Raw genomic sequence first — 132646 nt, 5'->3', positions numbered from 1 at the left:
TGAAGAAGTATCAACGGTAAGTTTGTGGTTCATCTAAAACTCAGATTGTGATCTCTGTTCATCTCGGTTTTATATCATAAATGGTTTTTAAGTTTTAACGTACATTGTCTCCTTCATCAGATATGAGAAGAGGCACTCCAATATCCCAGCTCATGTCTCACCGTGCTTCCGTGTCAAGGAAGGTGATCATGTCATCATTGGCCAATGCAGGTATATGAATATTGGGTTTCTCTTTTATGCTTTTCAAAGATATAGGCCAATGCTGGGGAAACTATATTTGATTCTTTGGGATTTATTTGCAGGCCGTTGTCCAAGACTGTCAGGTTCAATGTGCTGAAGGTGATCCCTGCTGGTGCATCCGCCTTTGGAAAGAAGGCATTCACTGGAGTCTAGGAGATTTGAAAGTCTGGAGATTTTGGTTTGACTTTGATTTTGAAATGTTTTAATGTTTTGTTTGATGATCACCTTTTTGTTGGAGACTTTGATTATCACAGACGAGAATACAAGTCTACGCACTTTCATCCAACTAAATCTTCTACGTTCAACTCGTAAAACTTGTTAACCCTCCAAATCTACTTAATTGTTTTAACTATCTTGGATGAGAGAGTAAAGATAATTCATATTAACAGTAGTTTCATGATAAAGGTAAAAAAGATGTGAACTTCTTCACTTCTGTATATATAACAAGAATACAAGTTAGTTATTCATACTACAAAATAGTTTCTGGAGTCATTATTCTCGTTGGAAAACTATTTCACCATAAGAATACAATGCATTCAATCCTCCATGTCTAGGCTGACAAGGCAAGCGCTAGACAGAACAAAGTTTACTTCAATTCCGCAAGAACATAGAATGACAACAAAATGGTGTTATTTGAAACAATTAGTTGGACTCTCCATTGCATAATCAATCCTCTAATGTCAAGCAGATAAGCACCACCAACTTTTAGGATACCGAGAAAAAATTCAGGGGAAGACGAAGAAAGACTACTCCGAGATCGTTGATTTCTGAAAGAGTGATTTTGACCAGTCTTTATTTTATTTTTTTGAATGTAAGTTAATTTTATTTTTAAATTTATAGGAACCTAACGAGAAAGGATGAAGATAACAAGAACATTCTTATGGGTGTTCTTCAAGTACATACTAGCCCATCAAATCCATAGTGGTTATAATTGTATGAGTTTGGACATGAAAAAATGTAAGATGAATTTGAAGTCGTGAAGTTAACGCAAAATACGGTAATAGACACAATGTCTCCGTTATATGTATAATCAGAATTTGTTCTTGATACGATAGTTTTGTATACAAGCTTACAAAGTAATAATTTGATATAGGTCGCTACGGATTCTTTCCTACTGTTAGAAAGAAAGAAAGCACCATAAAGGTTAGAAATTAGAAAAAATAGATATTGTGGTCTAGTTCTAGTACGTCTCTATCCGGAAGTTGCTTTGTTGTATTTGTTATGTTCTGTCTATTTTTTTACAAAACATATTTGTTTGTTTGTCTGTCTAGAATTCCTCTCACCGCCAATTTTGTGTTGTTTGTTCCGTTGTCACAATCGAAATCTATATTGTGTATATTATTTCGACAGTCTATATTATTCATAATACGATTATACGAAGTTAGGCGTTACACGTCTGCATACCATTAGCAAGTAGGTTTGTGTTGGTGTTGTGTTCATAGATATTTTAGTTGATGGTGATATATAGCAAGTGTAATTAGCATATAGTGGTTCTTTGTTTTTTTTTTTTGTCATCTGATGTTATTGATACTTCTTGAAAGTTTACATTGAGAAATACATAAGTTGGCGGAAAATAGAGATATACCCGAGTCTAAAGCCTAAAAGAGAAAATCTAAGCCGGTAGACAAAGGATAAATCCCCGGAAACAACTAACAACTAGAAGGAAAGTAACAAACCAAAATCGAAAGAGAACGAATCCAACAACGAAGAACAGAGGCATACTAACAATAATAGCTAAAGAAAATGCTATGTCTAAACCACCAAATCAACCTTATCTTCCGAAGTTTATGAGAATGAGCTGTATCAATGCTGCCCCCGGCCAAAACATCAATCAACAACTGCCTCGTCCTATCACAATGAGAAATGATCTCTCCAACCCAGACTTCATAACCTGACAAGTAAATCTCAATTCAGAACCTCAATACACTTCCAAATGCAGCGAGACTACTGATGCGTTAAGATCGCCTAGATAGAAGCCATAAACAAGCAATCCAACATCCTCCAGATTCGGAAACGCTTAAGACAAGGAGCGAAACACAACCAATTTGATGAGCTTCAAATTCCAGAATCGACACTCATCTACAAAGGTTACCATCACCAACAACTTCCACCTAAGACTAGAAGGATCTGAAGCCTAGAGCCAAGCAAAAACTTCACACAAAAAACCTCTTCATAGAAAGGAAACGAACTAAATGGGAAACTAATAGGTAGAACCAGGTTAAAGGTGATCGGGAAAAACAAGCCAGTGAAGTCTTCCTACATAACACACACAAGCCAACCCAAAAGCACAATCTGATTGAACTAAAAAGAAAACCCCAATCCAAGGCCAAGAACTTTCCATAAACTAAACAGAAACTAAAGCAAAGGACTAAAGGAAGAAAGAAAAACAGGGAGACCAGAACCGGTGCTAGAGAAACCACTGCACTCTGGTCTCAGATCTGAGAAAAACTTTGAGCGACGGCTGGTTTTTAGGTTAAGACGACGGCCGTTTGTATATGCATATAATACTTAAGCGTGGATTATATATATTCATCCGTGCGCTCAATTATGTTTGGAATCATTGATTCCGAATCAACAAATGCATGAATTATGCATTTAGTTGCACATCAAAAAATTCCACTGCCTAATGGATTTAAGTCTTTTATATTTAACAAGGTTATCAATGGAGATAAAACCATCATTTTGGCAAGATGTGAAGCGCCCATAAAAATACGATTATTAAAGAAATGTAGTGCACATTTTGTGTCGATATAAACATGTAATTAGAGGGTTTGAAAACGATTCATCAATCATAATGTCTGTTTTTTTTTTCTTTTGTGAAGCTCCCAAAGAAGCAAAAAAAAAAACTAATCTCGTGATATGCACACTAGATAAGGTAGAGGAAGGCAATATAAATTTATGATATTGATATACCTAATACCTGCCAACATAGCTAGATTTGTAATCATAATCTAACTTAAAGAACATTATGAGAAAATAGGGAATGATAATTTATGGATTACAAATCCAAAATTTCTGCTAACAATAAAAAAACCAATGAACAAGTAAAAAAAAAAATTCCTTTATAAGAAAAACACAACAACAAAAAAAACATCAAATTCTCTCACAACTGAATAAAAAATCAACCTCAAGTAGTAAATTAAATTTGGAAAAAAAAAACATGAAAAAGAAACTAAGAAGCATCATCATCATTATCATCATCATCATAATAATTCATATCATCATCATTCTCCTTAATTGATAAAAAATTAAGGAGAATAGTATTATGGCTTTCTTTTGCCCACGTAAACCTGTAATACTCCATCAGATCCCCCAGCCACTAGCGTGCACTGGTCCACACCTGATTGCCTCCAGCAGACGCTACTCACGAACCGCTTATCCGAACCAGAATTCATACCAACCGGTTCGAACCCGTCTACCCATACCGGCTTTCCCCACCTCTTATCATACACGAACACCTTGTTGTTCTCCGATCCACAACCAAACAGCGCGCCGTTTCTCCACACTGATAACCCCACGAAGTTTCTACCGTTCACGTGCCCTTCGTACGTCCGAATCACGCTCCCGTCCTCCACGCTCCACAGCTTCAGACATCCGTCCGTGCCTGCCGTCACCACCGTACCACCGTCGAGGAACCTCACATACGACACCGTTTTGTTATGTCCTTGCAGAGTCAACGCCGGGTCAACGAGTTTTCTCATATCGTAAATGTACCCTTTCCGATCAGCGCATCCGACAGCCACAGCTGGTCCGCCGGAAGGATCGAACTCGACGCAACAAACGGCGCTCCGGCATATCCCCGCCGGCCGTACGAGGCCTAAAGATTCCTCCGGTGGACACCTCGGATCCCACACTTGCATGGTCCCGTCGTCCGATCCAGACGCGCCTATGGCGGACGAGTCGCCGTGACGCGTGTAATCAACGCTCCACACGCGTCGGCCACCGTGCTCGTCCCTTTCGAACACGGGCGTTCTCTTCTCGAGATCGTACTCGGTCACTACACCGTCGTAATCTCCCGACCCGATGACCCGACCACCCGACCCGGGTCTCCACCGTAGACTACTGAGCTTCGCCGGCGTACAGATGTAATACTCGCAGGCGGTGGCTTGATCGACGAAAGAAACTCCTCCTGAGACGGCGGCGCTGGTACGTAAGAGGGAAGGGAGGCCGTAAAAACGAATCTTTCTAGAAATCCCGGCTGTAGCGACGATGTTATCAGTGGGATCGAACTCAATAGCACCGATAACGTCGGAGGCGGAGGAGGAGGAGGAAGAAACGACGGTGGAGAGAGAAAGATCCCATTCGTGTCTAGCTTCTTGTTCTTGTTCTTGTTCTTGTTCTTGTCGTTGCTGCTTGTAAGGATGAAGAGTGTTCATATGAAAACAGAGTTAAAGACTGTGTTGTTGTAAGCTTCTTCTGGGGATTCGGACCAATCAAAGAACCAATCCCATTCAAAAGCAAATTTTTTTTAATTAATATAAAAATATTCATTTCTTCTCCCTCAGTAAAAATAATTGGCCTTCTTTATTTACCAATCCACGTATGATTCTGATTTTATCCATTTGTATACTATTGCTACTAGGACAGGGGCAGGTCCCATTTAATCCTATTTCAGGTAAGAAAATGTGCAAGTTTGTTGTCGTGGCTACTTATATAGCCAAACATGGAAACTAGTATTTAATTCATGCGTTCGTAGTCGGCGAAAGGACGATGATTAAATTGTTCACATTTCGAGTTTTTCAAACTGATCATATAGTGGACCTAATTTAACATTTAAACTATGAGTGATATATGTAGTATTAAAGAGATTCTTACTGGCAGGTTGGTTTTACAATCGTTTGTAAATATATGGTTGATGTAAATTTGGTTGTTGTTTGAAAATATACAACTTTAGACGATGTGATTGAAAAAGACGGAGCAATCTTTTTTCCCCCTTAAGCATTAATGCATTTATACAATCTTCTATTTTAATTTACAGCATTGAATACAATTTTGTTTTTGTCAAATCAAGTTTTAAAGCTAGAAGTAGACACATATTCCGTTAAAACTGAGTGACACATAACATATACACGACTCGCATAGCAAATATTGTTTAGATCCGACTCTACAAAATCCGAACAACTCGATGAATAAGATAATAAACATTTGGTAGTGTGTGTGTGTGACCATTATCCAATCCAACGTAAGGAACATTCACATATATCATTTGGTAGTGTGACCATTATACTCATATGAGTGGTAAGAATGTTTTAAAAGTTTCAGTTTCAATTGTGAGGGATTGTGAGAAAATTCGGTGGTAGGTTTTAAAATTTTTTATGGCAAAGAGAAAATTAAAATCGAGAATTTTGTGGACAGCAAAGTGAGGACGAGTCATACGTGTGTTATGTTACCACCTTTGGTCATTGTCCTCTTTTCTATGTCTCTTCGTTACTTCTCAGCCTCACGTCTTTAAAAGAACACATGAGCTGCAACTGCAATTTTGGACCCACTCTGCTTCAAGGAATGGATTCGATCTCTATTTGATCCCCATTTATTAATATTTCTCCAAAACTAAATAGCTACCTAAAATATAAATTTCACCAACTAAAGAGGAAACACTTTCTTTTGATGATTTAGAATAAAATCTAGTGGATTATAGAATTACCTAGAAAAAATATATTTGTTACTTTTATATTCTCTAATTTGATTTTCATAACATTTTAGTGCTTTTAACTTAAAAGTATTTTCCTTGAATTATCATTTTTTTTTTGTTGGCATCATCACCAAACATATATATTCTAGATACCCATCTTAATTCTATACACACACACACATACACACACACACACAATAACTGTAATTCATCAGGTTTGTCAACCAAAAACACATACACTAAATTTTTTTTATAGAGTACACTTCAAAGATGAAGAGAGCTTACTTCGTCAGTTTTCCATAGCCCTTCCTCGTACCTATTCCACCTCACGCGTCCTCCATCTTTCTCCGTCCTCTTGCACATCACACACGTCATGTACTCCATACAAGTCACAAACCTCTTCAGCTTCGAGGCCTTCTCCATTATCGTCTGGTCAAGCTCCCTCACGATGAGCTTCTTCTTCTCAGGATGCTCCTGCTTCACCACTAGGTAAGAATGAGAGATGTTGAGAACCTCAAGGCTCTCTAGTCCATCCAAGATTATCAAAAGGGCGTCTCGGTATATGGCATTGCATCTGAGGCTGAGGACTTTGAGATTTGGGAGATGCTCAACGAGTTTTTCGGCGAATGCAGCATGGATGTGACCCATTACCTTGAGCTCTCTGAATGTCAGTTTCTTGACAATCGATGAAAAGAGAAATTGCGAGTCATGGAGGCTTGGTATTGTTAGTGATTCTAGATTTTCACAGAAGCCCAAGGCATTTTGCATACCCGTTTTCGATATTCTAGTCATAGCTGGTAGCACTAAGCGTCTCAAGTTTGGACACCTACAACAAATTGAGCCAAAGTAAGTATTTGAAGAGAAGGAAATAATACTAATTAAAAAGTGGATATATATACCTTTCTGCGGTGTAAGTAAGCATATCACAAGTGAGAAACAAGTTGTAATTAACAATCAAGGTCCTTGTGTTTCCTTTGCTAAGGCTCATGAAGAGTTTCAAGATCCGAGTCACATTCTCATCACATCGGCGCGGCACATACAAATATGGGCTCTTTACGGCTTTGATGTAAATAGAGTTCAGGTGCGATAGGTCGAGCGTATCCCACAAAAGGGGATCACAACAAACCGCACGCCACCCTCTACAGACATGAGCTAGCTCTAATCCAGATGTCAACTCATTGATGCTAAAATGTTCCTCAAGTATCCGCATCAAGATGTCGGTGTTCAGATTTTCCCATCCCTTGACTACATTTTCTGTTCTTGGTTCCTTGATATCGGATGTCTCGATAACATTTACGCTGGAGGCTTCTTGATCCATTGATGAAGACACTTTCAAGAGAAAGATACACTTGTTTGGATTTGTTATGGCATTTCAGAACCCCTAAACAAGCTGAAGAAAGTTAAACGAGTAAGAAAGGCATCTTTACAGCCATCAAAAAAAAAAAAAATAGATAAAATTAAATATGATCAGAATAAAATTACTACATAAAACTGCTAAAACTAAACTAAATATAACTGAATATAATAAATAAAATAAAACAAAATCATTTGAATATAATAAAATATAATTCTAAACAAATAAATTATAATTAAATTAAATTTAATAAATTTAAAGTGAATAAACTTAAAATAAAATTAATTATTTGAAAGTATGTTTTTAATTTATGAAATGTAATTTATCAAAAAGTAATTTTTATTAATTTTTAAAAATATATGTAGCAATTGGCAAACAAACAACGCAACGACAGTTTCCAGCGATAGTAGCAACAGGCAAAAGAACAGCATATGTTGTCGTTGGTCGCTGGATCGAAATGGTCGATCTAGCGAGAGGCAAAGGAACATGGCGAACATCAATATAATAATGAATCTTCATATAATCTTTATTGTTGTTGATTTGAATGACACATAAAAGGGTCCATACAGTTAAACAAATCACAATCTTAAACTGTTTATAACACAGAAAATCCATAAATGGTGACGAACCTACCGTTTCTGACACAAAAAATATTAAAATAGTGACGAATCTAATCCGACTAGATTAGATTCAATGGGAAACAAAGGTTACTAAATAACCCTCAAGATTGTCGGGAAAGATTTCTTGTCATTTCCCACACTATTGCAAACATAAACCTTAAAAGATCCACACATTGATATTAAAATCGTGTAGCTAAAACTTGCAATCCACAAGTAAGGATTAGAGTAAAACCATACCTTGAAAGAAGAGGAGTGGTGAAGGAGTGAATAAAGTGCTGGCGACTCTTGGGGTGCCTCTTGACTCTTGTTAATTGTCAGCCTGCGGCATTTAGGGCGAACACCATTTGTGGATTGAACTACGTTTAAATACCATTCATAACTTATAATCTGTAGTGGTATGACAAATAATAAGTGGATTGGGCCAGCTACATACCACTTTTAATAGAATGACAGATTGTTTTCGGGCCTAAAAGTAAAGTGGACTAAACCACTAATGGACTAGTCCACTTTACCCGCATCATTCATTCAAAGCCTTAATATTATATAGACAACATTAAGGGGCACATTTGTCAGATTTTATACCTCTTTTGTTTGATTATGCTACCAATTTTGGACAAGCTAATTTATGTAGCACTCTATCTGTTTTACATAGGGTGTTATTTTGACATAATGCATACAAATTAAGAAAATGATATAAATTTTTATTTACTTTTTATAAATTTACTAAAATATTTATATTTCAAATTAGTGAGCTCAAATACTCTCTCTGTTTTGTGTGTCATTTTAGAGTTTTATTTTTGTTTTATAAAAAATGTCATTTTACATTTCTAATGCCTTATTTTTATATTTTCAATGTATCTTTTATATTAGATTTCCTAATTTTACTCTTAATCTATAATCTATGACTAAGTTAATCTATTAAACACAACATATATGTATATTTTAATCTTTTTTTTAATTTGTGTGAAATGTGTCAAAGTGACACTGTTTGTAAAACAGATGAAGTAATAATGAAAAAAAATTTAATTTTAAAATATGCATTGAAAACATAAAGTGAAGATCCTTTTTTGTAACAATAAAAAAGTGCTAAAATGACAATCTTCTTAAAACTGATGGAGGGTAATGAAATCCATTATTGATTCGTCGTTGAAACTCTTAAGCATTGCATCGTCGCGATCATGCATGGACATAAGTCTACCTTTGAGGTAAAGTTAGAACTTTTTATTTAGTTGTTTACCAAATACAAAGATCCGTTTCAGAAAGAAACAAAACAGATCAGTTTTTGTTTTTCTCATCAGAGAGTAAAAGTAAAAGATGTTCGATTAGAGACTTTGACCAGAACAAACCACTGACACAACTAAACCGGACTCTCTAACCAGAATGAGACTGAAAAGAATTGGGGCTAGCACTTGAGCCACGGCCAGTGCTAAGTTGAAGAGCCTCCAAAGCCTTTTGAATCTCCATATTCATTGCACTGTCAACACTTCCCGAAGACAGTTTCTTGTGAGATTTCTGGAGATGAAGCTTTAGAGAACTGCTGCTTAGACCTGCGTTCTTACCACAAACCGGACACACTTTCATTGTCGGTTTCCTCTGTCTCCACTCCATTGACACTTTTCCGTGACATTTCTTGTCGAGGTTAACTAACATTCGAGCAAACCCGTCGTTCGGTTGAGCTCGTCTATGTACTTTTCTCAGTTTGCTCCAGGCTTCTAAAAGTGTGAGGTTCCTGTTTATTAACCCCACCAGCAAACAAATGAGTTGACGAATTGGACAATTTTTTGTTGATCTTCCTTACTTTAACCAATGTTTTCAACAAATTCTAATTGTCCCCAAAAACTTACTTCCGGAGCATTAGGTAAGCTAGCACTACAGTTGCGCTTCTACTCCGACCTTCGAAGCAATGAACCAAAATCTTGCCACCTGTTTCCTCGCCATGGTTGATGAAATCGAGAGCTTCTTGAAAGATGCTCTCGATATTTGAGTCTTCATCGTCGGTTATCTGGTCAAAGGGAAGACACAAGAAGAGAACCCTCATCTTTATAGATGCATTTTTTTACCAATTCCTTTAAAAAATGCATTGGTAACGTCTAATATAATCAAGAAACAGAGAAGAAAGGTTCACTTACTGAGAAATTTTTGTACTTGAACAGATCAGGGTACTGAGTATCCGATTGCCCGATTTCATTTGCGCACAAACATAGAATATGAGTTATACCTACATGTTGAAGAGTGTAAACTGACCTAGCAGCCAGTCCTCCACCGATAAAAAGATTATCTTGTATCATTGATGGTTTCTCTGTATTAGCCGCTTTGCAAATCAATGATATCCTCTCAAGAATATGCTCAAGTCTTACCTGTTATGAATGAGAATGCAAACAAGAGAGACAATGTTTGAGTTCCGTTGCCAAATAAACATATTATGAAATGAAGATCACGTTCAGGATAAAAGGAAATAACAAAAACTCATAATAATACCTTTAGCTCGTAAGCATCAGTGCAACTGTTATTATCACTGCCCTCAAAAAACCCAGTGTTGAAACCGTTCTCTTGGCAGAGTTTCATAACTTCGTTCCGCAGTGTTTCATTCCACTGGTCTAGTTCTTTATTTGACTCCGCATCAATCTAGACCCACCATGAAAAGTATCATCAGATTGAAGGACGAGAAAATGGCTGACAATTTCCATCCAAGAAGACTGAACTTAATCTACTGATTCAAACATAGTAATCAAGAAAGCGACAAACCTTAGCAAATTTATGAAAGTCTCGAAGCTTTGCTGCCAAACGCTGACTGCTAAGAGATTCTCCCCCTCTACAGGATCTTCCATGCCAACTTTCTCGTGACTTAGGCGAACAAGCATCTTCTTTGTTTTCTGAATTTGGTGTCCTAGGAACTGATTTTTGCATATCCGCCTCACTGTGATCACTATCACTAGCCACCCGATCTTTCGAGGGAGATGGATAATGAGTCACTTCATGCCCATGAATATGTGAAGGCGATTCAGGAATAGCAAAATCTTCTCTATCAAAATCTGCATACATTGTTTTGTCCATCATACTAAAGAATGCGCGAAGCAACACATCTAGTTTCTGATGAAGGGTAACAAGGAAGATATGAAACTCTTGCAAATCCCTGAGACCAGCACGAAAACCATTTCGGAACTCACGTACAACTGGTGTTACTACAGATCGAACTTTAGATGTTTTTTCACCATTTTCTGTCAGTGGATTTCCTAAGTTTCCTTCTGTTATTTCATGTAACAAATTTGAAGAATATTGGCTACTATTGAGGAGTAGCTCAACTAATCTTGGATAAATCTCTTGGTCGCTTGTCCGTTTTCCAGCAGGAGGCCGCCGTGGAACACCCGAGTCTATGGCAACGAGGTGAAAATCGGCAGCTACTGATCTATCAGACATTGGACTCATTAAACCAGTGTCATATGATTTAGGTGATTCCGTTATATCAGAAAAATCAGACGACTGTGAGACCAACATTTGATCACTGATACTCAACCTGGATCTGCTATCTACGGAAGAAGCTCTTCTTTCCCTTTGAATGGATCTGTAGTCCTTTGGATGGTACCGTTTGATGGCGGAATCAAAAGCTTCTTCAAATGAGCGTTCAAGATTTTTTGTTGAAGACACAGTTCTATCTGTTAATAACAGATTTGCCGGGTTGCCACGCCATCTCAGCTGACGACAAGGTAACCTGTCTTCGTTCCTAATTACTAGATCTAGCACCAAGATTCTCCCTAGCGCTGCAGCAGCTCTCTCTGCTTTTTCTTCAGTTTCAAAACTACTCATGCTCTCTAGCATTGGACATCCATGAACATAACTGCCATCAGAAATTGAGAATCCAGTGTTTAGAAGAGAGATTATATACAAACATCACATATTAACATTGTAAATTTGAAAGTGTGGAATAAGGTCAATGCCTAAATTATCCTATTAGGTAGGACTAGATTTCACATTATCCTATTAGGTAAGACTAGATTTTTGTTCAACTATTTCTGTCATCTTTATTATCAATTAAGGCAAAACTACATTTCTGTTAAACTATTGTTATCAACTTATAGCCAATTAAATGATTGCACCTCATATTTTTATTTTAGATGTTTTTAATTTATAATACAACCCACATTTCTATCTAATAAACATAACACAGCCTTAATTTTTCTGAAAAGTATAATATTAAATGTTATATTCAAGCTTTCCAATTTCTTAATTTTAAGATCACCTTACATGGTCGGGTAACTATCTCGTTAAACACTAAAGCAAAAGAACAAAAAAACTGTAAATATTATGTTGATGGTCAAAATCTAAAATGGAGACAGAAAAGTAAAAAAGAATAAAGATGAATCCTGTGCTTTTACCTCATTAAGAGAAGACAACGGCTGAGCTCAAGGGCTTCCAGAAGTTCCGAACATGTCATTTCACCAACTTCATCTCCCTCCGAAGTTGCTTTAGCTTGTGCCTTTTCAGTTGCTTCTCTGATTAGTGTCCACTCAGGATTACAGCTATGAATTACTCTAGCCTGTCTCATGATGATAAATCCTCATTAAAAGAAAACGACAAGAAGGGAACCAATACAACAAGTTTTGAAGTACAGCAAAGAAAAGAAGCACCTGCGGAATCTGCACTCCTAGCCACTTGGAAAACTCATAACCAAGACGTTCTGATTGCGTAGCCATCCTTGATGATGCAAATTTTATAACGGCTGCTTCTTCCTTTCGAGAAGCATCTTCACCGCTGGAACTATTGAACAGGGCAAAGAAAACAACTCCCCCAGAATTCACCGTAACCTGTATAACGTCAAAAGATCCTCCTATGATCTGGTTGATGGAAGATTGTTTTCAATCCAAGATAATAAGGATAATTATATATATACCTCAAGAGGTTTACTCTGGTCCTCTTCAGAATGATCGGTACTACTACTATGTTCAGTATGGTGAAGAGAAGACAACATGTTCCATGAAAAACAACTCGATTCGATATCCACAATAGAAGCTTTACCAAGCCTTTCCCACAAACTAATTTCTGAACTCTGCTTACTTGGTGGACTCTTCGGATCAGCATTCCTCTCACCTGCACTGCATAATTCTTCTATCAACAACTGTCATTTCCAAATTGAAAAAACCAAACTAATGTCCTAATATAGAAACATTGGTTCTGATACTCAAAACATTCAAAAAAAAAAACATAGCAGAAAATGAGATAAAAGGTGTAAAACCTAGTGATCAAATCATCGAAGCGGTGAAGGCGGTGAGGGAAGCCAGAGGAACCGTAAGTAGCACTTCGTTTACGAACCAAATCCAACCATTGAGTAAAACGATAAGCTGGACCAGATGCTATATCTCCTAACATGTACAAAACCTGCAACAAGAAATTATAAATCAAATGAAGAAGCTTTCAATAAAAACGAATCAACCAAGGATCGAAAGCAAATTTTACACGAGAAGTGACGGTGAGAGGAAGAGGAGACTCGTGCTCGTCGTGACCAAGGTAGATATCTTTCTCTTCGTCTTTCTCCTGCGATATCACCATAATTATCAGATCTCTCCCAAATCAGAGAAACAAAAAAAATTCAAAATCTGGCTCTACGAAAAAGAGAGAGAGAGAGAGAGAGAGGTGATGATAAAAATGTGGGGAGGTAAATGATGAACGCAAATAGTGTGGGGTGAATAAATGATAGATTATTAAATTTACGGGGTAGCAAAATTAAAAGGATTACTTGAGAAAATAACGTATGATCTCGCTTCTTCTCAGCTTCTTCCGCCATTGGAAAAAAAAAAGAAAAGAAAAGCTTCGTCTCACAGAGTTTGATTTTAATTTTAGAAAATGTCAGCTTTTGTATCTGCGAAGATCAAGTCGCAAGATATCTTAAATTTGCCGACAAAAAAAAAAAAAAAAAAAAAAGAATAATGATTTATAAAGAAAGACCCCTTTTATTTCTTTAATTATTCTTTAAACTCCTCATTCTTTTATATTTGCATAATTAGTAACTTCACGGCCCCATAACTGTGTTGAAAATAAAAATAGTTAGTGCTAATATTGAATTGAGAAAATGGAAATTTAATATTTTGTCAACTTATTTCCGAAATTATAAATATTAACAAAATAAAAATAAACAGAGCTAGGGTTTACATCTGTTCTCTAGTCACCGAGTCTCTCTTCCTTATACCTCTGAATTCGCCGGATACTTCATCCTCCAAGAATCTGTCATCTCCATAGAGGTAAAATTGAATCTGATCTTCACCAAATCCTTTATCACCTTTTCGTCTTCTTCTTCTTCTTGTAAATCAAATCAATCAATCCTATTTTCGCAAAATCAAGTTTTGTTTGATTGTTTTTTTTTTTAGGGGGAGCAATGAGTAAACGAAGACGCCCAGAGCCGAAATTAACGGGACGTGATCCGAACGAAGCACACGAGAAGAAGCTTCTCGATTTTATTAGAAGCAAGCAAGGAACAGGAGCAACTATGTACGAGATTAAAGCCGATAAAACCATCCCACCGACTCTGTTTACTCGACTGGTCAATTCTCTCAAGAAGAAGAGTCTCATCAAAGACGTACCAACCATTAACAACAGAGGTCATAAACATTTTCTAGCTGTTGAGTTTGAGCCTGATAAAGAACTCACTGGTGGGGAATGGTACACTGATGGTACCCTTGACGTGTCCAAGATCGAAGATTTGAAAGCCAAGTGTGTTGATTTTGGAGAGGCATAGGCATAGGGTTGTTACTTTGGATGTTATGTGTGCTTATTTTGTTAAAGAGGAGAAGTTGAGTGAGGAGCAGACTAAGGAGATACTCAAGAATTTGGTTTTGGATAATCTGATCATTGAGGTGAAGAGCACTGGATTGAACGAGTTTGCTTCTACCAGGATTGGAGAAGTTTGCTACAGGTTGACTGGGAAAAAATCTGGTAATGGTGAGGCTAGAGCTGGAGCTTTTGCTTCGATTCCTTGTGGTGCTTGTCCTCATATTGGGCTTTGTTCACCTGGTGGTGCTATCTCCCCTACTACATGTGTTTATTTTCAGAAATGGCTAGACTTTTAGCTCTCTCTCTTTTTTCTTGGGGATTAATAATACTTAATAAAGATGTTACAATTGATGATGTTTTGTTTTTACATAATGGAATGCAATTTGATATATCTCTATAAATTTTAAGAGTTAGAGGTTGTGATTTGAGAGAGTAGAGGTAGGAGATGAAGATGGAAGAAGCTGATCGGTTTCTTTGCGACAAGCTTCCCATAATTGTTGCTCTACTCCTAGTTTCCTTAGCTCTAACAAACCTCGTTCCACTGGAAAAAGAGAACCAAGTTCTTAGTGTTATGTTAGTTAGAATCACAAGTAGGATAAAGGAAACTTTCAATTGGATAAGTTTATTACCGTCGACGACATCCTGAGAAGATGGAAATTTTCCTTCACTACGGCTGATCCAAAACTGCAGGCGTTCATCAGCAATGTCTTCTTCTACACCGTGCAGTTTGGCTCTACCCCAGAAGTACATCAGCCACGCCTGCATATATATAACCAAACCACATTGGTATAAGTTTACTTACCAACCATAATATACCAAAAATTACCATCTCTAGTAACTAAATGTGACAGTATAAACAAACTTACCTGCTTAAAGGCAACATCTTCTTGTTCCGCTTCTTTTATCTCTGCATTTGAGAAATATGTGATAGCATAGTAAGACTTTCATCAAGTTTAATATGTGAATGTACATGGAGACTCTTCTCTTACCGTATGTCTCCACAAATCTGAGTTCTCCATGCCCTTTGGAATCTGTAAGATGGGAGAAAACAGACCTAAAATCTCTCTGACTAGTAATAACAATTGTCATTGTGTACAAATTGATGATATATAGCATACATACCTTGACGAACCAAACTCGGTGTTCTCTTCTGTGCGAATGCAAGCATAACGGCATCCTCAACCTAAATTTAAAAATGCACTTGTAGAAGATCTCAAGGGGAACCTCATCATTGTAAATAAAGTAAGGTGGATGACATCAGTTAATGGTACCTTTAAGGACGCTAGCTCTCTCAAACCCATCTCAACTGAAAGCATGCTTTCGATATTTCCTTCACCAGTTATATCCTTTGAAAATCTAGCAGTTTTGCTGTGATCACTCCCACCTGATCAATTCCAAAAGGGTGGTGGTAAATAAAGATGATGCAGAGAAAAATATCAGGGCAACCTTGTCCATTTTATAAATATAGCAAGTATTTTAGACTAGCCTTCATCCTGAGATAACTCCTTGGCCTTTTGTGCTGCAGATATGACCAGCTCAAGTGGAAGAGGGGCCAAAGCAGACCACTTTTCATGCCTCGATGATGCTATGTCCGAACAAATGCCTATATACGGAAGCCACAGGAAAAGCAAATATAAGCCTTTGGCCCATATTAGAGAATACTGAGAATGTGTATCATGAGAAAACATTCTAAAGTTCAGAAACTTAACACCGATTCGAGAAGCAAAATTTATGGTGGTACAAAATGGATGCATCACTTACCATTCTGCACTGCCAAACCCCAATACCGGGCAAGCCAGCATCTCTTCAAGGCTACTTCCTCCTAGATGATCATTTTTTTCCATACAATCAGAAATCTTTAAACATGAGGGTTAACGAGACTGGGGACTTCTCAACATACCATTTCGTCCTGTGTTAAAATCATCCTTTGAGTCATCGTACGAACAGCCTTTGCTTCTGACTCTGCTTCTTGAAGCCGTTCTGCTGCTGTTGCGGCCTCATCCTTCAGACTCTGAACATAGAGACATGATTTCATCATGCTTATTAGAATATAACACATATTATGAAACCAATGCAAACAGTATAACTTACCTGAAGTTCTGAGCGTAGGGAAACAACTTTATCCTGTTTCCCATCTTTTTTCTCGTTAGCAGCCTTAAGAGCAACCTGTTAACAGGTACCATTATGCCAGCAAATCAGTCTAAATATCCATAAATTATTCTTTGAGCAAAAGTTAGAGATCGACCAAAGAAACGATAAAAGATATTTTATTCCTCTACACACTAACCTCTCGTTGGCGCAATGCCGCTTCCTTCCTGAAGGAAATCACAATTCATCATGAGCTGTATAACTACTGCCATTATGACAGTGCCATATATCCTAAATAAAAGAAAGAAAAAGAGGTCACAGGATCTCACCTACTTAACAATTTGGCCTCCAGAGACACTCCTTCTCCAAGAGAAGCAACCTTTTAGGACAAGGAAAAAAAACAAATGAATCTGTCACTAGTTGCCAGTATCAACATGTCATTCCAAGTTATATGTATGCAAATTCAATTGGATCTACTTTTCCTAGACATAAGAGTATTTGTTCCATCGCATTTGCGTGTATGTATGGCCTCAAAGCTGTCTGCATCTTCACTTGATTTGTCCCTATTATGATACTGATATCATAGTATAACTTCATCGGATTTGCATTTATGCTTCGTCAATCAAACACCCTAAATATTTCCTCCGGGTTACAGTTGCATAATGGTATGTAACTAAATTCTGTCTTTCACTAGACATACCTTTTTTTTTTTTTTTTTGGCAACCTCACTAGACATACCTTAAGATGCACAATATAGATACAAGACAAGAGGCTTTTTTCAACAAGATAATGAAAGATACACTACTATTGTCAATAAAGAGACCATAGTTCTATCCCAAAAACCGAAAGTACAAATTCAGTGAAGATGCACTAGTAATGAAAAGTGGATCGAAACCTGTTTCTCAAGCTCCCGAGCCCTTGCTTCTGCTGCCTCGCGTTTTTCTTCTGCATGGTAAAGCTGTAATCCAGAACAACTGTTATGAAAAAACAGAGGAGGACAGATTATATATGTAAAAAAAAAATTTAGTGACAAGACAAGACGTTGAACCTTCTCCAATACAATCTCATTCTCCTCTTGTAGCAGATCCACCTGAAAAATTAACATAAAGTCAACCTCTCAACTCAAAATCTTCTTTAAAATATAACATTAATCTGCAAAATCCACAAGGTTTAAAAAATAAATGTCCACAATACTTCATCTCGAAGAGCTGAAGCTTCTCGCTGATACCCCTTATCTCTCGAGTTTACCAAGCGTGGTACATCACTAAAGTATCTGAAAACATCAAATATGTGTAAGTAAGAGTAATCACTCAGACAAAACCAAAACTCAAGCAAGGAAGCAACATGTTCCCTAGACAAACAATAAGAAGGAATATGTTTTTTTTTTATTCACCTTTGATCTCTACCCTTAAATGAATGATCAATTGGAGGAATAATCACCGGAGGTTTCAAAGACGCCTTATTCGGCATCCAAACCGGAGACGCGTTCGGAGGTAACGATCTACCAAACGTTGATGGCCTTCCAGTAGATGAAGAACGCACTGAAGTCACTTGCTCTGTAATGATGTTTCTACCTATCTAATCAAATCATAATACCAAACAAAAATTACCAATAAGCACCAAAACTAACTCATCTCAATCAATCCGAATCTGTTTCTTAGAATCTTAATTATACCGCAGGTGACTGAGATCGATTACGTCGAGCGAAGGAACCGTTGATAGCTCCTCCAGAAGAAGGTTGTGCGAATTTGAAATCATGATCGTCGTCGTCATCATCATCATCATCATCGTCATCATCTTCCTCGTTGTCCTTGTTATGTAAGGCCATAACCTTTGCTAACTGTTGAGCAGCGGCCTTAGTAGCTACGTTCTGAGTCCGTTTGACGGTAGATAAGCCACCGAGCTGATTTCGATGAGCGGGAGACATCGATGACGATCTCGATTCCGTAACGTTAGATGATCTGGTCCATTGATGACGAGCGTACACTGGACTCCTCGCCCTCGTCGTGAGATCCATCTCTCAGCTCTCTCTCTCTCTCTCTGAAAAAAAATGTGGGAGGGATTTTGGTAAGCAGTTTAAACAAATAAAAATGGGAAAATGGGAAAGAGTAAAGAAACGACGCCGTTTACTGCGGAGAAGAACACATGCCTTTAAGATTAGATTTGCCGGAGGAAAATATGGAACCTTCTTTAATTATTTTTTAGTCAACTACAGATTTGATTTTAATTATTTTATTGATACTTACATATATGACTTATGAAGTGCTTTACTGGTACTAGATTATGATTCAAAGGCAAGTCAAATAAGCAATCGTTGACAAATAAAAGGACTCAAAGCTTTACCTCAAAAGATGAAGTTGTTTTTTTTTTGTTTACAATTCTTGAGATGGAATTAAAGGGAAAACAGTATCGAACACTACCCTAGCAAAGACATGTCTAATTTCAGGAAAATCCCCTGAGAGTAACGAACCATACTCGATCTTGCTTCCTTGTTTCGCCTCAAATCCCATTTGTTGTCTCTCTTCTTTTCTCACACACTCGAAGATTCTGCCTGCTCTCAGGTACAATTGCAACGGTATAAACACCTACCAACAAGTAACCAAAACATATTAGGACATCGGTTTCACACTTTGTATTGTAAACATTTGTTGAAGAGATTTTTATTACCATATCTGAATACGGTGCTTGAGGGTAAGCTGCCATAGCTTTCGATATAAAATATCCATCAGTCATCTGGTTTAAGGCATCTCTGATAAATGCATCAAGATCCATGACTTCGTCCAACATGGCTTCGAAGTTAAGATTCTCCTCGCGCTCTACTAGCTCGATGAAGCTTTTATCGTGTGGCCTAGTGATCTTCTTTGTGATTTCCACTGCTTCTAGAATATCTCTACAGTTGTTAACAGCAAGGCTAAACGCAGCTACAACTAAAGGACTTCGAGGTTGATCTGCTAGTGCTTTATGAAACGCCAATATTGCTATCCTATAAAATTTTCTAGATATGATATCATACCACACTAAGAAGGAGGAGAAATGCGCAACTCCATAAGATAAGACATGAATTCAGATGAGGATCTTTCTTACCATAAGCTGCTGTGACAAGGTCTATCAGGCGCTAACAGTTTATCCAAATTAGCAAAGAGAGACTGCATCAAAGAATTCAGTTTCAGTTTCTTGACTCGATTTTGTAAACGACAATCACATCTAGAACTATATAAGAGACGCCTTCTTTCTGACCAGAAGCATGTTAGTCCTTTTGTCACGTCTCCTGAAACCACTACGTACAAGATACGCTGCCTGTGAAATCAAAGGTAATAGACGAACATTAGTAATTAAGGCAAAACAAAGAGACAGAAACAAACCATGCTTCCATTTACCTGAATTGGTAGAAGAATCTCTAGGATCCCAAATTTCCACAACAATCTTAAAGAAGCTTCTGCTGATCCATAAGCTAACATGTAATTCATTTCCATCAAGATCCTTCCCTGACAGAATCATCCATGAACACGATATAGGCTAGCACAATATGCAAAGATTGTATATTTCTAATTTAGAAGATAGATGGTGTAGTGTGAGCCTACCTTGTCAAGTCTTTGTACTAGCAACGAAAGGTTCTTAATATAATGAGATGTTTCCTTGGACATTCTGAAACCTAAACGTGCAGCAATTCTAATGGCACGAAGAATCCGAGCTGGAAATGTCATAAATGATGAGCTTAATAAGTTTTCACTCTATAGAGACTAAATAAATAGGTTACAGGGAAAATTATATCTTCTTTTGACAAACTTACCACAGTCCTGTTGAAACGATGTGCCAGCGTGAATCACTGTTCGAACCTGTGATTGGAGAACCACACTGAGAATAAATGTAAAATCACCAAAAATGGTCTGAAATTGTTATCTGAAAGCAAATTAAAGTAGAATACATTCACAAACTTTAGCTTTTTTAATATCTTCTATTCCTCCAAGATAGTCATATACCACTTTGGCATATGGATCAAACATCAACCTGAGGTAGGAAAAACAATGTAAACACACAAAGATACATGAGGAAGGAGAATCTTGAAAATACTAATGAAACAACAAAACCAGTGAAGTATTAACAGTGATTACCCATTAATTGTGAAATCACGTTGCAAACAGTTATTCAAACGGATACAGTCCTCGTCACCATCTGAGCCACTCGATTCTTTGAGTTCTGTTCTCATGTTTCCCCGGGAATTCTGTGCAGAGGTACTAAAACTCGAAACCTACTTACATAAAAAGAAAGTCTAATGAAAAAATAACAAAAGCAATGTGAATTCAAACACAAAAGCTTGTTCCAACGTGTGTTTGAAAGAAATAAATAGACTAGTCTAAAAACAAACCTCTACTAAATCATCTCCAACGTGTACATGACATATAGGAAACCTTCTTCCAACAATTTCACATCTTGGGAAAGTCCGAACAACCTAAGCATCATCGAAGCCCAAAAAAAAACTCAAAATCAGATTGGGATAATGTAAACTGTGATAAAAAAAAAAAAAAAAAACAGGACCAACCTCTTTAAGTTCTGCAGAGGTGAGTATATCAAAGTCTTTCGGTGTCCTCTTTAGAATAAGATCCCGTACACAGCCTCCCACAAGGTAAACATCATGTCCTAGAGATTACATAAGCAATAATATGAGACATAGTTGAATAAAGTTTTGAATACTTAGGAGAAATCTAAGGGACTTTAAAACTATCAATCATCAACCTTTGCTCTTAAGGCCATTAAGCACTTTTCTAGTGGGTATTGCAATCATTGAACTGCTTATCCCAAGGTCTTTTGAATTCAGTTGCTTCCACTCACAACCCCCTTTCATTTGCCAAATCAATCAAATCAAACAAAAATATAAGAACTAATTAGTATCTACCCAAAAATGTTTGACATATCAACAAGATTGTAGAATACATTATGACTAACAACAATGAATTCATGACTAAATCATAAACTTAAGCTTACTTGTTCGATCAGCAGCCTTGTCTTGACGATCACCGTTGTCTTTGATGAAACCATCTGAGTCATCAATTGTCTCAATTGCAGCAGCAACAGTGTTGAACCGAATCTAAAAACCGAAACAGCCGAAATAAGATTAAAACATGTAAGCAGAATTATAAGTGTGTTAATGGTTCAAATAAAATTGGAAAAAGAGTTCACACCTTCCATAACCGGTGGTGGTACTGAAGAGTACGAACATGAAAATATGATCTGCAAGTGAAACCCACACTGGAAATCACCATGGGAATTGACAAAGAGTCAACATTTCATTGTTATGGACTTATGGGTTTTCAAGTAAGTTACCACAAAGGAGAAGATAGAGATAGAGAGAGAGACTTATAAAGTGTTCTTCTACTTACTGAGGTTGAAGCCGGTCCGGGAAGGAAAAGGTTTTTTGGCCGATACAACCCGTCACGCGCCGTTCTATTTGAAACTTTTGTCGTTTTAATGTTGCCTCATCGAACATCTTGCCGTTCTATCAAATACAATATTATAAATTATTCGAGTTGTGTATTTATTTGTATATTTAAATAAAATATCTTATTATATAAAATATGGTTTCAAAAGTTACTTACTCACTAGATCGTGACATATGTCAATTTCAAAAATTATTAACTCATCATATCGTGACAAATGTCAATTTTACACAAATTTATTATTTTAAAAGAAAAAAATTTTACTAACTCACCAGATCGTGACATGTGTCAATTTCAAAAATTACTAACTCACCAGATCGTGACAAGTGTCAATTTTACATAAATTTCTAATTGGAAAAGAATAAATCTTTTTTAAAAATCAAGAAATAAAAAAGTTACTAATCATAAAATCTTATTATAAAAAGATCATGACATGTGTCAAGTATACTAATGAGATGTTGACATGTGTCAAAAATTATTATTTTTTCAAAACAGCTAATTAAAATAATAGCATTAAATCTACATAAAATTTATATGTTTATATCTAAAAAAAAATTTGTAAGTAATAAGAATCCAGGTATATAGAGAAATATATGAGAACTTTTGATTGGTAGAAATAAGTTGAGAACTTACGATTCGAGAATATTTGAGACGAGGTCATAGTTCTAAGTAATTTTGGTACAATGCGATACTTCTGAGGAGTAAACAGGTCATCGATCCTTTAACGTGATTATGACATATATCATATTTTTGATTGTTTAGAAAGTTTATATTTTGAATTCTTTAGAATTTTCAAATTTTTAATTTTATTATGTTATATTAACTTTCTTTCAATTTCTCAATAAAAAACTATTATTGGATTGGTCATAAAATCATTGTACTCGAGTAGATAATTTTCACCAGTTGTTCATCCAAAATATCTTTAGAGTAAAAAAATTTATGGTTAAAAAAATTATGTCACAAATTTTTTTTAGTAATTATAAGAACTATAATTATGCCAAAATGAAAGTAAAGCAACATAAAATTTGTTTAATTCGTTTAAAAAACATTTTAGGTGGTGATAAAGAGCATACTTTAACAATAAAATAATTTTGGGTGTAAGAGAATATTTTTAATGGTAAAACATACAGTAAAATTGTACATGGTTATTAATTATATGTTGTTTTGATGAATTTTTTGCATGTAAAATATTTTGTAATAAGTTGTGAAATGTTCTTGAAATTTGACAATAATAATATTTGTAATGATAAGTAAAGTTTTGGTGGGGTATAAATTAGCTTTAGATTATTGTAATAATTGTTATAATATATTTAAAATATAAAAATATAAATAAGTATATGAAGGTAAATACAAATATGATTTTTTTTCTCCAACTAAAATTATTAAAATATTTACTTCAAGAAATATTTTTTGTTTCTATTTTAAAAAAGTTGGTTAGGGTTTAGGATTTATTTTCTTCAATATCTTTTGTTTCTATTTTTTAAAAATTGGTTAGGATTGAAAATTTATTTTCTTCAACAATTTTAAAACCCGCACATCGTGCGGGCCCTTATCTAGTATAATATAAAAACATCTTTTCAAAATTTCTAAATTAGTCTACCATAAAATTATTTGATTTTAAGATTTACTTTTACTTTTAAAAATGAAAATACTTTTTATATCGTTAAGTTGTCTTGATATTAAGTTACTTAAAATGATGATAGAATCAAAGGAAAAATAAATACAACTTATCATTATTGTTGAATATTATGTATGTTTTTCATATATTAGAACATATTGGATTTTTTAAAATTACTCTATCATAAAATAAATTTATTTTAATTTTTACTTTACAAAGTATGAAAATATTTAATATCTGAATATAATATCTTATCCGAACTCACTCGGACAATAGCCAATTTGTTTTACAAATATAGTAAATTCTTTATTTAATGCAGATTTGAGGATTTTGTTTTCTAACAATTGGAAAATTGTCAACCAATCCCTTCTCATTTGTCAAATCCAGACTTTGAGAGTTCTGACTATGATAACCACATTTTACAATGAAAAATGGTTACAAAAATTTTAAATATATATAAATAGAAGAATGCAAATTAGGACTAAAACTGGTGACATATGATTTAAAATTTTAGAAATCCCATTGTACCCTCCATTTTGAAATATTTTCTCAAATTTAAATAGATTTAAGGATTTTTATAATTAATATTTTTCTTTATAGAAAAAAATAATATATAATCAGAGAACAAACTATATAACGAATGAGATATTTTATATTATCCAATCTAATTATTGTATATTTAACTATCAATATTTCTTCTCAGTATACATATTATATGATTATTCTTTAGGATACAACTTTTGTACAATTAGAAAATAGATGATTGTCAATGCGACATATGTATTGTGTATTTATTTTTGTGTATTAATATCAAAAGGCTAATTTATGACTATTTTTTGTATGATTTATAATTTATAAGAAAGAATGTCACTTAGCTAAAGACATCAATTTTCTTTTGAAAAAAGTCAACAATGAAGTTCTTAAGTTTAAAATGAAATAAAATAGGTCTAATAAGAATTTAGATAGTCTTGTCATGTTACATTTTTAATTTGTGAATAATACAGTGAAATGTGGACTTTTAATCCTAAAGTTAGTTTATATCTTCATATTCAAATTTGTTTAACTTACAATATGATTGTCATAAAACATGTTATATAATTGAGACTCCATAAAATCAATATATTCACTTATTTCGCATAGTTGACCGTTGTAATAAGATATTCAAATAACACTCATAAATAAATAAATATATATATATATATATATATATCCAAAATAAGGTACCACTGAAAGTTATAGAAAAAAAAAGTAAGAATTGTATTTTTAGAAAAATAACTCATTTGTAGTCATATTTATGTGAATTTTCCAACATCAGTCATGTTAACCAATTTTTATATATAGAGAAAATCAATGAAAATTATGTGTTTGTGCTTGAGTTTAGCATTTGCAGTTTGCAAAATTAAATTATGGGTCATATATGGTGTTAAATTCTTAAAAAATACTTCCAAATATTTACATTTTCTAAATATCCGTTTATTATTAATTCAGACGTACATTTTGTCAAAGTAACCTTTTTGTAAAATTTATTTACAGAAAGGTTACTTTGACAAAATGTACGTCTGAATTAATAATAAACGGATATTTAGATATCAAAACTCAAGTTAATATTTGTAATATAATCATATTTTAAACTAGTACCAAAAACACACTTTAAATAATTCTAAGAGAAATTAATATATATATATTTTAAATATTTTAGATATTTTTAACTTGTTGAAAAAACTTAAATTCTTGCTGATCATTATATGGAGCGGGTAAGACTTTACACATATATGATTATATAGTTTTTTACGGGTTGGTCTACTAATATAGACAAAATATTTTTGTTTGATATCAAACAAGTTAGCGAGAAGTGTTACACCAATCCTAACTGATACCAAACATACACAAAAAGAAAAATCCATCAAAATTACAAAATCTAAATATTAATCAAAACATAATAAAACAAAAAAATATAACATACATTTTTTCTTAATAAAAAAAATTATCCCACGGAATACCGCAGGTTAAAACATAGTCAAATACATTAAGGGGAGTGTATTCAACTTGACATTTTAAGTGATTTGTGTAAAATTTACAAATTATATGTTATTCAATCATGGATTTTAAAAAGTCTATTAAAATCCACTGTTATTGAACTGATGATTTAAAATCTACTTTAAAATCCATTAAAATCTCTTGTTATTGAACTGGTGATTTAAAAATCTACTTTTCTTTAAAATCTACTATTATTCAAAACAGCTTTGTGGATTAGGATTTTAATAATTTTTAGGATTCTGGAGGATTTGTTTAGTTAAAAATACAGAAACCCAAATCTCATGGTTTTAGGTGGGATTTGAAATTTTTTTACAGAAAATCATGTGAACTTCCCTAAAATCTATCAAAATTCTAAATTTCCTAAATCCCATCAAATTCTCCAAAATCATGGTTTGAATACACCCTCCTTAATCATATGCATGGAGAATTAGTCGACTTTGCATTTTTTTTTCTCCTGTAATTCGATTTAGAGCTTTGTTAGATAGTTTACTGACTTATTGTGATTCAATTAAAATTTTGTAGAGGATAAAATTTTTGGTAAAGAAGTATGTAAAATTTATTAAACTGAGCTGATAGGAAAATACTTTTTAAATTAGGGAAAGTTTTTTTTAACAACATTACCTAATTTATAAGAAAAATGAAATCTGTATAGAAAGTTGGAAACAAATGTATAAAAATGGATAATTATATAAAAAATGAAATCTATACTAATAAAAGTAGGAGCTATAAGCTCCTAAGGCCGTCCACATAGGATTTTAAACAACCAATAGAAATTTGACATATCACTTATTAACATTTTATACAATTTCCAGAATTTTCTATATTAAAAATTATTTTAAACAACCTATCATGATTTGACATGTCATTCATTAACATTTTTTAAATTTACATAATTTTTTAGAAAAAAGGAAAATTTTAAATTTATGGAAATCAAAGAACTAAACACAATATCCCACATCAGCTAGAAATTTTTTAGACAATGGTTCAGAACCAGTATAAATAAGATTAATATGCTTCCAACAACGAATGTGCAGGAAAGCTTGATTTATCAGGCGTCCAAGTTTAAAAGTTTTATTTGGTTTGATCTGGTTTTTTATTTGATCAAATTAAAACTTTAAACAGTTTCAAAAAAATATTATAATATTTAAAAAATTTAAAAGTTTAAATATTAAAAATATTGAAACTTTTAAAAGTTCTTAGCTTTTAAAAAGTTTTTAAATATTATAAGTTTTAAATTTTAAAAGTTTAAAATATTATAAATATTGAAAATTTTTAAAAGGTTCAAATTTTATATTTCGAAACTTTTTAAAAGTTTAAAATATTATAAATATTGATGCAAAACATAAATTATCTTATTTATCTACATTTGTGCTTTTTATTTCTTATGATTTTTAAAATATTGATGTAAAACATATTTTTGTGTATGATTTTATAGATGAGTTGATATTCTTTCATTAATTTTTTATTTTTGGGTCTAAGGAAGAAGGATTGACATCGCAAGACCTTAATTTGATGTTTGAGTCAAATTTTGAGATTTAAAGAAGAAAGATGGACGACAAACACACATGTTTTATTAGCTATACATAGGCATGACTAGGGTTTCGGTTGTGACAGTTAAGGTTTATTAACCATAGGTTATGGTTAGAAATTTTTGTAACCTTAACCAGAACCGTTTAACAAACGGTTAAACGGTTACGTTTAAATATGGTTACGGTTCAAGCGGTTACTGTTATATACGGTTACGGTTATTTGATAATATGATAAAATCAACTTATTTCTACCTTCTTCGTTGATATTATTTGATGATATAATATAATTGATATTATTTATTTATAATTAATATGTTTTTATAGTGTACTCATATTTCTATATATCATATGATTCATATTAAATAAATAATTATTAGTATATTTTATTATATTTTTAAAATATTATAAACCAAGTAAGGATTTTGGTTTGAGAAGTTTCTAAACGCGTGGATCTAAAACCAAATAAGTATATGGATAAAATTGTCAATAATTGGGTGCATGTGTTGACTATACTGGTAATCATGAATTTCACAAATTTTATGAGAAAAGAAATGATTTTGTTCTTGGAGTTTGATGGGTTAACTTGTGTGGTAGTCTAAAAAAGGTTTTTCAGTGGAAGAATATGAAGAAGTTGACGAGGAAGAAGAAGAAAAAAAGTATAACGAAGAACCAAACGGTAAAAGTTACGATAACAATTAACACAAAATTTGACAATGAAAATGACAAGAAAGAATATGAAAAATAAGAAAACATTGAATAAAAAACACGAAAACATAGGTGGTAGCGATCAATTAAATATAAAAACGAGTTAAATTCATGATTATAAAATTGTTTCATTTTTCTGGTGGTCAAAGAAAATGGTTTAGGATATGTGAGGTCATCAGTTTGATTTGTCTCGCCTGAACGTCAAGTTAAATTTATGATTTTTTTTATCGGATTTGATTTTATAACACAACTGATTATTATATTTTTAAAAATTGTGTATCTGAATTTTTTTTTCCTTAGTACTAATTTTAATTTTTTTTATGAGATAATATTTTATTACCGTAATCAATCATATATAATTTTTATCAAAATATATCAAATAAACCCACGCGTAGCGTGGGTTCAAAACCTAGTATGTATAGAAAGTTGGAAACAAATGTAAAAAAAGGATAATTAATAACCCAAACAAACAAGGAAATCTTTTATTACTCCGAAATTTCTTTTGAAGATATTCTATCAACAGTGTTAATTTCGATTATTAATCTAATAAGAAATTAGATTCCCATTTTTTAATTAACTTTGTGCTAAAACACGTGTTAAATCCTTATTTTATTATTTGTCAATAGTACTAATATTAAAATATTTAACATATCAAATTAAGTAGATTTAACTAAAATTAGGAAAAATGTGACTTAATCACATCTTATAAATTATTTTTCATGTATTTAGATCCCTTTATTTTGTTCTAATAATTAAGAATTCAAATAGAATCTCAAAGACTAAACAAAACAAAATACATATAACAAACAAATGGTCTGTGTCACAGTTTAAAAAATTAATATAAACATTTAGCAACACAAGTGGCATGATAATTTAGTTATTCTTTTGTGGCATGATAATTTAGTTATTCTTTTGTTTACAAAACATCCAATATTTAACAAATAAATATAAAATAAATTATAAATATAATAAAATTTATATGACCGTGATGTAATGCTTACCCAAATCCCATAATACTAAACTTATACATATGACAAATGAAATAAAACAAATTTGAAAATTAAAAATAACAATTTTTTCCCCCGCGGGTTAAAATGTTAGTTATTAGGTTATAGAAGGGTTGAAAATATGTTTATGACAAAAGAGTAAAAAACAGAAATTACAAAGAACCCAACAAACACGTGTCCACTATTTGAACGCCACTCTCTCTCTTTTGCTTTCTCCTTCTGATGACAATCCTCTCTCTCTCGAATCCAATTTCTCCAGATAAAAAACCTAAATACCGTACTGCGCATTTTAGCAAGATATGGTTCTTCTAGAGTGAAGAAGAAGAAGAAGAAGAAACTGAGTAAGACGTACAAAACTCTTAACTCTCTCTCTCTCCTTCGATTCCTCTCCGTTTCTCACTGACCATGGCCGAGCTACAGTCAGTAGAAGGTCACCAGATTAACGGCGGATTTATCTCGCCGGCGATAATAACATCCGCCGAAGCACCGGAAACATCCGCCGCCGCCACAGTTTCAGTCGGATCGAAACGATTGAGAAGACCTAGCGTTAGGTTAGGAGACATCGGCGGCGACCAGTACCACCACCAACACGTTGTCGCGGCTTACGATTCGCCGCACGTGCGTCGGCCGAAATGGAGGCCGAGTAGTGGTGGTGGTGGTGGGAACAGGAAGGAGCCGAGTAATCAGAGTGGGAGGACGACGTCTTCGTCTAGGACGAGAGCTATGACGAATTTGAGCTCCGGTTACGAGAACGCCGGAACCCTAGATGAAGATCCGATTGCGATTGGGAGTTGGCGGGTTAAGAAATGGGTCAAATCATCCGGTGGTGGAGAGACCGCGACCATGACGACGACGACGACGAATACCACAGCTTCAGCGAAGCGAGTTCGGTCTAATTGGGCGGGGAGAAACGATGGCGTAGAGCAAGGTGATGAGAAACTGAGTGGAGAAGAAGAGGAAGATGATGAAGAAGAAGAAGAAGAAGAAGAAGAGGAAGATGAATTGGGAGAAGAAGGGTTTAGGGATTTTAGCAGAGAAGATTCGGAGAGTCCGATGAAAGAACGAACGCAGGAGAATAGGAGAAGGTACGATGTTGAGTTGTCAGGAGATTGGCAAAGCGGTGGGAGAGGAAGAGAAGGTGTTAAGATATGGTTACAAGAGTTAGGGTTAGGGAGGTATTGGCCTATGTTTGAGATGCATGAAGTTGATGAACAAGTCTTACCGTTGTTGACTTTGGAGGATCTTAAAGATATGGGGATCAATGCTGTTGGGTCGAGGAGGAAGATGTATTGTGCTATTCAGAAGCTTGGGAGAGAGTTCTCGTGAACTGAAGAAGAGATAAGCCAAGAGTTTTGGGGGGGGTTTTTTTTTTTTGTGTGTGACAGCCATTGGCAATGTAAGCTGCAATGTCTGAAGCTCTTTTCTTCTTTTTCTTTTTTTTTTGTTGATCTTTTGATGTTTTTGTTTGAATGTAACAATTAGAGTTAGTTGTTGTAATAGTAGAGGAAGATGATGATGATGAAGAAGAAGGATGATTAACTCGATTGTGATTGTACCTTCTGGTTTTTATGGTTGGGAACTTATTTGACATAAGAGGATGCAGCAGTTGTTCCGAGTAATAAAAGAACTCTGACATCATTCAACAAGATTACTACTATACAATTAAACTCCCCGTAGAAAAAAAAACATGAAGAAGAATCACATAAATGCAGAGTAGCATCATAGTAGTAAGTCAAGACTTGAGGAAAGGTGGACTGACTCTGGGTTGGGTTTTTGATACGAGAGGAAATGGCTTGAGCCCTGAGATATCAGATAATGTGTGTTAAAGCCGAAGTTAAACTCTTAACACTGCATCTGCTTGCGTCGTCCTGGATGCATCTCTTATTTCGTTGCTTTATTCTTCAATCCAGCTTGATGTCATTTTTAGTCTGTTCTATCTTCTTTGGCTCTGCTGGAAAATATTTAATACCACTTAGGTCCCCTACTTTGCTTATTACCTGTATCCAACACAAATACACACATTAATTCAAACTTTGACTAGCATTGAAACCGAGATTCTAGCAAAACATATAGGCCCTTTCAAAGCTGTTTTGTGCTATGGGACTTGTGTGGAAGAGGGTTAACGCCTAAACTTGGTATGGCTTTTCACTGGAGTTGACAAGTAAAATAAGGCAAGTGAGTAGAATGCAAGATTTTACCTTGAGGGCTCTAATAAGATCTTCTCTTGAATGAGATGCGGATATGCAAATACGTGCCCTAGCCAGCAGTAAAGGTGTAGCTGGGAAACCCACGACGACCACTGCCACCTGTTCAAAGTTTCAAGGTTACATTGCACCCACAAATTGATCATTTACTTTTTGTTGTCGACTTTGCAGTAGTCCACTTCTCATATAATACTTTTAGATTTGATAAATAGAACTTACTTTTTGTCGCAGACATTCTCTTGAGAAAGCTGGAATTTTCGCTGGGTTGTAAAGCATTATTGGCATGACTGGGGAGTCATTGTCTCCAAGTACCTCAAATCCCATCTTCTGTAGTTCAGCCCGGAAAAAGTTGCTGTTCTCACGTATTCTTGCTAGCTTTTGGGCCCCTGTTCAGTATTTGATAAGTATGTTAGTTTTAAGGTTATAAATATCATGGCCTGACTAGATTAGATTGTACTCAGTCACCAAACGAAGAGCAATTAATGACACGATGAGGAATAAAATAGAGTACCTCGGTTTGAACCATCCTCTCCCAAAATAACTTTAATAGCAGATATGATTTGTTGTGCGGAAGGAGTTGGGATTGATGTTGCGTAAAGGTGAGCTGGACATTGATGCTTTAAATATTGGACGAGCTCCTATAGAAGTTGAACATAAAATAATCATAAATTGATTAGCCTTTTGTTGAATTTGAGAAGTGTACAACTTACTTAAGCATCACATGGTATATATCTGGCCGTAGTGTGTCAGCTATATACTTATCTTTGTCATTTCGAAAGGTTTAAAGAAGGTTTTGACATCTGAGTTGAGTGAAAGTTACGGCTATCTAATTTTTTTTTGAGCTTAACTAAAATGTCAGAATTATAATTCACCAAACAAGGTTAGACCTTCGAAATTTGCAAATAGAAGATCAGTAGATGAAAACAAATGTAAGCAGTTGCTAACCTTTGATCCAGCAATATAGCCACCACAAGACCCAAAAGATTTCGTGAAGGTTCCCATCATTACGTCCACATCAGCTGTGTCAACTCCCAGGAGTTCACAAATACCCTTTCCTGTTTTACCAATTGCCCCAATGCTGTGAGCTTCATCCAAGTAAACATACGCCTGAAACGAGGATAGAAGATAAGTCACGAGTATCACAACAGAAATTCCCAAATGATTTAGAAAGTATGGCGTTGCAAAGTGTAATTTAGTCAACAGAGTTCTATAATCTCTCGCCAGTGTTGCATAGTGAACCAAGTCACTTTTTCAGCGGGGTTTGCACACACAAAATGGTTTCAGTAGTCAACGGATTCTCACAATCAGAAATTCAGGAATATTGCCTCACCTTATACTTCTTGCATATGGCAACAACTTCGGGCAGATGACAAATCTCCCCTTCCATGCTGTAAATGCCTTCAACAACAACAATAATTTTCTTCCATGGTCGATGTGTCCTAGGTTGACCCTCTGCAATTTGTTCTCTCAAAACTCGTTCCAAATGGGAAGGCGCTAAGAAACAAACCCAAAAGAAAAAACATGTAAGCCATCCTTAATATGGAAAGAACATCTGGAGCTGAAACACCAGAAATGCTTACTGTTATGCTGGAAAACGCGGATAGTGGCTCCTGAACCTCGAGCACCATTGACAATCGAACTATGGTTCAAAGAATCACTTATTATCAACCCTCCCTGTGTATATAAGGCGGCACAAGAAACATATATTTAAAATGGGTCTCAGAAAACAGATAAACATAGGCTTCCATAATAAAAAGGAAAGCCCTTGCATACCTTTCCAATCAAGACTGGAATGATAGCAGAGTTTGTTGCATAACCCATGCCAAAAACAACAGCAGCAGGCTTTCCAACAAATCTAGTAACACATTCCTCAAGTTCTGCATGCACAGATGTAGTTCCTGATGGCAGAAAACAAGTTTTTCAGGAAGCAGAACCAAAAAAAAAAAAAAAATGCTTCTAGACTCTCTAAAGTCAAAAACACTGTACCTGCATCAACACGAGAGCTACATGTACTTGCTGAAAATTTCTTCAAAGACTCAATAACACGAGGCGTGCAATATTCATCAAAAGAACCAAACCCAAGATAATTGTAGGATCCCAAATTGAGACACCTGCTAGTCTTTGTTGTTCGCCTGCACACCAAAAAGGTTTACTAAGCAAATCTCTCTTTCACAAAATTAATGCTGAATTCAAAGCTTCCCCCGAATTAAATAACAAAAGGGAAAATATGCAAAGAAGCTACAAGAGCTGTTAGGAAAAACTCACTTGAAAGTCTTGTTGTTGTCGTTAGAGTAACGCTCGACAACATCAAACCAAGCATCAGGTGCACTTGATATAGGTCGTTCAAAACAATCCTTGAAGCAGATAGAGATTAACATTAGACATCATCTAAGAACTATCATAATTGCAATGCCAATAATCAAATCAAATTATAAACCAGAATACACTAAACCGAAATGGATTTGATGATGAAATTACCTGAATCCGATGATACAGTCGCCTAATATAAAAGTCCTCATGTCCCAAACAGATCGGCGCGTATCCCTGTAAGACATTAAATAGAGTTGAAACAATCTTGTACATTTGATCCAAAACTAATCTAGTAACATTGTGTATATGAAATGGAGAAAAAGAGAGAGAGACATGGAGATTGGTGGTGAGCCACCAATCAATGAAGCGGCGGAAGAAATCACGGAGCTGGCCAAAAGCAAAGAGCAATCCGTAGCTGAAGTAGGTTGATACAGCGGTTAGATAAGGGATCGTAATCATCGTCGTCGTCTTCTTCTTTCTTCTTCTTCTCCGGTCAAATCAATCAACTTACCTCTCTCGTCTCGTCTCTCTGTCTATGGTAACGAGGAGATCTGGAGATTTTTCCGACTCTTTTGGATTTGAAAAGTTGAGAGAAAGAGACAGACAGAGAGAGAGAGAGATTTGAAATGGAATCTTTTTCCCCTCCGTCAGATAGAGAAACTGAGAAAGGGATCGGATCATTTAAAACCATTTCTTCTTTTTTTTTTTTTTTTTTTTTTTTAACGTAGGACTTAATATTTAAATTATTAATACAGATAATTCATGAATATACTTTCTTTATTTTTTTATTTTTTTAAAAAACCTTAAAGCAAAATACTGAAATAGAAACTATCTGTCTCTATAGAGCTTTCATCAAATATTCATGTGCAATATATTGCACAAGAAGGGGGTGATAACATCTTAAATATTAGAAGGCAGAGATCTGTGTCTCGCAAATATTAGGATTAAATCTTTATTTTTTATTTTTTATATTATTAAATAAATAAAAGACATCCCAGGAAGTTGTGGGATGGGAATGCTCTTAGGGTCTAAATTATAGTTGCTACAGTTTCGAACAATATGAGTGTTTCTTTGACATAAAATCAGAAGATGTTTCAGAAAACCTAATAAAATTTTAGCAACGAAAAACTAAAATTTCAGAAAACTAAATAGAATCCGAAGATGTTTTGTCTCGTTAAGACAAGACAAGATGAACAACCAAGCACGTAAAAAGTTAAGAGATTTTGCGTACCTTGGGCCTCTTTAGAGTCCACTAATTTACATATTGTTGGACCAGAAATAATAAAACCAAGGCCTTTTTATGTAATAGCTATTGCTAGTAAAAATAGTCAAAATGAAAAGGAAAAAAGAAAAAGAGAGGTCCTACCGGGAGTCGAACCCAGGTCGCTTGATTCAAAGTCCAGAGTGCTAACCACTACACCATAGAACCAGATGCTTCATTTGACAAAAGAATCATATCTATTGGCTGTTAATCTGTTATGGTATTTTATTGAGTTTTCTTTTAGAATAAAACTACTATTTTCTTGAGACTTTGATTTTTATGCATCAAGTTTTAGAAATTCTTCTTTACATCCCTTTTACTAACTGTTTTTCCATGTGATTATTGCATCAAGGAGTAGATGAGAAAATGACTGTTGAAGAAAGAAACATATAAATTTCCTTATAGAAACCAAATAAGGATTTCTAAGAATTAGGATATGTCATTGTTGACACCTAAAGAGTCTTCTTTATCAAAAGATGGGTTACATATAACTTATGTTACATCACTCCGATAACATACAATGTCAAGTTCGTTTTTGGTAACCAAAAATGTTTTTCTGATGCATGAACCAACTAAGAGAACACAAAAGAAAAATCATCAATACTTCCTTCTCAAATTTCGATTTTGTTACAATATATGACTTTTAGTTTTGATATTTCATATAACCAATTTGTATATTAATTCGATTTGTATTTTTCATCTTTGCATGAACCAATCAAATTTGCAAACCTGCAAGAGACTAAAGCAAGTAGAAAAAAAATGGTTTGATTTTCAGTTTTGATCCGGTTTAGAAAAGTATTGATTCGAATCGAATACAGTTAACTAATTAATTAATTTTCATAATACAATAAAATTAAGTCATAGATAAACCTTCTTTAAAATACGTCCATATACCTCGAAAGGCATAAATCTTAAAAAATGCTTTTCGTGAAAAAGATTAGATCTTTAATGAATTTATTAAAATGTTTTAATATATACATGCCATATCACATAATTTCATTATCATATAGTTATGTGAGTATAGATATCTAATAATATAGTGTGAGCAGATGAACATTATTAATTAGCAACATAATAATATAACTTTTTGTAAAGAAGAGGGGATGCCGGCCAACTCTATACTAAAATCCAAAGGATGGAACCATGCTCAAACATTTTGCCTTATCATGGATGAAGATATCTTCATACTTAATTCATATATATTTTCAAATTCAGTCGGATTTGTACAAGGCACGATGATAATGGAGAGTTCAATATATATATATATTTATATCATATATGATATATGTGTGTCTATACACACAAACCAATCACATATTCTTTGGTTTAATTAACCGAGTACGCCAGTACGGCTTCTTATTTAATAAATCATTACACGATCATACCCAAAAAAAAAAAGATGAAGAGGAAATAACACAAGAAGCCGAATCGAAGCGAACTATGATCCAGTCAACTGCAAGAGGATATGGTATAATGAGAATATGTAAATAATAGCCTGCTAATAGTAAAGGATAGTGCCTCATAACGAACATACATATAAGTTAATCAAGTTACTAATGATAAAAGTAAAAAATTAATTTCCTTACATATCGTGTGTATATACAATATATTTCATGTATCTATTCATATATTCGTATTTTGCTGGAAAATATATTTTCATAATTATGTTATTAAATACTTTTCTAATTACAGAAATAATGAGAATATTATTATTTTTACATAATAGAAACTAGTGTTAATCTGTCAAAAGAATAAACAAACATTGCCTACCAAAAAAAAAAGAATAAACAAACATTTAATTATTAAAGCCTTAAAGAGTAGAAAGCAAATATATATATATATATATATAAGATATACACTTTTAAAAACAATTAGCTAGGATAATATAGTTGAGAGTGTATTGGCATTATTGCACAATTTGAAATTTGAAAATTCCTAAATATAAGAAAAAGAAAAAAAAATGCAAGTATACAACTACACAAGTTGCCAAGTGTTCTATCAGATTCTGGGGAAGACCAGCATCATTGTTCATAGTGTTAGAAGAAAAAAAAAGAGAAGCAACTTAATTATAGAATAAAGAAAAGTGAAAAGAGAAAGAGAAAACAAAAACAAAATATTGATATTATCTCGTTCTCCTTTACATGGGAGTGGAATCATCACTCACATATTGTCCAATAAAGCCTTCAATAATTAGAGATATATCACTCCACATATAATTTTTTTTTTTTAAATGAAAAATTCGCCACGTTACATGTGTATCACTTAATCTTATCTCCTGATTTTCTTAAAATATTTTTGATTATCAACAAAAAAAATAAGGGTACAGAATCGAAAATAGTTTGATTTGAAACCATTTTTTTTGGCTAAATTTCTCTTTTGGCCGGGAAACTTAACGCATACAAACACAATCCAAAGGTGTGCACGAAGTTGGCGAATTTTAGATTGGGAGGCAATTCTGTTTAATGCAACTAATATACTAACAACGTTGGAGCTGAAAATTACTAACAAGTGTATTATGTATACTGTATATGTTATTAAGGATCACTGTCTAAACAGATCAATTAATTAATCGCTACTGAACTGATTATATTCATGTATTTTACATATTATTTTAACTTAAAAAAAAAATTTAATATGAGATTTTGAATAAAGTTTTTCGAAATAATGGTTATAGTTTATTTCAAACCAAATTCCGCTAGGACGGACAACAAATTTTATTCGAGCAATATTACTACTTAAAATCAGAAATTTAGATATAAGTTTCATAAATTTTTAATTCAAATCAATTGATAAATGAACACGTAATTCTTATGTGTTACCCTAAATTCTTTGTAGTGTGATACTCTGATAGACGTCATAATTGGTTTAGGGTTTAGCCAAAAAAATGGTTAAGTTTCTTTGCATAATCGATTGTGGGAAAAAGTTTCTCGTCAAGTTTCCAACGATATATGCAATATGTGCCAACAAGGCAACAATAGATGGTTTTTTTTACAACATTAAAAATTAACGTTATAGCTGGGTAGAAAAAGGTACAAACCAATTTTGGGTCTATTTTCTATCAGATAAACTTACTAAAATTAATTACAATAGTATGGTTATAGAAAACTCCTGCATGGCTTGAATTACAGTAGCATAAAGAGATTATTTATGTATACTGACGATGAATGATTCGACGTGATCAGTTAGCTTTTAAAATGTCTTTGTTTTTATTTCTGGTGCATGCAGCAACATGATGTGTATTAAAACCTTTTTATCTGTCCCCCAATAGTTTGGCTACGTACATATATTAACTGACGTAAATGTTAGTTAGGTTCGGTTGCATATTCGTATTATTTAGTTGCTTACTTATATAATCTAGTGGACAACTAATTAAGCAACACAAATTCAATCTTTACTATATATCAAAGCGATAACAATTACTTTTTTTTGTGGCTATATAGATCAGATCAATTCACTTGAACTGGCGATTTTACTTATGATTTCAAATAACTGCATCGATAAAAAACGTACGAAACAAATTATGTAGGTTTTGTTGACGTTACTTATTGATCCCGAGATGTGTATCTTTATTAGAGACTTAGAGTCACATACTCACATAAATCGTTGTATCCATGACACCCCCCTCCTTGCTTCACAAATATTCTTGTCACACTTCTTGATTGGTGATTAATGCAATATTAGCCCTAGCAAGTCATGATCCTAATTAAATTCTGTCAATGCCATTTTTAAAAAGAAAATAAATAGGACCATTTATCCTTAGCTACGTCGAACTATATATAATTTACAATCATACATTCGTTCCTATTTTGTAGTCACATTCAAATTCATAAATTAAAAGAAGAAACATGAACTTTTTAATCATCCAAAACTTTTTCATAGACTAGAAATTTTTAAAGATTATTTCAAAAAAAAAAAAAAAATCTTGATATTTATCTAGTGGAAATAATAAATTCGACCTATCATCTCCTATCCTCGTCAATCTATCTTTTACATCTTTCTCTTTTTATATAGCCATATAGGGCCTCTTGATAAAGCCGACGTACTCGTTATCTTCATGCATGTTTTTTTTTAAAGAAAAGAAAATATATATTATCTTATAAATATATGATATTTGCATGGAACATAATCCCACGTCACGATTCACGATGGACATGGTTAGCCATGATTTGCCAAAAAGTTTGGAATATAAAGCATGCAATTACCCTATTTCGTCATCATATCACTCGATATAGATGGAGATTTCTCCTACACACCACCTTTCTCTTTTTGAATCATTGGTCTGATAAAAAATATACTATTTAAAGATGAAAAATATATATGGTTATAATAATAAAAATCTGTTGTCGATGTGAATGTAAATAACTGTTATATGAAAAACTGAAAATAATGTTTAAAGGTGTTGGACTCTGTGAAATAAAATGAATCTTTCTTTCCCCTTGGCCAATGAGTTTTAAGGTTCTTCCTTTGGCTGATTCTTCACGTCAAAAAGCAGATTAGAGGAACGCGGGATGCACACTGTCTTATTTAGATGTATTTAAATTTTGATGACAAACAAAAGTCGTAGTGAAGATGAGAGGTACAAAGTTACAACTTACAAACACATGTGTATAAGAAAATATATATATTTGGCGATTAAACACATTTAGGCGCGGCTACACTGACAAAGACATGCACATTGTTTAAAACCAAAGACACGTTGTAGCATAGCTTATGAATAGTTTATAATATTGACATTATATAATACTATAGAAGACAGTTGACATTAACTAGAACTGTAAAATCTGGACACAATAGATTAATAATCATACTGAAAATTGTTTTCGTTATGGCATTGTATTAAATTTAGTACAAATTATTTATTTGGTTCTAAAGATATATATATATATATATATATATATATATATATATAAAATCACCATCATAACAATAACAGAACGTATACATGATAACGTACGTTTTTATACATGTATTAGTTTTTAATTTTTTTATCACTCGAGACTCGACAATGATACAAATGAAAATTTTCTCTTTTAACCTGCCTTCTGAATAGAAGTTATAGTATAATATCAACATTTATAGATATAGATATTTTAAAGATTTGGAAATAGATATTTGCATTATGCATACCTAGCTAGGTCCACCATAGCACAGAATGGTGATCAGCATGTTATGTAAAAATTGGCAAATGTAGAAAAAAAAAAAACGTCAATGACTTTGTTTTTGTCTTTGCATAAATATATATGTTTATTTTGATGAACAATGCATTTATACACATGTTTCAATTAAAATAGTATTAAGTTAATTTAAATTTTTCAAAAAATATATCAAACAGAACATTTAAGTTATATATATGCATTTTATGTTTACAGTTTATAAATATAAACATAATATATTAGTATATGAAATACAAATGAACGCAAATGCAATATATGTATTTACGTTCCAAACAATTAACTAATCTTAATATTGGTTATGTATATCAATCTTCCAGAACGCAAGTTGATGTATATAATGTAATGTTTATATCATTTATATATAATAGGGAAAATGAAAAGATAAACGAAGAAAAATAGAGAAGAAGATGATAGGATATATTAAAAAGAGTGAGAGCAACTTGGTATATTAGAAGAACCACATTTCAGTTCCCCTTTCTGCTTTGTTTTGTTGTTTGCTCACCTCTTATTTAGTTTTTCTTTTTCTTTCATCTCTTTCTCAAATTTTCGTCTACCATTCGAATTCTACAGGCTACAGCCTTACGTAGCAAGTTGAATACACCACGTGTATATATAATTAATCATATCATTTTCTCTAGTTGATGTGATATATATATTTGTAACGTATCTTTCGTTTTCGTTTGGGTGTATCCAAATATTACATATTTCGGCGTCTTTTCTATAACCAGTGATAAATGGAATCGGAATGATTCATTGAGTCATACTTTTTTTATATAAAATGTTTTTACTACATAAAATTTGTTTGTTAACTTGTAATATCTTTTTTTTTATTATTAAGAACAGGACCGAAGCTAGAGACCAGCCTTTGATCATCCATCGATCTCAAGGGGGAGTTTGAACTAATTTAGGGAAACAAGGCTCAGCTAGCTAGCTAGCTTCCTTTACAAAAATATATATAACAGTACTAAAACCCATGGTGTTTTGTGGTGAACCAGTCAATCAAATAACTCAAGCTTTGGTGGTGATTATCTTTACTTCCATGGAGCCAGTAATGCATAGGCTCCACTTGTAAATGAGATAGAGCATAGAGAAATAAGATTTTTTTTTTTAATTTTGTCGTAAAGAGAAATAAGATTTTTTTTACATACTAACTTTATATGCTATGGACTATGGAGACGCCGAAAAAACAAATGATTTATATGTTAATGATATCGAACAAAATTTGACTCTTTGAATCAGGTGATGAGTCATTCATAAAAGATTAAAGACGAATTATTTAGGTCCCTTTTTTTGCTTTGTTTTCTTGATGCACTAAACGGAAACATTACTTAGGCGCATTTATGAGAAATTATTGTCAATTACTGTTAGGAAAAGCTTGTAGTGGCCAGGAAAATTATACAGTATAATCAATTTATTAACTATAAATTCTAATTAATTAGTGAAAATAATTGTTTTCTGTCGCCACGACAATAGTTTATAATCATACATTTGATATTTGTGTACAGTGAGTGTTTAAGGAAGTGGAGTTTAACTATATATTGAATAGAAATACAATTCTGAAGCTTACTAATAATACAACGTAATTAACTTTTGATTATTTAATGAGTTTTTTTTATTATTGTTTTTTTTTGGTAGATATTTGTATGGTCAAAAGTTATTTCCATTATTATTAATTTGTGTTTTCCATTAATATGAATTAGATAGATTTATAATGGGAGATTCCTCCTAATTAAAGAGTGGAGAGAACAATACTGTCTGATTCAGATACTTGTAGATATTGATTTAGGCACAATATGGTGATTAATAGCAAAAAAAAAATGAAGAATACGAACGAGTGGTCGTGACAAAAAACCATTATGTAAACGTTTTCAACGACAACAATTATATACGTAAACAAAATCTCAGAATCAAACTAACAAAAAAGGCCATAAATATAGTATCAAACTATCTACATATTCACAAATTTAACCAGACTATATCTAAGATTTAAAATCGAATTTAGCATTTATAACTGAATAACTGATCAATGCATGTTATGTTAGTTTTTTTCATCCCGTCATTAGTATCAACTCCTGATTCTAACAAGAGTGATTTTATATATAGTTACAATGTTAATTAGATTATAGAAAAGAAAAACAAAAATATATTTTTCATTTAGATATTTATTGGTGGTATACCATATAGTCCCACCGACCACTTTATTTAAATCTTTTTTACCTTAAAGCAAAGACCACAACAAAATTCTAATTATTTTGAACTTTTCTGAGGTATATAAAGTTATCAAAGATCTGCGATACACACGTAACTAGGACAAGCAGAGCATAAACAGAAAAACAAAACACTATACTTAATATGGTTGTTCTTATTTATAGCTGAAACTTGAAACAATAAATTGAGGTCTTTCGAAGTACGTACAATACGTGAGTGTACGTACCGTTTACCGTTTACTGTTTGGATCTATACTGGTCTATGATAACGATACCATAATATTCATGGTTTTTCTACTAAGAACCTATTTATAGATGTAATGTAACCCCCAAAAAAAAAACTTTCTATATGTAATATATATGTGCTAACTGCTAAGCTTTTCTTTTTCTTTTTAAAGCTTTTTTTCTTGTTCTCTCTCGTTGGCGTCTTCTTGGCTATCTTTTTCTTGCAGTTACTTGTCCACGGCTCTGGCCGCTAATCACAAGCTCTCTGAGATTTAGACTTACAAAGTTTGGTCTCTTCTCTCCTTTTTTAAAAAAATCAGCTCTAGCTCCCAAACCATCGTTGCATAAGAAAAGAAAAACTCTAATTAACAACAACAAGATCCAATTAAAGCCACAATTCAGCATGTTAAGATAGATATAAATAGAGGATAAAGACATATAACGCTTAATTTCGAAACAAGATCAAATGAAGCTTACTTTGTTTCAGAGACTATTGGTGATTTCAGTTCTACGTGTTCGTGACGACATGTTTGCGAGTGCAACCTAGTTTAATCCGAATTCCATGAATTTAATTCTAGCTTTTTGGAGCAGCAAAACATATATACAGTTCCGAGTTTGAGTTTCCATTGCTCACATCCTTTATATAGCAACATGCTAACGATAAATTTAACACAAAGGATCATAGCTAGTCTAACAAAACATATAAGGAATTATATCATTAATATTTTTAACCACATATTAAAATAAGTTAGTTAATTATTTTAGACATAATCATCCGTCTGAGTATCAAAAAACAAAACAAAAAAGTTAGTCCATTGTTCAAACAAATATGGAGTTTTCTAGACGATGAACAATATTCTCGTTATTATGTACTTGAAATTATATATTTGAATCGATCGATGTCCTTTTCATTTATAACTTTTACTATAAAAAAGAAATCACCCAAAAGAATGAACTCTTTGAAAAATGAAAACCATGTGAAACAGCGTTATAAAGTTACTAATTAACCTAAATGGGTACGTTCAATAACCATAAAAGGTCCAAGATAGACTAAAGTTTTGCAAATGCAGTTCATGCTATTGTTATTTTGTCCTATTAGTTATGAATTATTGGAGTTTGGTTATCCCCAAATCAATCCACCAATATTTTTGTTTAAACAAAATGAAGCTCTTTATTTATTTACACCTACTACATTATTATGTATATTATACATAAAAAATGATCTACTCTTGACAACTGAGTAATTTTTACTACTTTTGTTTAATACGTAACGCTTGAAACTACGAAAGACGGTTCAACCTACTATCAAAATCTCGTCCTTGAAAGTGTAATAGCCCCAAATACAATACATTTACCCATTGATAGTAGTAAATTTTCAGGGAGTACAAAATAATGGAAGAGTTTGAAAACCACTGATCTACTTCAATTTTATAGCACGCTTGTCAACTGAACATAAATAGATATTTGTGTCCCCTAATCACAACAACCATATTTGAGGTCCTAACCTTCACTTACTATAGTTACTAGTGTGCACGACCAATTTTTGTCTATTTCATTTTGGAGCCTATATTAAAAAAAACTTGCATTTACAATCTAGCCAAAATAATATAACTTCATTTCGATATACAAGAATGATTTAGTTTCTTGATTTAAGTATAACTGTGGTTTAGTTTCTTTTGATAGTTCTTAAGAACTGAAATTTGTACTATATATCAATCTTATCCGAGTCTTAAGAAGAAAACAGAAAAAGAAACTAAAGATCTTATCCAAGTTTCAAATTTTGGTTAAGCTGTCTATTTCTCATTTGCTCGGTTTATTTTCCTCTTTAAAATGTAAGACAAAACGTGAATATTTTTAGTTATCTAATTTTGTTTGATATATGATATAAATGTGAACTCAAGTAAACTTGAAGCAGAAACTCTTTAAGTTATTAAACTTGGGGGTATAGACAAATGTTAATGATTAAGAAACGGCAAATATAAAGTAAGAAAAAAAATATTTTCTTAAAATTGAGAAACGTAAATTAGGATGAAAAGTGGCAAAAAGTGAAAACGGCAATTTATATTTACGCACAATGTCACGTGAAGTAATTGTCTAAATTTCTTGGAAACGTAATTTACGCAAGGACTTCATCATTTAATCCAATTTTTATGATAAATGAGGATATAAAATGTAAACCATAGAAATTAATAAATGATAAATGTACTCACGTCAATAGGTATATGTGAAATAGGTAGAATCTAGACATAGAGCCCTTAAAGAAAGAGTTGGCCTAAATCGAAATCGACATGCATTATTTATGAAAAAGTTATTTTGGTGTTGGATTGGTTCTGTGCATACTTTTCTAATTGCATTTTATTTTTATAGTACACCAACAAAGACAATAATACTTTTACAAATTGTATTGTCACTTTTTTAAAAAAAAATATTGAAAATAATTATGACTCACGCAAAACATGTATCTTTATTTTCTTTCCCACACACATCCCTATCTTTCTTAAGACCTCTCCCACTCTATATATACTTGAAGTCCTCAGAATGCTAAGGTCGTGCCATTAGCTTTTGATTTAAGAGAAACACTTACAAATACCTAAGATATCTTTCTTATTTCGAAGTAACTTTCTTCTCCCTTTCAAAGATCTTAGCTACATTCATGGCTCTCTTCGACACTCATAACACATGGGCCTTTGTTTTCGGCTTGCTCGGTACGAGTTCTCATCAAGTTCATCTCTCTCTAAAGTTATACTCAAATTTGATATAGTATTATATATATCACCATAACTTATATCAAGATTCTGATATCAAAACCGGTATATACATATCTATTAACACTATCTTCATTTTTTTAATTGTGTAATTTTCAGGAAACGTCATTTCCTTTGCTGTTTTCCTCTCTCCCGTGTAAGTATTTTTACATCGTTAATTACCTCACCTCTGTTTTCTTCATAAATATGTCCAACGCATATGTTTATGTTACCATATCTAACTCGCTAGTACTAAAATGAACATATGATACAAACCTATTGCGAAATTTTAATATAACTAAGAGTTAGATATTGATTCGGTTATGGATGCAGGCCAACGTTCTACAGGATTTGTAAGAAGAAAACCACAGAAGGATTTCAATCTCTTCCTTACGTGGTGGCGCTCTTCAGCGCAACGCTTTGGCTCTACTATGCTACTCAGAAGAAAGATGTCTTCCTTCTCGTCACCATCAACTGTTTTGGTTGCTTCATCGAAACCATCTACATCTCCATCTTCGTTGCCTTCGCAACCAAAAAAGCCCGAGTATTTGTTCATTAACAATATATATGATGAATATTATATTGTATAATTTAATTATGATATACGTGTTCCGATATCTAATGATTATTTTTGGTGCAGATGCTCACAGTGAAGCTTCTGTTGCTAATGAACGTTGGAGGATTCTGTGCGATTCTTCTTCTCTGCCAATTCTTGACTAAAGGAGCCACACGTGCGAAGATCATTGGAGGAATCTGTGTCGGATTCTCTGTATGCGTTTTCGCTGCGCCGCTTAGCATTATCGTAAGTAGTAGTAGTCTCTAGCTAGCTATTGTTACATATAATTAACTAAACATGGAAAATATGATTTTGACTAATTAAAATTTATATGAAATAACAGAGAACGGTGATAAAGACGAAAAGTGTGGAGTACATGCCGTTTAGCTTATCCTTGACTCTTACCATCAGTGCGGTCATATGGCTCCTTTATGGTCTTGCTCTTAAAGATATCTACGTTGCGGTAAGACATAATAATCATTATGATCACGATCATCATTATTTGCATGAAGTGGATTGCTTTTGTTTCTATCTACCTGAGCTTGTGAAGCTAATCATAAAATAAAGATGGGATATGGTTTCACAAAAAGCAAAACCCTTTTGTTTGGTATTATTGTCGTTTTACATTTAATAATCCCACTAAACACTAAAGATACTCCCTTCTTTTATATTTTTAAAAAGACAAAACCTTAAAAAGATTACATCTTTTACAAAAGACTTCTATCTACATCTATATATCACATAAACTTCTATATAACACGTAATAATTTTTTTTATATTGTTTCTAACAATAATTAATTAGGAAAAAACTTTAGTTTAAAACGATTTTTAATCGGGATGATGGTTCAATAGAAGTAAAAAACCTCAAAATTCAAATATAAATTAATAATAAAAATATATATAAAGTGTAAAGTTCATATAAAAAAAAAAGTAGGTATATTGCTTTGAGCACTGATAAATTTTATCTTTAATTTTCCCCTTTATATAATTTTTTTCTGTCAACTTCGCAGTTCCCTAACGTGATTGGGTTTGTGCTCGGTGCACTACAAATGATACTTTACGTGGTTTACAAATACTGCAAAACGCCGTCGGAATTGGTTGAGAAAGAACTCGAAACCGCGAAGTTGCCTGATGAAGTGAGCATCGATATGCTGAAGCTAGGCACACTAATTGCTTCACCTGAACCAGCGGCAATCACAGTTGTCCGACCGGTAAACATGTGTAACTGTAACGATCGAAAGGCTGACATTGAAAATGGTCAGGGGCTAGTTAGAAACACTGCAGCAGCAGCTACATGAAGTGAAGTTACAATATTTTAAGAAACCTATTTGTTGACTATTTGACTTTGTACCCTTCTTGATATACCCACCAGTCACCGTCGTTCACGTGTACTTGTTTCAGCTGTCGTAGTTTTCTGAGTTTATCAAAAAAAAAGTGTGCGAAGTTGAGGATTAAATTACTTGGGAATTAACATTTTTCCTGAGTTAATTTTTCTCTTCTTCTTTTAATTATGGGATAATGTAATTATATTATCTGTTCGATATAAATATTTCTTATTTTCCAAGTTGAAAATATTTATGAGTTTTTAAAAATAAAATAATTTATGTTTAAATGGAGTAGAAATAGATTATATATATATATATATATATATATTACATATTCCTAATAATAATATGATCCAAGAAATAACATCAGATAATACATACCAAACAACAAGATGGATGGGGAAAGAAAGAAAAACAAACTAGATGGATTAAGTAACCCTCAGCTCTTACATATATCTTAATAAAAATAACAAGCATAAATCAGGGAAGGTTAAATAAAAACCTATCTTTGGGATTTAGTTGCATAAGTCATGTCACCATATGGGATTGATGAACCCATGTTGATCGGTGCACTAGGACCCGGATAGGAAGGTAGAGGATAATGCTGAACACCAGGAGTCATGTGAGGTTGAGCGAAATGGTTCATGTTTGTTCCAAAATGTGAGGGCATTGGTCCAACCATTGGTTGGTTCATGGTGGACAACGTCGTTCCATACACAGGAATACTGGCTGGTGGTGGTGGCAAAGCCGCTTGTGCGTTCCATATGGTGCACGGTGGTGGTGGTCGTGGTGGCAAAGCCGCTTGTGCGTTCCATATGGTGGGTGCACCATATGTTGGAAGGTTTAGCGATGGCTGTGAGATGGCTTGAGTATTCCATATGTGGGGTCTTCCATGCATCGGAAGGTCTAGTGATGGTTGAGAAGTGGTTTGAATGGCTTGGTTGTTGGAGGTAGAAGCAAGATTGACGTTTCCGTTTTGCCATGTGCGGATTGCTTCTTGTTTTGGTGAGATGTTTCTGTTTTCTTCATCAACGGTTATGTCATGAATGCTTGCCCTGTTTCTGTGTTTGTTCTTTGAGTTCAGACGTTGAAAGTATTTTTGAGCATGACTTGCAACCTGAGTTGGTGTTCTTGTCCTCACAGAGTTACGAGAAATGCTAAGCCAATCACCTTTCCCATACTTATCCAAACCAATAAGAAATTGTCTATTTCCATTATTTGAAAAAAAAAAAAAAAAGTGTGAGAATCAACGTCAAAATTCAACAATTTTGGTTCATATCAAACTTAAAAGGTACAAATCAAAGACAATGGAATGATAATACATATTAAATAAAGTGAAATCTTATGTTAGCGAAAAGAGAAAAAATCAAAGCATTTTGAGTTTTATATTCAGTTACCTAATTACTGGCCAAACAAAAAAATGATTATGCCATAATATTGCAATCAGAACAAAATAAACACACAATCTATATACAAAGTTACATTAAAAAAACAAGTGAAGAGAAGGAACCTGTGTTCATTTGATGTCCAAGAAACTCCCTTTCGTCGTTTGTGCGTGAGTTTTTCTTTGCCTTTACCTCTAGCATTGGGATTTGGTTCTTCTGGAACACCATAATCTGGAAGAGGTACACGTCCAGATTCAATATCCATAACATCACGAACTAAAATATTGTAACGCTCAATAATTTGTTCAGTAGTTTTCCCAGGAACAACTGCAGCAATGTTTTCCCAACAAATCTGTGTTTCATCGTCATAAATTGCAAGGGCTCTCTCCAAAGCAATATCATCATCCCTGCTCCAAGATGAACCAACACTAGTGTTCCATCCCAAATTCATTTTCCATGAAAAAACTCAAATATTTTAGACCAAATACTCTCCGGCTAAAGAAAAAAAAAAAAAAATGCTCTAGAACGATATGATGACTTCAAATTGTAAAGCTTGGTTTTATAAGCCCACAAACTAGCTTTGAAAGACTTGTAAAGACTATAAACTATAAAACCACAGATGGAAAGATATCAAAATTACACATGTTCTATATATACTATTTATAGTCTAAAAACATTATTATATTCATAAAATAAATTAAAACACATTATTGTTATTATTTTTCTTTCCTTTTTTCCCTTATTTTATTTTCCCCTAACCATATATGGTGCTTATAATAAATTATATCATATGACAGATGGCAAACAATATCAATTGCTACTTAATATTTGCAAAATAATATATAATGATATAAATATTATTTTTTGGGCAGCATATAGAAATAAATCTTTATTTCTACATTTCCATTTTTATAGTATTAAATAAAATTGTGCTTAGACCTTGCCAGGTTCATTTGAGGTGTCAACTGTCAAGCAACAATTATTCAAGTCTAAAAAAATTTAAGTCATTATGGGGAAACTTAAAATTTATTATATACAATTTACTTTTTTCTCTCAAAACTTTTACTATAAACATTACACTAGAATTTGTACATGCGTACACGTGAGATTTTAATTTAAAATATTTTCTATAAATAAAAATACTTGAACTCAAATATAATCATTCAAGTTATTTGAGTATTAATATATATACATTACACTTACTTTACTAAGTGATATATAACATATATATTGTTGATGTTGATGATAATGTTTTTTTGACAAATAAATAATTTGATATATATTACGTGGTAAAATGAAAATTAAATGCAAACACAAGTTGTGTTTTTTGCAATCATCTATTGGAGACACGTGAGCACTTGTTCTTTTCTGTCGTTTCTCACAGCAGGTCTGAGAGTTGCTGGTAAAAGGGCTTTTTACGGACAAGTATACAAAAGACTAGAAGCAAATGATGGTTTTGTTATTTGGAAAAGATTTGGATAAGATACAAAAATTTCTATTAGGTTACACTTTTCAGAACAATATCATATCGTTATAACATTTTTACCAAGCTTGCTTTACCCATTTAAGCAAATGTAGTGTACCATAAAAGATTTCTTGACTAATTCATGAATGTTTCTATCTTATCTCACTTTACATGACTACATGACTAAATGGTGTAGCCCGACTTGGAATCTAAAAATCTATTTAATAATGTATGTCATTTATATTTTTCTACAAACTCATTCGTTTTCACACAATGAATGAGATGTCAAAGACTTTAATTTAGTCATATGCATTATTATCTTTTCACGTTTTAGTAATTTATTTTCAAACATTTTTAACTACAATTGTTTCATTATTATCTACCATGCACTCGTTGTCTTTTCACATCTACGTTCTTTTCATCTTCTATTGACTCACATATAACACATATTAGACTTTAAATTGATTTAAAAAAATTATAAATATTTTCTGTTTAATTAATATTTAATACTCAAATGTGGATTAAAAAAATTTGTTTCAATTTATGAAATATCAATTTTTTCCTTTTTGATAATCTTATAAACTAATATTTACCTTTCAATTTTATTTTTCCTTTTTAAAATTTTAGATATACAATTACATAAATTTTGTTTTATTCTACCATGAATTTAAAATTTAATTTTGTTCTAAAACTCACTAACATATTTAAAATTTTAAATTATGATCAATTTAAAAGAAAAGTTTAATTATATTATTACCACTGAGAAAAAATTTCTATATTATTTTTCTTATTTTTAACAATTCAACTATTTTACATAATTAATTTCTAATTTATTTAAACTTTCTATTAATCATAAATCATAAGTAACATAAATATGCACTAAATAAATATTTTAAGTTTATTTTAAAGTAGAAAAATAATGTTGTTTAGGTGGATGTTTAGGTGGCAGAATGAGAAGATAGAAAAAACTAACTTTATAGATATAGATTGTACACACATTATTCAGTACAAAATTATTTAGTAGAATTTTATTTTTGCCTCAAACATTTACTTAAATGTGTCAGACTTAGCTTTTACAATCGTGTATATGGTAGATCATTTTTTCTTCTGATCATTTAAATATGTCATGTCTAGTACTTATTGGTTTTTTTTTTCAGTTTATTAAAGGGGATCAATAGTTTAAATTGTTTAATAGTACAAATTGTTTAAGAGTGTCTTCAGTAGAGTCTTAAATGTCTTCCTAAAGATAATTTTATTTCTCTCTCTTAATGAATATCTTTAATCTAATATTAAAAAATTAGGGAGGACACCCCATTTATAACCAATGGAGATTCCATGATGATCTTTATATCATCAATACAATAAAAACATAATGCCTTTCTTTCCATTGTTGACACCTCAACATTTTGGAGAATCCTAGAGCTGACACTTCAGTCAAAACAGGTAGCTAATCAAATTATAAGAATTAATACAGCTCAATTTTGATATCCAATAATATTCATCTCTCCTTCCATGTCATTTTTTTTAATTCATTTGCTACATTAAAAATAAGTAGCCCAAGCCTAATAGCAAAATCCCATTATATATGAATCTAATTGTACTCATAATTAAAAGCCCAGTAAATAGCTCAAATCGTAGAAAGCTAAATCATAAATAGGTGAAAAAATGGTTGTCTCAACAAACCCGGAATCTAAGATCGAAAAGCATAGATCCTATTTTTTTATTGTTGACCTGATGATTATGGAGATTGAATCTGAAAGTTTGTGAGAATTACGGTGAAGTTTGTTGTTCCTTTCCCTCCACATCACTTTCCATTTTCTATTCCAAAATACTTTACCTTAACGGAGACAATAAGAAAGATTGGAATATTAGATGTTCATTGGAGATAAGAAAAATATCAGCCAAAGCGATGATGTTGCTTTGTATTTCTTCGTAGACAAACTTTGAATCCGGTAAGAGATACTGTAAAGCACACGGCTTCACAGATAAAAATTATCTCTGGAAATAGAAAGATAATGAGAAGTAAGAGTATGAACGCCGTTGGAAAGCTACAACGAGGAGATATAGTTAAAAGTATGTGGTGAGAGTCAATACATGTTTTGGTGTGAGGTAGTTGAAGAGAGACGAAGAGGATGAAATTATGTCTCTGCTTCAGGCCTGAGTGCCTGACACATGTGTGAGTTGTTACTTCGTGTTTTGGAGACTCTCCATGTTTTTTATTGGGCCTTTAAGTTTGGCTTTCACTTGTTGTTTAGATTATGATAACATTTAGTGGATAATACAATAACACTAAATTATGTATACAAAACAATAATTATACAACTTATATACAATAACTATGTCATCTAATTGATAAAAATAATTTTAGAAAATGAAACTCTATGCTAAATATTTCCAGTACAATTCAAACTATAGTTGTGCATCATAAATATCTTGAACGGAAGATGTTTTATTAAGTGTGATAGTGGATGAAAATATACACATATATTACAATATAAAGACAAATTAATTATTTGTACAAAGTTATACACATACACTAAAAACATAAGAAAAAAAATATAATGATTCACTGTACAAGACATTTATTTTATAAAATAATATATATATATACTTTACATCATAACATATTATACGTACGTCTTTGAGAGAGAATTAGTTTGAACCCGGATTTGGTGAAAAGGTAATAGAGGTGAGTACCATTGGCCCCCTTGCTTCTTATATATATCTTGTTTCAAAATTTTCATGAAATATTCATAATTTTTTACTCATAACAGTTTTGTATGAACTCTCTAAGAGAGCTACTAATCCTCTTGCTTCTCTCAAAAGAAGAGTATGTAATGGACCATGATTCTAGACTAAATAACATTAGTTTGTTAAGTGTTAGAGATTGAAAGACCAATATTGTTTACTTGATTAGTTTTAAACACATCCTACAAAAAAATACTGCACATATCCTAGCTATTTACTAAATAACATTAGTCTGTATGTTTGTTTTTGTTGCATTTTCTGATTTGCATATAGGGTATATTCCAAGTATGGTTACTTTTAACATTGATTTGTACTCATTACCTATATAAGGAGAGGCTGTTAAAATTTCTGCCTGTACATGTTTCTATATTTGGAAATTTAGGATTGATAAAGTTCATAGGTTTTATAAGCGACTAAGCTAAACAATAATAATGGTGCTCTAATGCATCATAATACAAGAAAAAACAAATTTGATTTTAGTCTATAATTTCATTACAATAATAAAATAAAAAATAACCAAAAACAAATAATAAAAAAACCTAAAAACAAATTATTACCAAGAAAAATTGTCAATAATAATAATGATTTTTAATTACAAACACCATAAAAAAAATATCCTTAATATTATTAAAATAAAACAATACAAAAAACAATCCTGCAGCGTAGAACGGACACTATCCTAGTGTATTTTGAAAACTCGGTAACAGCAGCCATCGTAAAAAGTATAAACAAAGCCAATTGATTTACTCTCTCATTTTTAACTTGGCAATATTCAATATTTTGGTAAAAAATTTAGTGATTAGCAATTGAAGATCACTCCACTATGTTATCATTAGCATTAAATAGAATTTAAAATGTAGCAATACAAATTAGTTTAGTTGGCAGAAAACAAGAATGTAAATAACCTTTTTAACTAAAAATATCATCTATGTATTTTCCAAAAAAAAATAATTAATAAAATTTAACTAAATTTCCTATAAATTAATTGAGAAGCATTCTCAAAAGCCAATGTTGACGTGTAGTGCTCACTGTAGCCCATTATATATTTGGCTTATCTTACATTAATATTTATCCTAATTTTACATTGATATAGTCAAAAGGAATTTTCAGAAGAATACAATTAATATCTAATCTTCGACCTAATCTAGGACTAGGTTTTCACCGAAGGGATTTGATAGTTAACGGTTGGTTTTTATTTTAGAGTTTCGTCTTTGAGACTGTTCTTTTACGAAATTACAATGCTTATGTCCAGTTTGCTTCAAGGTTGTGTGGCTTGTGGTATGGCCAGTGGCGGACCCAAGAAATAAATTTAGGGAGGTCAATTACAAAACAAAAAAAATATTTGTGTCATATTCCTTTTAAGAGTGGCAATGGTGAAGCCAATCCAAGTTCTATCCAAAGAGAGTGGCAACGGCTTACTTACTGCATGATGGGGATTGCGTTTGACTGTTATTGATACTTCTATATCCCCTGATCAACGAAATGTGATTTTATCTGGAAGCGATGATAATCTCTGCAAGGTGATTGTTTTTGTTGATGCGTTGATTTATTGGGAGAGATAAGCTCTGGTTTATTGCTGGTGGCTAACTGTTTTGTCTCTGCAGAATCAAGAAGAAAAAGCCGGTGGCAATTGCTCTGCTTACTCTCTCTGCAAAAACGTTCACAGCAAGCGAAATAGTGAAAGCTGCTAATAACTTTCGATGATGGAACTAATGTAGCAGTTAAAGTATTGAAGATAGATGACCATCAAGGTAGCCAAGAGTTCTTGGCTGAAGTTGAAATGCTTAGCCGTCTTCATCACATAAATGCTCTCTCTTACGCACTTTGAGCCTAGTTGATCTTTATCTATCCTCATCTTCTTAGCTTGTTGTTTAATACTTTTACAATATTGGTTGTCTTTCTTTTTCAGTAATCAGCTTCCTGCTAGTTCCAATTCTGACATGACTAGTGATCATGGTGTTGCGAGGAACTATTGAAGTCTACTGGTAGAGAGAAGTAGCTCAATCGTCGACGCCAAGCCTCCATTGATGTTTCGAAAAAGGCAGGCAAGTCAGACCACACCAACCCAACATCTCAGGCAAGTCAGACCACATCGAACAAGTCAACACCTTCTTTCTCGTTCATTCTCAATCCTATTTTCATGCATCTCTTGCTTTCTCAATGTATGGTCTATATATGTGTTTTGCTTGTTTTTGATTCAGATTCTGCCAAAAAAAATAGCTTCTTTCATCATTATAAAACATTTAACATTTTTCTTCTTCTTTATTTCTTTCTTTTGATTTTTTAGTTTAAGAAACATTGATAGGGTTCTCTAGTGGAAGATTGTTTTGTTTAAAATTCTTAGTGTGTTGTTTTGTTTAGTTTAATATTAATTATATTATTATTTTAATTATGAGTAACTTATATGAATTGCTCTGGTGGAGATGGTCTAATTGATAAAGGTGGAGATGGTCTAATTGATAAATTTAAGTACTAATAATCAATTTTCTAGAAAAGAAGTAGAAATAAATAGATAAATAAATAAAATTTATGATTATACAGTAACAAAGGGAAGTCTACGAACGCAAATCGAAGCGGCTAGTAAATAAGCCCGATTCATCATCAATCGTGATTCGTGGTTCAATCTAACGGAGTGCGATTCCTTTTTTGTGGGTTTCGCCGTGATTCGATCTTATCATCTCTGAGCATGTGAGATTGGAAAACCCTAGTTTACATCTCTCTCATTTCAAGGCTATTATTCCAATTTCAAGGTTCGTCTCTCTCCCTCTCCCACTTAGTAGATCTGCTTCACAATCGATTCTTCTCTCATTAGGGTTGTGAGATTTTTCTATGCAATTTTATCTTCTTTTGCGCGATTTTGTGTGGTTTCGATTTGTTATTGTGGGATGCGATTAGTGTAACGTTGTGCAGGTCAATCGAACTTCAGGTTTTTGGTTTTTTTTGAGATGTCGACCTTTCGCGTGGGAGGGAAGGTAGTGGAGAAGGTTGATTTGTGTAGGAAGAAACACTGGGTGTGGCGTTTGGACGTTTGGCCTTTTGCGATTCTCTATTCACTATGGTTGACTACGATCGTGCCCAGCATAGACTTCACTGATGCTTTCATTGCGTTTGGTGCTCTTGCTGCTACTCACATCTTAGTCTTGCTTTTCACTGCCTGGTCTGTCGATTTCAAGTGTTTTGTCCACTTTAGTAAGGTAAAAAACCCTGCAGTACTCTTAGCGTTGCTTTCTTTAACGGATGAATCCTGAGTTACAGGTATTGATTGGCCCTGTGTCTCTGTATTGAATCAACAGGTTAACAGTATCGACCAGGCTGATGCATGTAAAGTTACCCCAGCCAAATTTTCTGGCTCTAAAGAAGTTGTGCCTCTTCATTTTCGTAGCCAAGTAAGTTCATTCTATGTTTTATGTGTAATAGTTAAGTTGTCACCAAAGTAGTCTCCATGAATGGTTTGGCTTTTTATAGTGATAGCTAGCCTTATGTTTTCTGTGTTTCTCGTTGGTTCTCATGATGTATGCAAGTTGAGTGTTCTTCCTCCCTTAACAACGAATACTATGTCATGGTAGTGGTAGCCTTTTTTTGTAGTGGTAGCCATAGTACAGAAAAATTTAATGAATTAAAGCCCTATACTATTTGAATTCTCTATGGCCTAGAAATGCTTGATTTTATCAGTACTCCTCATGTTTTTAACAGTTTTAAGTCTTTTGCTGTTTGCAGATGACAGGTTCGGCATCCTCGGGAGACCTGGAAGAAATTTTCTTTGACTTCCGGAAGCAGCGTTTTATTTACTCAAGAGAGCTAGGAGCCTTTTCCAAGCTTCCTTACCCCACAAAGGAAACATTTGGTCATTATTTGAAATGTACTGGTCATGGTACTGAAGCTAAAGTTGCCGCTGCCACTGAGAAGTGGGGAAGGAACGTGTAAGTTGCCTTGTAATTTTTCCTTTACATTTATCTATCACTTGTTCGCTGTAACGTAGATTATTGAGGTTTATATTCTATTGGCAATTTTTCCGATCGTCTCTTAATTTGTGCATTCTGTTTTTCTTTTATTGTGTTTAACTTACCTCTATTAAAACATTTCTCAATGTAAATATTCAAAGTTTGTTGTTCTTTTATCTTGCTTGATACTATATATTTGTGTCTTGCAGATTTGATTATCCGCAACCTACATTCCAGAAGCTAATGAAAGAAAACTGCATGGAACCATTTTTTGTATTTCAGGTGTTGTTTACTTGACAATGCACGTATCTTAAAGCTCTTTTTTTTGTATTTATTGTGGCTTTACGCATTGTGCTTCTTCCTCATTTTGCAGGTTTTCTGTGTGGGTCTTTGGTGCTTGGATGAATTTTGGTACTACAGTGTGTTCACACTATTCATGCTTTTCATGTTCGAGTCAACAATGGCCAAAAGCCGCTTGAAGACATTAACCGACCTAAGACGTGTTAGGGTGGACAGTCAGACCGTGATGGTGTATCGATGCGGGAAGTATGTAACTGAATAACACCATTGTACACCATAAATGGTCGTTTTTGTATTACTGATGTGTCTAAATAAGTCAAATTTTAGGTGGGTGAAGCTCTTAGGTACAGATCTGCTTCCAGGAGATGTTGTGTCCATTGGGCGACCTTCAACTCATACTGGAGGAGAGGATAAGACAGTACCAGCAGACATGCTTTTACTGGTAGGAAGTGCTATTGTAAATGAAGCCATTTTGACAGGCGAGTCAACTCCCCAATGGAAGGTACTTTTTCCTTAAAATACTCTTTGCTTGTTATATGGCTTCTCTTGAAATTCTGCTCTCTGGACTTTGAGATTTTAGTAGTTCTGAATTATAACATTGCATATACAGTAATTTGGTTTTTGTCATCTTACTTGCCATTCTTATTATCGCATCAGCAGTTTCTCTCACGATGTGTAATAGGTTCCAGTATATTTCTTTTTAACTCTGAATTATCATTATTAACTAGTGAACAATACTTAGTCCATGATAGTGATATTGCTTAACCCGTACATTAGAATGTCCATATGTGTTGTGACCTGACTTCTGTAGGTTAGTGACCTATGTTTCACTGATTATATGATGGCTATTATAGGTTCCAACTGTTGGCGTAGGATCTGATGAAAAATTATCGATCAAAAGGGATAAGAATCATGTTTTATTTGGCGGTACTAAAATCTTGCAACATTCACCTGACAAGGTATTCCATCTCAGCAATATCAACCGTTTCTTCTTTCGTGCTTTCTCCAAATTCTGTTTTATACTGATTAATGTTTTTGGTCAGTCCTTCTCTCTGAAAACCCCTGATGGTGGTTGTCTAGCTGTTGTTCTCCGAACTGGATTTGAGACGAGCCAAGGAAAACTAATGAGGACAATTTTGTTTTCTACAGAAAGGGTTAGAGATCTTTCCTTTATTGTTGTTTCATTTCAGCATGCTTGAGAATCTTGATTGTTCTGATCTGTGGTAAAAAAATTAGGTGACTGCAAACAGCTGGGAGAGTGGTCTGTTCATATTATTTCTAGTGGTATTTGCCGTGATAGCTGCGGGTTATGTTCTTGTAAAGGTATGGTAATATTTTTTTGTGGTTCTTATCAAATAAATATGTCTCTATACTAGTGCTGAGGAAACTTCTGTGCAGGGTCTCGAGGATCCTACAAGGAGCAAATATAAGCTTTTGCTAGGCTGTTCACTCATCATCACCTCAGTGATCCCACCGGAATTGCCTATGGAGTTATCCATTGCTGTTAATACATCATTAATTGCTCTTGCACGACGTGGAATATTTTGCACAGAGCCTTTTAGGATCCCTTTTGCTGGGAAGGTATTATCTATTGTGCCTCATTTGGCTATTTGCTGGTCTTAAGTACTCTAGATGTTAAGCACTCTTTTAAGGAATGAGTATTTGTTCCTGATTGTACTTTTGTCTTACTAGTGTCACACTTTCCTTTTTTTGCTGACAGGTTGATCTGTGTTGTTTCGATAAGACTGGTACACTCACGTCAGATGACATGGTAAGGTCAAGTGAAAGGTTCTGCATATATGCCTGCTTGATTTTGCTTATGATCAATTCATTATTGTTGCCTCTACATAGGAGTTCCGAGGAGTTGGGGGATTGTCTAATTGTGAAGAAGCAGAGACTGATATGAGCAAGGTTCCTGTACGCACATTGGAGATTTTGGCTTCTTGTCATGCCTTGGTCTTTGTAGACAACAAGCTGGTATGAGAAATACAATTTCTTTTCCTTTTTGATGTCGAAAAACTCAATTTCCTGGTATCGATTTTGCTGCTTTCCCTGTTTTTTTGGCTGTGAGAAACTTCATTATTGTGACCATTTTGATCTTTGCACACATGTTTGGTTATATTTCTGATATCCGATTTTTATGTAGTTTACTTATTTCTTCAGAAAGTTTGAAATGAATCTTAATGTACGAGTCCGCATGTGATAATGATACATTTACTAATAGACATCTTTCTGAAACTGCTTGTAATTTGCTTTTGCATTACGAATATCATTTAAAAATCTGCATGTCTTACTCTGTTTTCCAATACTCACAGGTTGGTGATCCACTTGAGAAGGCTGCACTTAAAGGAATTGACTGGAGTTACAAAGCTGATGAAAAGGCCTTGCCTAGAAGGTGATTATTGATCTCTTATACTATTGTTCTGATTTTTTTTGTCTATTGGGGCTATGTAGCCTTGGGAATACAATCCATATTGCTTTTTAAAACAAGAACTAATAAAAAGATGCTTACTGCATTTTAAAATATTACTTTCCACATAAATGTTGATGTTGCGAGGTTCACTTAATGGTTTTCTCTTCCTAGAAAGGCATATTCTGGCGTTTAGATTGGACAGTGTATATGAAAAGATTATGCCTAATTGTGGATTGTGGATTATGGGAAGTAAAGTTTAAAAATGATAGCTTATAGTATTTGCATCACGTGGGGGATGACACTTTAGTCTCTGCTTTAATTTTATTTGACTCCTCATTCTGTGGGCATATTGCGTATCTATCACTTTCTTTGAAGCTGATATGATATATGCCTTAATGGTCATTCTCTAAATAGCTTACAATTTTATTTCTATTTAACCTCGAAAATTTTGCTTGCATAAGCCAGAAAGTTGGTAATTTTTTTTGTTATTGTTTGAAGAGCGTTCTCCGCACATATTAAGAAGCTTTTTCTTATTGTTATCTGTTAATCCTCTGCAGAGGAAACGGCAACTCAGTGCAGATTATGCAGAGATACCATTTTGCTTCACATCTGAAGAGAATGTCAGTTATCGTTCGTATTCAGGAGGAGTATTTGGTGTTTGTGAAGGTCTGCTTAATATATCATTCTTGTAGACCAAATTTTTTATCCGTATATCCAAATGTTGGATGCTTATATATAACTTATTTTTCAGGGTGCGCCAGAGACCATCCAAGATAGGCTTGTGGATGTGCCAGCACAATATATCGAAACATATAAGAGATACACACGCCAAGGATCTCGGGTTCTAGCCCTTGCATATAAACGACTTCCTGATATGATGGTAATTACCCATGCTCTCATCATCTCATGAAAGTGAAAAAATTTGATGAATATCATTTTACCTAGAAACCTTTCAGTAATATACCTTACAGAATTTCACTGCTCATCTGTTGAGGTCTGTGTGTGAATCTTTATCGTACAACCTAAATTTATGTTAGAAGTTAGGGTTTCTTAAGTCTGCTATCTGCTTTTGCACTTGTCATGTCTCTTGATTTGTTCTGTTTGTAGTTAACAATATAAATAGCCAGCATCGTGTTGTTCTGGATTATGCAAGCTGCTGCCCACATGCTTTTAAGTTGTACTTTACACGTATCTTATATGATGATAACCAGGTCAGTGAAGCTAGGGACATGGAAAGAGATGTTGTTGAGAGTGACCTTACTTTTGCTGGGTTTGCGGTAATGGCATGAATGCTTTATGCTCTTATATAGATTTGTACTGTAATCGATGTCTGGTATCAACATTGGTTCATAATGGCTTTAACCAATGCATCATAGGTCTTCAACTGCCCCATTAGAGCAGATTCAGCCACCGTTCTCTTGGAGTTGAAAAATTCATCCCATGATTTGGTAAGTCATGCTGTCTATCCTATAATGCACAAACACATAGATAAGTGGACCTTCTATCACTACCAGTAATTAATTCAGTTCCTTTTCTACTCGGTGTTCCTTTTCTATTTGGTACAAATTACCCGTAAAGCAGCTATCTCATTATTCCATCAAAAAAATATAATAGTATAGATTATAGATTTTGGTTCTTTGATTTCCGTTTTCTGTCTTTATGTCTTAGTTTTTTGCAGTATGCTCATATAATCTTATTAATTAAATATATTGGATGTCTTAACCTTCTTTCATGATTCCAGGTGATGATAACAGGTGATCAAGCTTTGACAGCTTGTCATGTTGCAGGCCAGGTGCATATTGTATCAAACCCAGTTTTAATTCTTGGTCGGTCAGGGACTGGTGACAAATACAACTGGGTGTCACCTGATGAGAAGGAGATCATACCCTATAGGTGCAGTCATATTTTAACACAATTACTGTTGAATTAAAACTAATTTGTGTTCTCTTGTTGTACAATCTTAGGTAGTCACATGATACCCTATAGGTGCAGTCATATTTTTAATAATCTATCTGCCATTGAAGTGTGTGTCCCTCTTGGTGTGGTGTTTTGCCTTTGACGTGCAATATTTGCTCTGCTGTAATGATTGCTCTAGTAGAAAAGATCTGACACCTAGATGGTTTCTTTAATTTTCCTGCTTCTAACTGGATGATCTTTTTTTTTTTTTTTTTCCTTTTTCAGTGAAAAAGATATCGAAACCCTTGCAGAGACCCATGATTTATGTATTGGAGGTGACAGCATTGAAATGCTACAGGCTACGTCTGCTGTTTTGCAAGTCATTCCATTTGTTAAGGTAGTATACACCTTGTAATCTCTATCAAGTGGTTTAGTGTTTCTTAGTATCTATAAATAATAGAGTTTGAAGCTTTAATAATTTTTTCTTTTCAGGTTTTTGCAAGAGTTGCTCCACAGCAGAAGGAGCTGATCTTAACCACCTTCAAGGCGGTAGGCAGAGGAACTCTGATGTGTGGGGATGGGACAAATGATGTCGGAGCATTGAAGCAGGTTGGGGTTATAAGACTTTCATTGGGCAGATGCCTTGTTAATGGTGCCTTTGCTTTATTTTATTTCTTTTGATTCAATGACTTTTCACTTTTGAAGGCCCATGTTGGAGTTGCTTTACTGAATACTATACCTCCCTCGTCTCCATCGGAATCTAAAGATGACAAGTCAAAGTCAAAAAAGTCCAAAACGCTACTAGAACCAGCAAGCAAAACCACAATTCAGAATGGGGAAGGATCATCAAAAGGAAAGATCCCTCCCCAAAACCGCCACTTAACTGCTGCGGAGTTGCAAAGAAAAAAGCTGAAGAAGATGATGGATGAACTAAACAGTGAGGATGGTGATGGGCGGTCAGCTCCCTTGGTCAAACTTGGGGATGCATCAATGGCGTCTCCCTTCACAGCTAAACATGCGTCGGTTGCCCCAGTGACAGACATAATCCGACAGGGTCGTAGTACACTTGTGACGACTCTTCAGATGTTCAAAATTCTCGGTTTGAACTGTCTTGCCACAGCTTATGTGCTAAGTGTCATGTACTTAGACGGTGTAAAGCTCGGTGATGTCCAGGCTACAATCAGCGGAGTATTAACAGCTGCGTTTTTCCTCTTCATATCTCATGCCCGACCGCTTCAAACCCTCTCTGCAGAACGACCCCACCCGAGTGTCTTCTCCTTGTACCTCTTCCTCTCTCTGTTAGGACAGTTTGCTGTTCACTTGACGTTCTTGATCTACTCTGTGAAGGAAGCTGAGAAGCACATGCCCGAGGAATGCATAGAACCAGATGCAAGTTTCCACCCTAATCTGGTGAACACAGTGTCGTACATGGTGAGCATGATGCTTCAGGTTGCAACATTTGCTGTGAACTACATGGGTCATCCCTTTAACCAGAGTATCAGGGAAAACAAGCCATTCTTCTACGCACTCGTTGCTGGAGCAGGGTTCTTTACCGTCATCGCGTCTGATCTGTTTAGGGATCTGAACGATTCGCTGAAGCTGGTTCCATTACCTCAAGGTCTGAGGGATAAGCTTCTCCTCTGGGCTTCACTAATGTTCGTCATCTGCTACTCATGGGAGCGTTTGCTCAGGTGGGCTTTCCCTGGTAAGATATCTTCTTGGAAACACAAGCAAAGAGCTGTCACTGCAAATCTGGAGAAGAAGAAGAAAGTTTGAAGAGAACGAAAACAGGTTAGGTGCAGGTATCAATGTCCACACATTTTTTTAACTCAGAGAAAGAATGTTCGTTTTTGGGATCCTGTTTTCGCAGAAAGCTTCGACAAAACATGAGCATTTTTCCCATAGGTGTCTCTGATTTAGACATTTTGTTTTACTTAAAATGTTCTCTTCTTCCCTCATTATGTTAGTAGTCTTTAAGGAACCACACATTCTCATATCCTTCAACTATAATAAAACTAAGGATTTACATTACTCTTTTTTTTTTTTTTTTTTTTTTTTTTGTTCTTTACTTGTTTTCATTTTCCATATTATCGCGGATAAGCAAAAAGCAGAAGACGACAAACAAAATAAATTCCGTATATATGGTAAATAAAAGTACACGGTAGATTATAAAATAAAAGACCACGCGTCAGTAAAACATTGGTTATTACACTATTTATTCCCATGGAGAGATAAAAAAAGACAGAGCTAAAAAAAAATTTACCAATAACGGCAAAATTGAAAAGGGGGAAGAAGAGAAAGTTTCTAGGGATTTTTTTGGCGGTTTTAGGGCTCTCTCTCACTCTCTCTACTTGCGCTGCTCTTCTTTTTTTTTTTTTTTTTTATTATTCATTTTTTGCATATCGGCTCTGCTCATCATCTCTTGTCTTGTCTTCTTCCTCTTCCTCTTCCTCTTCTTCTACGGTGACGCTCTGATCCCTAAATTTCTAGGTTTTACCATTTACTGTTTCCAATTTCAATCGCGATCCGCGTTTTGTTTCCCCCATGGCGTCGATTTCAATGCTGTGAGAAGAATTGCGCCGCCTCAGTGTTGAAAAAAATGTCGCCTCCTCTCCGTGAAAAAACCCTAGCCGCGATCTACAACATGTTGGGTCCTCTTATCTTCTTCCTGATTTCTTCAATCATTTCTCTTATCTTCTCGTTGATTTTTTTTTTTTTTTTTGTTTCGAGCTTGACATATGACTCTCTCTCTTTGTTTGTCGCATGAAATCTTAACAGACATCGCCAGAAACGTTCGGGCAAGAAGATTTGTCGGAAGCAGCTGAATGATTCCGCTATGGCTGGTTTGGCGATGGTTACCAAGCGCGAGCCCGGAGAGACTCAGGTTAAAAAGGAAAAAGAAGAAGAAGAAGAAGGAGGTACCGCATCTGAAAACAACGCCCTTGCTCTTGTTGAGGTCAAGTTAGAGAAGGAAGAAGAAGCTGGGCTTCTCGTTACCTGTGGGATCCTGAAACGGAAACGACTCTCTCGTGGTGGAAGATCTACAAGGTATTCAGAAAGCTTCGAAGAGGATAATAAGCAGCTTATCATCCCTCCGAGACGCAAGCAGTTGACCACTCGATGGAACAGTGATAGGTTTGTCAAAATGACCCTAAGCCCTTTTACTTTCATCATTGCTTTACCCTTTTTATATGAAGAAAGCATTGTTTTTTTTTTTTTATGATGCAGGATTAAGTTTGCGGAGCAAACATTAGCGGATGTACTGAAGGAGGAAGGTGCTACTTTTGAAACACCTGTATCACGAAATTTTTTAAGAGTTACTGCACGAAGTAATATAGGTGATACTGGGCTCTTGGACCATTGCTTGAAGCATATGGATGGCAAAGTAACACCAGGTGGTACTGATCGCTTTAGGAGGTGTTACAATACTGATGGAACCATGCAGTATTGGCTTGAGAGTGCTGACCTTATCAAAATCAAACTTGAATCCGGTATTCCTGATCCTACTTGGGTTCCCCCATCTTGGTGGAAGGCTCAGACTGTATCACATGATGCATCTGCTGTTTCGTCTAAGCTTCTTATGGGAGAGATTGAGCAAATGAAGAGGTAATATGCCTTGCAATACTCTTTGAGGTTCGATATTTGCTCTCCTTGAAAGTTCTGAATGTGCTTTGAATCTCATATTTTTTTATGGTAAGCAGTGAAATCAAAGAACTTGCGGCAAAGCAAAAGTTACCAGATCATGCTGAGGAAACTGAGGTGACTTTTAGATCATTTTTCTTTTTCTGTTAGAGGAGTGAATGTATTAAGTCAAGCATATTAGATATTCAAAAGAATTTCGTTTGCATTTCTCCCCAGAAACTGTGCAAGGATCTTATGAGTTGGAGGGAAAAGGCTGATAAGCAAATGCTGGAGATCTCTAATTCGTTGACTTCAACTCAGGTCGAGACTATAAACTAAGTAGAAAGTATTTGTCAAAAGCTTCTTAACTATGGTGTCATGAATTTAACCTATAAAGCTTTTGTCTACCATATCTCACTTTTTCACAGGGCATGTTCAAGGAATTGGTTTCGTGGAAAGATAAAGTAGAACAGAAGTTGGTTGGAATTTCAAACACTCTGAGCAATCTGCAGCCTAATGGGAGCACATCATTCAGTCCAGGTCCCGAAAATTGGGAACATATATTGAAGAATGCCAACTTGGAGGATTTTACAGGGAATGATTTTGAGCCATGGGATGACCTTATTGATGGTTTACCAGAAGCTGTCAGGCCGGATACCTACGCCCTTCTACCAAATCCTTGCAAAAGCTCTCTCCAAGACCATACCTTGTTTGAGGAACAGTCATTGGTCAACATCGATATGCAAAGGACAGAGAGGTTAGGGCAGTTGTTTGTTTGCTTAGGTCCAAGGGTAGGGTTAATGGTTTATTATTGTCTAATATTTTGTTTCTGTCTTTAGCTGCATGACTAGAGGTGAATCCAGAAGCTCCAGTCAGGACAAAGCTGAATTGACTCCGGGTTCTTCGATAACCGCAGGTCCAAAATCAGACATTGATGACCCAACTATCCATAATCAGGTGAGTTAGTCAAACATATTAGAAGCATTGGTCTGGTATTTCAGTTAAACTAGATGATCAATTTTGGAAAACCCTCTAGACTTTTGCTGTTTCTGAGTAGATGTCATTTTAACGCTGCCTTTGCTTCATTCACTACCACATTGCATCTTCTGATTTGCATGAGGTTTATTAGGGCCTTTGCTTCATTCACTACCACACATTGCATCTTCTGATTTGCATGAGGTTAATTAGGCAATTTTTCCAAAGCTTCGCATTACCTGTACTTGATTTTAAGGAATCAATATTTGAGAATGATCGTTGTACAGGAAATCTTGAAGGAGTTGGTGACTTGGAAAGTGAAAGCAGAGCAGCAGCTTACAGATTTATCAAACGCTGTCCTTGCTCTCAAGGGACAGAATCAACCAAACTGGCGTTACCCATGAAGACTAGGCACAGATTGATCAGTGATTCCGCTCTAACTAGTCGAGTCCACCTGCATAGAATCCCTTAGAGAACATGTACAGGGTTTCTGATAAAACTAAACACCAAAAAAAAAAAAAAAAACAAAGAGAGACTAGAGACCAGTAGCATCTGAGAAGCTTAGGAACAGGTAGGACTTTAAGTAAGTCATATAGAAGAAGGTTTAAGTGAGATTGAAGGTAGAGATGCATGAATGGTAATTGTTTTGGCTGTATATTCTCTCTCTTATTCAACTATGAAGCTTTTGAGTAATTCTCCTTGTTTTGACATCTTATCATCTTGCTATGTGATAAATAAGTTTGGATTATGATTGGGGATGATATATCAAATAGTAAATATCAAATGTGATGTTTTGAGATATGTAGGTTTTGCATCAATATACAGGTTTGAATTATCATCTTGCATCAATAGACGGTAGATAAGAATTGAGTGTGAAAGAGACTGAGTGAGGTAAATCCAGAAGCTCCAATCAGGCCATAGCTGGCATGACTTCAGGTTCTTCAAGATGAGATATTGACGGCCCAATTATTCTCTATCAGGTGAAGTAGTCCCAACATATTGATGATATCCATTGGACCATTGGTTTGGTGTTTTACACTTATATATTGGATGTCATTTCACCACCTCCCTCCTTCGATCTCACAGTCTTTGCGTCATTAAATTAACTACCACAGTCCCCACACATTGCATCTTCTTGAAGGAGTGGATGACTTACAGAAAGCCAAAGCGGCACAGAAAGCGAACAGAAATATCAAACACTGTCAATGCAAATCCACAACCACCGACTTTATAAACCTCGATCTCAAACCATTTGAGGTTTTAATTGTTGTGTGGCGGTTTAATAATAAGATAAAAATCACACTAAACCGACTCGTAACCGAAACCCGATTTAATTTAGCCTTACCCAAAAAATGGAAAACCCATTAATCAAAGCAGAAGAACACACCGCAAGAGGAAATCAAAGCTGGATACCGGTTCGGCGCGGTTTATTAGTTACAAAAATTACCCAAAACCAATGGTACAATCAGGCTTTAATACAAAACCGGCCGGTTCGTGGTTTTAATTCTCTATTACAAATTTAGAAAATTGAGATTTTGGCCGAATCCCCTAAACGAAATCGAAACTTGTTCTTCATCCTCTTTGATACCAATTCCAATTCCCTCGCAGTCGCAGGTGGGTAGCTCGATTCCTCAACCGCTACTCTCTCCCTCCGATTGTTCTTCCTCGTTTAATTTCGAAGAGAAGGAAACGCCCAGGTTTTAAAGGTTTCGCTTTGGTTCGTAAGGGTGTTTCACTACAATTGTCTCATCGGAGATTTCGTGTTGTTTTTGAGTGTCTTCCCCGAGAATAGGAATTTGGAAAGGTACGTTCATTCCATATATTAAAATTTTGATTTTTGATCTTTGTGATTGCTGTTAATTACGCAAGTATCGATCGAGGTTTTAGGTTAAATTTCCGATTTCAAAGCCTTTTTCATAACTTGAACTTGTTGTTATCTATGATGCTTTGATGAGTTTTAACTCGTTCGAGCTAATTTGCTCTGAAAATTGAATTAGCTCCACTAAATATCGAAGTGTCTTTAAAATATAACCTAGGGTTTATGTTAACTATGTCTAAAGTTTTTCACTTTGTGAAAAGAGATCATTGCAAGAAGATGCATATATCATCATCTGCTTTTTCCTCCGTTCATTTGGCTTCTTGTTAGATTGTTTCAAGCTTCTAAGTTTGTGATATATGAATATGTTAATCTCTTAATCTGTTATTGTGATTTTTGTATTTGTAAAGTTTCTTAGATTACTAACTTCTTTTGTGGTTCTCTGCAGTTGGGTGGTGCGGCTTAAAAGAAGAAAGCAATGGAGGGTTTTGTTGATCACTATTTAGTTCTAGGCTTACCTTCTGGAGAGGAAGCTCTCAAGCTTACCGAGAAGGAGATTGGAAAAGCGTACAAGTTGAAAGCTTTGGACTTGCATCCTGATAAACGTCCAGATGATCCCGATGCTCATGAGAAATTTCAGAGGCTCAAGACATCTTATGAGGTTCTCAAAGACGAGAAAGCCCGGAAGCTGTTTGATGATCTTCTTAGGATCCAGCGTGAGAAACAGCAGAAGAAATCACAAGTAGATTACAAGAGGCGTAAGCTGATGTCAGATCTGGAGGGAAGGGAACGTTCTGCTTTTTCTCCTGAGTCTGCTGCTAGACCTTATGATGAAGAAGAGAGGATCGCTAGGAAGCTGAAGGAAGAGATAGAGAGGATACGTGCTAGACATGCAAAGAAGAAAAGTGGGTTTGAAACCCCAGAGAGTGGTGTGGATGAAAAGAAAAAAGAAGAAAGAAGCAGTGCTGGAGCTAGTAGTGTTCAACTCGATAAAGAGAGAACGTTGAAGGTTTCATGGGAAGCAAGTGGTCAAGGGTATACAGCGGGAAGGCTTACAGAAGTGTTTTCGGAGTTTGGTAAGGTTGAAGATGTTGTGATTAGGAGTACCAAGAAGAAATGTTCTGCTCTTATTGTAATGGCTACAAAAGATGGAGCTGTGAGTATTATTAATCTATTTACTAACTTCGTTTCTCTCTTTATTCTTTAGGATCTAATCATGGATTGCTTCAATTTGTGTTTTTTTCCCCTTACAGGTTGCAGCGACGAGAACATTGTGTGGCGATCTCTCTAATCCATTGCTAGTTGTAACTCTTCAGAAAGCAGCCCAATCAGATTTTCTGACCGCCAAGAAATCTGCAGAAGCAGAACCGCAAAGCAACATAGTAGGTGCTGGTTATCAAGCTTATGAAGACGCCGTCATGCAAAGACTGCGAAAGGTGTGTTTCTATCTCTGCATAGTCCTGTTGATTCGTAGAAAACTTTCATTTTTTTGGTTCTCAAGAACTCTCTTATCTTACTCTTTTTTCATCTTTTGAACAGGCGGCTATGAACCAGAAATCATGAGGGGTTAAGCTACATGATCAAGAGTGAAGCTGCTTGAAGACTAAATTGGTCGTCCTTATACTATATTATTGTGTACATTCAGTTTCATATCAATTAATTCTACAAACTCTACCCTGAGAAAAAGCTCTATAAATGCGTCGTATCATCTTCTTGAGAGCTGCAATTTGTAACGAAAGTCGTTTTCAAATTTAGAAAATTTTGGATATGTATAATATTCTTCATTTATTTGGAATTTTATGTTGTATTCTCTGATGTTATATGAAGAAGATAGACATCAATAGTAAGCTGAATTCTGAATATAAAAATGAAACGTTTTGGGGCGATATATTGAGATATATGAATTTTTAAATGCGTATACAAAAAGTGGACACATTGACAGAAACCACAAAGAGAGGCAAAAGAACACAAACAAGAATATGTGTATGAAAGAGAATTATATTTGTCCTTTTTGTATTTACTTTTCAAAATGATTGAAAATCTTGATTTTTTTGCAGAAAAATACATTTGATGAAAATATATTGCGTAGAAAGAAATAATTTAGGTTAACGAGCTAATCTAGTTTGTCTTTTTTTTGGATTAAATTTATAAAGTGTTGTAAATTTAAAGAAAATTCGAACCACGTTTTCTCTTTTTCTTGTTATTGAATTAATCGAATAGAAGTTACATATATATAGTAAAAACAAAGCTTTAGTACAAAACCGACTAGGAATAGGAAATAGGTAATGAGCCTTCGACCATGGGCCGTACACACCAAGACATGTAATGGACTGGTTATGGAAGTTCACTCCAAATGTTTTACAACACTCCCTCTTAGATGATATAACCGTGCCGATGATTAAAGATCAACGCAATACGGTTGGGGGTGCTGCCTCATAATCTATTCCTGGTCTTTGAGAGAATCCTTGTGGTACAAGTTGTGCCTTATATCTCACGATTTCATTATTCTCATTTCTCTTTCTTACAAAGACCCACTTATGTCCAACTGGCTTTATATCGAATGGTGTCTTTAAGATCGGACCAAACACATTCCTCTTTTTTAAAGAGTTCAACTCCACGTCAATGGCTTCTTTCCATTTTAACCAATCTTTACTTTGAGTGCACTCTAATATAGATGTGGGTTCATGATCCTCATTAATTTCAAATGCTATCGTATACGCAAATACTTCATCAATGTCGACATCTTTATGGTTCCATTTTATTCCAGACATGATATAATTGATTGAGATCTCATTATTATCAATACCTTCTGGACCTTGAGGTTCAGCGTCCCAAACCTCATTTGGTGCCTTAGGATTTGCCGCGGCCATGTCTATCATTTCTTTAACCTCGGTTTGATTTGCACATTTCTTAGATTTCCGAGGGTTCTTATCTTTGGAACCTAATGGTCTACCTCGTTTCAAACGGGTCTTAGACTCTATAGAAACTTGATTATTGTGTTCCTTCTGAACATCAATACGTACTGGTGCATTACAAGCTCGTATGTACAATTTAGTTACTCTCTTTGGGTCAGCAAAGGAATCTGGCAATTGTATAGCTAGCTTTTGCAAATGTATAATTTTCTGGACCTCTGCATCACATGCTAGAGTCCGAGGATCTTGCCAATTCAAGGATGTTAGATTCCATGTTATTTCTTTGACCAACTTGTTATTCTCTCCACCCAATATAGGAAATTCGGATTCAGCAAACTGACAGCCTTAAATAAATCACCCGTAGTTGGCTCAAGATACTTAATAATGGTGGGAGAATCATATCCAACATATATTCCCATCCTCCTTTGAAGTCTCATCTTAGTTCTCTGTGGTGGAGCAATCGGTACATAAACGGCACACCCAAATGTTTTGAGATGGGATATGTCTAGCTCATGACCCGTTAATAACTGGGATGGTGAATACTTATGTTCACTAGATGGCCTGATGCATATTAATTCAGCTGCATGTAATACCGCGTGTCCCCAAGCCGACACAGGAAGCTGCGACCTCATAAGCAATGGCCGAGCAATCAATTGAATACGTTTAATGAAGGATTCAACTAATCCGTTTTGTGTATGGACATGTGCCACAGGATGTTCCACACTCACCCCCATGGACATACAATAATCATTAAACCCTTGGGATGTAAATTCACAAGCATTATCTAGACGTATAGTCTTAAGTGGAAAATCTGGAAAGTGGGTTGTCAGACGTATAGTCTGGGCCAGCAATCTAGCAAACGCAAGGTTTCTAGTTGACAATAAGCAAACATGCGACCATCTGGTCGATACATCTATCATGACCATAAAATATCTAAACGTCCCACAAGGTGGGTATATTGGTCCACATATATCTCCTTGGATCCTTTCCAGAAAGTTTAAAGTTTCTTTATTTACTTTGGCTGGTGATGGCCTTATACAGTAAAACCTCTATAAATTAATAATGTTGGGACTATGACATTTTATTAATTTATAGTGATATTAATTTATCTATAAATTAATAATTATTAATTTTTAGATATATTTTTAATTGTTTATTTTTAAAAAAATTATGAATTAGAACAACTATAGCAAAATAAGATTAAACTTTCAGATGTTATAAATTTTATGATTTAGGGAATTGAACTTGTAATATTTAGAAAGCACTATTTACAATAAATTACAAATATTATAGACAAATTGACTTATACACATGAGACACATAAATTCAAATCTATGAATAATAATATCAATTCTCCTATTTTAATAATCTGTCAAATTATCAAATTGTAAATGATGCATATCTAAAAATTAAAACTTTAAATTTAATTATTTGTATGACATGTTATAAAATATTTTAGAGATATCATTATAGGTTGAAAATACAACATTACAATTGTTCTATAGAATTGAGCTTTAGGAGAAACATACACTATTATATCAGTATATATATATATAAATTTACATAATTATTAATTTATGATATTATTGGGACCATATTTTATAAGGAGATTTCGAAAAAATTATTATCTTATTATCTTATCGAATAGTGTTAATTTTTACACTGGCCCGACTTGGGACCAGCAAAATTTATTAATTTATAGTGTTTATTAATTTATAGAGTATTAATTTATAGAGGTTTTACTGTAATAAGTTTCCCTTGTGCACATGCTACACACGTGAGATGTTTAGGGATAACTTTCCTCTCTTTAAGAGTGTACCCATTAGAATTCTTTATAAGCTTACGCATCATGTTAGAACCCGGATGGCCAAGCCGGTCATGCCATAAAGTGAATTGTTCATTGAACATTTTATTCATTGCCAAGTTAGCCTTTATCATATCAATCTTAGCATGATATAAACCAGTGGCTAGTGCAGGTATAGCCTCTAGGACTTTCTTATGTCCTTGGGTGATTTCTGTAATATATAGAAACTCTTTGTTTACTTCACCCTTTGTCTCAACATGGAAACCATTCAAACGAATGTTCTTAAAGCTCAATAAGCTTCTCTTAGAGCTGGGTGAATACAAGGCATCACTTATTTCAAGATGTGTGCCATTAGGTAGCAAAATATTAGCCTGGCCGTAGCCTTCAATTAGGCTTGCTATACCCGCAATTGTACTAACATTGGCACTTTTCATAATGAGATTAATAAAATATCTCTTGTCTTTCAAAATTGTGTGGCTGGATCCACTATCCACCACAAGTATGTTCTTGTCCTCATCCATTTCTAATATAAACAAGAATTTATGTTTTAAATTTTAAAGTAATAAAACAACCAATTTATATTGAAGGAAATAAATAATTTAAATTTAAACCAAAATAATTATCCAAATAATAATCCAATCAAATGCAAAACATAAACCACAAAATTAAATCAAAACAACATTTGAGTTTAATTATCCTCTCCTAAACAATCGGAGGTTTCATAATCCAATAGGTCATCCTTCTCATGGTCGAAATCACCTTCACCATCGAGATGAACCAAATTAGCTTATGGATTTTTCTTTAGACTCTCTTGATAGAGATCAACAAGATGCTTAGGAGTTCTGCAAGTTTTAATCCAATGGTTCTTCATACCACATCTATGGTAAGTGGACTTGGTCTTATGTTGCGGTTTAAATTGCCCGCAGCCTCTACCTCGACCACGGCCGAAGCCGAATCGGTTTCCACAGCCTTGACCACCAAAATTGCGTCCTTGATAGGTCCCACGACCAGGACCACCACGTCCACCCCATCCACGGCCACGGCCATACTTGTCCCTATGGACATAGTTAGACTCCTTAGTCTCCTTTGGCTCTTTAGGCTCTTGAGGGTTTTTCGATGCCATGTCCACCTTGTGAGCTTCTGGCAATGGAGTTGTACCAGGAGGTCTCAATGCACTATTCATCATTAATAGCTCATTGTTCTGCTCAACAAGTAGCAAACAAGAGATAAGGTCCGCATAAGTCTTAAACCCCTTTTCACAATATTGTTGTTGAAGCAGTATGTTATTAGAGTGAAAGGTAGAGAATGCCTTCTCTAGCAGATCCTTCTCAGTAACCTCAGTACCACATAACCTCAAAATCGACACTATCTTAAATAGTGTTGAATTATAATCATCCACGGATTTAAAATCCTGAATCCTTAGGTTTTCCAATCGAATTGAGCCTTTGGTAGGAGCACCGTCTTTTGGTGTCCATATCTGCTTTTCAGCTCTGTCCAAAGGTCAAGAGGATCTTCAATGGTGAGGTACTGGTCCTTGAGACTCTCAGCAAGGTGGTGGCGTATATGCCTAACCGCGCTATACTTGTCCTTTTCAGAACAGTCAGAATCTTCCTCAATGCACTCGCATAAATCCTTTGATTTCAGATGGATCTTAGTGTCCAAAGCCCATCGCAAGTAGTTGTCTCTAGAAACATTAAGGGCAGCATAGGAGAGGTTGTTGAGCTTTGCCATCTCCATAATACAGAACAAAACATTCGTTTAGCATGCGGTATTTAAGACCGAACCATGCAACAATTTAGGACATGCAGTATTTGAGACTGAACCATGCCAATCACTTAGGGCCATGCGGTATTTGAGACCAATCCATGCCTTAATTTTACACTCAAATTTTGTGGCTTATGTATGCATGCAAAGACAACAATCCTAGATAGATACTAGCATGCAAAGATTTCCTTTTTCTTAAATAATTTTGAGTTTTAGTAATTTTCCTTTTACTAGATTGGATTTCCTTTTTCTTAACATTGGATAACAACAAAGTTTTAGGAAATATTTCTTAAACCTTTAAGATAATGATTATAATTGATTTAGAAGTTATCCAGATTTATTTTCATGCAAACACATAATAATTTCCGATTTTAAATTCTTAGTTTTAGGGTTTGATTAAACAAACAATCTTAATCGGTTTTAATCCTTAGAACAATTAATTTAAATTTCTTCTATGAATTTCGAATTTAATAGTTTAGTTCTAGGGTTCTTATGCAACAAACAGTTAATCGAACAATCCTAAACTTTTAATCTTAAGCAATTCGGATTTTAGGGTTTAGTTCTAAGGTTCTTATGCATCAAGCAAACAATCAACACAATCGGATTTTAATTATATCATAAACAGTTTAATTGCAACCAATCTAAACAACTTATAACAACCGATTTTTTAAAAGTTTTAAAGTTATAGGGTTTAGGATTTCAAAGCATAAAAACTTGTTTGTTGATTGTTTACTTGTAGTTTTAGGGTTCCAATAAATTAAGAGATCAAGTTCGATTTATGGGTTCTAAGAAAGTTTGATCTTATTTACCTTCCACCGATTTGGGGTTGAACGGAATTGAACTGGGTGCTAAAGACCTCGGTTGTACCTTAAGCTGATCCACGAACCACGAACCTTGAACAAGTTATGAATGAAAGCTTGATCACGAACAGAAACCGGACCACGAACTAGGATTGATCACGAACTGGTCACGAACAGGAACCGATCACCGAGAGTTTTAGACTATCGCCGGGTTTGGACGAACAAGAGGTGAAAGCGGTGGCGGTTTAGGGTTTTAGGGTTTTCCCAGCTGGTGTTAGAGCTTCGTGTTGATAACGTGTTGTAAACTTAGAGAAAACTCGAAAGAAGTTTTCTCTTCTTCTTATTATTCAATCAATCAAATAGAGGTTACATATATATAATAAAAACAAAGCCTTAGTACAAAACCGACTAGGAATAGGAAATAGGTAATGGGCATTCGCCCATGTGTCGTACACACCAAAACATGTAATTGGCCGGTTATGGAAGTGCACTCCAAGTGTTTTACAACATAAACAGCTATAGTTCCTTCCTATTGAAGAGAAGAAGACACTTTTGCCTTTATTTAGTGCTGCCCTAAGTTCGTAGTACATACATATCAACACACACACTAATAATTAAACATTAAAAAAATTATGAACTTTAAAATTTCCTTTTCTTTTTTTTTTACAATTTATTCAATTACTTTTTCATTATTAAGTACTAAATTCATATAAAACAATATATAGATTTTTCTTTTGAAACAATTATATTTACTTGACTTGATAAAAAAACTTGCAGTGATATAGTAATATTTATCATTTATCTTTCAGTATAACATAATCAATATGTTTGACTAAAATTATACTTTTATAATATAATATTAATTACTAATTAATACTACAATTTAGCTATTCACTAAAGAAGTTTTTATTCAAAGCATTCATTGAATTTGTTTTCTTTCCCATTTTTTCAATCTATGTGGAAAACAATCTTAAATGGAAAACAATCTTAAATGGGGGAAAAATCTAATATTAGCTAATCAATCATTCTCTCCTAACTCTTGACTTCCCTCTCTCTCTTCAATGCCTTCAAGTCAGTTTCTTTACTCATTCAACAGTTTCTCTTCTTATTCTTCTTCCTCTGCTTAGACCAAACCCTCAAGAAATAATAAAAAAAAACTCTCTCAAGAATGGCAAACAAAGCAAGAACAAGATGGGTTCTTCCTTACAAGTCCAAAAACGTCGAAGACAGTTACTCTCTTGGTCAAGTCCTCGGACAAGGCCAATTCGGAACCACTTTCCTCTGTACCCATAAACAGACAGGTCAAAAGCTCGCCTGCAAAACCATACCCAAAAGGAAGCTCCTTTGCCAAGATGATTACGACGACGTTTTGAGGGAGATCCAGATAATGCATCACCTGTCTGAATACCCAAACGTTGTCCGTATAGAAAGTGCTTACGAGGACTCCAAAAGCGTTCACCTTGTGATGGAGCTCTGTGAAGGTGGTGAGTTGTTTGATAGAATCGTCAAGAGAGGTCATTACAGTGAGAGAGAAGCTGCTAAGCTTATCAAGACTATTGTTGGGGTTGTTGAGGCTTGTCACTCTCTTGGGGTTGTACATAGAGATCTTAAGCCTGAGAATTTCTTGTTCACTTCTTCTGATGAAGATGCTTCTCTTAAATCTACCGACTTTGGCCTCTCTGTTTTCTGCAAACCAGGTTTCCAATTTGTTCTTATTCTTTCTCTAATTTTGTTCCATGATTGTGTTGGTGATGTTTATGACTTATGAGTTACTTGATGATGTTTAACATTTGATTACTGCATTAGTTAGGTGAATCACTCTCTACTGTTTTGATTTATGGATGAAGCATCAGAACTTGATGTTTTAGTGATAGAACGCAATGAACCGTTGCTTAAGATCCCATCTTTTTAGTGCTGTGACTGTGAGTTTGTGTGTTTTGTGCTTTCAGTTGAGTTAGTTTGATATGGAGCTTTAATTTTGGGGACACAAATGTTTGTTTTTTAGGGGAAACGTTTTCGGAACTAGTTGGTAGCGCTTACTATGTGGCACCTGAAGTTTTACATAAGCATTACGGTCCTGAATGTGATGTATGGAGCGCTGGAGTTATCCTCTACATTCTCTTATGTGGTTTTCCTCCTTTTTGGGCTGGTAGATTTCTAATGCCTTCTTCTTTCTTTATAAATGCAACGTTCCTATCATGTGCTTGCTTGCTACTGCTGTCTCATGTGTCTTTACTTTTGTATCCAGAAAGTGAAATAGGGATCTTCAGAAAGATTTTACAAGGAAAGCTTGACTTTGAGACCAATCCTTGGCCTAGTATTTCAGAGAGTGCCAAAGATCTTATCAAGAAAATGCTCGAGAGCAATCCAAAAAAGAGGCTAACTGCTCATCAAGTGTTGTGTAAGTTGTCATGCCTGCAAAAGTAAATGATGTTTTTTTCTTTTTTCTTGCAAGCTGATTCAAACGATCTTTTCTTCAGGTCACCCTTGGATTGTGGATGATAAGGTTGCTCCAGATAAACCTTTGGACTGCGCAGTAGTGACCCGCCTGAAAAAGTTCTCTGCAATGAACAAACTTAAGAAGATGGCTTTACGAGTCATTGCAGAGAGACTATCTGAGGAAGAAATCAGTGGACTTAAAGAGCTGTTCAAGATGATAGACACAGATAAAAGCGGGACTATCACATTTGAAGAGTTAAAAGACAGTATGAGACGTGTTGGATCAGAGCTTATGGAATCTGAGATCCAGGAACTCTTGCGTGCAGTAAACTCTCACAACTCCTTTCTTATTAACTTTCACGTTTTGCATCTTTGTTTTTGCTGAATCTAATATCCAATATCGTCTTATTTGTGTGTGTGTCTGTGTTAGGCTGATGTTGATGAAAGTGGAACAATCGACTATGGAGAGTTCTTAGCTGCAACAATCCACTTGAACAAGCTGGAGAGAGAGGAGAATCTAGTGGCTGCATTCTCTTTCTTTGACAAAGATGCAAGTGGGTACATTACAATCGACGAGCTTCAACAGGCGTGGAAGGAGTTTGGTATAAAGGATTCAAATCTTAATGAAATGATCAAAGACATTGATCAAGACAATGTGAGTAGTACACAAAAGATCTTCACTGTTTCTTTGATGAAGGAGCTATGGAACAAATGTTTATGGTAGCTAGTTGCTATTGTTGATTTTGTAGGATGGACAAATAGACTATGGGGAGTTTGTGGCAATGATGAGGAAAGGGAATGGCAATGTAGGTGGGATTGGTCGGAGAACTATGAGGAACAGTCTCAACTTTGGAACTGCTCTTCCTCCGGAGTCAAAGAATGTCTAAATTTTTCATTTTAGTGAAGTATTATTCTAGAGACTTCTGTAGCAAAACATTTGATGTGATAGAACTTGCTGTTTCTGCTTTCATCTAATTCTGCTTTTAACAAGTCTTTTGTGGCGAGTAAGTATTTGGAATAATGAATCCTCTTAACAGTTTGAAGCTAGTTCTCTCGTGAAAATGTTTGTTTCTTTATGGCAATACAAAAGGGGTTGTTTTATAATGTGTCTTAAAACTTGACAGTAAAATTCAACAAAACTTCCAAAAGTGAAAAAAAACAGAGAAATTAAGAAACTATAACTTGACACTGTTATAATAAAAATTGGTCTAGAAAGTGTAACCAGAAGATATTAGTTTGTTTTCTTGTCTTCTTCTTCTTTCTCTGTGATCAACTTCTTCTCTGCTGTTTCATCCTCACCTCCAAAACCGAACTCGTTAACACGTGTCTTGTCCACAGGGTAAACCCACCTTTGGTATAAGTATATCAAGAATATCACATCTGAAAAACACACATTATACATCCATAAGAAAGGCCTGTTTCTTAAATCTGAATCCAATTAGAGAGGAATTTGATGGATATAACTCACCATCACGGAATACAGAGAGTCGATGTAGGATCGGCATTTTGATGACAAAGGCAAAGAGATCGTCAATAATGGTGTTGAGGAACTTGTAAGTCATCTGTCTCCATGGTAAATGTGCCACTGATTTTAGCTTATAGTTGATGAATAGCTGAGGACACATCATGATGAATCCTGCAAAACACACAACCCCAAAGTCAAAACAATTTTACAATGAGTGGTTATCAACAGATTTTTTTGAGAATGGTCAAGGCTATTTACCGAACATGTAGACACAGCTTGTTAGTGAAGACAGGATCCAAGAATACCAGCTCTTGTGGCGTTCATAAGCGAGAGAATATATGGATAAGCCAATGACAAGGAGGAGGAGCACATAGGATAAGAATTTGATGGCAATGTCATCATACTCCTTGGTTTTATTGCTTGAATAGGATTCACGATCGTGGAACCTCAACCTTGGAATCATTCCACTACGATCAACCTGTTAAGTTTAAATGTTAGACAAGGTTTCTATGTAAAGCAACGACATCAGAAAATGAATACTACACATTGCAAGTACCTCTATGCGCATGGCTTTCCCTATTTTCCAGAATTCAATGCAGACACCAACTCCAGAACTAGCCAGTATCATCCATGAGGTGTCGTTGTCAAGCAGGTAGAGGAAGATGACAAACTGACAGATAAAGTTCAGTACAACAGACTTTGCAGACAATCCTTCCATCGATTTGTTTTTATTCCAAAATTGGATATCTGAACGGTAGCAGCAAAAGATAAGTAAAATTCAACAATATTTCCTACAATCTCAAGGAAAGATTTGGGTCTTACTAACCATTTTTGAATGCCAGGAAGTCGAACACTGAATGAAGCATCGAAACAAACATCGTGATACCCAAAAGATAGGGGTTTCCTTCCAAAAACACCCTCTGTAATAAATAAATGATACAACAAAAGAACATATACAATCAGCTCCAAGGAGAAACCAACCACCTACAATGAAGTGGATAGAAGATGCTGATTGACTATAAAAAGCCATATTTACCTTTAGTTCGTCAGATTCACCGTCAAGCATGCTTCCATAGCTACGCTGCATCTGGAAAGACTGATCAACTTGCTGAAACAGTTGCCACTTCATCATGCTTATGGGGCTTATTTCCAGATTAAGTGGTAGTTCTGAGACTGTTGCATTGACTGGAATGAACTTGTCCCTTAGCAGCCAAAACTCATTGAAGTAAACTGTAGGATAGTAATTTCCTGTAGTAGGTTCTACCAGTAGGTCTGCAAATCTAAAGTTAAGTACAGCATATAACAAATTGGGCAAGTAGACAATCACAATGCCAAAATGAAAACCCTCTTATGAATTCCTATTCCACCTACCAAAAGAAAATCAAATAATGGAAAACAAGATTCTATTGTGCACCTTATACACATAAACAAAGTAAGAGACATGACACTACTTCTGACCATTTAAGGACCCAAGAACTTATCAACCTTTTTTAAAAAAGAAGTTTGATCCATCTTATGCCAAAAAGCTATGCAGCATTCACATGGATAGTGCCATCAAATGTTATAGAAAACATACGGAGAGAGAAAGAGTTGTGAAAAAATCCAAATAATTAATAAGCAGGTCACTCTTTTGTCAAAAGAAATTGAAGGATACGAGGAGCAATGTTTGGTGGTACACCATTCTGTGAATAGCTGTCATGAAAGTGAAAGCAGATATTAGTCTACCAGTATGGAGTCATATTAAATTCAATACTGACAGACAGTCAAAGAGAAAAGAGGCATACCATGCCATCATTTAGTTTCACGTACTACAGCTACTACTTATTTATGTTAATTATAATTTTCGTGAAGTAAGTCAAAATGTCTCCCCTGCCATTGCTTAAGGTTATACCCATATTTGATAAGTGTGAATAAGTGCCTATACTTTTCATTCTTCAAGACTGCTATTTATTTTCGACAAGCAGTAGAAAATCATATATACATCAACATAGAAAGTGAATCAACAATGATTATATCTCTGTTTCTAGAATTTCTATTTTTTTTTTATACTACACAAAATAACAAAACCAACTTACCGAGTAAAATCATCGACCAGGTTAATTGTGACATTCGGTTTCCAGAGGGAAACCCATTCCACAGGGACCTCTACCTTGAGATCCGATTTCTTATCACCAACATTCTGTGAAGTACGGCTGGCGTTAGTTCATTACACATCTATTGAACTCATTAACGTTCAAGAAAATACATAACTATATGTAAAGTTTCCTCAAAATAAAACTTTTACAGAGCCATACCTCAACTTCTGGTTCGGATTCATCATCGTCTTTGGGACTGCCCAAGAGACTCTTCTTCTTATTTTTCTTTTGCTTTGGAAAGTAAGTCGCCACAGCTGAAATAGTGAAAAGACAAGTCCAATTCAGCTATCACAGAAACCTAATCATCAAATCCTTGTCCAAAAAATATAGCTTTTAGATTAAAAAAAAAAAGGAAGTCTTACCATGAGTCCTGTTAAAACTATTAAGTGGTTGGTACTCAGGATCAGTGGGGTCAATGGGAAATCCAGATCGAGCAAAGAAGACATGAGCATACAGACTTCCATTATTCTGTAGCGTCTGCGAACAAAACAAAAATTGTAATTCAATTTAGCTTAGTAAGAGTAAGAGATACAAAAAGAAACCTAAACAGGGCAAGCAAGTGACTGAAACCTCAGATGGAGAATACGTCAGTGACTTGGTCCTAATACTCTCTGGTGTCCATACAGCATAAGGTATATTCGTCTCATGCCAATACAGAGCTTTATCATTGCCAAAGTCATTGAACTTCTCATGCTCTGACATATAAAACCACATATCCTGCATAAAGAAAAAAAACATTGCTTCCATTTAGACTCAAAGCTAAATTCATAAACAAAAAAATCAAATCTTTAAACCCTAATCCTCTAATCAAACAATGGGTTGTACGTATACACAACTAAAGCACACAGTAGAAAGATGTTCACAGAACAAACACTGCGTGTTACATACGATTTTGAAACAGAGCATATGAACTAGTCGTATGAAAATGAATCGAAGTCGTTCATTTAGAAAAGACAAAAAATTTACCAATGATTCGCCTTTGTGGAAGAGATTGGTCATGAGCTGAGATGGAGCAGAAGGATCAACAGGTTTCTGTTTAGGTGAAAAGAACTTGGAAGCAAAATACCAGAAGACGGCGATTCTAACGATTCCGGAAATCGTGGAACCAAATCCACGCTGCTGCTGTTGAGGCTGAGGACCGTCGGCGCCAGCCACTTCAGCCACCGCCGCCGTTTGTCCTGCCGGCGGGGCCATGTTTCACGATTTGGAGAAGAAGGATTTGGTTTGTTTTTTAGTTACGGCGGATCCAAAGCAGAGCTTGAGATGTGAATTCGCCTAAAGAAGATTTGTGTAAAGCAGAGATATTTATGGGATTCCCTTATTTAATTTTTGTATATAAAAAAATCTGAGAAAGAGATAGAAGAAAGATTAAACAAATACTGGTATGGTGGATGGAGTCGTGACGATGCTCTTCCAATACGATGCAAGTTAGAAGTGTTTTATGACACCACCACGTCTCTTTAGACCAAAACTATAATTGCATCTAAAGATCTCTGTCTTTTAGATACTTACTATTATTCCCCAAACTCTACGAAAATATTAATTTGTACCCTGTAACTCCGAATTAGGCTAAACGTGTGGTTCGGTTCGGCTGAATTTAGTTTTGTTTTATGTCTAAACGTTCATACTAAGGAGGAGACTTGGTTTTGTTACCAAAAACTTAATGGTTCCTTAAGATCCGTCTGGTAAAAATTGGAGAATAATAATAACAGTCTAGTATCTCCTTAAACTTTTAGTCCTATTAAGATGGAGTCTCTCTCAAATCTCCTATTTTCCGACATACGAAAAAACAAAGCAAGAAACTTAAGTCTTGTCTTTGTTTGTAGAGACCTGGTCTCAGTCATCTGCATTGTGAAGGCCATGCTTTTCCATGAGCTGTTCCAATGCTTCATCAAACTCTTTCTCCAGGTCAAGCATCTCCTCGTACTGCCTTTTCTTCATCTCTGCCATCTTCTTCTCTTGCTCTTTGATCAGCATCTCCCTCTCCTCCACAAACTCCTCCATCTCTTTCTCTTGAAACTCGATGAAGCTAGACACCTCCTCAGCTCTGCACAAATTATCCAAAAAACCAGAAGAATTTCAGTTACTCCTCCTGTACTTGGGAAACAAAAACGAAAGAGGGGTTATGTAATGTAAGCACGTATACCTCTTTCGGCAATCAGCGTTGCTAGAGGGATTCATATTCCTCTCCTGCTGGTCAACAACCTTAGCACGTTCCTGCTGCTGCAACATCTCGAAATTCTCCTCCTTTGCGTCTCTTTTCTCATGTATCTGTTTGATTGAATCTTGGAAGAACCGGTCTTGTGCATCCATCTTCAAACCACCACCGTTTTTTTAAGACAAAATCAATCAAAAAGGTGTATCAGTAGGTAATTTAAAAAAAATGTCAAGTTTGTAATTTCCAAGTAAAAAAATTTTAAAAAAACATACCTCTTCTCTGTTTTGTTCATGCTGCATCTTTGTTCTCTGTCTCACGATACGATTATCCTCTGCAGTTTTACGCAGCTTCTCGCTCATAATTTCCAGAGATTCCTCAAGCACCTTGGCGTGCCTGTTCTGTTTTGAAAGCTTGTTCTTAAAATAGTTCAGCTGCTGATTGTCCTCAGCAATCTGCCTCAGGTCCTTTACAACCATCTCTTGGTAAGATCTCATCTCGAATTTCAGCCTCGTTTTGCCTAATGAATTAACGAAATTACATAACAGATACATTTACAAGGACCAACAAAAAAACTCTAATAAATCCCAATGACAAAACTTAAAAGCAAGCATAAATCAAATTTTCTGAGGGAAGAGAACCATGAGAGTGTTGATTGAATATCTCCAGATCTTGCTTGGTTGCAAGGAAGCCATACAGTTGGCGAACACCTCCAGAAAACAGACCTCGCCGACGGCCCCAGGCGTTTCTATCTAACCCTCGCTCAGCCAACTCCCTGTGAAGGCGTTCGGCCTCCACATAGCCAGTGGCACTGCTCTCAAACATCAGAACACTCATCCCACGATGGCCCTGTGGACCATAGGAATGGCGTGCTCTAATAGCGTCATACTGTTCGAAGTATTCCAGCAGCTCTTGGTTGCCCATCCCGAGCCACTGAAAAATATAACATTCTAATATCAGCAGAACGCAAAAAAAAAAAAGATTAAAGAAGAAAAAGATAGAAGGAAGTTCACCTTATCATCATCGTCCTTGTCCAGTCTAGTATTCATGATGATGACCATTGGAGGCCAGACAATTTCATGATCCTTTTCCTCCTGACCCAAACCCTTCCACTGCCCATAAATCTCACCAGAGGGGATGACAGATGCTCCTCTCATCTGTAGATCCATGTCCAGAACTTTAGCAAATTCTCTATGGAGCTTAACTCGCCTAGCTCCCTTAGTCCTCGCATGAGCTACTAGTGGCTGTAGGTTATACCAGTCGATGGCGCCAGGTCCACCCTGACAAGCTGGGCAATGCCACTGCCTCTGTGGTTCATTAATCTGCTCGACGGACAAGCTATCCAAGCTATCAAAGAACTTTTTGAACCACTTATTCTGCTTCCGTGATCCATGGCTCTTTTGACTGACATCAGAGTCATAGTCATCACTCACAAGGTCATCATCAGATTCATCCAAAGCATCAGAATCATTCTCTTCCTCAGAAGCATTATCCAGATCATCCTCCATGTTTGGAACCTCCTCCACAACAGTGTGCTGAGCAGAACCTCCTCTTGCCTGCCAATTCCAACCTCCTTTCAAAGGAGGGCGAGTAACAGGTGGTGCAGGAGCCACATAGTTATCATACTTTTTGTTCAAAGCTCGTCCCCGACCAGAGACCCTGTGATCAGTAGCTTGAGTTCCCCGACCATTGCCATTACCTCTCCCAGACACGTTATTACCTCTACCTTGTTGCTGACCACCCCAAGCTCTAGGAGGGTTCGAATTCTGAGGAACCCAAGCTTTTCCAGAAGTGTTACCAGGTTTGTTCTTGTTCTTCTTGGAAATGACCTCCCATTCTCCTCCATCATCTTGTGAAGGAGCCAGTTTCGTCGCTGCCAAACCTTGAGCCAACCGTTCAACCTCAGGCTTAGAACCACCGTGAGAAACGTTCTTCCCCTTAGACATTGGACCAGCCCTAGAACTCATTCTGAACCTAGAGCCATCAAAAAGAAACCCACAGTCACCACCAACATCTCAAACACAACAATCCAACAACGCATAATACGCTAAACAAACAAACATCAAAGCAAAAAAAAAACGGTAGATCAATCGGATGATATGACACGAAAACCAAAAAAAAAAAAAACTAAGGACTTTTCACTGTCAAAGTCTCCGATCAGTGACTAAAACGGTGAAAACACAACACAATGAACACAAACAGTATGACGCAGAACCTCGTTACACGAAACTATGAAAAAAAATAAGTAACCCCCATAGCACAAAAAAAAAAAAAAAACTTGGAAATCGAGAACATTAGGGCAATTTTCCGACGAAGAAAGACGAAATCGAGCACAAGGAGTCTATAATATATAGAGGCGATCGAAGCCTCTAAGGAAGAATACTTACAGAGTAAACGACGGAGAATGCAAGATTTTAAGCGCCGGAGACTGAGAGAGGTACTGAGGAGAGTGAAAAAGAAGGTGAAGAAAGAAGAAGAGCAAATGAGAATGAGAATGGCCTTAATAAGCTCTAAAAACGGCCTCTTTTTTTTTTTTTTTTAAGTTCTTTTTCTTTTTTATTTCCCAGTCTGAAAGGCAATCCAATTAATTTTGCCCATTTTTAACTTTATTGTGTGCAAACCTACTGCAAACTACGGAAATATGGACTCAACATCTTAAATCATTACTAGACAAATAACATAAAATTTGCTTTAAGTTATAATATAATTCATTTGATAGAATATTAGAATGTCAAAAAATGAAAAACAATTCTAGAGAAATTTGTGAGTATGTGATTGATTTGTTTCTAATTATATTTGGTTCAAAAAAAAAAAATGATATGTAACATATTATTTCAAATATATAAAATTTAGAAAATAAATTTTGTGTAAACAGCTGTTACGTTTTACGTTTATGGCTAAAAACCTATTTTAGAAACAAATCACGAGGCTACTTACCTAAAAACATCATAACGAATGACCAAACTCGCTAGACGACGGAGAAAAAACGGCTAAAATATATTCAAACTATTTACAGAATACGTTTTCCTACCTAACTGATGATACCATGCAACATTTTACAACCAAAAACAATTAAAACTTAAAATATAAATCCTGAACCATATGAAATTTAGGTGATTTTAACATCTAGTTAAACGATATAACTTAACCGTTTAACGGTGCTGAGTCAGACTGGCAAATATCAATCTACTAAATGCCACGTCGTTTTGATTAAAACCAGGAGTTGGTAGATTGTGTCTTCTAAGACTAATAGACCACTACTTGGGCCAAGTTTATTTTGACGTGAAAGAAGCCCAATACTAAAAGCCTTTCTAAAACGAAACCACTACTGAGAAAAGCGTCTCTTTCATTTTCTTTTCACTCTCCGATACATGAGAATGGTGGCGTAATTGTGCAGAGAAGATCCCACCATACTTCAGTTCTGCTGTCACGATTCTTCAGTGAGATCTGAGAACTAAATTTCGGAAACAAATAGCTTAGAGTAGTAGACACAGATAGGACTTAGAGCAGAGAGATGGATAAGATGAATCAGGCATTTGAGAAGATGAAGATGATGGTAGGTATGGAGGTTGAAGACGAGGAACGAGCTGCCGAGGAAGAAAGCTCTCTATCTTTCATGGAAGATCTTAATCGAAATTGCGCTTTGACTACCAAACAGGTTCTTATTTATTTACTCCCGAGATGTTTAATCTCTTCGATCAAGTCCTCTGCATTTCGCTGTTTCTTTTGATTCTTGGTTTTATTGCTACGATTGGTTTCAAATGCGTACTGTGTAGTATTCCAATTAGAGAAGTTAGCCTCGTAAGCTCACTGATGTAGAAAAACAAAATGAGTTTTTATTGGATGTAGATCAAGTGATCAATAACGTTTAGCAGTGTTAAAACTCAGATTCATGCACAGAAAAAAAAAAAAAAAATTGATTTAATGGAGGAGAAGGATGATAGAATTGCATGGGATATGATAACACTATAACAGTTTGATCCATATGGCTAGGTTTGCTTTGACATGTATGCTGAGGTTTATTTACTGTGTATCTCTATGAAGTTGTAGTGTTGTCTCGTTTAGAGGAATTTGTTGAGTATCTTGAATTTGGGTTTATCTTCTGCTAATGTGTTGTTTTTTCTTCATAAAAACAGAGATTCTATGGGTTTGCAATTTGTTTGTCAGCAGGGTTGACCTGTACACTTTTGGTAAGTTCAACTCTTATCCATGTTAGAATTCATTATCCTGAATCGTTTTACCTTTAAACTTGCTTTAGCTCTATAGCTATGGGAAGTTAAGCCCTTTGGATATACCTCTTCTTTATCTTTTTACCTGTTTGACATTGCAGTCGATGCTTGTTTTCTTCAATCCGGTCAAGTTTGGAATCACATTTACTCTCGGAAATTTGATGGCACTTGGGAGGTCCGTATTTTGATTTTTAGTTTCGGATGTTATATCACATTAGGTTTACGCGGTTCTGTCTGTACTAGTATTTCTCTGTTATTGGATTTTAGGTTTCATGTCATATTTTGTATGGCAGCACAGCATTCCTTATAGGCCCACAACGGCAGGTGACTATGATGCTTGACCCTGCCCGTATCTACGCTACTGCTTTGTATCTAGCAAGCATTATCATTGCCTTATTTTGTGCTCTTTATGTAAGTGGGTTTCTCAACTCCATTTAATTCAATTTACTGTACCACTATATAGTGACCATTGTTAAAGTTTGATTAAAACTAGCTAGTGAAAAGGCCTTGTTGTACTAAATATAATCTGTCTTTTTCTTTTTGTGTAGGTTCGTAACAAGCTTCTGACACTGCTGGCCATCATTCTTGAGTTCTCTGGTCTAATTTGGTATGCTGAAGTTTTGGTTCTCTTGCATTTATCTTGAACTTTCTCGTTATTTATGGATGGTCTCTGCATACAGTTACATGATTGATGATTCGCTCATCGAACCATTTTATTAGCCTGAACTAGTACTGAGTTGGTGTACCTAATGCTACTTAGATGGTTTCTGAGTTCATTCACAAAAGTTGTCGAGATTCATCTTTCTGTTCTTTAACACTGCAGGTATAGCTTGAGCTACATCCCTTTTGCAAGGACCATGGTCTCCAAGGTCTTCTACACTTGTTTCGACACCGAGTTTTAAGCAACATTACACACATCGTCCCAAAACCATTGTGCTTTGTTTGAACTATTGGTCAATCTCCCAAATGTGTTCAAAGCTGGACTTGTTTGATGCACAAAAAAACGTTAAAGAACCTTCATAGTCCATGGTTTGGCTTATCTTCGGTACTCGTTTCACACACATTTTGTATATTTTACTGTGGAATTTAACGTAGATTTGGTCCTCTTTTTCTTCCCTACTTGTTTGAGTTCTTCTGTAAGAAAGTATGTTAACCAGCTAGACACCGTATTTTGAATATTCTGCAGTCATTTAGAATAGTTTCGTATTTGTTACAAAATTCTGATACTCTTAACATCACAATGCATTCTCATGGTTCTACTTCAATTAAGTGCATAGTGTTTGGAAATACTGCCTGTTACTGGCCAAAGCACTTTAGCATAATTTCTGAAAGTTCGGAGAACAAAAATCTGAAAATAAATTGCAAGAAATAGAAATCAATCCCTGGCCTTAACGAAAAGAACGAAATCACATAGTACAATACAACCTCGTAAATGCTAGGAGATAAGATATAAAACGAAAACATTCAGCAGAAACCAAAGAGATGTCTTAGGAACAAAGGTCAACTCTGGCCAAATGGTTGTGAAGTGGTTGGAGAAGTGAGAAACTCTCTAGAAGACAACAGTGTCGAGCATAGTACCTAGTGTCTGAACAATGTTAGATGACATCAGGTTGGAGACATGTTCTTCCAGATGCTTCTTTGCGTCTTGTCTTCCCACATTCACGATCGCAAGCTTCTCTGGTGACAACTCATCCTCCTCTTGAACGGCCTTGTTATACTTAGCAGCCAAGCTCAACATCTCCTGTTAAACACCAAATAGAGACAATGTCAATGAACATGAGTGTGCAATATGCTTTAACAACTATAAAAAGATTGCAAAATAATCCTTCTTTCTTACCTGGACAGTCTGTTCATTTGTCTTGGAGTGGGTGTCAAAGCGTCTTAGCGTCAGACCATCTGTCCATTTCTTCTTGTGGAGGTTTAGTAGCATCTTCTCTTCGAGCTCGTTTTTCCTGTAGTTGATGGCTATTGAATAATAGTGTCTGTTCAATCCATGGATCAAGGCCTGCATAGTAGTATCCAAAATTCAGTATTAGAGTAATCTTTACATTTCGTTCCAACTTAGAAACAAACGAGACACGTTTCACTAAGTGATCATCACCTGGATCGATGGTTTGTTAAGATGTCCAAGGTTCGATGTGGTTTGACGGGGTTCTTGCCCAAGCATAATAGTCTGTGGATTTATCGAGCGGAACGCATCAATCACAACCTTTCCCTTCACACTTTGAATTGGATCTACCACAACTGCCACAGCTCGCTGGTTCAAAGCTTCAAAACTCTACAAAAAAAAAAAGCACACAGATGTTCACAATGAGCATATATAGTCCAATCCAAAGTTCTAAACTATATATTAGATCTACAATGCAAAGTGGATAACAACAGATTAACATTTATAATAGTGTCCAAGTCAATTATTACAGTATGGACGATAAAGAAAACAACACATTATTGAGTTCATTCAGATGAATAGACAAATACACAAACTGAAGAAACACAACGCACCTGTTGAGTATTAATGTCAACACCAGAAAGCCAGCACCCAAATCCAGGATGGGAATGATACCAACCAACAACCATCTCAGGTCTGAAAATTACGATACAAGAAGAATCAATATACCAAAATCAGATTCTGAATAAGAGAGCTCTCACTAAAGTGTAGATGGGATTAAAGAAGTTACCTTCCAGTCTGTTTAAGCATGTCAAGCATATTAGTCTGGAAAACATGATCAACAGCTTCAACACTAACACCAGTACCACTCTGAGGCATAGCGAAAACATCAACAACCCTAACAGTGTACTCATCCACGAACTCTCCAAGCATCAATCCCATGACTTCCATAGGAACACCAGCTCTTCCTGCGAATTTCCAATTACTTTCATCAAATCTCTATTATACAAACATATCGAACAATAATATTCGAAACCCTAAAGCTCCATACCAAAAGGGGGGCGCCGCAAAAGGAAAATCTAAGAGAGCGGAAGCAAAATTAATATAACCTAATCAGGAGGGCAACGTAATTAGAGTTAGGGATTTGGGTAATTTTACCGTGCTTAAGCATCTTGAGGAGGGCGAGAGAAGAGATGTAAACCTGCTCCGATGTATCGAGAGTCGGAGAATCAGGCGATGCGTGACCCAAACCGCCACCAGCTCCGAAGATTCGCTGTAATCTCTCCATATTCAGATGAATCAATCAGTTCGTCTTCTCTTCTTCGAGAGAGTGGCTTCTTCTTCTTCTGGGTTCGCTACAACAATGGGATCTTCTTATTAAAAACCTCTTGAGAGTTTTCATTATTAACAAGACAAGACCAAGATGGATCTTAATCGTTCGATTAGGCGAAACTATATTATTTACATATTAGTCCTCTAATATTTCCTTTTTGTTTATTGCAGACCACTAGTTCTAGAAAACATCCCCAATGAAAGTTAAAAATAAATTTGAAATTCCTTATTTGTCACAAACTATACGAGAGCTTCATGATTGGTTAATGTTATTTACGTAGAGTTATAACTTTTGTTTTATGGTTAGGAGCTGTTATCTGAGAGATGATTTCTAAATCCATATGGAATTGTAAATTCTAGAAATCAAAACACATGGATTTTGAAATAACATGTTTTATCCTTGAATTTGAACTTTTCTATTTTACGCATTCAAATCCATTCAAATCCATTTAAAACATATTGTTGATTTTAAAATCCAAAAACAAATCATTTAATGAATAACATGGGATTTTAACAAGTATTTGTAATCAAAACACACGGATTTTGAAATAACATGTTTTATCCTTGGATTTGAACATTTCTATTTTACACTTTCAAATCCGTTCAAATCCATTTAAAACATACTGTGGATTTTGAAATCCAAAAACAAATCATTAAATGAATAACATGAGATTTTAACAAGTATTTGTAAATCATAAAACTAATAACACCTAATTTTGATAAGTATTTTAAAATCAAAGATTGAATAACACATGATTTTTGTTTGGATTTCCAAATCCATTAAAATCATAGAACCAATAACCCTTCTTAGAGTTTATGTTATTTGTGTAGTTTTGTAGATACAAGAATAAAAAAATGTATGTAGTTTTGTCAATCTGTGAAGAGTAGACAACTTGAAAAATTTTCCCAATGGTTTTTATTTGACACCTTGAAAAGTTCACAAGATCAATGAAAATAACGAAAACAATTCTGTTTCATTCAGGATCAAAGGTTATTCAACAAAACCTCGCTTCATAGCTCTTGACAATCAAATAATGGATGGGGAAAAGAAGAATCTTTTGGGGAGCAGCAACATTTTTGGAATGAAACTGTAAAGAGGTCTACTTAAAGATCAGGCATGCCCTTTCCTGTTTTGGCATCATATGTCTGCTCCCATACATACTCCATTGGAGTGTCCTTAGGGCCAGCTGCAAAAAAAGTATTAATCCCTCTGTAAGAAAACCACTACTACCAAGGCCAAACTATATTTTATAGAGATATATTTTGCGAATTGAGCTGTTTCAATTATATAGTCATAACAATAACGGCAAAGCTAAAAATGCATTTTCTTCTTTGATCTCAGAAGGGAATCAATTCATCTATTCCTTTTTCTCAGACTTAGAACATGTAACGCATGTTACAAATGCATAGCAAGCAGATTATGTTGATTCAATCTTTAATCTTACAGTCTATTTTATGGTTATGTTTGTTCCCAAGTAGCTACGATATACACACTTCCAACATTCTATGCGCAAATCGTATTTTTAAAGAGATGTTGAAGAGTTGCTACGTACCGGTAGTGGGTCTTGGTGTAGCCCTTATCTTAAGGATCTCTGGTCGAGGAATTATCGAACCAGATGTGCCTGTACCTCTAGCTACTCTTACTTTTGTTCCATCTTCTAGGTATTTTACACCAACCTTACAAGGCCTCCTGTGGTAGAAAGATATTAGAAACATAGGAAACTTCTTGCTTGAGCAAAAAGAGCAAATTGGTGGTGACAGTAGTGCAAAATGAGATTATACCCAGTGACTGGATCAACAACTTGGACATTTGAGGCATGAAGAGGAGCCTCTACCGTGAAAATTCCACCTTCGTGATCAGGGCCTCCCTTTATATGCTTCTTGATCTGCAGATACAGAAGAAAACAGTGTCTCAGCGAGTAGCCAAAAGACTATCCCAGCAGCAAGTTAAATCATCCAAAACGAAAAGAGTTCAAGTTGAACAATTCAAAACATTATGTAAAGAAAGCGATGGAAATAGACCCGCTTTGTGATTAAGTAACCAACTAATAGAAGATGTTTAAATCTGTCGAGAAGAACCAACTGAAGATTGATAACTCCATAATTGGTGTTAAGTAAATGATATATGATGCTGATTCATTCTCTACATGTGTAAGACCGAGCAAAAAGATATACAGAACAAAGATGATTCAAGACAAACTCACCAGATTCTTGCCTTCAACAATAACACGATTTTGAGATCGGATGACACGTTTGATGGTTCCAGTCTCACCCTTATCTTTCCCACGAATTATCATCACCTGCATATAAAAATCAAACCCCAGAAGAAACACCACATCATTCATAAGAAAATGAAACCAAACTAAAACAAACCACCAGAAGAACAAAAGTGTGTGAGTGGTGAAAAGAGTGTCCTCACATTATCCCCTCGGAGTATCTTCCAGTGTCTGATAAGTTTCTCAGCAGCTTTCCAACCCATTTTGCTCCTACTCTCTTAGACAAGAATCCTAAAATTTACATCACAAAAAGAAAAAGAAAAAAAAAACACACACACAGTCTTTGTTTCAGATTCATCAACGAGGAATGGAAGCATGAAGAACCCAAATTAAAAAATTATGAAATTGGCTGGGTAAATTGAAAAATGAAGAAGCCAAAATCAACGAAAATGCCGAATAATCTAAGTAAAAGCAGTGCATCACGTAGAACTAAAAGGTTTATCAATCTCTATACCTAATTCCGATTACTAAGAGATTGACAATAACCTTCAAATAATTGAAGATTATAAATGAAATCGACAAGTTTGGCATAAAGGACAAGAAGCAAACCTGGAATTAGGCGAGGTTGAAGCTTCGGGTTTATGCCAGGCGGCGTTAAGTAACGACGGTGGTGAAGAAATCGGGGAGTACTTTGATTGTGTGTGAAAAAATGATAAACCCTTAAACCACGAAACATTGAAACGACAACGCATTGATTGATGAACTTTTTTGTTTTAACAGCAATTGATGAACATTTAAAAATATATATATACAAAGTATATATTAGTATCTTCATATAACTCCAAAACGAATTTAAAATATTATTTATTAGGTAAATGATTTTAATTTATTTTTTTATCAAAAATTAATTTTTCGGTAAGACAAGACTACTACTACAACCCACATGCACTTTATTTGTTACAGAATTTGCGCAGTTTCAAACATAACTGTTTTAAAACCAAGTTTTTGTTTTGACAACCTATCTCCCTTTCATCACGCAATGCATTAGTTCCTTATTTGAATGTTGATGCATCATAACACTATATGGCTATATGTTACTAGTAACGTAGTCGTGATATGTTAAGTGAAAATCATCCTTAACAACGTATAATAAGCATGAAGAACCCAAATAAAAGATTATGAAATTGGCTTGGTAAATTGAAAATGAAGAACCCTAAATCAACGGAAATGTGTTATAATCTAAGTACAAGTTGTGCATAACAGTATAAGTAAAAGTAAATAGTCTTATCAATCTTTATACCTAATTCCGGTTACTATGACACTGACAATAGGGTTCGGATAAATTGACGATTACAAATAAATCGACAGGGGATGCAAAAACAAGGCTTGTATGTTTACTAGTAACGTAGTCATGATATTTTAAGTGAAAATCATCCTTGAAAACGTATAAGCTTATAGCAAAATCAGATTCCTTATAAAACAAACGCATATACGTTCTTGAATCTTGATCCACCGACAAGTTACTAATCAATACACATATGATATTTCCCTACCTTGGCCTTTGTCTGAGAGAGAGCCCCGAGTTTTTACCAAACTATCATCACTTTACAAATTTACCCATGTGATGTCCAGTGCTGAATTTAACAGAGAATTGAATGAGATTGAAAATCAGTTGATGATGCAAGTGTCTGACATTTAGGAATTACTTTGTCACCCTCTTCAACATGTACATTGATTAGGTCTACTGTTCTTATGAATTACTCTATCGCTGTTGCCCATGTGAAAAATGACTTCATCAACACTATAGCAGAAGAAAATATTTGATATTTATTTCACCTTACGTCTACATACTACGTGTTTCCTTAAATAAAAACATAAAATAAAAACATAAAATTTTACAGGTTCTAATCAAGAATCAAACTAAAGAGACTGCCGCATATCAATGTAGCCGAGCCAAGTATTTCTTCGAAATAAGCTGCTGCATACGAATCGTATGATACGATTTGACCTCAGGACTCATTTGAGATTCTCCTACCCTTCTGAGTTCTGAACTTCTGATCTTGCAAGAAAGTGGATATGCCATTTGAGTATTTTTGACCACTCAGACGAATCTATAATTGATTAATTGCCATTACTCGTTTATTCTAACCATAAATGTCACCAAAAAAACAAACAAAAAAATTACCGCTGGCAAAAATAATCTTAAAGCATATATATACATAATACCATGTACCAGCTTATTCACTCTGCTCTCTCCAAATCCATCCGTTAATTAATATCTTCACGGAGAAGAAAAAAAAAACAAAAAAAATGGCGACAGAATCGTCACAACCAAACCAGAAACTAACGATTCCGTTAAAAACAAGAATCGCTCTCACCGTCATCTCAACCTTCACCGATAACGCTCAACGTCCCGACGGAACTATCAACCGCCGTTTCCTCCGCCTCTTCGATTTCCGTGCTCCTCCCAATCCCAAACCCATCAACTCCGTCTCCACCTCCGATTTCGTCGTTGATCCCTCCCGCGATCTCTGGTTCCGATTGTTCACACCGCACGTCTCCGGCGACAAAATCCCAGTCGTTGTTTTTTTCCACGGCGGCGGTTTCGCTTTCCTCAGCCCTAACGCTTACCCTTACGATAATGTCTGCCGGAGATTCGCTAGAAAACTGCCTGCTTACGTCGTCTCCGTCAACTACCGCCTCGCTCCGGAGCATCGTTATCCTGCTCAGTACGACGACGGATTCGACGTTCTCAAATACATCGATGAGAATCACGGCAACATCCTCCCGGCGAACGCTGATCTGTCTAGATGCTTCTTCGCCGGAGACAGTGCTGGCGGAAACATCGCGCACAACGTCGCCGTCCGAGTTTGCAGGGGGAATTTCACCGCCGTGAAACTAATCGGACTGATCTCGATCCAACCGTTCTTCGGCGGAGAAAAGAGGACCGAAGCGGAGAAACAACTAGCCGGAGCTCCTTTGGTATCGCCGAGTCGAGCAGATTGGTGCTGGAAAGCGATGTTACCGGAAGGAGTAAACCGGGATCACGAAGCGGTTAACGTAGGAGGACCAAACGCAGTGGATATAACGGATCTGGAGTACCCGGAGACGATGGTGGTTGTGGCTGGGTTTGATCCGTTAAAGGATTGGCAGAGAAGCTACTATGAGTGGTTAAAGTTATCCGGGAAAAGAGCAACGTTAATCGAGTATCCAAACATGTTCCACGCGTTTTATATCTTTCCCGAGTTACCGGAGTCCGGTCAGTTAATTATGCGGATTAAGGATTTTATCGCGGAGCGCGTCGCTTCACTATAAAGCTGCTTAATCACACCCTAGTAGCTCAATAAATAAAATAAATGCATTAAGCTATGCTAAATGATTATGTTCTATTTAGTCTGTTTACATTATTAAGTGGATGTTATTGTCTAGTTCTGTGAACTTGTTCTACGTGCGGGTTTTGTATTTGTAGTACACAACGTTTCAAGGAAAAGAAAAATCATTATGTGACCAAATCTTTTAAATTGTAAACTCAATGAAAGATTGAAAGGTTTCTTTCGTTCTAGCCATGGTTGTACTTAATATACGAGTTAGAATAGAAACAACGTAATTGATTGTTTTGTACGGTGATGAGATTTCGAGAACACCGGTAGGTGAGTCCATACCTCACTTACGGAAAAGATAAGTTGTTGAGGTTAGTTTGGTGAAGAGTGCCACAATTTAATGCATTTTTCTAGCAGAGAAGTTAACTCCCAGTACGGCTCTTCCTTAATGTCGATGTTATGTGTATTGGAAAAGACTCTTGTTGAGTTTTGTAATCAAAGTAGTAAATTGTTTCGATCCGTTGAACTATTTAGAGTGTTGAGTATATTACATTGACATGGAGACATATCCCATTTTGTAAAATGTATATATTCATCACCGTTCTCGTTTGCTTGAGTTTGTGTATTTCCGTTTATATTTATTGTGTGCTTAGCTTGTTAAAAATAGTAACTCACAAATTTAAACATTTTAAAACAAGATTTCTTTTGTAATGTAGACAACACTAAACCGAAACGGAAGGAAACCCTTTTTTCTTTGCGTTTGACGTGTATGTTTCTTTTAAAATGAAACCTTTAATTAGTATTACATCAATGATCAAACTGGTGGGCGTTCGGTTTTTCGGTTTGGTTTCGGTTTACGGTTTTTTTGTTTTATAAAAATGGAACCATAAAAAAACCATATGTAATTCGGTTTGGTTACAGTTCGTTTTTTTGGTTTATGGTTTTTTCGGTTTCATCAGAAATGAAACCATACAAAAACCATATGTATCACAGTTTGATTCGGTTTCGGTTTGGTTCCGGTTTTTAACGGTTATTTCATGATTTAAAAAAATAAATAGTTGATACATAACTAAAAATAAGCATAAAAGTAATTATGAATATATATAGGTTAGGGAATAGAGACTTAGGTCAAAGTTTTATAATTCGATAGATTAATAGGAGATCAATAATTAAAGCCCAATAAAGAAAAAATTATTGATATTGTTATACAATATAAATTTATAAGTTTGAGAAACTAATTAGTAATTATATCTAATTATCCTAAATTTTTATAAAAAACCAAAAAAACCATTCGTTTTTACAGTTTTTAATCATACCAAACCTAAACCAAATGGTTAATTAAAATAAAAACCAAACGGCTTTTTAGATTTAACCATAACCAAACCAAACTATTTATTTCGGTTTGGTTCGGTTCGGTTTTTTGGATTTCGGTTTTTTTGCCCACCCCTAAATTCAAACATTACATTTCTCAACCAATTTAAACAATTAGGTTTGAAATCGATATTATTGAAAGTTGAAAACCTAGCTCGTGTTTTTTCACACCTTCTTTGTTTAAGTACTAAGAGCGTTATGCGAGGACATTAAATGATTTGTTTAAGTGAAACTGTAATGGCTTTAACTGACTCATTGGATTTGGATCGTCCGTCTCTTGTCGACAAGATGATATCATAATTATCCGTGTGTGTTTTAGTAGTGGTGTGAGCGCAGACTTATGTTTTGAAGCCATACCTTATCACTTAGTAATTGTCAGTATCTTCAAGAGAGGAGCAGTTCACCTAATTTCTAAATTTAAAAGTCGGCCTGACCGTATACGGATAAAAATGCTATTATACTCACGTACGTCTCCAATATGACAAAAATATTATGGTGGTATTCTCTAATATCATTATGATAATTCCACGTTTGTGAGTTAATCATTTTTTTCTGTTTGTTCAAGATTCTATTTTCAGTTGTTTTTTTTTTTTTGTTCTCTCTCTTAACTTTGACTTGTCCCTTTTTTTTATTTTCTTCTAATACAAACAGATTATGCATAAATATTTTCGTTTGATATAAATTTACATCACTACTATAAATTATTCTTGTTGAATGGTAAAAATAATTTGTATACAAGAGCGTCCGTAAGAACATGGAAGGACAATTTTGGACAGTGCACAGAATTTTTAGGTCGGGTTTTAATCGTTACAAATTGTATTACAATACAATTTGATAGTGTAATACAATTTGACAGTCCGAACGGGTTTTAATCGTTACAGTTCGGACTGATATGGGCCGTAAAGGCCCACTAGGGCTAATTTTAACAATGGGTGAACAAAGTGAAGCTAATATAGATCGTTGACGACGACGACGAGTCAGACAATAAAGAGGAGAGGTCAAAAATTTCAAAAAAAAAAAAACTCGAGAAAGGTCAAATTTCGCAATTAAATGCAAATCTGCAGCGTCGTCTCTCTCTCTCTCTCCTCTATCCGCCGGCCAAATTTTTTCGCTTTCCTTCTCCGTCAATCTTTATCACCGGCCCGTCTAATACCCTCCGACCATATTCAAACCGCAACTGCTCCAATCATTGGCCTTAGGTTAGGTTAGTCCACCCTCTTCCGCCGCTTTAGCTTCTAAAAAGTCATGTCCTTTTCCAAATTTTGGGGGATTTGAATTTTTTTTTTCTTTTCTTTTCCGGACAGTGCTTTTGTCTTCTGTTGAATTACAGAACTTGATGGGGTTTGTCTTGTTGTAATTCGAACTCCATTGAAACTGGTTGTTAAATTTTGTTCGTTGAGAAATTGTTTTGGTTTGTTTCTGCAGTTCCTGAGTTACCCTTATGTACCTCAAAAGGCTGAAACTTTGAAGTATAATATTGTTACTGTGATGGGAATTGAGATTTGATCAAACGCTGAGAGCTAGTTTGATTTAAAGATGTCATGGATGAAAAGTAAATCATCTGGTTGGACTGCGTTTGATCTCAAGCAGAGACAGAATCAAGGTTTAGAAATCGAGGTAGAGGATGATCCATTCCCGCCTGTTTCAACTAGTGTTAATGCATCTCTTGTAGATGTTAGAGGAAAGCTGAGAAGAAATCATGAACCTTCTGAGAAGTCTTTTTCCTCTGTGCTCTTACCTCCTTCGAGATTTCCGGCACTGACAGAGAATAAGGATTGCGGAAACCAAGAAAGCAGCGGAGATTTTAGAAGCAAACCTGGCAGTTTGATTCTCCCGGTAAACAGTCATGATTCAGCCTTCATGAAGTTGAAGGAAATGAATAGCTGGGCAGATGAGAGCTTGATAAGGGATGTATTGTTATCCACTGAAGATAATTTTGAGATGGCTTTAGAGTTTTTGGAAGGGATGGTTCCTGCTGGTAACAATAAGGAAGCTGAGGTGCCAACTTCAAAGATTGAGGGTTATTCATCCGATAACAGAAGTTCCGGATATAGAACATTTGGAAGAAGTGTTACAGGTTCGGTGAAGATGACTGCTAGGTCCGCTTTTGAAGATTCTGGCAAGTATGATTTGCAAGAGAGTGATGGAAGGTCGTTTCCGGTGGTTGCATCTGACAGTCAAAAGTTGTCTGAAGATATTTCTGAACTAGATAGTATCATTCAGCGGCTTCAGTCCCTTCCTAGAGAGCCTGAATGGGAAGAAGATGATCTCTACTTGAATCATCGAAAGGATGCACTGAAAATGATGAGGTACACAAAGGCGTGTATCCTTTTTATATTGAGTTGTTTATTGTGTCCATACTCCATAGTCTGTTTATATCAATTGATCACTTGTGTCTACCCAATCCAGAGTTCATATTCTGCACTTGAATTCCAAACTCTATGCTACAACTAGTCGGTTTATTATTTCAATCCTTGCTTATCTTCAAAGATGAATATGTATCATCAGCTATTAAGAAATTCTCCTTCTTTTATTTTAAACAGATCAGCCTCAAACCATTCAAGAGCTGCCCAAAATGCTTTTCAGAGGTATGATCATGCTTCTGCCAAGCAGCATTCAGAAAAAGCAAGAGAGAATTGGTTAACAGCTGAGAAGCTAAATGCTGAGGCAGCCAAAAAGATAATAGGTATAACAAATAAGGACAACGACATATGGAAGTTGGACCTGCATGGACTCCACGCAACAGAAGCTGTTCAAGCGTTACAAGAACGTTTGCAAAAGATAGAAGGTCAATTTACAGTGAATCGTTCAGTATCACCAAATAGAGGTAGGCCAAAGAATGCAGTCCTGCGTTCTGCATCACAAGAGCCTTTTGGTAGATTAGATGTGGAAGGCCGCAAAAGTCAAAAAACTTCTTCTAGGCAACAACGAAACTCGTTGCAGGTTGTAACAGGTATGTCAAATTTTGTTTATGTAGCATCAAGTGAACTGATGTTTCCCTTGTTTAAATATAATAGAAGCTTCACACATAAATCTGTGACAGTATTCTATGTCCTTTATAGGTATTGGTAAACACAGCCGGGGACATGCGTCACTTCCTCAGGCTGTGAAGACATTCTTTGAAGATAACAGGTGAAACAAAACTCTCTTTTTTATCTTCCAATTCATATATTTCGAAATCAGTAGTATAACTAACAACTGAAGAATGTAATGTTGCTTTACAGGTACAGGTTTGATGAGACAAGACCAGGTGTTATCACAGTGTGGCCTAAATTCCGACACAGCTGAATATATGATTGATTTCGGTTTTAGGAAAATACATGTGTTACTTCATTCTTGTTGTATCATATCTCCTAAGACTTACTATTCTTCTTTGTAACATAGTCCATGTGGCCAATGGTTTAGTGTACTCGAACAGGTCACGAAAATAGAATGTAATGCGACTTCAGAGCAGTGATATTTGTAGTGAGATCAAATGTAAACTTAAGTGGGATTATTATTTTCTATAAACAAAGATTGACTATATTCATATGAACGAATTGTTTCACAAGTCCTTGTCTCTAACTGTTTTGCAGCTGAAAAAAGCCAGAGCCTGCACCGAGATACAACCCAAAAAAACAGTCACTGTCTATCTGATTTTTGTTTTCTAGAGATTGTATCGAAAGTGATAAAATAGATCATTCACTTGAACCTTGTTTAATTGTCTGCATCAATTATGCACATTTTAACATTCAATGTCTATTGCATAAAAAACCCTTAATATAGTGAGTTTGATCAAACTCAAATTTAAGACTCAGAAAAAAAAAAAAAGTAGAAGAACCAAAGACTATGTTAGAAACTTGAGAGAAAATACATTCATACTTGGCAAAACATACAATTCAAAGGATGTTAACAAAAAATTGTCAGCCTTCTAACAAACCCTAAATATATCTAAAGCGGCCACAATAAGAGACTTTTTGCTAACTGAGTGAAACTCATAATCCAACATTCATAATCATATATAATAGAAAATAATAAACCGTTGACCTAGTCAAATACCTAATTCAGTTGTAAGAAGAGAACATCAGAAAAAAAACACAATAATCATTTTAAGGTGGAAGAGTATGAAGCATTATATTGTTTCCATTAATAGCGTAAAAAATAACCATATTAATTATGACATAAGCTGCATATGATTAGTTTAAAATAAAAAAGATATATAATTTGTTATTAGGTCTTATGATTCTTTTATATATATACATATATATATATATATATAATTAACATTATGATTTGATAACCCTTTCACACTGTATATTTAAAACAAACAAAGAGACATATAAATAAGGAAAAATGCCAAAAAAATCCCCAACTTTCAAATTTGGGACAAAAAAATCATGAGCTTTTGAAATGTCATTTAAATCACAAAGTTTAGTTTGACTTTTTAATAAAATAGCTAACTTTCATTGACTGAGCCATTCAAAGCATGCCGTTAAATTGCCGTTAACGGAGTTAATTTCCGGTAGCAATTTCCGTTTAGTCAAAAATATTATATATACAATTTGTTTACCAATATTTGCCGAAAGCATATCTTGGTCTATTGGTGTTTAATTATTCATCTTCCGCGGGTTCGATTCTTTCTGGGTGTCGCTTCTGTATTTTGGTTTTTTAAAATAAAAAGCATTACATGGGTTCGAACTCAGGACCCCAACGAGGTCCTAGACAACAACTCTTGGCCAACTGAGCTAAGCAGATTTATTAACAATTATTGAAATAAATATTGTTATATATCGTAATTATATTTGTGTTTTTAAGATGGCTCGATTTGGGAAAGCCAGGGATCGATGTTATTCTATGGTGGTTTGTGGACTGGCACCGACGATGGAATCTCTTGACATTCGAAGGCTTAGGCGGACATGGTTTCTTCCGGATCGGCGGTGGTTTGTTTAGTGGATCGGCGGTAGGTGCTCTATTTTTGGGTCACGACACGATACCAAGTCGGTCACTGAAATATTTTTGCAGTGACGTCATCCTCTACTAGATGAAGAAGACGAAACAAAAAAAAATACTAAAAATGGGAAAACAATTATATAAAATTTGCGTATATGGTGATTTGAACTCGGAGTCGCGAAGGTATTTTAACTCACGCGTTACCACCAAACCACGTCAACGTTCACCTTAAAAGTTTTAACAACTTACATATATATATATATATATATATATATATATAAACACATGTGACGGAAAGTTAACCCCGTGATCCTTCGGTTAACGAAGATTTAACGGCATGCTTTAAATAGCTCAATCAATAAAAGTTAGTTATTTTATTAAAAAGTCAAACTAAACTTTGTGATTTAAATGACATTTCAAAAGTTCATAATTTTTTTATCCCAAATTTGAAAGTTGGGGATTTTTGTGGCATTTTTCCCCATATAAATAACATACATCTATTGGTAGTAAACATCTATATCATCCAAGAGAGACAATTCATAAATGATTAAATAAACTCACTTAATCAAACTCACAAATCTTCTCCTTCGATTCCTTAAGACAAAGTTTTTATACAGCTTGATCGATCACACACTCAAAAATATATTATAAGGCACATATCATTATAGTATGTGTGCAATATTAGAACATCTGATATATGCTAATTGCCTACATTAAAATGATATATATATCATACAATCGCTAAAAATAATATTTTCATAGTCATTTATAGAAAAATACATTATAAGATAATATGGTACATGTCGGTAAAAATTATGAAACCTACTTTCCAAACTTATAAAATAACATAACCAAAAGAAAAAAGAAGAAAAAATTATAATGGCCTCACACATAAAAGTTCAAACTTAGAGAAATTGAACATTCAAAAGTCTATAAAAAAAATATCAAAACATCAAAAAAAAAATGACGCCATATGATGATGTTAATAAGATAGGAAGGATATGTTTGCATTACTAAGAAAACGAAAAAATAGATATATTTGGAAAGAATAAAATTTAGATGATATAAAAAATGAAATACGTTAATAATATAGTAAAATTGAATACAAAAAAATTAGGTGAGATTTGAAATATGAAGATTAATGAGATGTGTGTGCTATTTATAGGAAAAATTGTAGTTAAGAGCATATTATAAATTATTATTTAATTGGATAGTTAATGCAATAATATTTATATCACTTTTTCAATTTATATTTATAAGGTGAAGGTGATTCATATCTCATTGTCATAGGAGTTACATAAACTATATGAGAGTTACAAAAATGCAATAAATACATATAATATTTTTTGCATATTATATCTCTAAATGTACTTAATCATTTGTTGCATTACTATCAGTACTATGTAAGTTACTAAAATGTGTCAACATAAACAATAATAAATAAATATCAACTAAATGAAATTTAATGCCTTAACACATGGATGTTGTTATCAATATGAGAGTTACTTAATATGTTAGAATATGAAAGTGAAAAAATGGCCAAGCTAGGTTTACAAAAGTACATTTATTCTGAAAAAATAACTGAAATTTATCCTTTTAAATATAAATTTTATAGTTACTAAAAATAAATCTATGACAAGAAATTCAAGCTAATCAAATTCTAAATAATATATCTATTTAGTTCTTTCTTTATCGTTAAACATTTATTCAGTTCTTATTATTTGTTAGTATATAATTATTATTAATAATAATAATGTTAGATTTTAATTCTGTATATTTAAATAAACTTTATTTTATATTAAATTGTAATAAAATTTAAAATAATTTAACAATCATATCATGTAAATTATTTCAGTTAAAGTGAAGAAATACAAAAGCAAATTATTACTGGACAATATGTTATATAGAAAAAATAAAGAAAATTGAACATCTTATAATGTATATGTTCTAATTATTTGATCATCAAATTATTTTATACTTATAATTTTGCTTTATATTATTTTATAAGTTTGGAAAGCTGAATATGTAATTATCATCAGCTATTGAGAAATTCTCCCTTCTTTTATTTTAAACAGATCAGCCTCAAACCATTCAAGAGCTGCCCAAAATGCTTTTCAGAGATATGATCATGCATGCTTCTGCCAAGCAGCATTCAGAAAAAAAAGCAAGAGAGGATTGGTTAACAGCTGAGAAGCTAAATGCTAAGGCAGCCAAAAAGATAATAGGTATAAACAAATAAGGACAACGACATATGGAAGTTGGACCTGGATGGACTCCACGCAACAGAAGCTGTTCAAGCGTTACAAGAACGTTTGCAAGAGATAGAAGGTCAATTCACAGTGAACCGTTCGGTATCACCAAATAGAAGGTAGGCCAAAGAATGCAGTCCTGCATCTGCATCACAAGAGCCTTTTGGTAGATTAGATTTGGAAGGCCTCGACTCGACAGTCAAAAAGTTTCTTAGGAAACTACGAAACACATTGCAGGTTGTAACAGGTATGTAAATTTTTATAAACTTAAGTGGGATTATTATTTTATATAATAAAACATTGACTAATGTATATTTTAGTTTACTTGTCCGCATCAGTTATGGACATTTAACATTCAATGTGATATATTGCATAAAACCCTTAATACATTCATACTTTTTGCAACACAAACAATTCAAAGGAAGGATGATAACAAAACAATAATTGTCGACTCTTTAACAAACCCTAAATATATATATATATATATATATAGAAATCGAGACTTGTTGCTAAAAGAGTTAAAACTCATAATGTAACTTGGTCGATGGGTCAAAGGTAGAAACAGAGGAGTCAGGGAGTTGACAGAAGCTACCGTTGTCATGGTTATAGAGAAAGACTGAAAATTTGCTCTGATGTTGTTGAGCCAATGATGGGGTCGATAGGTATTGCTCTGTTTTTGACACACCACCGCTCATAAATGATGGATCTGGTGTGAAGAACCCGGCGGAAGACACCACAGGGCTCTGATAGGGTTCTGTCTGGTTCTGTAACCAAAGAAGCTTATCTTGAAACACCGGTATAGTACTCTCTAACGAAGCCTCCATCTCCAAAACTTTCTCAGAGAATTTGTTGTCTGTGATATCAAAAGATGTCTTCTTGTCTTTGAGGCCGGTCTTCTTATTCAGAAACAGAGAAAGGTTTGTGCTTTTCTTGCGTCTCTCCCTATCGTTGAGTTTGCTGAATCTCTCCGCCATGTCTCGAACCTTGGATTGATCTTCCGGCCATGTCCTGACGAGTTCTCCGTCACGGTTGTAGTATATAACACAGACCTCGACGTCGCACAGGATTGAAAGCTCGGAGGCTTTCTTAAACATGGTATCTTCTCTCATAGGAAGATTTGTTGTCTTCTTTGATACGGAAGAGAGTTTCTTGAAACATCTTCGGTTTCTCACCGACAACAATCTCGTTGTTTTGTCGTCCTTCGTCGTCGACATTGTAGAATAAGCTTTGTTTACAGAGAGAACAAAAAATAGAAGAAGCTTTTAGTTTTCTTTTGATGAGAATTAGGGTAAACACACAACTTCAGGGTTATTTATGTAGAAAATTCGATTTCCATATTTCTCTTCATTAATGATATGATATACGCGTTTTGTTGTCACAATCTGGATTGGATTCGATTTCCATTTTCCTAAAATCAATCGATCTGACCGTTGTAGTATATATATTTATCACTGTATCTATATAATCCATCACAATCACTAATTAAGTACTTAGTATTAGATCCTAATTAACTTTTTTCAGGCTCATCAAACTCAAATCATTCTTACGGTCTTTGAAAGAAACTTAACTTCTACTTACCCGGTAATGCTAATCCTTCACATGTATGTAGAAAATTTCTTTAGAATAAACTTTAACTCTTACAACATGCAAAGCTATCTATGAACTCTTTATGTCAAAAAAAATTAAAGGACAGAAGCATATAAGGCATAAGTCCTACTGTAGTAGAAGCTGAGAACTTTTCCGCAATTGTGAGACCATTACTACACTTGATGCTGACTGTAACCTTCTCTCTCAACAGATAACGTACGTCGCTGCTTGCCATATATCCAGGAAACCAGTCTGTTCAAAGCCACATGCATGTGAAGGATTAAAACCAGAGAATACATTATACATAGCCAAATATATACGAGAGTTGAAATGGCAAATGTTACTTATACCGCAAGGGAAACATTGTATGAAGCATGACCAGTATCAAAGGTCTTCTCTATATTGCTCTGCATCACTGGATCTGTGATTAATATATAAAGAGGATTTTAAGTGAACCAGTAACCACTATCTCGTACACAACCAACCAGAAAAAGCTCAGCGAGCATAAAGGACTTAATTAACATCTTATATCAAGATGTAAACTGACAAGTAGTAGTGGCTTAGTTTTATAGGAAGTCATCAAGAGGGCATGAGTTATCAAAGTAAATTAATAAACTTACGGCAAGCGATCGATTTTGTGATTGTCATTGGCAAACACCTTCACAAGCTCCCCCTGATGAAATCAGAAAGTAGCAAATGAATATTGCAAACCACATGTAAAAACTAAGAATAAGTCAATAGAAAACAACCACTCTTAAATCATATTAATTAGCATGATATCTCTATCCCACAAACCAAAATACTGAGGAAACTAAAATGATCCAGATCAAAATTTCCAGTAGACCATAATCCTAATCTTTGCTATTCAACATATAACTCATTCATTAAAAAAGATATTAACCTTTCGGTTCCTGTAATCCAAAGGCTGAACTTCAACAGCAAGATACAAATCAACATCATCAGCAGTGACGAGGTAATGTGGCTGCTTTGCACCTGCATTAGAAGTATAGTAAATTTTTAATCTCCATTATAAAGTTAATAGAAAAAAAAATAAGAGAAAGGGCAAAGTTGGAGGAGGATAAAAAATATGGGTACCATCAATGTAATTCACAGATCCATTTCTATATGACATACCCACTGAAAAATTGGAGAAGAGAGATTAGATAGAGATCAGATGCAAATTCAACAAAAAAAAAAATTCAAGTATGCACCTCAAAATTACAACTAGTGGTTCCATGAATGAAGTAACCACAAGCAAGAAGATTATTTCCAGGATAAGGTTCTCCAACAATTTGGAGGTTCTCTACAGCTGGTAACCGGTCCACAGCTGTCAACACAGTGGTTACAAAATATTGAGACAAGTGAAAGACTTCTTAGTATTTAGACCAGGAGGCAGGGAGTCCACACTCAGTTACCTGGTTGCACAAACATCTCAAAAGCTGCCTGACTAACTGACTGGTACACACACGAAACGCATTTGATCATCAAAATATGTTTGGTCAAGAGAGTCCATGCATAGAGCCAAATTTAAACCAAATAACTTGTAAGAAAAAACTAAGAGTCAAGAGTCAACGACAAACAAAGAGGCAAAGATATGTCACGGACCTAACGTTGCGGACAGAAGCTGAGAAACGACTCGTCAGAGCTCCTTTGGTAACGCCAGATTGGTGCTGGCTGATGCTGAAAAACTAAAGATAAATTTCCAAATCCGAACTCTATCGTACGCATCAATGTTCCTCACCTGCTAAGCCTTAATCACTCAAGCAGAACTTTTCCTTTCTTGGGAATATTTTTGGTAATATTTAAACCAATAATGATATTTTTGACACCTGAAAGTCTGGTATTTTAAGGAAGTTTTTTTTTTGTTTAATAACTATATTTATATGACCACCCTAATCACCGTCGAATAATCAAACTTCTTACAACCTAATATAGTCACACTAGCAATGAAAGTATTTAATAAACACCGATTATTCATAGTCAAGACTCACGTGTCCTGACTCCATTTCTGACCAAAATTAGAACATATGGTTTCTTTTTGTTTGGTTAAACCAATTAGAAGCTAGTCAAAAGTTTGAGTATTAGTCTTATAATAATAATTTATTGTTGAATGGTCAAATAATTAATGGAAAACTGTTTTACAAGAATGTTTGTAAAACTTCGGAGGTGGACTAGGTAGGTGGTGTCATTGTTGTGTTATTACTTGTGTTACTTAATTCATTGTTGTGGTGTCATTTCTCCTCAAGACTTATCATTCTTCATTGTTGTTGTATCATATCTCCTTAAGACTTGCATTCTTCTTTGTAACGCGACTGTAGAGCAGTGACTAGATCAAAATGTAACTTACTTAAGTGGGATTATTTATATAAACAAAGATTCATTTTCCTCATGAATAAATTGTGTCACAAAGGCCTTATAACTAACTAATTGATTTGCAGCTAACAAAAGAGCCAGAGAGCCAAAAAAATATTATATACAATCTCATCATTTGTTAAACAAAAATACTCTCTTCTTTCCCTTCTTCCTCAGCAGAGCCTGCAACGGATATAAGCAGACCCAAAAAATAATCAGCAATTGCTTCTCTTGAAATGAAGCTTGAAGTCGTTGTATTATTGTATCTAGATTGTAACGAAAGTGATAAAAATGAATACTGCTTTGAAAATACATTACCCTCTTGATAAATAATCTCAGGGTGAGTACTATTTCATCTCTTGAGCTACAAAAGATAACCGAAGATTAAAAGCTTACAGTGAAATTTTTAAACAGACATATAGCAAACAATATGAACACACAAGACCATATTACTTATTGGGTCAGAGTCTGATATATATCACCTACACTTGAGTGTCTAATCCTACTGAGATACATAGATTTAGTACAGGATCATAGGACCAAGCATATGCTGATTGATCCGGATCAAGTTTCTGACAAGCTCTTAAACCAATTGACCAAGCTGAGATGCATATGCTGATTGATACAAACGGGCGTTTAAACTCACTAAGTACTCAGAACCTAATTAACTTTTGTTAGGCTCATCAAACTCGAAGCATTCTTATGGTCTATGTCCATCTTTGAAAGAAAGCGAAGTTTTACTTACCCGATAAGGTCTGTCGATCCATTCTCTGTTCGTAAGACATGCTCACTACCATCAGAACCAATGATAACAAATTCTGCAGGTTGCCCGAACGGAATTGTTACCTAGAGAGAGGTATCACAAGAAGGATTCTAATATTAGTTCAAAGCGCGAAACCTTCCCCATTCATATTAAACCGCTCAAAGATAATTTCATTAGCATAACTACATCGAAAATTTACTAAAAACAATGAAAAATATGGTTTTGTTACGTGCTCTTGTAAAGAAGATGTTTACAGCAGAAATTACAGTATGCTATGAACATGCATGTAAGACGCAAATCTGTTTATGAAGCAACAAAATGTTGAAACTAATATATTCAGCGACTCTAAAATTCAACTTATAAGCTGGGACAAGCCTAATTGTTTACAGAAGCATTCTGATTTCTTAACATTTAAATAAAATACGCATGCATCATAAGTTCATAACCTGTCTCTTTCAGTATGAAATGCTGCACATCTCTCCATACCGACACCACCACACGTTTCACAGACAAGGGCGATTTATTTTATGAAAAGGAAAGACATAAGCAAATAAGGCACAAGTCTTACAGCAGTAGAAGCTGAGAACTTTTCTGCAACTGTGAGATCCTTATTACACTTGATGCTGTAACCTTCTCTCTTGATAGATAACGTAGCTGCTTCCCATATATCCAGGAAACCAGTCTGTTCAAAGCCACATGTAAAGAACTAATCCAAGAAAAGCCAGAGAATAGCCAAAATATGTGAGTTGATATGGCAAATGTTATACCGAAAGGGAAACAAGGTATGAAGCATGACCAGTATGAAGTGTCTTCTCTATATTGCTCTGCATCTCTGGAACTGTGAAAATGAGAAGAGGATTACTGTTACTAAATATTAATAAGTTCTCAAAGAATGCTTCAGATTTAAGTGAACCACTATATCTTACACAACCAACCAGAAACAGCTCAGCGAGCATAAAGACTTAACATCTTAATATCAAGATGTAAAGTGACAAGTGGCTTAGTTTATAGGAAGTCAAGAGGGTGATTTCTCTAAGTTAATTGATAAACTTACGGCAAGTGATCTTGCAATTATCATTGGCAAAAACCTTAACAAGCTCCCCCTGAAATCAGAAAGTAGCAAATGAATATTGCAAACGACATGTAAAAAGTCAGCAGTAAACAACAGTGTAAGCACATCTAACTAACATAACTCTTAAAAATCATATTTTTACTTTCAATCCAACGGCAAAATCTTTCCCCAAACAGTATTTTAGCATGAAATCTATCCCACAAAACAAAATACTGAGGAAACTAAAATCCAGATAAAAGGCTGCAAATGGTTGCTTAAAATTGAAAGAATTGAAAATTTTAAGTTGAACAAAATTGGGCTGAATAATATTCAACTCATTCATCTCCAAAATAGTGGTTGAACAAGTTGAACATTTTTGCAGTAGGATTAGTTTATTTTTTCAACTTTTTAGGTTGAATGAGTTGAATAATTATTTTCAACTTCTTCAACCTCTTCCATTCAAATGGTGAAATTTGGTTGAATAATATTTTTCAACTCCTTCAACTTTTTCAATTGTGCAACCATTTGCACCCAAAGAAGATTCCAGTATACCACAATCCTAATCTTCGCTATCCACAGGAAAGAAACACTCAACACATAAAATCTCTCATTCATTCAATCGAAAAGATATTAACCTTTCGGTTCCTGTCATCCAAAGGCTGAACTTCAATAGCAAGATATAAATCAACATCATCAGCAGTGACAAGGTAATTTGGTTGCTTTGCTCCTGCATTAGAAATTCGTTAACGACAAAATTCTTATATCCATATAAGAAACAAAAGAGAACGAACAACTTCGAGGATAAAGATATGGTCAGCAGGAGGGGAATGTACCATCAATATAATTCACAGATCCATCTTCTAGATGACATACCCACTGCAAATTAAAGAAGAGAAGAAGATAGATTAGATGCAATTCAACATAAATAAGAAAGCGATTCTTTTTTCTATCTAATACGCACCTCAAAATTACAACTTGTTGTTCCATTAATGGAGTAACCACAAGCCTGAAGCTCATGTCCAGGATAAGGTTCTCCTGAAATTTGGAGGTCCTCTATAGCTGGCAACGGGTCATCATCCCCAGCTGTCAACAGTGGTTCAAATATTGAGTAAAGTGAAAGAACATAATGAGAATAGTATTATTAATCATTACCCTCAGAAAAGGAGGAAGAAGGTTCTTCAAGAACGGGGGACAAAAGAGGAGAATTTGAGGAGCTTGGATCATCAAACGCAGACACATATGATGGATTATGGGCATCGTCCATCACTGTCTTGCTGATAGGCTCACGAAATTGGACATGCTTAGGTGGAATTGCATCTGCTTGCTTCAGACCAGGAGATTCTTCCATACTCGTACCTGGTTGCACATGCATCTCAAAGGCTGCTGACTGACTGGTACACATGAAGGGCCATAAAACTATGATCAACATTGCAGAAAATTATCCACCAAAAACTACAGTGCATAGAACCAGGAGAGCACGGCCAAGTTGTAATTTAACCATACTTATAAAAGTAAAAACAGAAAATAAATGGACGAAGTTAAATGATCTAGCACCGCATGATAGATCAATAAATAAGACACATAAAGAAGAACAGCACCTTATAAGGCCTATGACTAATCTGATACTTTTGAGAGCTGAAATCATCATATCGCCCAGAGCGAACAGGAAGTTAAAAAATGTAAGCATAGGAAAAAGCCGATGAACACTCAAAGTGCAGAAGAGGGATACCAACTATAGGCTTAGAACTAGGAATTTTCTGAGTGAACATGAAAGACTCAAGCGTCAAGAGTCTATGACAAATTAAATCATATAACTTGTCAGCATGTTGTACAAGTCAAGAACCAATAATCGTTGTCAAGACATAGCCAATTAAATCAAATAACTCGTTAGCGTGTTTTACCAGTCAGAGTCAAGAGTCAAGAGTCACAGCCAAACTAAATTTAATAACATGTAAGAAAACTTTAAGAGTCAAAAGTCAATGATAAACAAAGAGGCAAGATGTCACAGACTTGTTCCTACCTAACGTGAAATGTGGTCACCTCGCGGTACTCAACCCTAAGAAAGAGAAAGACCAACCCTCATAAAAGAGAAAGAAGCTAGATGTTTTCCTTATAATTCCTTGGGTGACTTTATATGTGAAAGATCCCCACTGCAATAGATATATACAATGCTCTAGCAACTACATGTGTAGACTTCATAAAATATAGAGTGGGTGCACTTAGTTTGCATATAGTTTGGAATAGCAATCTTTGCAGGGATAAACTCACCTGTTAACAAGAGGTGAAAACGTACTAGACTCATCAAGGTGGTAATTCCTCACAGCTGAGCCACTTGGCTCATCTTGATGCTGGCGCTCCAAATTCCAGTCTACGGCTGTGTGATCATGGGAATACAAGGAATCCTTTGTCTGGTGGAAATACAAGAAGTAATTTAAGATTTAATTCACTCAAGCTTATGATATAACATTAAAGAATAAGAACGTACAGAGTGGGTTAACGCTACACCAGCTGAGCGTAGTGGAGCCAAAGGGGAATTATTTGAGTTCACATCTGACTGCCAAGGTGCTAATTGATATTCTGACTCCTTCAACTTTCTCTAATACAAGAAAAGATCAGACACAAGCATCTATCTTAGGTCAGTAGGCAATACAGTGGATTCAATGCCAGGAATAAACTGCCGTAAAAAATGAAGCAGACACTGACTTTTAACACCAGATAAGCCCATACCCGGATAACATACCTCAGTAAGAAGAAGCTTTTCTTGTAGATGCTTAAACAGAACCTGAATAAAAAAGACAATAGCTATAAAATGAAGCAGGGTATAATATATAATCAGTCAATTAACTTCCTATCCAAGTTCTATGTTCTATGGTTCTCCATGGATCCACATAAATTCTAGGTTTCACAGACAAGATAACAAGTGGTTGTGCTTCCTTATCCATGAAGCTCAAAGTTATGTCAATCGAGCTCCGTTAATCATCGATATAGGATACTCCATAAATTAACTGAAAGAGACTTTAAGTCATGGTCACTTGCATAGGAAACTAAAAACGATGCACAGTTTTAAAATATGCCGCTGAGAGGCAATATTCTTTACATTATATTGTAGTTCCTGAATTTCAAGGGATGTGAATTTGAAACATTTCCAGGGAAGATGATGTACCCCACTTTTGAAGTCAAGTCTAATACAATGCAACGAAACCTCTCAAACTAGTAGGCTACCGTATACAAGTAAAAAATTACAACTGAATGACAAAGCAAGAAAGGTAAGATTCCAACACAAGTTATAACAAAGGATAAAAGATAGCAAGAGACAGCACTTTAGATTTCGGATCTGACCTTCACATTGCTAACAATAGCCTGAGCATCAGAAACCTGTGGTTGCAGAGAATACTCCGGTAAAAGAGGTAACAAGTATGATACAAATGCAGATCTCTCTAGCTGTGTAGCCTGGAAAGATTCGAAAAAGGCATATTGGCTTCGGTTGAAAATTAACCAGATTTTGCGTAGAAGTGTATACCAATTGCACTACGTTGTTATCAAAAAATATGATGAGAGTGAGGTGGGAGAGACAAATCCTACTCTGAAAAACTGAACCATGAACATTTGGTAACAAGTTGATGGAAACTGAGGATAAATTATGGTTACCAAAGAAAATAGAAATGAAGAATTTAGGCGTATGCCAGAAGAACTATTGCCGTAATTCCACATACACAAGACGATAGTACCTGTAAGGCATATGTTAGGCGTATATTTTCCTCAATTATCTCTTGTCTGTAAGAGAGAGCTTTTGATGAAGCATCAACAAGATCTTGTTGCTGTTGATCAAATGCCTGGTTACAGCAGCAAGAATCTTTAAGCTTCCAAACAATTAAATTAAATACGTGATGAAAACAGATAAGTAAACAAAAAATAAAAAGGAAAGGCCAACCAGACGCATGTAGGCAATTCGCTTTTCCAGAACATATTTTTCATTGCGAATTTGGGCTTCCTAAAAAATACCTAAAATGTTAGTAAACTGATTTAGCAAAAAATTAACAAAGAATGCAAGGGATGAACCAACAGCAAGCATAAAAGGCTACAGGTTTTATTATGTCATTTTACTCTTATGGTTGCCTGGGCTTTATTTGTGGTTGAGCTGATCGTTTAGGGTTTTGCTTTTCTTTTGTTCTCTTTCGAAGAGAACATAAAATCACTTAAGATATCATCTTTGGTTTGGATCAATAGGAGTTTGCCGCTTCTCCTATGAAACGGAGTACGATACTTGCAGGTCTCTCTAAGTAGCAGCAAATTTATCTTTTCCCATGAATATCCTACTCTGTTTATAACAAACTTTTATTGATCCAAACCATAGATGATTTTCATTTCTTGTTCTGTTCACTTATAAAGGGCAAAAAACTAGAGAAAGCCATAAGCAACAAATGAAACCTGACTCAATCACAAATAAATCCCAAGGAACCACAAAAGCAGGTAACATAAAATCCCAATAATGACTAGAAATCTCCCTTGTCGAACAGGACTCACCTTAACGGAACAGTCAGTAAGATATTTCCTCAACTGCGAAATTTCTTGTTCCTGCTCCTGGACCTTGTGAATGAGGTCCTGAATAAGTACATAGTTAGGTTAAGACTTTTTTATTTACACCAAGGAAACCAAGACGTAGTTAGAGTGATGGATACCTGCTTCCATGTCTTGCCTGAATTATTTACTTCATCACCTGGCACAGATCCATGAGCAGACGAGTCGATGTGTACTGTATGCTCTCCTTCTAACCGCATTCTAGCAGATATCAGATCCCGAGAATTATACACTTTGTGACAGTGGAAATCCGTCTATACCATAAGATTCACAAGTAAATTTAACACCCAGCAGAGTGGTATTTTTAGTTTCAGTACCTCATAGGAGATAATGAAGAATCAAGTTGAGAGGGACCAGCACCATTTATAGCTCCTCTGACAATGCCATTCACGAAATTTCCCTCAGAGAGTCTTTCAAAACGATTACTCAGAGTAGCTTCTTCGCCATTACCATTCACATGGGGGTGAACAACCAGCATGCCTGAGGAATCAGTATCCAAAGTCTTAATCACACTCTGCTTCCAGTCAACTGGTTGGTCAACCAGAGGGGACACAATGGCAGTATCTGAGTGATCTCCAAGATTAGATGTTTGGGGTAAGGATTCATCTGATTTCTAGATGGAGAACAAAAAACAAGCTTACTATATAAATCACAAATTCAGCAATGATTAAAAAGGTAAGCATCATTACAACAACTAAACAAGGATCCTCACTAATTGCGAAATACAGATATCTGATTGCAAGTCATCACATAGACCCAAGAGATACTCTCTTTTCCATTTAACTAGATAATTACTTACATATTTAGCCAGCTCCAGAGCACTTCTCTCAAGTTCAGCTTTTAAACGGCTATTCTCCTCCACCTGCTTAGAGTAAACAAGAAAAAACACAATCTTAGATTGCCAAATTACTTCAATGACAACCAAAATCCATCGTCTTGCAGTAGCAAATGCTAAAGAGACCAAGAGACGACGAATTCTACACTCAAGATTCTTATTTATTCCTTAGGCATTTCACAGCTATTTCTCTTTCCCAATACAGAAGTTTCGAAATGGACTGATTGAGGAAGTACATCCCCACAAATTGAAACAATCTCAGAAAAAGACACAAAAGAGAGAACCAGACCTGCTCCTTGATGGTGGTTTCCGCTGCTTCAACAGCTTTAATGACCTGAAACAAGTTGTCGTTCTTAAACTCATTCTCAGGCGAGTGAGAAGAATCATCTTCAAGTCCCACTCCAGAAAATTTCTCGGCCAATCTCTCCTCATGACCATTCTCCATCATCAGCTCCTCACTCGGAAGCTGACTAAATAAATCCCAATCGAATCCCAAAGAAGTCTAATTTCCGCTCTTTTGTTCTTCCTAATTCTCATGATCTCATCTGAGCGGCGTTTAAAGCAATCAAATCTCACGGATGAAACAGGAACTAACCCCAAAAAAGCTAGGAAATTTCTTAGAATAAAATTGAGAAATTGAGCGTGTTGATTTAGAAGAAATGATAATGATTGCGAGAGCAAATGATAAGGAACCAATAGCGCAATCACACGACAACGAAAAAAACCCAGAAAGGAAAAAATGGTTTTTTTAATTGAAATGAGAAGAAAGTTTCCTCCTTTGTCTTCGTCGTCGTCTTCTTCAAGCAATCTCTCTCTCTCTCTCTTTTATTATCTCTCTCTCTCTCTCTCAGTTTTTTTAATTCTGGGACTGGTAAGTAAAGTGTTGTGCTGACCTCTGGGTTTTATATATATATTGCACTATTTATTTTTGTTACCTACTGAAACTAATACTATTTGCAACAAGAACTATGATTTTCAAATAATTTTTTAAGGAATCTTTCAATTATGCTTCATTAGATATTAAGAGGAGACTGTTTTTTTTTATATAACAAAAGTCAGAATCTGTGCATCATGTACACTAAGTTCTGCAACAACTGTTTCTTAGAAAAATAATAAACAAGTTTTGTCAGTTAAGAAACTGCACACTTTCTAAACTGAGGAGGACTCTGAGCTTTCACAAGTTCTTTAATTAGGTTTTGATGTACCGCAGGAGTTTGGTCAGTAACACTGCACTCTCTCCTGTCCTCCATACTTTGAAATCTGGAACTTCAACAAAGAACTCTTCCTCGTTCCACTTTTTGAGTTTTGTGAGAGAGAATGGTCCATGTGTTTTTCCTTTAGGGAACTCATAGAACCACATCACCTTCTTTGGATCATAGTTCTGGTAAGCTTGATTGTCTTTGTCATCATCATCATCATCATCATCATCGCTCAATTCGATAATCTCTATGGGGTTTGATTGAGCTTGAGGTTGGTTAGAGAGATCAATCACAAGAATACTTGACTGGTGCTGAGTGACTTTAATATTCATCTCTTCTTCAGTGATACAGTCCTTGTTCTGTGTGATGCCATTTGCTGAGGGATCAAATACATCTTCATGGAGATCTTTGTTACCTGGAATTCACACAAACAAAAATACAGGTCCCTGTAACTCCTTGGATACCATCTAGTTAACTATTAAGAATAAACATGTCAGGAGGAAATGGTTCAATTAGTTCAATTAATCTCATTAGTGTAAAGACACATTCATCTTGATAAGTAATTCAATCAGAACACGTTTGGACAAAGGCAAGGACGAACATGATCATTAATCCAGCCAATTTAAGTCCTCTCGATGAATTGAGGTTACAAAGAATGGACGCACCTGCAGAAGCAGTGCATGTTGGTTGGTCTTCTCCATCACCGAGCTTCGAACCTTCTAGAGTTTTCTGGATAGTAGAATCTGGTGAATCACTTAGTTGTTTTTCTTCGTCACTTTGATCAGCCTCAATGGACGCATCAGGGTATGGTACGCTGAAGTCATTTTCTATCTTCTCATCAGCATCTACATACTCAGGAGCAAGTTCTTCCACAACAACTTCAGGAACTTCATGGGACAGCCTCAACTGTTCTTCCGAATTCTTAAGAAGCTCCGAATTTTCTAGAGTTTTCTTGACACTAGAAACTAATGGATCACTCAGTTGTTGTTTTTCGTCGCTTTGATGAGCCCCGGGGGAAGCCTCAGGGTTTGGTGCAATGAGGTCATTTTCTATATTCCTATTATCATCTACACTTTCAAGTTCAGGTTCTTCTGCAACAACTTCAGGAACACGCAATAGCCTCGACTGTTCTTCCGGATTCTCAAGAAGCTCTCTTTTGTCCAGATACTGGGATAGTGTATAGCTAAGAAGTCAAGGAAAATATATAGAAAGAGTCTCGCTCTCACTTCCCCAATAGAAATTCTTCAATTAGAAGTATATAAAAATGATTATGATTATGAAAAGGATATTCTCTTGGCCATCCCTTTTCATTAGCCTGATTAATAAGCCTTTGTAACAATACAAGCTCTCTTGCAAGCCACTAAAAGACACCCACCAAAAGTTGAGAGTTAGTTATGGAAATACAATTTGACATAACAACCGAGAATTGACTGATCATCTTCTGAGCTATCTTGATTGTCACTTTTTTTTTTTTTTGACAACAAAGAAACAAGATTGGCTCAAACAAGCCAATACGAAGGTATCTTGATTGTCACTTTCAAATGTGAGATAAATAAAAGACGCGGTAATGAATGGGGAAATATTTAATATCATGTCAAATAGAGAGTAAATTAGCAACATATACATGTTTTGTCACATCTTCATGCAAACTTCGAGCCTTTTCTTCCATATCCGCCTGTCCATGGTCAAAGTGGATTTTGATTATAGAACTTAACATAAATCCGAAGCAATATAATAAACAGAATGGGGAGCAATGCAAGAGTTAAATGTCGACCAATACAAATATTTACTAGAGAGAGCTCTAAAGACAACAAGGCTGCAAAATAAGGTACCATTAACTACTAAATAGAAAGAAAAAAAAAACTTACAACTGTAAGTCTCTTAGCAAAGCCATTTTTTATTCTCTGACGAAGTTCTTCACATTCCTCCTGCAAAAGTTAACGAAAAGCTATTATAAACAATAAACAGGAAGCACTATCTGTCAAGTAAAATCAGACTAGCCATTATTTAAACAAGATAGATTGCATAAGATAGTACGTCTTCACATAACTACAAAATTAGATCAGTCCATATACAGCCACTACTAAAGACACAGGGCTACCTGAGCACTTATGGTCTGAAACACACAAACACTCACACTATTCAGTATCATATAGAAAAGATATAAGGAATTAGTAAGCTTCAATCTAGACTAAGTTTCTACCTTACATTGTCAATGATAAGAAGCACAAAAGTAGAACAGGCATAGTTCTGAGAATTTACCTGAGAAAAATCATCATCTGATAGGGAAGAGACAAAAACATCTTCTAGATAATAGGAATAATTTGTAACCTGAAGAAGATTACCATCAATCGGATTTCCCTCCATCACACCTACTTTAACAGGAAATCAAAAAACAAAAGTGAACTTAACCTCCTACAACAGACCAAACATATATGATGAACCTGACAATCTAAGAGATGAGATTAGTGATAAACATAGTTAAAAGAAGTCACAAATGAATAGGACTCAATCTCAGACAAATCTAAGAAGTTACAGAACTTTTGAGTTCTTGGAGTGAAACTACAGTATGTCGATGTTTGACTTGTCCAGGTACCAGGGTTGAAATGAAAATTACCTGACACGTAAACAAGCTGACAGGGATTCTTGATCCTCACAAAAGTTCCCACAACTTTACTCTCAAAAGTTTCAGGAGTCTTTGCTAGTTCCTGGAGTAAACTCTTTCTCAAATACAAAAGCTTCACATTATCGCTCACTATTGCAGCAAAAGTGCCTTTAGGCTTTTGCACAACCTGCTTCGCCCGTTTAGCGACCTTATCCGATGGAGACAATCTCTGTTTTTCTTGTTTATCATCCTCTGGTGTGTATAGAAACTCAAAGAATGAGTCTTCCTCCTGATTCTCTACATAATGCTTCTCAACCAAATCAGGGACTTTGATTATATTGATCTTTGTAGTCCCAAAAAGCGAACGCAACTTGTCATCGCAAGCTAAGGTCTTTCTCTTCTTCTTAGAAGGAGTTTCACGATTTCTCTCCCGGATATAGCTCATTATAATCGTTGTAACTTCATTCTCAGGTATCTTGTTTGTGGTATCTCTACCAAGTGACTGAAGAAACTCAATGAGTTTTGTCGAACCCCATCCAACAAATTCCAAACTTTTAGGTTTTCTCAACCTCTTTCTACTCGAACTTTTCACTTTTTCATTGGATTCCTCCATTCTAAGCTATACCCTGTGATGTTTCAACCCAAAAAAAAACAGAAAAAGGTCAAAGCTTTTTCGATCACCATTTCATAGAAACATTAACCTAGAAGAAGCATTACGACGAAACTTTCATTAAGCAAGACTATTACTTTCGAAAATCGATTGAGAAGGAGAGAATACACTTTACAGTGAAGAAAATGCAAAACCTTGAGGGGTATATGAAACGGCACTAACGAATAAAGACGGAAACTTTAGGATTGTAACTGTGAGAATCGGCGAATCGGTGACGACCCTCGAGAAGAAATTTGACGGAAGAGCTAAAAGCTCCGGTAGAATGTATGATCCGGAGGGGAGTCGCAGTAGAGAGAATCACACACTCGAGAGCAACTCACCGGTCACCGGTAGAGACGAAGGGGACACTGTTTTATTATTCGACCCTTTTTTTTTTTTTTTTTTTTTTTTGCTTTTCTCTATAATCCGATTTTGTTGTGTCATTTGGTGTGTGCCTTCATTTTATTTTTTTTGTCTACCCTATCAGAATCATCCGAAGTTTCTAGATAGAATTAGGATTTTAGAAACTTCACTATTTGCTGATGAAGTCATTTTATTTCAAGTGTACATTTAGGTCTGGGCGTAAAGATTTTGGATCGGATTAGGTTCAGATTTTTTCGAATTTGGATAATTCGGATAGAGAGAATTAGTTAGACCACATTCTTAATATGGTATTAGAGGGAGATGTTTATTTATATACTAACCAAGAATCTATCACATCATCAATGTAAAATGTTTAATAGTATTTCTTGAGATACAGGTGAAACGGTCCAACACTAAAACTGTCCAAACTTAACATCTCAGAAATACCATAACAAAAAAACATGCCCCTTGTTCTAAAACACAAGTGAAATTTTTTTTATGGGAAATTGCTTATTGGGCTTAACTATAGGAAAATGCTCTCATACATAGTAGGAATGTATCATAACTCTAAGCTCTGAAACTATATTAGGAAAAAGGATTGCCATCTTTTTTATAGACTGGCCAAGAATCTATTCCATCATTGATGTGGGATATTTAACAGATACTTTCAGATTCGGAAAGCATTGAAACTCTAATGGTGTAAACAAGCGTGTCGTCCAAGTCAAGTACTAAGTGAAGCTTCTTGTTTCAAGCCAAAGAGTATTGTGAGATGACCCGACTCGCACTATGTGTATGAGTGTATCCCTTTGTCGATTTATCCTCTCTACTTATTACATCATGAAATGGGCCTTGAACCTTATGGCCCATCATCACTAGTTGGAATCTGAGAAACTATTTCCACTTTTTTCTTTCTTTGGTGGACAATTTTCTAAAAATTGTAATTTAAAGAACAAAAATAAGGCTAAGAAAAGGATTAAAAACGTAGATAAAATTGCTACGTGTGCAGAATATTTATGAAAATAATGGTCAAAATCTTTTTTATTTTGTTGTGAGCTTGAATTATTTTCGTTATACATCATTGTGCTTTTCCTCTTGGAGAGAGTATGAGATGTTGGAGTATGCGGATTAGCTTCTTCTAATTTATTTTAGTGGTAAACATATAAAGAGGATTAGCTTAACTCATGTTTACTCAAAAAGTAAGAAGCTAATCCGCTTTATAACTTTTCCAAAGATATATGTTTTAAAAAAGATTGTTGTCAAAAGATATACAGAAGAAGAAGAAGACGTGTTACAACAATCCTACTATGAAAGTGCCATGAATATTCCACCCAGAGAATTAATTGCATCATTATCGTTATCATTCCATACATTTATTTAAGTATTACAAAAAAACAATACTAATAAAGCAATAATGGCTTTAGATTATGATAAGAAGATGCCCTTTAACCAATTCTTCTCAACGAAGCATCACTTGTCTGTTGGTCGCCACACTCGAATTCTATATTTAATTTGAATGAACCAAACCACATTACTATTATCATTTCAACTTTTTATATTTCTTTTCTTTTTTTGTTAAAGAAAAGTATATACTGGCTTTCAACTTTAATATTTTCTATGAATTTTTGGTATTCCATGGTCGGGGCCATCTACCAACTTCTTCCACTAATCCTTCTCTCTAATCAGCCTTTTTAAATTATAAGGTTGTATATTACTACTAAGCTAAAAGCCTAAACCATCAACTAACATAGCATCATCGTTTTCTGAAAGCTAATTGTTTTATCAAGCTAGCTAGGGATAAATATTGACAGCTACGCTAAACCATCTTAAGAATTTTGAGTTGTTAATTTAATATTCAGCATATTCGGTATCTATAGACCTAGTAGTAGTGATCAGAAAACATGGTAAACTACAAATCGTATTAGTTTGTCGTCACCAATCACCTATGAAATATTTATCATATCTAAATTTGGTATAACGGTGGTTGACTTTGTTTTTTTTTTTTTTTAATTCTTTACTTGGAAAAAAAAACAGTTGCTCGTTTTTTTTGTTGTTTTGCAAAATAATTATGTAAAAGTCGGTGATTTTAGGTGTTGAATTTTTTCTTAATGTAGAATTTTATCATTTATAAATTATGTTTTATGTAATTTCTATAATATGTCACAAATCACTTAAGAGTTATGTTTATGTCACCACTAATCACTTAGAATTATATCATTTCAAAGATCATGTTTATGTGTTTGAAATGTCTTCACGTATCTAACATTTTAATTGTTAAAAAAAATTGTTGTCGTATTTTGCATGTGTAAGTTTATAAATCCACATATTTGATGTTAAGTACAAAGTATAAATGTACTTTAAATTAATATATAGCACCAAAATACTTTTAATCTTTTATTCAATAGCCAACATAAAAAAAAAAAACAAATATTACTCCCTTAGTTTTAATTTAGTTGTTGTTCTAACTTAATTTTTGTTTCATAATAGTTGTCATTTTAAATTTTCAGTGCAGATGTTCAGTGAATATTCCACTTTTATCCATGATATTTTAAGGTTTTGACCACTGAAAAAATTATAAAATATGTTAATAAAGGGCAAAACAAAAATTTTAATAGTTTTCTTAATTTGTGTGCAAAATCCTTAAACGACAAGTAATAAGGATTAATTATTATTTACATTTGATATTCTATCCAAACCTATACTGAATAATAATCTCAAATATTACATTAATTATATATATATATATATTGATTTTATGATTTTGGCTTACTTATAAATGGATAATTAAAATATATACTTTTCAAGAAATTTTTTTAAATTATCCAAATGATAATTTATGTGATTTATCATTTTCTATAGTTTCCTATGATTAATAAAGATTTGTAACTTATTAAGCTTATTGTATAAATTCATTTCAAATATTTGAATAATAAAACAAATTAAAAAAAAAAAGAATAAAAAATGGGGAAAAAAAAAGAAGTCCAAAAAAAGGTTCTGTAGTGGAAATAAATCCGAAAGGAGGGGGCCAGAAGGTTTCTGTTGTCGAGTCGAAATCCAAATCCAATCGAAATCGAATCGAATCGAATTGAGTCGAGCCGAGTCATCTCCGCCATTATCGTCTCTATTTCTTCTCTCTTCGCCACCTCTCTTCAATTTCTCAGATCCTCCGATCCGGCGGCGTTACGTTTCCCACACTTCTCTCCATTTTTTTCTTTGTTTTTGCTCGCCGAGAAGCTTAAGGTAAGACGAAAATAGCTCTAAAAGCAGCTCTTAATCTCGTCTTGATTGTTTCTTTCCCAGATTCGTTAATCATTTCCTTGCGATTTTGCATGATCTGTTGAGTAGTGTTCTTGTTTTGATTCAATTCCGATTCAAATGCTGCTTATAAACCAATCCATGGCATGAATTTTGTTACAGGAAACGCGTTGATAGATCTGATATTTATAGCTACGGATTAGGATTTTGGCTTCGCTGCCTCAATTCTCTGTGTAATCTGTTTCGTTGACCAGCTCCAACAAGGTTGAGTTGAATTGGGGGTTTTTGTTTTGTGTATGCCTCCCGATCGTTGTTTATCGTCTGTTTCGTCCGCGGAACTCAAGAGCAGAGAGGTTATTAGCTTACGGATATGCAGAAGAGTGGTGTTAACCGTAATCCTTCTTTAAGAGTAGCTATTCCTCAGGCTCAACAGTCCCTTAGACGTTTAGGTTTTTGCTCTCAGATAGCTACCGGTGGATCTCAGCAGTCTTCTCCTGTAGTGTTTCCTGAGAAGAGAAGCAAGAAGGTGAAGACGTCTTCGAGACGTGGTGAGGTTACTACTAGTGATCCACAACAGGTGAAACCAAAACCTGATGAGCATCGGATTGATATTGTTGGTGGTGGGGATGAGAAATCGGATTTGTTAGGTAGTCTTGTTTATGCTGGGAAGCTTGTGTTGGATAAGAGAAAATCTGCAACTGGGAAAGATGCTACTGAGGTACAACAACCATCTGCCACTGATACCTCTAATAAAAAAGCAGTTGATGCAAAGCTTACACGCAGGGCCTTGGTTTGGGGTTCTGACATGCTACAGCTTGACGACGTTGTCTCCGTAGGTTTTTCTTTTCTCTTGAAATTTAATTGGCCTGCAATGAATTAAATATCACTCTGTGTATTGAATGAACTTAGTCAACAAACTTATCTATGTTTTGTTAATTTTTGTTAGGTGACATACAATGTTGGTCTTAGGCATTTCACTGTGCATGCTTACCCAATTGGAAAAGGTTCTTGTGGTCTTTCTTGCTTCTCGAAACCTAAGAGAAGCCGCAAGGATTTCCGCTTCGCCGCACCTACAGTAGAAGAAGCAGTTCAATGGGTGGCCAGTTTTGGAGATCAACAATGTTTTATCAACTGTTTGCCACATCCTTTAGTCTCAAAGAAACAGGCTTCGTCTGAATTATTTTCGGTCCCAATTGATACCCCTCCTGAGTTGGTCTTCAGGTGTAAGAGTGCACCTAAAATGCTTGTCATATTAAACCCTAGGTCAGGGCATGGACGATCTATCAAAGTTTTCCACAATATAGTGGAACCAATTTTCAAGGTACTATTTCCAACATCACATAACTTCCCACTTTTAGGTACTAATAGAACTTGGGTTTTATATGAAATTGTCTACATATTCGCTACTCTGGAGAACATTTCCAATTATCCAATCCCAATTTTCATTTTTCATAAATAATTATGTTTTTCTTACCTTGGGTGTAATATTGTAAACTGTCACAGCTGGCCGGGATTAAGTTGGAGGTAGTCAAGACAACTAAAGCAGGTCATGCGAGAGAGTTGGCTTCCACTGTCGACATTAACTTGTGCTCAGACGGTTGGTACCACTGCTTTGTTCACCATTTAATGATATGTTTTGCACATATCTAACGTCTAATGCATATTTTTTTTTATCTTACATATGTACTAATACTTATGCGATGTTAATGATCCGTCTAGGTATAATTTGTGTTGGAGGTGATGGAATCATCAATGAGGTATTAATCAGCCTTCCTAAACTATGCTCACTTTGTTTCTTTACTATTTTCTTTAAGAGTTAACTTCAAGAAGTGATGTTCCTGTTATACCATACTTCATGTTTCTTATCTGCTCCACTACAATTCTCTGGTGCCTTAATGCACTTCTGAAGCAACTTTTGTATTGAAATGGGACTTTATTGGCTTATTTCAGCGTGCTCACATCATTCTGCAAGCATGCTGAATCATTTTAAGAGTTAGTAACTCTTGTCCTCCAGAATAAGGACTTTGGGATGCATCTTAAGAAAATTCTTGCTCAGAGTTGAAATACATGAGAACTTTCACTATTAAATTTTTGATTTAGAGCTCTTTAGGTAGACTAAGATGCATGCAAAATACAGCTTATGATATTAACATCTCCTAGATTGTATTTACTTGATATGAACTCTCATTTCATGGCCTGCCTTTTTTCAACTTTTAAGGTTCTTAATGGTCTCCTTACTCGAAGCAATCAGAAAGAAGGAGTTTCTATCCCAATTGGAATAGTACCTGCTGGTTCGGATAACTCGTTGGTTTGGACTGTCCTTGGTGTAAGAGATCCTATTTCTGCAGCACTCTCTATTGTGAAGGTACATTAAGGCACTCTCTGGTGACATAACGTCCTATTGGTCCCTGTTTTACTTTGTCGGCCACTGCGAAATTAATGTTTACTTAGCTTAAAGGATTTCTTTTTTGGTTTAGGGTGGCCTAACAGCTACAGATGTCTTTGCTGTTGAATGGATTCATACCGGTGTTATACACTTTGGAATGACTGTGTCATACTATGGTTTTGTTAGCGATGGTAAGTGAGAATACATGTGTGCTATTTCTTGTATGAGTTTTTAATGATAGATAGTTTCTCAAGTGTAGTTAGTTTTGATTCTGTATTCCTAGCTTCTTCGTTATATTCAGTGTCTACAACTGTTTAGATCTTTCATGCATTTTAGAGGAGAATTTTATAATTTTTACTTACTGCAGTATTGAGTTTACTTTTAAAAAATTTTACACGGTCACAGTTTAACACTATGTTGACTGAGACACTTGTCATAGCATATTGCAGACTATGCACTCTTCTGATGATGAGTTAGAATGTTAGAAGCTGAAAATCGCCTAGCTATTCAAACATATTATCGATGAAATAAAATACATTGAACTTTTGCAAAAGGCTGGAAAAGTTTCTCCATTCCTTTAACAGTTCCGATGTGTGTTTGATGTATTAGTTTGAGCTATGGATGCTGTCTCGTGTTTGACTATCAGGATTATTGTTGTGAAATATTTATTTTGCACATATCATTACCTTCATGAATACTGTTTATGTTTGTGGCATTCAGTTGCCATGACTAAATTCATGGTTTTAAATTGTGCTTGTCATTATCTATTTGCAGTTTTGGAACTCTCTGAAAAATATCAAAAAAGGTTTGGTCCTTTGCGTTACTTTGTTGCTGGATTCCTCAAGTTCATGTGTTTGCCGAAGTATAACTATGAAGTGGAATATCTTCCGGCACAAAAAGAGGATGCAGAAGGCAAAATTCGACTTGAAAAGGAAGCTGTGGATATGCAAGATCTCTACACGGATGTAATGAGGAGATCAAGCAGAGAAGGATTTCCTAGAGCCTCCAGTTTATCAAGTATTGACTCCATAATGACCCCAAGCGTAGGTGAAGTAGACACGGGTAGCAGCACACATGCCAGCACCGAGCCATCTGAATATGTCCGTGGAATAGATCCTAAAATGAAACGCATGTCCTCTGGGAGAAAAGATGTTTCAGCTGAGCCAGAGGTTATTCATCCTCCGTCACAGTCAACAACCCCTAACTGGCCAAGGACAAGGTCAAAGTCAAGAATGGATAAAGGATGGATGGGGTTAACATCCGTGCAGGATCCTCCAACTCGATGTTCATGGGGGAATGCCGGTGGTCATGACAGGGAAGATATTTCATCTACTGTGTCTGATCCGGGTCCGATCTGGGATGCGGGGCCCAAATGGGACAGTGAACCGTCTGCTTGGGATGTAGAAAACTCAATCGAGCTTCCTGGTCCTCCTGAGGATATAGAGACAGGACTGAGGAAGCAGACCATGACACCAAGATTTGAAGATAAATGGGTTTCTAGAAAGGGGCATTTCCTCGGCATCATGGTCTGTAACCATGCTTGTCGGACTGTGCAGAGTTCTCAAGTCGTGGCTCCCAATTCAGAACATGACGATGGTACAATGGACATGATCTTGGTCCATGGGTGTGGAAGACTGAGGTTGCTGAGGTTTTTTGTACTTCTGCAGACAGGTCGACATCTTTCTCTTCCATATGTCGAGTGTGTAAAGGTAATTGTTTTTCTCTAAAGGGTCTCCTTCTCTTGCGAATTTTCTTTCTTTTTTGTTTTTTTTTGAAACTCGGGATGTGCTAGGAAATGCTAATCATACGATTGAACTCAATGCTTTCATATGTATTATACACTCTAGAGTAGAGTGTAGTTGATCAAATGCATGACTATTGCAGGTGAAGTCGGTGAAGGTAAAGGCAGGAAAAAACACACATGACAGTTGTGGTATAGACGGAGAGCTGTTTGCATTGCATGGAGAAGTGATATCGACTATGCTACCGGAACAATGCAGACTGATCGGTAATGCTCCTGGACGACATTCATAGTTATTAATGTCATCAATTTGTGAGGGTGGAGATGGAGAGAGAGAGAGTTTGGATGTTTATATATATATCTGGAATTCGTTTAATTGTTTTTTGTCTTGGTCGGCGTCAAGTTTACGGTACGTATCTATGCCATAAGAGAAGTAACATGAGAGTGTATACAATCAAATCCTTTGTGCCATAAGTTCCCTATAAAACCCCAAACCCTTTGTATATTCTTTTACCCCTTTTTGTGTGTTTTGAATTATATATGTACTGTGTATGTGTTTCCTACAACGATTTGTGTGTTTCCATTTCTTTCTTCTTTTCCGCTTGAAGTTAAGAGTACGTAGATGATTTGTTGAAACTGCAACCCTTGAGATGTATTGTCTCTATACACTGTTTTTGGTTGTGAATCATGCAGCAAGACGTTAATGTCGTTGCTCGGTGATTTGAAAAATATACAAGACAGTAAAAAATTCATAACTCTAACAACAACGGTAAATATACACGTTATAACGTGTTTTGGTAAATATCAGAGGGGCTGGTGTGGTTCCTAACGCGACGAAATCTTTTGGACTAGTAGGTTAACTTGGGTGAAGTATCTAAACTTGTCTAGAAGTGATCTCATTTGAGGACATCTGTAATGTTATATACCACTTGTAAGGTACGTAGATGATAAAAGAGTATTTTTAAAGAAAGGATAATTAAAACTGCAAACAGATTCTTTCTGTCTGACTTGGAACTCTAAAAGCATCACACTTGCATTAAGTAGATAGAAGCCGCACGTTCCTCATCCAGTGAAAAGGACACACACACACGTCTCTTGCTGTGTCTTCTTCTCCCTTTCCTTTTCACTTCTCATTAGTGAATGATTCATTCACCTTAATACCTTATCCTTTAAATTTCCTAAAAAACCTTAATCCATTTCATTCACATTTTTTTTTTGTCTGCATATATCATTCATTCACACGTTTCTTGATTTGTTTCATTCCGAAAGAAAAGAAAAACAAAATCATATTCAAATTGAATATATATATAAGTAGTAGTAAATGTATAAATTAGCATATCTATTCTTTCTAGTAACAGTAACATAAAAGCATATTGTTTAACATAACTAAGCCGTTATGGTTTCACAATTGTATATCCAACGACTTATATAAGATCAATTTTAAAATTCCAACCCGAATAACCCGAGTATTGACCGAACCGAACCGAATAAACCCGACCTGGTTAACCTGAATATGGCGTATGCCTGGGACTATAAATAATGAACCAAGACTGAAATAAAAAAGCGAATCACGATTTTGGATTTTCTAATCTGAGACTGAGATGAGTAGCAGCAGCACCATGGCTTTGTCACCGGCGATCGCTGCCACCGTTCGTCCTCCGTCCTCTCACGACTGTCTCTCCTCTTCCGCCACTATAGCTACCACCACAACCACCCCCATGTCTCTCAAATCTTGCATCGCTGCACCTCTCCCGCTCTCCACTCCCCAATCTCGAATCAAACGCTCAATCTCAAGAACAACTCCTCGATTCACGATTCGATGCGGTGTCGCAACGAAATCCGCTGATTCGGTGAACTTAGACGCGTCCTCGGCGTCATCATCGGAGGAAGAAATCGAAGCGAAGGCGAAGATAGGATCTAGGGTTAGAGTAACGGCTCCGTTGAAGGTTTATCATGTGAACCGAGTACCAGAGGTTGATTTGGAAGGTATGGAAGGTAAACTCAAAGATTACGTCTCTGTTTGGAAAGGGAAACGAGTCTCAGCTAATCTTCCCTATAAAGTTGAGTTCTTTATAGAGATTGAAGGTCGTGGTCCTGTCAAATCTGTCTCTCATCTTAAAGATGACGAGTTCGACTTCATCGATCAGTGATTGAAATGGAGAATGGAGAATGATTTGTATGTAGTGATGTGTATACCCTTTAGCTAATCATATACATAAGGTTTCTTTACTCTACATTTGGCTTTAATCTTTGTTGTTACTGTGAGGTTAGATTGGGAGAAATGAAGAGTTGGGTCTTGTCAAAGTTTAAAGGTTTAGTATCGATTTTGTTGGTCAAGATCATATCGATCTGACCGCCTAATAACATGTTTTATTTTTGTATTGATCTTCAGAAAACTCAGGACTCGCAGAATGATTTGTCAGCTTTGTTTCTTTCTAAAGGTAAATCTCTTTTTTAATGTGTTTATATTATCAATCGAGATGATTTACTAGATTATTCTTTTGGTAGCGTTCTTGTTAACAACGTATGTGTTTTGTTCTTGATTTTGTAGAGAAAGCAGCTTCTTCGCCTTGCCTTGACAAAGAAAGATTTGATTTGGATTCTATACATATTGACAAAGGCCTACGGGATGAGGTATGATTTTTATTTGGAACATTGCCTCTAATCATTTCTGATGCGTATAATACTTTTATCATGATCAAGATATGTGTCCTTGGATTTGAACTAATCAATTTCTAGTTAGTTTTTGAATTTCTGGTATCTTTCTTGCTAGTCTTGTAATCACCACAGCTCTTCTAATGGTAATGAGAAGATGGGTTCTATGTTTTTTGTTACTGAGGTGGTCTTTAGCTTTGTTTCTCTATGATGAAGGTGCTATAGTATAGATTCTACACCCTTTCGTTGTGGAATCTCTGATATTCAACAGAGTCTTATTGTCGATTCCTTCAAGAGATCAGGCTGAATCTAACGCTTTTTTCTTCTTCTTTTACTTGTGCAATCATAGGCGTGGTTTCTTAAAGCTTGTGGTACTATACCGGAGACACCTATTGAAATTAGGAAAGCATCCCAAAACCTAAGTAGTCCTCAACATTCTGGATCTTCCCATTTTCACTCATGGATTTCCAGTAGCTCTGCGATGGGGTCTCATTTGGCTGAATCCCCAACCCCCACGAAAGCTTGTGAAGAGGTGGGAAGACCATCATTTACTTCAGAGCAAACACCTAGCAGGTAGAGACGTCACTTTGTGTAGTTAAAAGTTTAAACATCTGTTCAAATCGTTATGTGAATAAAACATATATTTTGCCTCCTTATGCTATGCTTGATAGAATTGGCAGGGTTTCTTGATAGAAATGGTGTGGTTTCTATGCTAACATTATTCTCACCTCTTACTTATGTTCACTCTTTTCTTTTTTCATAATAGTTGTGTAATCGATGTCCGGGACCTGCAGCTGATGTCAACATGATGGGATATGCTAACATGGAACAAGTAACATCCGGTGTTCACTTCAGGCTCAGAGCTCGCACTTTCATCGTGGCTGAGCATCTTTATGCTCTCTTATTTACTCACACTTTTAAACTTGACAAGTTAACGATCATGGTGCGACTTTTTTTCAGTAGTAAAAACTACAGAAACATCTTAAAACATTTATACTACTTTTTTCCCATTTTTAGAACATCTTAAACATTTATACTATTTCTAATCTGTTTAATCTTTTAAAATTTCAAAAACTATATTTTCAAAATAAGAGACCCATAATTATATACTACCATTGGAGGATACAATTTTAATTAAGAGATCAAGAGTTCTTAGAGCATATTTATTGGGGGGTTCATATAAGGGGAGTTCTTAAATTTTTTATGAATTAATTGTGTACTGTTTGGAATATAAGAACCCATGATCTCTTAGATAAAATTTTCTTTTTTATTGGTAGGTTCTTATTTTGGGTCTCTTATTTTTTAAATTATTGTTTTTAAAAATTTTAAAATTTTAAATAGAATAGAAGTGGTATAAATGTGTAAACATTTAAGATTTTATAAAATTAGAAAATATTGCATTTAACTAATTTTAAAATATACAAAACATAATAAAAAAACATTAATACATATTACAATAGAAGTGCAATTCATAAATGGAGAAAATAATTAATTTTAATACTGATTTGCTTCAAATTTTGCTTAAATATTCTCAACCGAATCATTTTGCAAGCTTTAATGATGGTGTGATTGTTGGACCAAGCTTAACAAATTGTTAGATATAAGTATTTGGCAATCATTTACAAGATTGATATAATGTATATAATGTTAAAATCTTGAGATTTTGCATCAAAAGACAAGAAGTAAACTCAAAGAAGTTTTTATTAACACCATAGGCTTTTTTATGTGTACACATATACCAAAGAGAAGACCTTCTGGCTTATACACCGGTTCAATGAGCCGGTGAGGGAAAGCGGTGTGGGTTTCGTGAGATTGGAGGATGCATGCACAGTGAACTGATTGTAAATGGAGACAACCACTCATGACAAGTGAATGCCTACCTGAACAAGTGTGGAGTGCTGGGAATGTATCACATACCGCTTGAACCAATGAGTACATCGCTCTGTCTGTAATGTTTCTGCAGTAGTATAACCCCAATGACCTCAAGTGTACACACCGGTTTGCCAAAGCCACAACACTCTCATCTGCA

General features: G+C 35.0%; 23 protein-coding genes, 2 non-coding genes and 5 pseudogenes across 46 annotated transcripts in view; 13 read left to right on the top strand and 17 right to left on the bottom strand.

The window, feature by feature from the left end:
- The window catches only part of LOC104736388 (small ribosomal subunit protein uS17x), a 1472-nt gene extending 946 nt beyond the window's left edge, over window positions 1-526 (top strand). Inside the window, exons 4-6 of the mRNA XM_010456360.2 lie at window positions 1-16; window positions 121-210; window positions 303-526. The exon at window positions 1-16 is cut by the window's left edge and continues 129 nt beyond it. Coding sequence (XP_010454662.2) covers window positions 1-16; window positions 121-210; window positions 303-393 — 197 coding nt within the window. The 3' untranslated portion in view covers window positions 394-526. The remainder of the gene's footprint in view (window positions 17-120; window positions 211-302) is intronic.
- A 2759-nt stretch (window positions 527-3285) lies between these two features.
- LOC104738129 (WD repeat-containing protein RUP2 pseudogene) lies at window positions 3286-4805 on the bottom strand (annotated as a pseudogene). Its single transcript, XR_015577931.1, has one exon. The product of XR_015577931.1 is annotated as a WD repeat-containing protein RUP2 pseudogene (transcript).
- Window positions 4806-6013: 1208 nt separating this feature from the next.
- Window positions 6014-8259, bottom strand: LOC104736387 (F-box/LRR-repeat protein At3g48880-like). 3 transcript variants are annotated; one of them, XM_087481218.1, is made up of 4 exons: window positions 8084-8259; window positions 7629-7692; window positions 6772-7262; window positions 6014-6698 (listed from the first exon to the last, which is right to left on the bottom strand). In XM_087481218.1, the coding sequence occupies exons 3-4, from the start codon at window positions 7188-7190 to the stop codon at window positions 6137-6139; spliced, it is 981 nt and encodes a 326-aa protein (XP_087337344.1). In that variant the 5' UTR covers window positions 7191-7262; window positions 7629-7692; window positions 8084-8259; the 3' UTR covers window positions 6014-6136. The 3 variants fall into 3 exon arrangements, with proteins under 3 accessions (XP_087337344.1, XP_010454661.1, XP_087337345.1); XM_010456359.3 differs by lacking the exon at window positions 7629-7692 and having other exon boundaries at window positions 8084-8255; XM_087481219.1 differs by lacking the exon at window positions 7629-7692 and having other exon boundaries at window positions 6772-7253; window positions 8084-8185.
- Window positions 8260-9045: 786 nt separating this feature from the next.
- Window positions 9046-13762, bottom strand: LOC104736386 (dual specificity protein phosphatase PHS1). Of its 2 annotated transcripts, none has more exons than XM_010456357.3 (11): window positions 13578-13762; window positions 13298-13375; window positions 13077-13219; window positions 12735-12936; window positions 12472-12648; window positions 12220-12380; window positions 10592-11681; window positions 10325-10471; window positions 9976-10203; window positions 9691-9848; window positions 9046-9575 (listed from the first exon to the last, which is right to left on the bottom strand). In XM_010456357.3, exons 1-11 carry the CDS (start codon window positions 13623-13625, stop codon window positions 9218-9220), a joined length of 2790 nt encoding a protein of 929 aa, XP_010454659.1. In that variant the 5' UTR covers window positions 13626-13762; the 3' UTR covers window positions 9046-9217. The 2 variants fall into 2 exon arrangements, with proteins under 2 accessions (XP_010454659.1, XP_010454660.1); XM_010456358.2 differs by having other exon boundaries at window positions 12735-12931.
- A 179-nt stretch (window positions 13763-13941) lies between these two features.
- LOC104736384 (uncharacterized) lies at window positions 13942-14997 on the top strand (annotated as a pseudogene). The gene is made up of 2 exons (XR_015577930.1): window positions 13942-14079; window positions 14206-14997. The product of XR_015577930.1 is annotated as an uncharacterized LOC104736384 (transcript).
- A 10-nt stretch (window positions 14998-15007) lies between these two features.
- LOC104736385 (coiled-coil domain-containing protein SCD2-like) lies at window positions 15008-18780 on the bottom strand. The gene is made up of 17 exons (XM_010456356.3): window positions 18372-18780; window positions 18090-18274; window positions 17891-17969; window positions 17745-17786; window positions 17592-17654; window positions 17026-17075; window positions 16896-16923; window positions 16700-16774; window positions 16509-16619; window positions 16370-16430; window positions 16095-16211; window positions 15880-15992; window positions 15731-15791; window positions 15598-15639; window positions 15475-15515; window positions 15238-15367; window positions 15008-15149 (listed from the first exon to the last, which is right to left on the bottom strand). The coding sequence occupies exons 1-17, from the start codon at window positions 18711-18713 to the stop codon at window positions 15019-15021; spliced, it is 1671 nt and encodes a 556-aa protein (XP_010454658.1). The 5' UTR covers window positions 18714-18780; the 3' UTR covers window positions 15008-15018.
- A 230-nt stretch (window positions 18781-19010) lies between these two features.
- On the bottom strand, window positions 19011-22092 carry LOC104736383 (uncharacterized). Its single transcript, XM_010456354.3, has 14 exons — window positions 21877-22092; window positions 21680-21782; window positions 21431-21532; window positions 21237-21334; window positions 21063-21146; window positions 20809-20945; window positions 20632-20704; window positions 20487-20532; window positions 20278-20387; window positions 20074-20181; window positions 19934-19993; window positions 19781-19842; window positions 19364-19679; window positions 19011-19281 (listed from the first exon to the last, which is right to left on the bottom strand). The coding sequence occupies exons 1-14, from the start codon at window positions 21955-21957 to the stop codon at window positions 19069-19071; spliced, it is 1593 nt and encodes a 530-aa protein (XP_010454656.1). The 5' UTR covers window positions 21958-22092; the 3' UTR covers window positions 19011-19068.
- A 6914-nt stretch (window positions 22093-29006) lies between these two features.
- On the top strand, window positions 29007-30571 carry LOC104736381 (uncharacterized). Its single transcript, XM_010456351.3, has one exon. It carries the CDS (start codon window positions 29433-29435, stop codon window positions 30351-30353), a length of 921 nt encoding a protein of 306 aa, XP_010454653.1. The 5' UTR covers window positions 29007-29432; the 3' UTR covers window positions 30354-30571.
- Window positions 30572-30590: 19 nt separating this feature from the next.
- Window positions 30591-34383, bottom strand: LOC104736382 (long chain base biosynthesis protein 2a). Of its 2 annotated transcripts, XM_087481217.1 has the most exons (12): window positions 33875-34320; window positions 33710-33775; window positions 33497-33585; window positions 33218-33363; window positions 33005-33129; window positions 32812-32905; window positions 32562-32725; window positions 32177-32338; window positions 31743-31869; window positions 31451-31617; window positions 31226-31333; window positions 30591-31024 (listed from the first exon to the last, which is right to left on the bottom strand). In XM_087481217.1, the coding sequence occupies exons 1-12, from the start codon at window positions 33998-34000 to the stop codon at window positions 30929-30931; spliced, it is 1470 nt and encodes a 489-aa protein (XP_087337343.1). In that variant the 5' UTR covers window positions 34001-34320; the 3' UTR covers window positions 30591-30928. The 2 variants fall into 2 exon arrangements, with proteins under 2 accessions (XP_087337343.1, XP_087337342.1); XM_087481216.1 differs by having other exon boundaries at window positions 33710-34383.
- Window positions 34384-34898: 515 nt separating this feature from the next.
- On the bottom strand, window positions 34899-34970 carry TRNAQ-UUG (transfer RNA glutamine (anticodon UUG)). The gene has a single exon. It is a non-coding gene; the product is annotated as a tRNA-Gln (tRNA).
- A 9826-nt stretch (window positions 34971-44796) lies between these two features.
- LOC104770726 (bidirectional sugar transporter SWEET12) lies at window positions 44797-47280 on the top strand. Its single transcript, XM_010456350.3, has 6 exons — window positions 44797-45113; window positions 45273-45309; window positions 45486-45696; window positions 45793-45954; window positions 46052-46171; window positions 46719-47280. Exons 1-6 carry the CDS (start codon window positions 45062-45064, stop codon window positions 47004-47006), a joined length of 870 nt encoding a protein of 289 aa, XP_010454652.1. The 5' UTR covers window positions 44797-45061; the 3' UTR covers window positions 47007-47280.
- A 152-nt stretch (window positions 47281-47432) lies between these two features.
- Window positions 47433-48952, bottom strand: LOC104738128 (uncharacterized). Its single transcript, XM_010458356.3, has 2 exons — window positions 48544-48952; window positions 47433-48238 (listed from the first exon to the last, which is right to left on the bottom strand). The coding sequence occupies exons 1-2, from the start codon at window positions 48867-48869 to the stop codon at window positions 47536-47538; spliced, it is 1029 nt and encodes a 342-aa protein (XP_010456658.1). The 5' UTR covers window positions 48870-48952; the 3' UTR covers window positions 47433-47535.
- A 4965-nt stretch (window positions 48953-53917) lies between these two features.
- LOC104738127 (putative manganese-transporting ATPase PDR2) lies at window positions 53918-63212 on the top strand. 2 transcript variants are annotated; one of them, XM_087481211.1, is made up of 25 exons: window positions 53918-54151; window positions 54236-54382; window positions 54541-54708; window positions 55173-55381; window positions 55542-55825; window positions 55925-56017; window positions 56349-56551; window positions 56782-56854; window positions 56946-57118; window positions 57200-57374; window positions 57727-57831; window positions 57916-58026; window positions 58109-58195; window positions 58271-58453; window positions 58593-58643; window positions 58724-58849; window positions 59188-59267; window positions 59843-59951; window positions 60037-60165; window positions 60497-60562; window positions 60662-60733; window positions 61027-61178; window positions 61467-61578; window positions 61674-61790; window positions 61887-63212. In XM_087481211.1, the coding sequence occupies exons 5-25, from the start codon at window positions 55577-55579 to the stop codon at window positions 62955-62957; spliced, it is 3537 nt and encodes a 1178-aa protein (XP_087337337.1). In that variant the 5' UTR covers window positions 53918-54151; window positions 54236-54382; window positions 54541-54708; window positions 55173-55381; window positions 55542-55576; the 3' UTR covers window positions 62958-63212. The 2 variants fall into 2 exon arrangements, with proteins under 2 accessions (XP_087337337.1, XP_087337338.1); XM_087481212.1 differs by having other exon boundaries at window positions 53976-54151; window positions 55558-55825.
- Window positions 63213-63223: 11 nt separating this feature from the next.
- On the top strand, window positions 63224-66525 carry LOC104736378 (uncharacterized). 2 transcript variants are annotated; one of them, XM_087481215.1, is made up of 8 exons: window positions 63224-63832; window positions 63960-64316; window positions 64410-64787; window positions 64883-64940; window positions 65040-65123; window positions 65231-65559; window positions 65642-65759; window positions 66065-66525. In XM_087481215.1, the coding sequence occupies exons 2-8, from the start codon at window positions 64018-64020 to the stop codon at window positions 66179-66181; spliced, it is 1383 nt and encodes a 460-aa protein (XP_087337341.1). In that variant the 5' UTR covers window positions 63224-63832; window positions 63960-64017; the 3' UTR covers window positions 66182-66525. The 2 variants fall into 2 exon arrangements, with proteins under 2 accessions (XP_087337341.1, XP_010454651.2); XM_010456349.3 differs by having other exon boundaries at window positions 63235-63827.
- Window positions 66526-67306: 781 nt separating this feature from the next.
- LOC104736377 (uncharacterized) lies at window positions 67307-69434 on the top strand. Its single transcript, XM_010456348.2, has 4 exons — window positions 67307-67581; window positions 68042-68749; window positions 68847-69029; window positions 69133-69434. The coding sequence occupies exons 2-4, from the start codon at window positions 68072-68074 to the stop codon at window positions 69154-69156; spliced, it is 885 nt and encodes a 294-aa protein (XP_010454650.1). The 5' UTR covers window positions 67307-67581; window positions 68042-68071; the 3' UTR covers window positions 69157-69434.
- Window positions 69435-72965: 3531 nt separating this feature from the next.
- Window positions 72966-74179, bottom strand: LOC147929364 (uncharacterized; annotated as a pseudogene).
- A 1606-nt stretch (window positions 74180-75785) lies between these two features.
- Window positions 75786-78374, top strand: LOC104736375 (calcium-dependent protein kinase 12). 2 transcript variants are annotated; one of them, XM_010456345.3, is made up of 6 exons: window positions 75786-76570; window positions 76879-77022; window positions 77122-77274; window positions 77354-77637; window positions 77743-77967; window positions 78062-78374. In XM_010456345.3, the coding sequence occupies exons 1-6, from the start codon at window positions 76042-76044 to the stop codon at window positions 78197-78199; spliced, it is 1473 nt and encodes a 490-aa protein (XP_010454647.1). In that variant the 5' UTR covers window positions 75786-76041; the 3' UTR covers window positions 78200-78374. The 2 variants fall into 2 exon arrangements, with proteins under 2 accessions (XP_010454647.1, XP_087337340.1); XM_087481214.1 differs by having other exon boundaries at window positions 75890-76570; window positions 76879-77274.
- Window positions 78364-82538, bottom strand: LOC104736376 (uncharacterized). 2 transcript variants are annotated; one of them, XM_010456347.3, is made up of 13 exons: window positions 82293-82538; window positions 81879-82187; window positions 81483-81629; window positions 81275-81389; window positions 81072-81166; window positions 80853-80956; window positions 80432-80469; window positions 79814-80049; window positions 79604-79697; window positions 79334-79524; window positions 79036-79255; window positions 78781-78948; window positions 78364-78692 (listed from the first exon to the last, which is right to left on the bottom strand). In XM_010456347.3, exons 2-13 carry the CDS (start codon window positions 82104-82106, stop codon window positions 78544-78546), a joined length of 1785 nt encoding a protein of 594 aa, XP_010454649.1. In that variant the 5' UTR covers window positions 82107-82187; window positions 82293-82538; the 3' UTR covers window positions 78364-78543. The 2 variants fall into 2 exon arrangements, with proteins under 2 accessions (XP_010454649.1, XP_010454648.1); XM_010456346.2 differs by having other exon boundaries at window positions 81879-82437.
- An 18-nt stretch (window positions 82539-82556) lies between these two features.
- On the bottom strand, window positions 82557-85644 carry LOC104736374 (protein SUPPRESSOR OF GENE SILENCING 3). Its single transcript, XM_087481213.1, has 6 exons — window positions 85455-85644; window positions 84081-85041; window positions 83709-84000; window positions 83343-83587; window positions 83059-83225; window positions 82557-82959 (listed from the first exon to the last, which is right to left on the bottom strand). Exons 2-6 carry the CDS (start codon window positions 85032-85034, stop codon window positions 82749-82751), a joined length of 1869 nt encoding a protein of 622 aa, XP_087337339.1. The 5' UTR covers window positions 85035-85041; window positions 85455-85644; the 3' UTR covers window positions 82557-82748.
- Window positions 85645-86346: 702 nt separating this feature from the next.
- LOC104736373 (uncharacterized) lies at window positions 86347-88514 on the top strand. 3 transcript variants are annotated; one of them, XM_010456343.3, is made up of 6 exons: window positions 86347-86725; window positions 87204-87257; window positions 87398-87471; window positions 87590-87707; window positions 87845-87903; window positions 88120-88514. In XM_010456343.3, exons 1-6 carry the CDS (start codon window positions 86582-86584, stop codon window positions 88196-88198), a joined length of 528 nt encoding a protein of 175 aa, XP_010454645.1. In that variant the 5' UTR covers window positions 86347-86581; the 3' UTR covers window positions 88199-88514. The 3 variants fall into 3 exon arrangements, 1 of the variants encoding a protein (XP_010454645.1); XR_015577928.1 differs by having other exon boundaries at window positions 86398-86725; window positions 87595-87707; XR_015577929.1 differs by having other exon boundaries at window positions 86398-86725; window positions 87564-87707.
- Window positions 88515-88665: 151 nt separating this feature from the next.
- Window positions 88666-90620, bottom strand: LOC104736372 (26S proteasome non-ATPase regulatory subunit 14 homolog). Its single transcript, XM_010456341.3, has 6 exons — window positions 90343-90620; window positions 89975-90152; window positions 89799-89880; window positions 89398-89574; window positions 89134-89301; window positions 88666-89037 (listed from the first exon to the last, which is right to left on the bottom strand). Exons 1-6 carry the CDS (start codon window positions 90470-90472, stop codon window positions 88846-88848), a joined length of 927 nt encoding a protein of 308 aa, XP_010454643.1. The 5' UTR covers window positions 90473-90620; the 3' UTR covers window positions 88666-88845.
- Window positions 90621-91409: 789 nt separating this feature from the next.
- On the bottom strand, window positions 91410-93485 carry LOC104736371 (uncharacterized). Its single transcript, XM_010456340.2, has 6 exons — window positions 93342-93485; window positions 92936-93023; window positions 92721-92816; window positions 92299-92402; window positions 92070-92206; window positions 91410-91703 (listed from the first exon to the last, which is right to left on the bottom strand). Exons 2-6 carry the CDS (start codon window positions 92993-92995, stop codon window positions 91621-91623), a joined length of 480 nt encoding a protein of 159 aa, XP_010454642.1. The 5' UTR covers window positions 92996-93023; window positions 93342-93485; the 3' UTR covers window positions 91410-91620.
- Window positions 93486-94542: 1057 nt separating this feature from the next.
- Window positions 94543-96244, top strand: LOC104736369 (putative carboxylesterase 18). Its single transcript, XM_010456338.3, has one exon. It carries the CDS (start codon window positions 95043-95045, stop codon window positions 96045-96047), a length of 1005 nt encoding a protein of 334 aa, XP_010454640.2. The 5' UTR covers window positions 94543-95042; the 3' UTR covers window positions 96048-96244.
- Window positions 96245-98377: 2133 nt separating this feature from the next.
- LOC104736368 (uncharacterized) lies at window positions 98378-100958 on the top strand. Of its 2 annotated transcripts, none has more exons than XM_010456336.3 (5): window positions 98378-98627; window positions 98849-99732; window positions 99967-100376; window positions 100486-100555; window positions 100648-100958. In XM_010456336.3, exons 2-5 carry the CDS (start codon window positions 98960-98962, stop codon window positions 100709-100711), a joined length of 1317 nt encoding a protein of 438 aa, XP_010454638.2. In that variant the 5' UTR covers window positions 98378-98627; window positions 98849-98959; the 3' UTR covers window positions 100712-100958. The 2 variants fall into 2 exon arrangements, with proteins under 2 accessions (XP_010454638.2, XP_010454639.2); XM_010456337.3 differs by having other exon boundaries at window positions 98392-98622.
- A 4161-nt stretch (window positions 100959-105119) lies between these two features.
- On the bottom strand, window positions 105120-105815 carry LOC104736365 (agamous-like MADS-box protein AGL93 pseudogene; annotated as a pseudogene).
- A 392-nt stretch (window positions 105816-106207) lies between these two features.
- LOC104736366 (uncharacterized) lies at window positions 106208-107807 on the bottom strand (annotated as a pseudogene). Its single transcript, XR_002034754.2, has 7 exons — window positions 107604-107807; window positions 107400-107515; window positions 107284-107325; window positions 107090-107181; window positions 106809-106861; window positions 106539-106609; window positions 106208-106440 (listed from the first exon to the last, which is right to left on the bottom strand). The product of XR_002034754.2 is annotated as an uncharacterized LOC104736366 (transcript).
- Window positions 107808-108548: 741 nt separating this feature from the next.
- Window positions 108549-116704, bottom strand: LOC104736367 (uncharacterized). Of its 3 annotated transcripts, none has more exons than XM_010456334.2 (21): window positions 116057-116704; window positions 115732-115794; window positions 115250-115545; window positions 115034-115133; window positions 114879-114956; window positions 114286-114345; window positions 114083-114187; window positions 113694-113804; window positions 113095-113136; window positions 112840-112950; window positions 112623-112762; window positions 111507-111745; window positions 111316-111437; window positions 111188-111230; window positions 110990-111081; window positions 110358-110406; window positions 110071-110141; window positions 109872-109985; window positions 109286-109386; window positions 108859-108904; window positions 108549-108723 (listed from the first exon to the last, which is right to left on the bottom strand). In XM_010456334.2, the coding sequence occupies exons 1-21, from the start codon at window positions 116213-116215 to the stop codon at window positions 108673-108675; spliced, it is 2193 nt and encodes a 730-aa protein (XP_010454636.2). In that variant the 5' UTR covers window positions 116216-116704; the 3' UTR covers window positions 108549-108672. The 3 variants fall into 3 exon arrangements, with proteins under 3 accessions (XP_010454636.2, XP_087337374.1, XP_087337373.1); XM_087481248.1 differs by having other exon boundaries at window positions 114286-114356; window positions 116057-116644; XM_087481247.1 differs by lacking the exon at window positions 108859-108904 and having other exon boundaries at window positions 116057-116664.
- A 32-nt stretch (window positions 116705-116736) lies between these two features.
- LOC109124975 (uncharacterized protein At5g08430-like) lies at window positions 116737-120739 on the bottom strand. 2 transcript variants are annotated; one of them, XM_087481209.1, is made up of 8 exons: window positions 120376-120739; window positions 119584-120197; window positions 119229-119341; window positions 118835-118894; window positions 118591-118641; window positions 118256-118326; window positions 117632-118143; window positions 116737-117381 (listed from the first exon to the last, which is right to left on the bottom strand). In XM_087481209.1, exons 2-8 carry the CDS (start codon window positions 120182-120184, stop codon window positions 116957-116959), a joined length of 1833 nt encoding a protein of 610 aa, XP_087337335.1. In that variant the 5' UTR covers window positions 120185-120197; window positions 120376-120739; the 3' UTR covers window positions 116737-116956. The 2 variants fall into 2 exon arrangements, with proteins under 2 accessions (XP_087337335.1, XP_087337336.1); XM_087481210.1 differs by having other exon boundaries at window positions 119229-119338; window positions 120376-120697.
- Window positions 120740-123481: 2742 nt separating this feature from the next.
- On the top strand, window positions 123482-128545 carry LOC104736363 (sphingoid long-chain bases kinase 1). Its single transcript, XM_010456330.3, has 9 exons — window positions 123482-123820; window positions 123998-124667; window positions 124782-125156; window positions 125339-125432; window positions 125555-125592; window positions 126054-126200; window positions 126313-126412; window positions 126996-127930; window positions 128106-128545. The coding sequence occupies exons 2-9, from the start codon at window positions 124206-124208 to the stop codon at window positions 128253-128255; spliced, it is 2301 nt and encodes a 766-aa protein (XP_010454632.2). The 5' UTR covers window positions 123482-123820; window positions 123998-124205; the 3' UTR covers window positions 128256-128545.
- A 776-nt stretch (window positions 128546-129321) lies between these two features.
- Window positions 129322-131629, top strand: LOC104736362 (ferredoxin-thioredoxin reductase subunit A1, chloroplastic). 5 transcript variants are annotated; one of them, XR_015577924.1, is made up of 5 exons: window positions 129322-130274; window positions 130355-130403; window positions 130514-130596; window positions 130967-131190; window positions 131384-131629. It is a non-coding gene; the product is annotated as a ferredoxin-thioredoxin reductase subunit A1, chloroplastic (transcript). The 5 variants fall into 5 exon arrangements; XR_015577926.1 differs by having other exon boundaries at window positions 129418-129957; XR_015577927.1 differs by having other exon boundaries at window positions 129509-129948.
- Window positions 131630-132646: the final 1017 nt, after the last annotated feature.

Source organism: Camelina sativa, chromosome 13, assembly GCF_030686135.1.
Source record: "Camelina sativa cultivar CO46 ecotype springtype chromosome 13, ASM3068613v1".
In the NCBI taxonomy this organism is placed as follows: Eukaryota; Viridiplantae; Streptophyta; class Magnoliopsida; order Brassicales; family Brassicaceae; genus Camelina; species Camelina sativa.
The sequence above is the reverse complement of the archived record's forward strand: the minus strand, read 5'-3'. Positions and strand labels throughout refer to the sequence as shown.

What these genes read in the sequence shown, in the direction of transcription:
- LOC104736387 (XM_087481218.1), bottom strand. Translation starts at nt 7,190, where the DNA reads ATGGATCAAGAAGCCTCCAGCGTAAATGTTATCGAGACATCCGATATC. An exon ending in CTTACTTACACCGCAGAAAG is followed by an intron (nt 6,699 to 6,771) that starts GTATATATATCC and finishes AATTTGTTGTAG; the next exon opens with GTGTCCAAACTTGAGACGCT.
- LOC104736386 (XM_010456357.3), bottom strand. Translation starts at nt 13,625, where the DNA reads ATGGCGGAAGAAGCTGAGAAGAAGCGAGATCATACGTTATTTTCTCAA. An exon ending in TTCGATGATTTGATCACTAG is followed by an intron (nt 12,937 to 13,076) that starts GTTTTACACCTT and finishes AGAATTATGCAG; the next exon opens with TGCAGGTGAGAGGAATGCTG. An exon ending in CGTTGTCTTCTCTTAATGAG is followed by an intron (nt 11,682 to 12,219) that starts GTAAAAGCACAG and finishes TTCTGATGGCAG; the next exon opens with TTATGTTCATGGATGTCCAA.
- LOC104736385 (XM_010456356.3), bottom strand. Translation starts at nt 18,713, where the DNA reads ATGGATCTCACGACGAGGGCGAGGAGTCCAGTGTACGCTCGTCATCAA. An exon ending in ATGAGATTGTATTGGAGAAG is followed by an intron (nt 17,655 to 17,744) that starts GTTCAACGTCTT and finishes TCTGGATTACAG; the next exon opens with CTTTACCATGCAGAAGAAAA. An exon ending in TTTTAACACAGGACGAAATG is followed by an intron (nt 16,431 to 16,508) that starts GTATGTTGAGAA and finishes ATGATCATCTAG; the next exon opens with GAGGAAGTAGCCTTGAAGAG.
- LOC104736383 (XM_010456354.3), bottom strand. Translation starts at nt 21,957, where the DNA reads ATGGTGATTTCCAGTGTGGGTTTCACTTGCAGATCATATTTTCATGTT. An exon ending in CAAGGCTGCTGATCGAACAA is followed by an intron (nt 21,533 to 21,679) that starts GTAAGCTTAAGT and finishes GGCAAATGAAAG; the next exon opens with GGGGTTGTGAGTGGAAGCAA. An exon ending in AAGATATTAAAAAAGCTAAA is followed by an intron (nt 20,533 to 20,631) that starts GTTTGTGAATGT and finishes CTCCAATCACAG; the next exon opens with GTTCGAACAGTGATTCACGC.
- LOC104736381 (XM_010456351.3), top strand. Translation starts at nt 29,433, where the DNA reads ATGGCCGAGCTACAGTCAGTAGAAGGTCACCAGATTAACGGCGGATTT.
- LOC104736382 (XM_087481216.1), bottom strand. Translation starts at nt 34,000, where the DNA reads ATGATTACGATCCCTTATCTAACCGCTGTATCAACCTACTTCAGCTAC. An exon ending in TAGCTCTCGTGTTGATGCAG is followed by an intron (nt 33,130 to 33,217) that starts GTACAGTGTTTT and finishes TTCTGCCATCAG; the next exon opens with GAACTACATCTGTGCATGCA. An exon ending in CCATATGCAAGAAGTATAAG is followed by an intron (nt 32,339 to 32,561) that starts GTGAGGCAATAT and finishes TCCTCGTTTCAG; the next exon opens with GCGTATGTTTACTTGGATGA.
- LOC104770726 (XM_010456350.3), top strand. Translation starts at nt 45,062, where the DNA reads ATGGCTCTCTTCGACACTCATAACACATGGGCCTTTGTTTTCGGCTTG. An exon ending in CTGCGCCGCTTAGCATTATC is followed by an intron (nt 45,955 to 46,051) that starts GTAAGTAGTAGT and finishes ATGAAATAACAG; the next exon opens with AGAACGGTGATAAAGACGAA. An exon ending in TTAAAGATATCTACGTTGCG is followed by an intron (nt 46,172 to 46,718) that starts GTAAGACATAAT and finishes TCAACTTCGCAG; the next exon opens with TTCCCTAACGTGATTGGGTT.
- LOC104738128 (XM_010458356.3), bottom strand. Translation starts at nt 48,869, where the DNA reads ATGAATTTGGGATGGAACACTAGTGTTGGTTCATCTTGGAGCAGGGAT. An exon ending in TGGACATCAAATGAACACAG is followed by an intron (nt 48,239 to 48,543) that starts GTTCCTTCTCTT and finishes TAATGGAAATAG; the next exon opens with ACAATTTCTTATTGGTTTGG.
- LOC104738127 (XM_087481211.1), top strand. Translation starts at nt 55,577, where the DNA reads ATGTCGACCTTTCGCGTGGGAGGGAAGGTAGTGGAGAAGGTTGATTTG. An exon ending in AGTATTTGGTGTTTGTGAAG is followed by an intron (nt 59,952 to 60,036) that starts GTCTGCTTAATA and finishes CTTATTTTTCAG; the next exon opens with GGTGCGCCAGAGACCATCCA. An exon ending in ATGTCGGAGCATTGAAGCAG is followed by an intron (nt 61,791 to 61,886) that starts GTTGGGGTTATA and finishes TCACTTTTGAAG; the next exon opens with GCCCATGTTGGAGTTGCTTT.
- LOC104736378 (XM_010456349.3), top strand. Translation starts at nt 63,781, where the DNA reads ATGTCGCCTCCTCTCCGTGAAAAAACCCTAGCCGCGATCTACAACAT. An exon ending in ATTCGTTGACTTCAACTCAG is followed by an intron (nt 65,124 to 65,230) that starts GTCGAGACTATA and finishes ACTTTTTCACAG; the next exon opens with GGCATGTTCAAGGAATTGGT. An exon ending in GATATGCAAAGGACAGAGAG is followed by an intron (nt 65,560 to 65,641) that starts GTTAGGGCAGTT and finishes TTCTGTCTTTAG; the next exon opens with CTGCATGACTAGAGGTGAAT.
- LOC104736377 (XM_010456348.2), top strand. Translation starts at nt 68,072, where the DNA reads ATGGAGGGTTTTGTTGATCACTATTTAGTTCTAGGCTTACCTTCTGGA. An exon ending in TGGCTACAAAAGATGGAGCT is followed by an intron (nt 68,750 to 68,846) that starts GTGAGTATTATT and finishes TTCCCCTTACAG; the next exon opens with GTTGCAGCGACGAGAACATT. An exon ending in TCATGCAAAGACTGCGAAAG is followed by an intron (nt 69,030 to 69,132) that starts GTGTGTTTCTAT and finishes TCTTTTGAACAG; the next exon opens with GCGGCTATGAACCAGAAATC.
- LOC104736375 (XM_087481214.1), top strand. Translation starts at nt 76,042, where the DNA reads ATGGCAAACAAAGCAAGAACAAGATGGGTTCTTCCTTACAAGTCCAAA. An exon ending in CTCTGTTTTCTGCAAACCAG is followed by an intron (nt 76,571 to 76,878) that starts GTTTCCAATTTG and finishes TTTGTTTTTTAG; the next exon opens with GGGAAACGTTTTCGGAACTA. An exon ending in TCCAGGAACTCTTGCGTGCA is followed by an intron (nt 77,638 to 77,742) that starts GTAAACTCTCAC and finishes TGTCTGTGTTAG; the next exon opens with GCTGATGTTGATGAAAGTGG.
- LOC104736376 (XM_010456347.3), bottom strand. Translation starts at nt 82,106, where the DNA reads ATGGCCCCGCCGGCAGGACAAACGGCGGCGGTGGCTGAAGTGGCTGGC. An exon ending in TCCACAAAGGCGAATCATTG is followed by an intron (nt 81,630 to 81,878) that starts GTAAATTTTTTG and finishes TTCTTTATGCAG; the next exon opens with GATATGTGGTTTTATATGTC. An exon ending in TGACGTATTCTCCATCTGAG is followed by an intron (nt 81,390 to 81,482) that starts GTTTCAGTCACT and finishes TTTTGTTCGCAG; the next exon opens with ACGCTACAGAATAATGGAAG.
- LOC104736374 (XM_087481213.1), bottom strand. Translation starts at nt 85,034, where the DNA reads ATGAGTTCTAGGGCTGGTCCAATGTCTAAGGGGAAGAACGTTTCTCAC. An exon ending in ACAAGGACGATGATGATAAG is followed by an intron (nt 84,001 to 84,080) that starts GTGAACTTCCTT and finishes TATATTTTTCAG; the next exon opens with TGGCTCGGGATGGGCAACCA. An exon ending in AACGCTGATTGCCGAAAGAG is followed by an intron (nt 82,960 to 83,058) that starts GTATACGTGCTT and finishes TAATTTGTGCAG; the next exon opens with AGCTGAGGAGGTGTCTAGCT.
- LOC104736373 (XM_010456343.3), top strand. Translation starts at nt 86,582, where the DNA reads ATGGATAAGATGAATCAGGCATTTGAGAAGATGAAGATGATGGTAGGT. An exon ending in GGTTGACCTGTACACTTTTG is followed by an intron (nt 87,258 to 87,397) that starts GTAAGTTCAACT and finishes TTGACATTGCAG; the next exon opens with TCGATGCTTGTTTTCTTCAA. An exon ending in CCTTATTTTGTGCTCTTTAT is followed by an intron (nt 87,708 to 87,844) that starts GTAAGTGGGTTT and finishes CTTTTTGTGTAG; the next exon opens with GTTCGTAACAAGCTTCTGAC.
- LOC104736372 (XM_010456341.3), bottom strand. Translation starts at nt 90,472, where the DNA reads ATGGAGAGATTACAGCGAATCTTCGGAGCTGGTGGCGGTTTGGGTCAC. An exon ending in TTGACATTAATACTCAACAG is followed by an intron (nt 89,575 to 89,798) that starts GTGCGTTGTGTT and finishes TTTTTTTTGTAG; the next exon opens with AGTTTTGAAGCTTTGAACCA. An exon ending in TTAACAAACCATCGATCCAG is followed by an intron (nt 89,302 to 89,397) that starts GTGATGATCACT and finishes ACTACTATGCAG; the next exon opens with GCCTTGATCCATGGATTGAA.
- LOC104736371 (XM_010456340.2), bottom strand. Translation starts at nt 92,995, where the DNA reads ATGGGTTGGAAAGCTGCTGAGAAACTTATCAGACACTGGAAGATACTC. An exon ending in AGATACTCCGAGGGGATAAT is followed by an intron (nt 92,817 to 92,935) that starts GTGAGGACACTC and finishes TTTTATATGCAG; the next exon opens with GTGATGATAATTCGTGGGAA. An exon ending in GTTGTTGATCCAGTCACTGG is followed by an intron (nt 92,207 to 92,298) that starts GTATAATCTCAT and finishes TTTCTACCACAG; the next exon opens with GAGGCCTTGTAAGGTTGGTG.
- LOC104736369 (XM_010456338.3), top strand. Translation starts at nt 95,043, where the DNA reads ATGGCGACAGAATCGTCACAACCAAACCAGAAACTAACGATTCCGTTA.
- LOC104736368 (XM_010456336.3), top strand. Translation starts at nt 98,960, where the DNA reads ATGTCATGGATGAAAAGTAAATCATCTGGTTGGACTGCGTTTGATCTC. An exon ending in CTCGTTGCAGGTTGTAACAG is followed by an intron (nt 100,377 to 100,485) that starts GTATGTCAAATT and finishes TGTCCTTTATAG; the next exon opens with GTATTGGTAAACACAGCCGG. An exon ending in ACATTCTTTGAAGATAACAG is followed by an intron (nt 100,556 to 100,647) that starts GTGAAACAAAAC and finishes GTTGCTTTACAG; the next exon opens with GTACAGGTTTGATGAGACAA.
- LOC104736367 (XM_010456334.2), bottom strand. Translation starts at nt 116,215, where the DNA reads ATGATGGAGAATGGTCATGAGGAGAGATTGGCCGAGAAATTTTCTGGA. An exon ending in CTCTGGAGCTGGCTAAATAT is followed by an intron (nt 115,546 to 115,731) that starts GTAAGTAATTAT and finishes TTCTCCATCTAG; the next exon opens with AAATCAGATGAATCCTTACC. An exon ending in GGATCGACAGACCTTATCGG is followed by an intron (nt 108,905 to 109,285) that starts GTAAGTAAAACT and finishes TATCTTTTGTAG; the next exon opens with CTCAAGAGATGAAATAGTAC.
- LOC109124975 (XM_087481209.1), bottom strand. Translation starts at nt 120,184, where the DNA reads ATGGAGGAATCCAATGAAAAAGTGAAAAGTTCGAGTAGAAAGAGGTTG. An exon ending in ATGAAGATGTGACAAAACAT is followed by an intron (nt 118,327 to 118,590) that starts GTATATGTTGCT and finishes GGTGTCTTTTAG; the next exon opens with TGGCTTGCAAGAGAGCTTGT. An exon ending in GAAAAGGGATGGCCAAGAGA is followed by an intron (nt 118,144 to 118,255) that starts ATATCCTTTTCA and finishes TCTTAGCTATAC; the next exon opens with ACTATCCCAGTATCTGGACA.
- LOC104736363 (XM_010456330.3), top strand. Translation starts at nt 124,206, where the DNA reads ATGCAGAAGAGTGGTGTTAACCGTAATCCTTCTTTAAGAGTAGCTATT. An exon ending in GTGATGGAATCATCAATGAG is followed by an intron (nt 125,593 to 126,053) that starts GTATTAATCAGC and finishes TCAACTTTTAAG; the next exon opens with GTTCTTAATGGTCTCCTTAC. An exon ending in CTATGGTTTTGTTAGCGATG is followed by an intron (nt 126,413 to 126,995) that starts GTAAGTGAGAAT and finishes ATCTATTTGCAG; the next exon opens with TTTTGGAACTCTCTGAAAAA.